This window comes from Phyllostomus discolor, chromosome 15 (genome assembly GCF_004126475.2).
Source record: "Phyllostomus discolor isolate MPI-MPIP mPhyDis1 chromosome 15, mPhyDis1.pri.v3, whole genome shotgun sequence".
In the NCBI taxonomy this organism is placed as follows: Eukaryota; Metazoa; Chordata; class Mammalia; order Chiroptera; family Phyllostomidae; genus Phyllostomus; species Phyllostomus discolor.
The window spans coordinates 17,725,621-17,868,784 of record NC_040917.2 but is presented as its reverse complement, the minus strand read 5'-3'; the positions used below and the strand labels follow the sequence as shown (position 1 = coordinate 17,868,784).

General features: G+C 47.5%; 2 protein-coding genes and 2 long non-coding RNA genes across 9 annotated transcripts in view; 3 read left to right on the top strand and 1 right to left on the bottom strand.

Annotated features, from left to right (window-relative positions):
* The first annotated feature begins 60,614 nt into the window (after window positions 1–60,614).
* On the top strand, window positions 60,615–132,059 carry MARK1 (microtubule affinity regulating kinase 1). 6 transcript variants are annotated; one of them, XM_036016136.1, is made up of 18 exons: window positions 60,863–61,673; window positions 89,019–89,222; window positions 90,421–90,474; window positions 94,943–94,991; window positions 96,102–96,167; window positions 100,214–100,284; window positions 104,206–104,262; window positions 106,242–106,478; window positions 106,573–106,692; window positions 112,962–113,061; window positions 114,088–114,200; window positions 116,713–116,866; window positions 117,171–117,367; window positions 118,690–118,790; window positions 120,184–120,348; window positions 121,576–121,827; window positions 127,858–127,902; window positions 131,411–132,059. In XM_036016136.1, exons 1-18 carry the CDS (start codon window positions 61,080–61,082, stop codon window positions 131,763–131,765), a joined length of 2,934 nt encoding a protein of 977 aa, XP_035872029.1. In that variant the 5' UTR covers window positions 60,863–61,079; the 3' UTR covers window positions 131,766–132,059. The 6 variants fall into 6 exon arrangements, with proteins under 6 accessions (XP_035872033.1, XP_035872032.1, XP_035872034.1 ...); XM_036016137.1 differs by lacking the exon at window positions 127,858–127,902 and having other exon boundaries at window positions 60,862–61,673; XM_036016138.1 differs by lacking the exons at window positions 106,573–106,692; window positions 112,962–113,061; window positions 114,088–114,200; ... (5 more) ...; window positions 127,858–127,902; window positions 131,411–132,059 and having other exon boundaries at window positions 60,625–61,673; window positions 106,301–106,436.
* LOC118498309 lies at window positions 78,038–78,575 on the bottom strand. Its single transcript, XR_004900829.1, has 2 exons — window positions 78,539–78,575; window positions 78,038–78,339 (listed from the first exon to the last, which is right to left on the bottom strand). It is a non-coding gene; the product is annotated as an uncharacterized LOC118498309 (long non-coding RNA).
* On the top strand, window positions 129,976–130,994 carry LOC118498308. The gene is made up of 2 exons (XR_004900828.1): window positions 129,976–130,194; window positions 130,410–130,994. It is a non-coding gene; the product is annotated as an uncharacterized LOC118498308 (long non-coding RNA).
* A 5,553-nt stretch (window positions 132,060–137,612) lies between the features above and the next one.
* The window catches only part of C15H1orf115 (chromosome 15 C1orf115 homolog), a 10,146-nt gene continuing 4,594 nt past the window's right edge, over window positions 137,613–143,164 (top strand). Inside the window, exon 1 of the mRNA XM_028531342.2 lies at window positions 137,613–137,957. Coding sequence (XP_028387143.1) covers window positions 137,679–137,957 — 279 coding nt within the window. The 5' untranslated portion in view covers window positions 137,613–137,678. The remainder of the gene's footprint in view (window positions 137,958–143,164) is intronic.

The window sequence follows — 143,164 nt, the reverse complement described above, 5'->3', positions numbered from 1 at the left end:
TTCTCTTTTCTCATATCTTCTTCTACTCTGTAGAGGTGTCACTGCGTGTTGGCATATCCTCCCCACCACCCCCCCCCAGTCCTGGGACACATAAAAAGCCAGACCGAGGATACTGAACAAAGCTAAGCAACTCGGTCCAACGCCTGGTTAATCGCACACTGATTAAACTGTGATTGTAATAGCAAGTCTAGGCCCCTGACTGCCAGCGGGTTTCTTATTGCACTATCACCTTGCTTTTCTCAGTGAGCTCTCTGCTGATCAAAAGTATATTGGTGGGGCCCTGGCTGGCGTAGCTCAGTGGATTGAGCACGGGCGGCGAACCAAAGTGTCGCAGGTTCGATTCCCAGTCAGGGTACATGCCTGGGTTGCAGGCCATGACCCCAGCAACCGCACATTGATGTCTCTCTCTCTCTTTCTTCTTCCCTTCCCCCCTCTAAAAATAAATAAATAAAATCTTTAATTAAAAAAAAGTATATTGGTGGGGGACACCTTCACATTTTGCTTCTCAGTTTTATTTCCATAAAGACACACATTTCGCTTCCTTCTTAAATGATACTCAGAGGATATCCCCATGCCTTTAGACATTTGCCATCAGTAAGTATCTAGAGGTGTGGATACGTATGCATATCATGCACACACACATTTGGGTACTCCACATAAGTTCCATGCGAAAACTCAGATTGCTTTTCTATTGCTCTGAGCCTCTGGCATCAGGGAGAAGGGCCCTGCCTCCCCTTACAAAGACATCATTGTAAGAACTACTGATGATTTGTGACCAAGAAAGGGCTCACAGTGGCAAGTCTCATTAGATCTTGAAAGAGACTGACGATTCACGTCTTGTTGATTCTGACTCTTCCTGACCAGACTTGGAACATAAACTATCCCTATTCACTTAAATCCCGGGACAAATTAAACTAGGTAAAAAAAGGCATGGGATTTGGTGATCCCATGGTAGGAACCAATGTGTGTGTGTGTGTGTGTGTGTTAAATATATGTTTCTCATATATATGGACATATAGATAAAGATATTGATATTTTCATATCTACATTACTGCTTTTGTTTCTGTTTTTAAGACTAAAAAAGGGAACAGGAAAGGAGCAATAGACATACTTTTTGGTATTTCTCCCACTAGGTACAATGAAAAACCCTCGACGTGAAGATGATTAACATGAGATAATTCTGACAAGGAGTGAGAAGGTGACTGACTGGCTCAGGACCTTGACACCAGAGGAATGGCGGACGGGTGAGTTTTGTTTTTGCTTCATGCTTTCCAGATTTAGATCTCAAGAAGTTGGCATCCCCAGACATCCATGGGCGTGGATCTAAAAAGCCCGAACAAAGGCCTGCTCGCTGTAGTCAAAGAGCCAGGAAAAGGGCGGCCTCGCAGGACAGGAGCCTATCAGACAACCACTGCTCTGCTCTTGCCAGCCCTGCAGAGAGCAGGGTGGCCCCACCCCACCCTCACCCGCCAAGGCCCAGTGGGGAAGACAAAATGTATCCCTCCACCAGGTTGTGATGAGGTGCTCTGACCCCCAGCCTGTCTGATGGGGGTGTTATATGAGAAGGTCCAGTAGGAAGGCAACCAGAACTTCCATTCCTCTGTGGTGGTACTGAGCACCCCTTCCCCCTCCTCGGTGGTGGTGTGAGACCAGGCCTAGTGGGGTGGACTTCTACCACCGCCCACATATAATAAGGTCCCCCCATCCTCCACCACTGGAGGCCGCATGGTGAGTAGTTAGGGGGCATCCCCGTACCTCCCAGCCAGAGGGCATCAGAGGAGCCTAACAGCTAGTGGAAACACCCCATCTTACCCAGCAGTAATAGGACCGACCCCTCCAGTGTCAGTGGCCAAGGAGGGGACCCTGACGTCCACCCCCATCCCCTTTCCCCTGCTGTAGCTGTGTCAGAGGAAGCCAGCTAGAACAGAGGGTTTAAGTAAGATCCAGCGTCTTCAAGCACATCACCCCAGATGTCCAATTCTCTGTCGAAACTCACTGGTCACACTGAGAGCTGCAAGATGTCAAATGGAATAAAACAAGACCACGGAGAGATGCCAACAGCGAGCTGACAGAGGTGTTAGCATGTCCTGACAATGATTTTAAAGGGGCCATAATAAAATGCTTCAGTGAGCAATTATGAACACACTGGACACAAACCAAAAAAAAAATCAGCCAAAAGACTGGAGAAAAAACTGCATTTCAACAAGCATTTTGAAAAAAAACTATTATCCACTTCTGCAGCAGTGACAATTAACTCAAAGTTTTATTTTAACTGCCTTGGGAATCTCACTGCCAGTAACACAGGTTTGAGAGGGATGAGCAAGGGCGGAGTGTGGGCTCAGCCAGATCACAGGCTGTGTCGCTCACGACATTGGGAGCAGGCGAGGTAGTTAATGTTGGAGACACTAACCATCGTCCATACGCCACATGTCAAGAGCCGTCATCCTGAGGTGGCACCGAGGAACATCTGACACCCTCCCTGGTGTCTCAGCTGTCTCACCTCACAGTCATCAAGTCCTGGCCACTACATTGGCCACTTGGGTTCCCGTGTTTCGTGACACCCCAACACCACTTCAGCTTCATGAGTAGCTTGTGCTGTACCCCCTAGGGGTGGCAGCAGGTGGCTGTTGAGGGAAAGCTGGAGGGCTGGAAACTGAGTGTGAACAATCAGCGCACCTCTTGTCGTCTCCGGGCATTCTGCCATTGCACCACCTGTTGAGGGGCCTCCTTCTGACCTGGTTGTGTGTGTGGCCACTCGCGTCGATCGGTTTTGTTATTATCAGCAGAGTCCTTGCTTTTGCCAGAACTGTTCAGCTTACTCGGTTTCTAGTATTCGTGCTTCTAGTCCTATGCAGAAAGAGAGAACTGGATGTCTTTTCTTTCTAGATAGAAATATACTGGGCAGAAGAAAGAGACTTGGGAAAGATGTAATGTTACACCCTTACCTTATACCAAAACAGTTCCAGGTGAAGTAGAAAGGTACATGTTAATCAAGGAGTAGAAGAAAATGCAGGTGATTCTAGAGCAAGGGAGGTGTTTCTAAGAATAAAAAGATAGAAACCATAAGAGAGAATATTTAAATGGTTTGAATTATACTAAAAGTGAACATTTCTGCCTGTCTTGATTATCTCTGGGCACTGACATTTAGATGATTATATTCCATCCGATGGCTTCTCTGTATTTTTAAATCTTTTAGTCAACATACAAAAAGGAAAAGTTATTTTACATGCCCCACACAATAAACAATATTGAAAGTCAAATATCAAACTGAGGAAAGAGGACTGCAATGTACAGATGATGGCCTACTAGTACATGATATATAAGATTCCTTCTACATCAGTATGAAAACACTCAGTTCCCAAGAGGGGACTGGGGGGAAGTCACAAACAGAGAATCACAGAAGAGGCCCTGCCAGTGAGCAATACATTTTTTAAAAAACGCTTGATGTAATATCTATTTAAACAAAGGCAAACTAAAACAGCAATAGAACACATTTTGGTGGGTACCTATTGAGATATCAGAGATTGAAAATAATTTTATATATGGCTGGTAAATGGGTATAATCATTTTGGAAAACCACTTGGCGATGTGTCAAAGTATTTGTTTACCTTTGGAATCACAATTTTTCTGCTAGTAATTGATCTTTATGAAATTATCATAAATATGTCCAACATGCATAGTTTATCCAAAGAGTTTTTCAAAAGGAAAAATTTCTAATGTCTCCCAAAATAGAAGCTTGCTTAGGTAAATTATGTATATGCATAAGGTAAGAAAAAAAATACATGTATACACACATATAAGTACATATATAAAACACTTTATAAATTAATTTCCAGAATAATATCTAACAAAACATATACAGTACATTTTATGTAGTAAAAAAAGCAGTACTTAAAACGGTATATATATATATAGTTGATTTCTGGGGGGTCAAAACGAAAATTTGCAAATGGAAACAGGACAAGTAAGATGTACATATCGCGTGCAAATGGTGGTTACTATTAAGCGGTGGGTTACTTGGCTTGTCTATGTGATATACATTTCCTTAATTAGCATATGACCTGTGGGAAAATGTTTAAACTGTTTCTTACAACATTGGCAGCCAGCACGCGCCGTTAAAATAGGCCTCAGTCTTCGTGAGGCCTGCCCCCCTCCACAGAGGGGCCTCCTGGCAGTGCGGGTGCGGACGGCCTGCAGACCGCCCCATCTGGTGCACCCCTCGGGCCACGGTAGACACTCAGGGAGACAAGACAGCTTCCGAAGGTTCTAGGGTGAACACTCCCTTCCCTTCCGGGCTCAGGGGGACACGCGCTACAGTGATATTTTTGTCCTCGGATGCAGAGAGAAAAACCCAGCCCAGGAAAGACACTCCCTGGGTTGGTCCATTGTGAGCTTCTTAGAGAAGTGCAGAGAGGGGAGGGGAGGGTTAGGGCTTCCCCGCCGTTGGTTGTCACTGAACAGCAATGAGCCGGAGGAAAGCCCGTAACTAATAGGCTGTGTCGGAGGGGGAAACACTATCAAGACTCTTTCCTTTCTTTTTTCTTGTTTTAAAGTGCGGTGGGCACACAGACGTGCCACTCACTGCCTGTGGAGTGGTCGTATTGCTGTCCTGGCCGGTCCTCCTGGGCCGTGGAGCAAGAGACTAGAACTGAGACCTGCATGGAGTGACCGGCATTGCATTGGCCTCTGAAGGCGCCCACTGCAAAGAGCTGAGGCAGCACGTGGGCTGGAGGAGAGGGGGCTGGCACAGAGCCTCTTGTCCTGTTGGAGGACTCGTCAGGCCTCATACAGCTCCGACCTCCTAGAGAGAGCCTTCTGGGTTTAGTACATCCCCAACCTGCTCAGTGAGGGATGGCAGTGTGGACATTTTTAGTTCCTCCTCATCTTTCTGTTCGCTTTGTCATTTTGTCTTCCTTCCTAGTGTGGGTTGTTCCAGCTCCTTCTGCAGACAGGGGATGTGGTCTGATAGTCCTGTTGCGGCATTTGAAAGTGTTGAGGGGGACAGTCCTTGATGTGGGGACAACCCTGGACATCTGAGTAGTTTCTCCGTCCCGAGGTGTGAGTGCCGTACCTTGCTTGGACCACTGTTCTCAGCATATAGCTCCGTCCTCTGTGGGGCAGAACAGAGGGACAAGGGAGTGGAATTCCACTCTCTCCGCTGGGAAAAATAACAGCTTGAAGCTGTGAGTTTTCCCAGGCTTCTCGTGGGACACCCAGGAAGGCTGAATTGCATCATCTCGCAGAAATGCGAGATGTAACCTACGCCCCCATAAGCTCACAGAGTATCGAGTCAAGGGATTGGAGAAACCAAGAAACATATGCACGACTTCCTGAGCTGAGCTCAGTGACAGACCTTGACTGCAAAACCTGAGTCCCTCCAGACCGAAGAGCCACAGCAACGTCATTCACCATGGCGGGCCTCTGATGCCACACGGGCTCTTTCATCACGACACGCGGGAGAGTCTGTCTTTTCCGTGGCCCAGTGGACCCTGTCCATTTCTCCAACAGAGTTTGCATCTAAAGACAAAGATAGCTTTTACGATATTGCTGTTTTACATAGATGTCCTGGTTTGAGGCCTAAGGCTAAGTTCTTGATAGTTCTGTATTTGTATTTAAACTGTGCTGGTGATTTGCTGTTGATCTGAGCTTCTGGGCTTTGGGACCCTAGCTGACCAGCGACAGGGGCAGCCCAGCCCTGACCCACATGAAGGCCAGTGGGCACCTGGGCTGGTGACACTGGAAGGAGGGTCACAGAGGGTGCAGGGTTCTGTTAAATGACACTGCCGTTTGTTAGACCCCTATCTGTGCTCTCACTGTGTTGGAGCTGCACACCGTGAATATGACACAGGCCCTGCCCTTAAGAATGTCACAATCCAATGGGGCAATACATGTAAACATAATGAATGTGACATAATAAGTGCTAATTTATTCATGTGAACACTATTTTTGTATGTAGACCTCAGGCATAGGGGAAGGCCTTAGAAATCCTTCAGCAAAAATCATGGTCCAAAAGAATTTATCTGCATGTGTTACAGGGATCTCTGTCTCTGGAACCCTAGAAGTACAGACAGTAATCATGCAGATGCAGAAATAAGATTCCATAACTTACGTTTATGTTTCTCAATGTATCCTTTACAATATGCTTCCATGCATTTTAAAATATGATAGAACAGTTTAATAGTAAATATTTACAAATATGTTCCCATGGGGGAGGAGGTGTATGCTGGGAAGTAGTGACATGAGAGTGTGAACCAGTGTGAAAATTACTGGGCCCAGTTGTCCTTTGTGAGTGTGAACCAGTGTGAAAATGACTGGGCCCAGTTGTCCTGCGTCTCCAAGGCCCTGGTGCCTCCCTCGGGCTGTGGGGCCACCGGCTCTGTCTCAGCCACTTGAAGCTCACGTGGCTGACCTCACTTGTCTCTGCCCAGCTAAGAGAGGACCCTCCCATTGTCGCCTCCCTGGTGCTTTGACAGGGAGGCGACAGGAAGGGCCTGTGCTTACAGGACTTTCCCTCTCTCATGTCACAAATGAATGAGGAGGTAGACACTCAGATCAGTGAAGTAACTGGTCCAACTTTACAGGATGAGTGTAATTAATGTGCTCTCTGGCAGAAATTAAGAAACAAAACCAACCCCCCCCCCCCCGCTCACAGCTGAGGTGTTGCCCTAATGAGTAAGTAACTGGCCAAAGTCTTAAGCGAAAAAGCAAAATCACAACACCTGTTGCTACAAGAACTAGAAGAGCTGTGAGTTGAATGAGACGGGGTGGATGCATCAGCCTAAGCAATGGCTACGTGTGGAACTGTGTAGTCACACAGGCCTGAGTTAAAATCCCAGCTTGGCCACTTAGCAGCTTTGAGAGCAAAGCAATTACTGAACGCCATTTAAGTATATCAGGTGCTGTTCTTGGGTTTGAAGGAATAGAAACTAGCTCTGGCTAACATAAGTGCTCTCAAAAAGAATTTGTTGGAAGGAATGGGGTCATTCCCAGAACTAAAGGAATAGCTACAACCCAGGCTTTGAGAAGGACAGGATCTAAGGCAGGTCCAGGGGTCTTGGCAGGGTCGCTAAACCTCTAGGATCTTTAGGCTACTCCATTCTGACAACTCCACTTCAACTGCTTTTGATTCCTGATTGTTTCTCTGCTCAGAATTCAGATTCTCATGGTAGGTTCTCATTGGTCAGTCTTGGTCACATGTCTATTTCTGTGGCCCTGTGATTGGACAGAGCTGGGATTTTAAACCTGAGTAGCTTACAGCATGAAGGGCAGGGTGGTCCTCAAAAGGAAGGAGAGTTAGGCAGGCGAAAACAGGTCATGTCTACTACATTAAGCTTCAATGACCTCATCTGGAAAATAGGAATAAAAATACAGGTCACTTAAGGTTGCGTTGAAAATTAATTGAACGAGACAATGTTTGCAAAGTTCTTAATACAAGGCCTGGCATCGGGTGAGTGTTCGGTAACGGTAGTCATTGGTATTACGAATTACATGAGATCATATGGAAAGTATTAAAAGGTCAGTCTCCCGTTCTTGTCCAGTATCGATAGAAGTGCCGTTAAGTATGGAAATCTCAGAGAGAGATCTATTTGATCGAATGCCAGTGATGAAGTAAGTATTTGGAAGGGAATGGGAATAACACAGAGAGAAATCTGGTTCCTTTTATCCCCGCTTTCGTCCTGGAGCCCCGCCCCTCTTCCTACGGCACTGTTCTCGCCATAGGACGTTCTAAGTGCACATGTGCAAAACATAAACATAAATAAATCATCCTTTAAGCTGCCCTCTTGCTCTTTTCATAGACCTGGAGGGTCTCTCCTTGGTTTCCCTTAACTACCCAAGGGTACGGTCAGTTTGGGAGGGGGGCAGAAATCCTCCCTTCGATGAGAAGCCGCTTCTAGGAGGTGTCAATGCGGCACTCAACTGTCCGTCAATGTTGTCAAAAACAAAAGCAGTCAAACCCCCATAGACAGAATGCTACATGATCACTGGACTTTCCTAGTCAGAGGCATGAATTCAGTGCATATTCAGGCACCACATCAATACAGCCTCAGATGTGGCGTTCATCTGCCCCCGGGTTGATGAGCAGTCTCCAGCTGCCCAGCCAGTGCCGGCTAAGTGACCCGCATCCCCGCAGCTGGTCGTGGTTTGGGAGGGATCATGAACGTGTGTGGAGAGGGACACGGTGTGGCCCAGCCGGGAGCTTGTGAACTTGGAGCCAGGCAGGTGTGTGTGTGGGGTGGGGGGAGGGTGTCCTGGCCCCACCCCTGCTCTTGGTGACATTTTAAGCTCCCTGGCATACTGCTAATCTCTGCCCTGGGACAAGTCATCCCAGAACAGAAAGTCTTGTGCAAAAGAGCCTTGATGTGGGGGACTGAAGGAGCTTCTTCAAGTTCAAGATGACCAGGAAAATACTCAGAGATGGCCCCAGCCAGCCTGTGCCAGCTGCAGAATCAACAGAGAGCTCTTGCCTGCACGGGGGTGGGGGTGGGGGGGTGCTTAGCCATGTGTGGGGATGGTTCCCACCAACACAGCGAAGGGGCAACCGGACCCACAAGCTGGGTCATTCAAGCAACAGGCTCATTAAAAACTTTTTAAAATTTCATTGAATTCATTAGGGTGACACTGGTTAATAAAACTGTATAGGTTGTAAGTGTAGAAGGCTATAGTGCATCATCTGTATATTATGTTGTGTGTTCACCACCCCAAGCCACATCTTTCCCATCACCATTTATCCCCCCCCCTTCACTCTCTTCTAGCCCCCACTCCCCTTCCCTCTGGTCATCGCCATACTGGTGTCTGTGTCTGTGAGTCATTGTTTGTTGTTGTTGTTGTTGTTGTTTAATCCTTTCACCTTTTCCACCCAGCCCCCCAACCCCCCTCCCCTCTGGCAGCTGTCAGTCTGCTCTGTAGGTATGAATCTGAGCAACAGGCTCCTTTTTGCCTGGCTGAGCTGAGCAATTCAGAAAGGTCTGGGAGCAGAGCTTTAGCAAAACAGTCCTTTGATCTGGGGAGTGTCTCCGAGCTGGGTTTTGCAATCTCGGTGTCCCTCCAGAAGGTCATTGCCCTCCCCGCCGCCCCCATTTCACCAGCTCACCATGTCCTTCAAAACAGACAAACAATAGTTCACACAGACATCTGGGGGAGATTCCAGGCAGCGTTCTTCCTCCTCCTCTGAAACCTTTAAAAATAAAACGCACTTTGCTTAGACAGTCTCCTGCCGCAGATGGCTTACTTGGGGCACGAAGGAAATGGCAACGGACCGGTGTCTTTCTGTCTGAACATAAGGCAGATAACGTAGGGCAGTGGTTTTTACTCACAAGCCCTTTGGTCCTTGGAAAAGACAGCAAATCAGGAGTGTAGTAAAGGGTAAATTTAGTGGGTGAGTTAACCACAGTTTTATCCGATTTTTAAGTCAAAATAAACTTACTGGATACGTACATCCACACTCTCACACACACGTAGGGGTGTGTGTGTGTGTGTGTGTGCAGCAGATGAAATGCTTATGAGGGGCTCTTTAAATACAAGATCCCTGAGCACATTTAAAATATGATTTGAATTACAACATGTGACTTTAATACAACCTTTGGGGATGCATTCTTTGCATAAATTGTGGCAAATGCACAAAGACAGTGTTTAAATGCTATACAAATATTTGGCTGAAGAGTAGTCAGCAACATATATCTTTGGTTTACAAGAGGCAAAATGTGTTTCTAAGAGAGAAAAAAAAAATAACCATGTTTCCCAAAATCTTCCCTTGGCCTGTCTGTTCTGGATGCTCATAATTTGGCCCAGACCTTATCTTTCCCATCTTCTCTCTCATTAGTCTCCTACACAATTCTTTTCTTTTTGTTTCTTCCAAACGAAATGTGACTAAACATTGCCATGTGCACGAGACATTCAGGAAGACCGTGGGGTCTAGGGCTGAATTTGAGGACTCTCTGTGGTTCTCAGGCCCAGGGGCTGACAGAGCTGCAGACATTGGGGTCCCCCGTGGAAGGTCACCCTGTCTTCCCCCCTTGCACCCCCAAATGCACTTCTGTAGAAGAACGTGGTGGCGGAACCACCACCAGTAAGGGAAGCACCCTGCCTGATACTGAGGAAATGGGTCCCACTTTACAAGACCTTTTAACCAAATGGGTCTCAGAGTCCCTTGGCCAGAGCAACACAGGCTGAGTCTTCCCCGGCTGCTAAAGCCAGCTTTGCTGACCAAGTCCAGTCTGTCCAGTCTTCAATTGGGGACCCGTATGTCACGTCTCTGCCTTTCAAGCTATCTTGAATATCAAAGGTGAGTTCTCCCTTTGACCACAGGGCAGACTAATCCTGCCTTGTCCAACCCCACTTTTTGTCTCTGTCCGGGCACAAGGAAATTCCAGGTGGAATGAACTCTGCCCTACAAGCCTTATGTCCTTGTTCAAAGGCCAAACCCCCGTGGGGGCTCCATGCGCTGGCCTGCCTGTACCCGGCGTCGCAGCCTCCAGCACAGTGCTCTGCAGAGGAGGGGGTCAGGGAAGGGCTGAATAAACAGAAGAGTTCAGTTGCTATCAGAGTGGAACAAAACAAAATGTAAAAGATCATTTGTATTGCAGGGTCAAGAAACTTTCTTCTACCCTTCAGGTTTCTTTGGGCTGTTCTGATCATGAAATCTACATAAGACAGAGAAACAAGGGGAAATAACCGAATTTAACTACATATGTACGTATGGGAACCCCACATGCCTGAGAGGTTCGGGGGTAGAGAGTTAAAATAAAATGAGGAAGGCGAGGCATTCTGACCTAGAGATGGGGTAAGCTGTCTTGGGGCTTCGGAGAGGGGGAGGGTCCCCACAGGACAACAGGAAGAGCAGATGTTCAGTAATTACAAGTTTGCCTTGCCCTGGAGATAGATAGGTCACGAGGTTTATCTCTGATAAACTGTTATCAGCAAGGCCCTTAATTTAAATTCTTCCGGGTAATTAAGGCAAGGTAGAAGTTTCTCTCGAGCCTTTGGTGTCTTGGTTGCCTTTAGCTCAAAAGAATTCACTTTCCACCGAGGCCCCACCTTAGGGTGACTTGTTCTGAACCCCCACAGTGTGAGAGAGTGCTTGTTTTAATTCCAGTGTGTGAAGACCACGCTGGTCAGCTGGTGTTCAGGGTGCCCTCCTTCCCCCAGAATCTCTGGGAGAGGAGGCAGCTTCTGACCCCTGCTGCCCACTCCCTGGGGGGGGGTTCAGACTGGCAAAGCGAACAGGTATAAGGTTAGGGTCCGGGGCTTTGGATGTGAGTCAGATTTTCTATCAGAGCTTTGAGACCTCGATCAGTTCTGTTCTGTGAGCCCTGGTTTCTTCACTAGCTTGTGATGATGCAGTTTTGAGGATAAAATGAGATACTCATGTGGACTTACTTTGGACATTGCCACTTTTTATATGGCGCTTTTCCCCCTGATGGTAATATGTAAGCACGAAGAGCTTCACCTGTGAGACCTGAGGGGTAAACTGGCATAGCTTCTTGCGTCAACACAAGACGAACATCTACGCTGCGCAATGATGTATGCATTTAAAAGGTTTTCGGGAGGTGACATAGTCACAGACGGCTTTGGTGATATGTTCCAAGTGTCGAGAAAGAAACCCTTACGAGCCCCAAATGGAGTCCTGTGTTCCTGTGACAGTAAACTGAGACTTCATTATGGTTTCGGTTTTTCCCAGGAATGTGACCTTTAGACCATCAGTGTGAGGTTTCCTGATTAAGGGTAGTGAGGTGAGCTGCATCGTGGGACCCCCGTGTTCCTTCCGTGATGGTGCCCCCCTAAAAAGAGCACGTGGCCTGAACCCTTCCTTCCTTTCCTTTTGCTGATACTGTGCCTTCTTGCCTCACCCTCCTCCTGCCTATGAAAACCTTCCTTTTAGTACCACCCCTGGGGGCGCCCTTCTGGAGGTTAGACGGATCTGCAAATAGAAGCCAATTCGATCTTCAAATGTGCTCCTTGCAATGTTGTTGTTGTTTGTTTGTTTTTTAAAGATTTTATTTATTTATTTTTAGAGAAGGAAGGGAGGGAGAAAGAGAGAGAGAGAAAAACATCAATGTGTGGTTGCTGGGGGCCGTGACCTGCAACGCAGGCATGTACCCTGACTGGGAATCGAACCCGCAATGCTTTGGTTCGCAGCCCGCGCTCAATCTACTGAGCCATGCCAGCCAGGGCGGAATGTTGTTTTTAACAAGAGGTTTAATTCCTGGAATCCTGGTAAGACTTTGTACGTAACATTGTTTACGCTGCCCTAGGTCCTATAGCATCTCTTCTGTAGCATCTGCATATGTAGCCTCCAAAACAGCTACCAAGGAACTCCTGATGTAAATAAGCCCCTCTCCTTTCTGTCCACAAGGGTGTGTCTCTAGCTATCCTTTTTGGGGGGTCAGGGTAGTGAGGGGTGACAGGCAGTGACTGATTACTTCTGGCTGTCCTGTGATGCACAATGTGGTCACCCAGGGAACAGTGACAAAAAGCATTGTCCCTCTTGGCTTTCCCTGAAGTAACCCCGCACTGGACTTAATGAGGCATGATATGCTTTTAATGAAGTGCTTTAGGTCATCATTCCAAAGGGGCATGGAGTCGGGGAAAGAATTGTGATATTGTGACTTATAATAAGAAATATGTATTTGGTCTTTATCCCCATTGCTGGTGCAGACTGCTAAAACCCTTGGGATTTCCTGAGTGATTAGAGCTATAAAGAAATCTCATGTCTTTTGTTATGCTAATGAGTGGGTTTTGGACTACACCAAGGGTTTGGAGCTGGTTGCACGAAGAACCACCCCCGTGATTAGAGAACTGGAATTTTCAGTCCCGCCCCCAGACCTTGGGGAACAGAGAAGGACTGGAGGTTGGATCAGTGAGCAATGATGTAGTCCTCCAGGACTATGTCAGCGGCCTCCATACAAACCGGTAAGAATGGGAGTTGGTAAGGATGGGAGTTGGAGAGAGTGGCCACACCTGGGGGAGGCATGGACGCTCAGTGTCCTCTTCCCCATCCCTCGTCTGTGCATTTCTCACCTGAGTGTGGCTGAGTTCTGTGAGCCGCTCTAACAAATTAATTGAACCCGAGGTTATGGGCACCCCTGATGGTCAGAAAACGAAGTAACAACCTGGACTCCCATTTGGAATCTGAAAATGTGGGACTGAACCCTTAACCCATGGGATCTGATGCTGTCTCCAGGTAGATAGTGTCAGAACTGAGTTGAATCGTAGGACACCAGCCGGTATCTGAGAATTGTTTGAATGTGCAGGGAACCCTCCCACACCAACACACATGTGTTGGGATTGGTGACCAGAACCTTTAAGGATGGAGGAAGAATTGGCATTTTCCCCAGGTTATTTTCATGGGCCTTCTTGATCACACAGAGGCCAAGTTCTCATTGCCTTGACCTGCTAGAAGGCTGACCTTGCTGTCTCCCAGGCACCATGGCGGTGCCTTGCTCACGTCCCTTGGTCCTAAACTGTCTACTCACCGCCCTCTTCTAAGAGCCCTCGTTTTCACCCCTGACTACTTCCAGGGCCCTCACCTGTCATTAGAATGCCCACCCTAGGGAAAATATCAAGTTTCAGTTCTCCCCCAGGTCTTATACATTCTAGCCTTCATCAATGAATGTCAATGGTGGAGACTGGGGTGGCGTAGGGCACCATCCCTGTCCTTGCGTGTCTCTCAGGATCTAGTCCCAAGTTTGAGCAACTCTGAAGCTCCTTCTCCAGGGTGGCTGCCTGCCTTGAATGTGTTTAAAATGAACCACCACCACCACGAAGATTGATTCCCTCTCTTTGGTCTGCAGGAAGAATTCTTATTCTTCTTAGTGATATAACTTGGACTCCCTTTTCTGTGAAATGCTTTCATCAGCTTTATTTTGCAGGGGGAGACTGGATGGCTTCATCTCTTCCCTGAGTTATTTCACAGCCCATCTTATATAAACTTGATGCTGAAGAATGAATAACAGGTCTAATTACTTTTATTGAAACTCCCCCGAACTGGGGTGGTGATAGAGATGGCGGGCTGGAGGGAAAATCTCAGTTGACTCCATCATAGTCATGGTCATCATCTACTGAATATTGGCTCTGTGTCAGAAATAAGAGTAATAATCATAACAACTCAAATAGCTGACACCTTTGACTGCTAGACAGACATATAGGGGCCTTGCCTGTATTGTCACTATAATTTCACGAGAACCCTGTATTGTAAGTACTATTGTTCCTCCGTTGCACAGAGCAGGGCACTGGGGAGCCAGGGCTAAGCAGTTGGGGCCATGGTCATAGCCAAAAAGGGGTAGAAACGGTGTTCAAACCCCCGTCTGATGAACCCCAGTATCTCTTCTCTTATTCTGACTGTGGCTGGCACTTCCTGCATACGGTTAATTGACTGGTTTTCAAAAGAACCTTAGATCCTTGATGTTGAAAACACAAGGTGTTGCTGCGTCATGTTTGAATGATCACAGCTCTCTACAACAAAGGGAACGGGCGTGTTCTCCGTTGCAGTTTGCCCTCGCTGAAATGGTGTTTTAAAAAGCCTCCCTTTCTGATTCGCTACGGGAATTTCATGCTCCAGACGGGGGCCAAATTGGCAGCCTGCGAGATACAATCTGCTATGTATGCAAGGAATGGAAGCAGGGGCCATCTGCTTCCACTCTCACCTTGAAGGGCCTTTTCCGTAGAACCTGAGGTTAACGCGTCCTTCACATCTCGCTGCGTCTTGGTTCTTACGAGCCCAGCTGACTTAGGTGCTGGGCCGGTCGTTAGGATTGTTGCTAGCAGCCTTCGGAGCTGGAATTCCCAACCCTGCTTGTAAGGGGACTCCAACGAGACAGATTGTGGGGCGTGCCCCAGGCTTTCTGAATCTGAACTTGACCCGGAATCTGGGTGCGTTTTCTAAGCCCTGCCCCAGGTTTGCAACCATCACACGAGGAGAAGTTCTGTCCTCTGTGGACGGTGGTTCATCTCCCCCCTGGAGCCACGGCCTGCTTGTTGGCCCTCCCACCTCTGTGCACCGACTAAGGCGCAAGTGCCTTCCTAGTGTCAGGAAAGCCGGAGGAAGTGTCAGGTTTTGTCGACTGCAGTCAATATTTACTTGAAAGGCCTCCTGGCCCGCCCGTGTCCCCAGCAAATGTCTGTCCAAACTGCTCACAGACACGAAACTTTCCTCGGCAGGCTAAATTTAAATGCAGCCTCCAGTTCTAGGTTGCATTCTCATTTTTGTTAACATATTTTCCTCATTATTTCTCAGTGTGCTTCAGTCCTTGTTTATTTATTTCTCAAGATTTGTTCCTAGAGACTGAAGCAAGCTCAGAAACAGACTGGGGAAAAAAAAATCCCCACCCCATCAATAGAGACCAACGCGATACGCTTTTTGGCAGTTGCTTAAGAGAAATATTATTACAGGACAATGACCCTGCAGTGATTAAGTAGAGCTGGCAACACTGCAAACCTGTGGAGATTACGGGCAAGAAGGAGGACGTAAACTAAGTGGCTGGAATTCTTTTGCAGGTGTTGTGGGGGAGGGAGGAAAATGTGCACACGATCTTGATTTGGGATGCTCTTAGCTTTATATCTTTCATTATTGCCTTCAGTTTTTATTAAGTGTGTAGAACATATGTGTTTGAGAGTCCTACTGTTAATGTCACATAAGCATGTGCACTAGCTACGGTCAGAAATCCGGAAAAATGCCCTCGGGGGGACAGGCACTCGTCTCTCCACAGCGTGGACTCAGAGCACAGCGGGTGAAGAGGTTTAATAGCTAGAAGCTCCTGCATTGGGAGATCTGAGTTCCGCAGTGCGCCGTGAGGTTCCACAGTCATTCAGAGCAGTCTCACCCTGATATCGTTGGTGTCTGGACTCTTTGTTTTTTTTCTCCAAAGAAATGCAACTGCACCCCAGTGAGGTCCGTTTCCTGTTGTTCTGGCTCCTCTCACACAATGACTTTCTGGGGGGGGGGGCGGTTCCTCCCCAGTATGACCCCCTCTGTTGTCTGTAAGCTCCCAGCACAGCCTGATCCCTGAGGCAGGCATTCCCCTCCGGTGGCTTTTCTCTCACAATAGAGCTGTTGACTAGTGGAGAGCTTTCTTATGTCTAGTTAGAGAGAAGCACCTCACACACCATGCTTCATCTCAGCCCATACTGAAAATGTATATAATAGCAATTTTGGCAACAGTATGTATTGCTCATTTTCTGTAAGTCTGATGCTGGTCTGAGTTTTCCACATGAATTATTTCATGCGATGCCACAGCAATCCTGTGAGATAGATTCTATTATCTTCCCTGTTTCATGGATCAGGCATGCAAAAATGGGCTAGTTATTGATCAAACCACTCCTCCTTTTTCTCTGACTGTACAGCTGGAGTGGACATCCCAGGCACCCCTGCAGTTAGGGACAGCTAGGGGGGTGGGAGCATCAGGGGTAAATCCCATTGGCCCATGAAACCCTCTCGCCCCGTCCTCCAACCTGTCTCCCTTCCCTTTTCTGCTGAATGGAAGCGGAGGACCCAGCAGAGAACCGGGAGGCTCAAAGGGAATCTGGGAGCCACTAGATAGAAGGCGCCTGGGTTCCTGAATGAGTGTGTGGAGCAGGGCACACCCGGGGGCATAAGCGAGAAAGAAATATTTTTTTATATTAGATAGCATACTTATGTTGGTGTCTTGAAGTGGGGTTCAGCCAAAAATACACACACACACACACACACACACACACACACGACATTGGCTTAGCAGTTGGGTAATGGGTAGCCAGAAAGCTGACATCTAACGCTGAAATAGGTGGCCACCCATGCTGTCCAGTGGTGAAACACTCGGTAAAACTGTCACCTCCCTTAATTCGAGAGGCCATTTACGTGGGTAAGGAAACCGCAGCTCCAGGGACTGGTTGGAAAGCATCAAAGTGTTAGTGAAAGCGTGACTGTTACTGGTTGTCTTTAACAAGGAGTGACAAACGATCAAACAGAACTCAGGGACCAACCAGCCAGTTTATAAGCCACAGTGTGAGGGGTTGGAAGGAACGGGGGGCCTCAGATTTGAGGAAGCTCTTTCTCGATCCCCAAAAGGAAGACTTTTAAAAAAGCTTTGACTGGCAGAGACCTAGGAATATTCCTCAACTGAACAAAGTCACGTGGCTCTTTGACAAAAATCAGATAAGGTGTGTGTCCTTCCTTCACACTCTTTCAGATGGCTTCAAGGCGGTCCCCACTCAGCAAAGAGCCAGAGGGGGTGGCAGGGGGAAGAGAGCAGGGGATGAGAGTGATGGAGGCAAAGAAGGTGAGAAGTCAGTCAGGTTCGGGGACTGCATCTGGGAAAGAACTTCAGGCGTGGCTGCTGGCTCACAGAGCTGACCAGTGGCAGGCACTCCGTAAGCCCATGAAGAACTGGAAAGGATTGTGTTGCCAGAGAAATCAGGAGCCTGGACTTGCCAAGATGTCCAACAACCACGGCACTGGCGAGCGTGCTTCGGCAGGAAGTGGGCTCAAACGAAACCTCCGAGGACGACGTTCACCCCAGCGCCCCCTCGGGACGGGGCCGAGAGACCGTTGCCTGGAAGAAACACCGCAATGAGCAGAGTCAGCAGCCACAGAAAATGAGGGGCAAAGGCGTTCTCCCCGGAGAACAAAATTAGAGTCAAATGAAAGTCCTTCTCCAATCCCAGGGAAGGGGCCTTCTTAATGCTTGCCTAGCTGTGGGCAAATGTGTGTGTGTCACTCCTTTCTACGTATAATTTCCACCCCCAAACTTCTACTGTGCATTGAGTGTGTATTGGGCAGGGGGGGTGTAAGTCGTATTTTTAATCTAAAGCCACTGATCTCTCCACTAGAAAGGGCCATGTCCGGACTGAGTGGAGAGGGCCATGCATCCCTTGGGAATCCTGGATGTTAGCTGGGCACACAGATTGGGTGGATTGGCTTTGGGGGCCCTTGAGTGGTCTCTTGTGAATTGCCTATGTGGAGGGCTAAGCGATGACCAGCATGGGAGTCCATGGCAGAGGCTGAATAATTGTTTATCCAACCGCTCGTTTCCCTCCTGGGCATACAGTTAGATGACGCTGTCTGTCCTCCTTTATGGGGACTGTGTCACTGAATTTTGGATAGATACCACGTATGTCATCCAGGCCTGGCTTATAAATCCTTCCGCATGATCCTCCATGCCCTCTCTCCTCCTCACCTGCCAGCCTGGCCAGGAGGACCCAGCAGAGAGCTCTGAGGGACAATGGAGTCCGATGGAAGGGGTCTGCACTTGAGTGTCAACGTGCAGCGGAACCCCCTCCTACCCTGCACTGGGCGACAAGGGGAATGAGAAATAACCCTGCATTGTGTCAAGCCGCTGAGGTGCGACTTTATAACTGTATTGTTATAAAGGTGCACTTTATAACAATGTCCCCACCTTCACTGCTGGAAATAGATTGGGGTGAGGAAGTCATCCGTGCAAGGTCGTGCAGCTACCAAGGGCTAGAACAGAAATGCAACTCAGGGGTAAGCCCCAAACTTGGGTCTGTGGAAGAATATGATCAGAATCACTTGGGAACTTTCTCAAAATACAGATTCTTGTGCTCAACCCCAAGAACACTGTTTCTGTAGTCTGGGGTGGGGAGGTGGGTCGAGGGGCTGTAAATCAATTTTTTGCAAGTTCCCTGGGTAATGTGTCCTAACCGATGCTGAGAAGCACCAAATACTAGCAGTTATTTTAAAACATACGAACTGAATTCCTGCGGAGAGATGTCAAGTGAGTAGGATGGTCACCTAATTTATTGCCCAATCCGAGACACTTCCGAGAGTGGAAGGGGAGCTATTAATAATTATGCTGGGAAAGCAGGCATAACACGGGACTTTCCCAGGGAAACGGACACATAAGGGCCCGTGCATGTGAGAGGGAAAGACAGGGCAGCTGTGTTCCCTGCTCATAAAAATTCTATTTCCCATTAGGAAAGTTCTCAGTTTGCCCTGGCTGGTGTCGCTGAGTCGATTGAGCGATGGCCTGCAAACCAAAGGGTGGCCAGTTCGATCCCCAGTCAGGGCACGTGCCTGGGTTGAGCGCCAGGTCCCCAGCAAGGGTCACACGAGAGGCAACCACGCATTGATATTTCTCTCCCTCTCTTTCTCCCTCCCTTCCCCTCTGTCTAAAATAAATAAATAAAATCTTTAACAACTTATACCTATAGTTTTTTTTTTTAAAAATCCACAACTTTTTTAGAGAGTCGTATCTTCCATCTGTGTTGGACAAAAGTGCCCTTCGAACTGGGGGCAAAGCTGAATTCTGGACAGAAGTCCTAAGAGGCTGCCCCAGACACTTGGAATGACAAAATGCAGATGTGTTTAATGGAGCTGGGACAGTGGCACCAGGGTGCCACAGCTCCTCACACCGACCCAGGAGCCACCAAAGGCTTGAAGAGTACGTGGAGGCGGTCGGAAATGGTGGGAGCAGTTCTGACCGAAGTCAGCAGAAGCTAAGAAGGAGGCAGAGGGCGGGGCCGGGCCAGAGCTCGCACTGCTGTGGCAGAGGAGCCGGCTCGACTGGTTTTCCCAGGGTGCATTGTGTGCCCCAGGCTCTCCTTAGGAAGGTGTTAGGGGCCGGCAGCTCCCACCACGTACAAAGGACCCCATTTGAGTCGTATGCACTCCAGAGGTCGGCTCCTGTTCACTACTGGGCCCACACAAAAATGATTTCGGTGTTCTCAAATAATTTGTCCACCTTCTGCCCCTTACCGGCCAAGCAGCCTAGGACCACCTTCGTCTCTCTACATCTCGGTTTCTCGTTGAGCTGCTTCTTTAAGGGTGCTTGGGTGCATCACACAAAAGATGGAAATAGTAGTGTTTCCTAAAAGTAACGATTATTGAGATGAATGATATCAATGTTAACAATATGAACAAAGATGGATAAGATATAGTATCAGGTAATAACAGGTTTTTCCCAAGATAGGCGAACATTTTCTTTGTGAATTAAGTTGATCCTTAAAAGAAAGGAGTAATAAGCTAGTGTTTTCCCTTATGCTAAGTCAGGGTGGGGTGAGCACTGCCATGCATGTCCCTTTGACCCCGTGCATTAGCGTTTCTTGGGGCTGCTTGTTAAAAATGCAGATTCACCATGGGTTTACTGAACCTCTAGTGGTGGGTCCCAAAAGTCTGTGGTTCCCAAGTGCTTCTTATGCACCATTTTTGAGTGGAACTGCTTTAAGCCACGGGGCTCTAGGAATCAAAACTTCCCCTGGTTTGGAGCTATGTGGTAATCAAATATTATTATAATTGGACCCAGGGGGGAGGAATCAGTCCATCTAACGCTCCATCAACGACTCTGAGGCTGATGAAGTTCTCCAGTGGAGAATGCACGGCTGTGCACGGTGTGGCGTGACTGGTACCTTTTCTGCATTGAAGGCCATGAAGGGGATCGTGGCACCGGATCGGTCACAAAGGAAAGTTTCGTGCCTCCCCCCCACCCTGCCCTGCAAAGAGCAACCTAAAACCAACCCCTTGGGACTTTTCCATTAATTTCTCCAGGTCTCACCAGAGCTTACAGAGACATGAGTAAAATTCGGGTCCAGAGAAGGACTGTTCTTTAAACGTGGTCTGATAAAAAAAACCAGAAGCAGTACAAGCGCTTCTCACGTTTCCCTCTCTCTCTCTCTCTCTGTTAGATATCAGGAAGCTTTCATTCACCTGGGGCTCGTATTTGTTTCATTCATTTAACCAGTGTTTATTTCTCATTTGCTGTGTGCTCCAGCCCTCCTGGACAATGAGGAAACAAGAGTGAACAAGGCAGACACTCTATCTTGATGTTTTTCGCCCTGAACATCACGGACATGGGGTTCGATGTTGTCTTCAAACTTTTAGACTTAGGGGAAAGGAATTCCCTGTAGCAAGTATCACGGGAAAGAACAATGGACATCTCTAGGCCTTTGGCAAGTGGTAGGTTTTGAGTGATGGATGAGATAAGGTTCTGGCAGCTATAAAATATAGATCACGAAGCAGGGAGGCATTAAATAATTGATCGCCTGTTTTAGTTCACAAAAATCACTGCTCCTTCTTTGAACTCAAGCCACTCTTTGCCATCAGAGTTGGGAGTTTTCAACTCGAGGCCCGTGGTTTGCAAACTTCAGCATTTATTAAACTCACCTGGAGAGCTTGTTCCACCACAGGCGGTTGGACTTGACTGCCAGAGCTTCTGCTTCGGCAGGTCTGGGGGGAGCCCGGAGCTTCGGCATTTCTCACAGTTCTGAACAAGGGGGTGCTGCTGCTGCTGCTGGTCAGGGGCCCCATTCTGAGAACCACCTCAGTGACTCAATAGACCACAGTCCCATGAGAGAACTGCTGGGGAAGAAAAGGAATGACTGATCACCGTGCTCACGCGGTGTTTCCTCCAAACTCCTATGGCAATCACTGGCTGCACAGTGCTTCTGGCCATTCATCATGTCCTGCTTTTTGACATCTCTTCATCTGAATGCTACGTACATATTTCTGGTGGGGCGATGCTTAAGAACCAGGCAGGAATTGAGGCCAGTAGGGGGACAGCCAGTGGGGATGAGAGGAGGGGGATCCAGGCCCAAAGGGGAGCAGGCAAAGGCTAACGAAGCAGACAAGAGTATCTGCCTGTGAGAAAGTAGAGTTTGAGCTGGACTCCAGCTACCTTGTGAGAGGAAGAAGGGAGGCGACAAGGAGGAGGAGAGAAGTCACGTGGCGTCCAGAGGTGCAGTGTACAAAAGGCAGGCGGGCACCAGGAAAGTTAGAGGGTAACTTTGTAGATACATGACCCAGCGGCCGAGGGAGATAGATAAAGGGGGAAATGGATTAATGGAGACTGTACTATCCCCTAAAAACAAACAAGAACTTCTGGTAAAAAGCAGGAGTCTTCTTCTCTACTTCTCTCCACCCATAACGCTGTTTTCCAGAAGCAAGCTCTTTTCATGGTTTCTACTTTTAGTTTTTTGGGCTGCATCCAAACATCTGAATGATGTGTTCATACTCCTTTGTCCTCAGTTGTCCACGTATATCTATTGACTCTTCAATATGAAAGTTAAATATTTAACTCACTAACGTTACTCTCTTTTCTCTCTGCCCTTGTCTTCCTACCAGTGTTTGAATGTTTTATTGGTTTTAGTCCTTCTATTGGTTACCCTCAAACTTGACCCTTTAATAGACTAAAATTTTTATTTCTTTGTACATAACAAAGCTGACATAACTTTGTTCTCCCTTTCGTACAACGAAGATATTTTCTTCTCTTATCTTTTCTGTTATCGTCTCCTCTCCCCATTCCATCTCCTAACTAGCCAGATCTTTCTAATACCTTAACATTGTGTCAAAATTTTAACACGTACTTTTGCTCCTCCAACAGAAGTCTTGCGGCCCAGTCTTCTGTGCTGAGTCCACAGTAGGTTCTAAAAGCTAAAAGTCAGCACATGCTTCACGTTATTGTTTTGTGCTCTGCTGAGGACTGGGTTACATACCTTTCTGGGAGTCTAGCGGTCAGATCCAGGGGCTAATTAAAATAAAATATTCCTGGCTTCAAGGTCAAATGGATGTTCTTTCTTACATTGCATCAGTTGCTTACCATTCCAAGATGGTTTTGTTTGTCTAATATTTGATCTATGTCTTTCTTGGATAGCTTTCTGTTTCTCCTGGAGTTGCTGATTTTCTGTTCCTTTTCTCATCATTTATCATGTCTTCAAGTTTTTCCAGTCTTTAACTCACTTGATCTACTTGACAGTATGTTTTTCCAGAGACCTGGCTCCTAAATTGGTCCAGTCGAGGCCAGCTTCACGGCTGACATCTCGTTCTCCTCTTTGCTTTAGATCTCGAGATGCTTTAGATGGAACCTCTAGGTTCCATCATCTCTGTCTTGGTTCACCTTCCATTTGCTGTGTCTACCATCAAGTAATACCCCAAGAAGGGATGAAGTTTTGTATCTTTGAAAACATTTTATTCTGCTCTCACACATTTAATAACGTGTGCATAGAACTCTCTTTTTAAAAAACTATTTCAAAGACAAATATTTGAACACGTACTGTGGCCGGAGAAATTTTTTGGCCGACCCAAATCTCATTCTTTTCTAGATGACTTGTTTTATTTTCTCTGAAAGTTTTAGCATCTGTCTCTTGTCTTTGGTGTCCTTTCCCTGTCTAAATGTTTCTTCAGGGTGCGGAAATTTCCCATCAATGGGGCGAGGTATGAAGGTTTTTATTGTTCCCAGCGCGTGAGCTGGCACTTGGTGTGCCTTTTCCCCCTAAAGAATCTGATCTTTAGAAATGTAAAATGATTGCTCCTTTAAAGATTTCCTTCCCTGTATTGTCTCTGTCCATTTTTTCCTAAGATTCATATCAATCTGACATCAAATCAGATATTTAGATTGTCCTCTGCTATTTGTCCTGAGAGATTTCAATTTTATTTGTAGTTCTTACATTGACAAAAATTTTCATATTCTCCCACTTTTATATCATTTTATTATTCTATAGATACTATATCTCTTTTCAAAATTCTGAGTATATTAAAGAGAAGATGTTGTTGTTGTTGTTGTTGTTGTTGTTGGTTGTTTTCTCTTCCATAGATCATCTGCGTTACCTCCGAGGCCTGTCTTTCGTGTGGGTTTACTTGGGCCACCTGTGTTCCTGCTGCCTTTTCCCAGCACATACCTGAGATAAAACTGGTGTCCTTATTTCTTTCCACTTACAAAAGAAAGGCCATGGTTGGTTAGTCGGTGCATGGTTCTCATGATATTATGAGGATCCTGGTTAGGAGGCTTTTCTATCGTTCAGATGGGATGGCTATACTGCACACACCTTTGCTTAGGTAACCCCAAACTCCCCCTTGCCGTGGCCCTGCTTCCTTCAGCTCTGTCCGAACAGTTGGAGCCCGAGGTGGGCCTGGGGTGGGGAAGGACGGTCCACCTGAAATTGCCTGAAATCACGCATCGTCAGCAATAGCAGCAGACCGGCGCTGTCCTGCAGGCTGGCATGGTGACCCAGAAAGTTTGAGAAAGTGCATATTTTTACCTGCACATGGTGCGGAGAAGGCGTCAGCACTTCACACTTACGACAGTGTTAGAATCAGGTCTGCAGCCAACAAACACCTGGGGAATGGATGAGTGTGTCTCTACGTCAATGTGTGTGAGAGACAGGGACAGAAAGGGTTGAAGCATATTTATTTCTTACTGAAGGGCCTGTTCTATACTACAGAGTATGTCACTGAAGTGCCTCCTGATTGAGTGAAGGCGGGTCACATGTCATTCATTGGTCCTTTCTGCACCAGCCCGCTTTTACGCACAGGCAGGTCCATCAGTTGTATTTGCTTTTTACAATTACTGCCTTAAAAATGATACTACGAACGTTTAAACACATTCTCTTTATAAATAATTTAAATAATATAAAATACAAAAACTAATGCACAGAAATGACAATACCTTCATTCTCTCCCCTGTGATTTGTCCACTTGGGGAAAAATGTCAACATTTTGATGAGTATCGTTCTGTATGTATATACATCCCATACCCACACGGTTTTGTTATTTGATCATTTTACCCACACGTGACCATAGTATACAGGCTGCCCACCCTTAACTTGCCTTTGCACTTCATAGGTCTTGTAGAGCTTTGCACGTCACTGCATGCGGTTCCACCTCCTCCTTTCCAATGGCTGCCAGCGACTCATACATATTGAATCACCACTCCCCTGTGTAACCCACAGTGAGCATGTTTGTGTATTCCTCTTTGTGATCCTATCTAAATGTTTCTTCAGGGTGCGGAAAGTGCTGAATCAGAGGATGTATGCCCTTTTCAGAACTGTCCTTTCAGATCAACTTCTCCCCACATTTTACACTCTCCATCACTTTCTGGTTAAATGTTCGATATTTTCAGTTGTCTTTAACCTAGTGGTTAAAAGCATAGACTTTGTACCTAGACTAAATTTTTGGGGTCAAATCCTGGCCCCAATAGTCGCATCAGTGTGACCTTGGGCCAGCTAATTAACTGCCTGGTACCTCAGCTTCCACACTTGGCCAGTGTGAACTGGGCCTGCGTCATCACGCTGTTGAAAAGATGCAGTAAGATCATTTCTGCAAAGTGCTTAGAATTGTTCCTGGCCCTCCGTACTTGATAAATGTCCACTATTATTATATTTTTGCAGTTTGAGGGGGACCAATAAATAATGTCCCATTTCCTCACCTGAGCGCTGAACTAATTAACAAATATGCAAGGGGTAAAATAGGCGATCAAAATCTTACCTTTGCTACTGATGATGTGTTATTGCAGAGTGTGGTTTATCTCCGAGCAAGTGACTGCCTTATGCAGAATTCTGAAAGTAGAGAGACTCACCTCTACCCACAGGTGGCAATGAACAGGGACAAGTCCCTGTGACCTTTATGGTAAAGGGAGTGGGTCACGTGCTACTGTGGTCAGGGAATCTCTTCTTTCTTTGCTGTAGGACAGCAATTGTTTTAAAAATAATTAATTCAGCAATTAACCCCACGCAGCCCAGCAGAACCATAGCAGAGGTCAGATGTTGTCCGTGTTCCACTGGACGCTGTCAGCATGCGTGGCCATTCCTGGGATCACGCTGTTCCCCCTGCAGACACACCTGTGGGCTTGCGTTTCCCAGCACCAAAACCCACCCCTCTCAGTGGGGAGGCTGCCCCCAAGCAGCTGTAACCCACTGCCTGCCACTGCAGACAGCTGGAAGCACCTGGACACTTAAAAGTCCTCCCAGCCTCCCACCCCTGACACCACCAAGTGGCTCATACCTATGACATGAGGAATGTGTGCCCCTGACCTTGATCGCAAACTGTCTTCAAAGCTCCCCTGCAAGACAGAGCCCAAGTCGCCCTGGGTGGGGCTTCCCTTCCCAGCCCCACCTCCTGTCACCCCAAGTCACTTTCACTTTCCCACGGATCTGCACCTGGGGAGGCTGACCTCAGGCAGAAGCCTGTTCCACTGGAGTCGGGGCCATTCATACTTTTTCTTATGTTCAGTCGTTTTCCTAAGTTCAGTCGTTTCAGTGCGGGCCTGCACAGGGATCTGCACAGAGCGCGGAGAATGCGGTCCCCGCCCTTTTGTCCCCGCGGCCCGCCCCCCCTACTCCCCCCCCCGTCATTGTACAGTTTACCGGTAGTAAGCACCAAACTTCTTTTACTGCTTTCTCAGCCGGTTCCTAAAAATGGACATCAGCTTTTGTGCAGCCTCAAACTGGACGAAAACACAAGGGGTTTGGAGAATGCGCATACACATTCTGTAGAATTAGAACGTTGTTTTTGGAATATAAAACTATGTTATGCACATGTATAAAGATCTCAGAGAAAACTCAGGGTGATATGAATATTGTATGAAATTATCATATGGGGTTGAACAGCTCAGTACAGGCTCTTAGAGACATTTTAATGTTGAAGTTGCTTTTAAGAGTTACTAACTGGTGAATAATTAAAATGCTGTCAGAGTGGATTCAAGGCCAATTAGTTTGGTTGCAGATAAAAGGTCCTAAGAAATCCATGACTGCCAACAAGGGCAATTAATATCATTTTATTTGCATGCTAAAAAAAAATTCATCATAGGTACCAAAATGTGCATTTTCTAGAATATAGTAATTTAGCTTTCATGCCCAAACTGGAAGCGTGATACTAACATAAATGAACCCAATAATGGATGCGTAGAAAATAATGAAATAGTAATATCTGACATTTGTACACGCTCTGTTACTTTTCCAATAAATTTTACAGCTTTTTTTCCACTCAGATTGCTAGACCTAAAAACTTTATAATAGTTTGTAACCAGCTATCGCTTTCTCCACTTCAAACAGATTGATTTGTGAATTTCAAGTGACCAGCTGACATTTTTACACCCAATTAACTGGTTATTTGGCCAAACCAACTGGCTTGACCTGTTGTCCTGGTGGCAAGCAAATCTCCCTGCCACAGTGCGGGTCAGTGCCTGCCTCGCTGCAGCCACGCTCAGCCCCTGGGCCGAGAGTCAGGTTCAGAACGTGAACCTGTGCTGGCGCATGTCCCCAGCGCTGCTTTCTATGGGGGTGACCACGGACTGAAGAGCTCTCCAGCACCTGTGAGGAGGTTCGCATCTGTGTTCCTCCTGCTGTTTGGGTCCTTTGGCTCCAAGGTCAGTTTTTATGCCCCCGCTCACCTCGGTGGATCTCCCAGCCTCAGTCTCGCCGTTCCTCCCTCAGCCTTCCCTGCTGCTGGTGGCAGCGAACTCCTCCCCATGCCTCATCATGGGGGGTCGCACCACTCGGGACAGTATTCTGTTGGTTTTTAGGATGGAAGTTTTACTCCTAGAAGTTGTACTTGGCTAAATAAATGTAGAAGCTTTCCAACAGTAACATTATGACTAGTAGTAGTAATCAATAACAACTTTAATTATTATACCCAGACTCCTTGTATTTAAAAACTACAGTCAAATAGTATCAAGTCAAGCATTTAATGAAATCTGTAGGTGCTTTGGATTATTAAACTAATCCAAAACCCACAAGGGACATTTACGTTCCTTTAGTATATAAGGAAGTTGTATATAAATACACAGCAAAAGATTTTTGATGTAAATTTTAGAGTTTTTCTATGCACTTGAGGCTCTCAGTAAACCGGAGATGCTAGTTGAGGGTATCGTGTGGACAGCACAGGCCCCAAAGTACTTTGATGCAAAGGAATCTGGTGACTAAGACAAAATATTTGTTTTACTGAAATTAGGAGGTGGTTTCCATTTTTCATTCACACAATCACACGTCCAGGACCTTTTGCTGTCTGCCTCATCCTACCGCCGGGCCTCGAGTCTGCTTCACCTGTCTTCCGATGAGATGCTGACGATCCATCATAAGCTCTCACAGATACTTTATCATTGGTGGCTCCAGGGAGGAAAAATGTGCCTTTTTCCCCCTGTGGAGATGGTGGGGCCACCTAACTATTCTTTCATGTTCCAGTCCTGTTTTAAGGCTACAGGAAAGTGCTGTGGTTGACTAGCTGCCCGCGTGGATCTCTGGCTAACAGAGAAGGCCTTTCTCAGAGCCAGGTCAAGGTGCTACAGCTCACGGTGAAGGTGCTTGAGAGATTTTTCTTCTTCCTTGTGGCAGGAGAAGGTCAAAGTCCTTATTTGAAACCCAGGCGCTGACATGCAATAATGACATTCCTCCCACAACAGCGATCTGTTTCCTCCTTTGCCCCAAGGACACCCCCACTATTGCCCAAGTGCCCATGCAAAGCCCCATTTGTAACAACTGCGAAGTCTCACTGGGTTCATCTTTTGGTTTGTGTTTCATTTTGACAAATTCCTCGGAAGGCTGCCAGCGATCCTAACCTCCCTTAAGGGACTAACTCTTTTGTATCACAGCTTTCCTCCCCAACCAGAGCTCTGGATCATTACAAGTCATCGTAATGCCCTTTCTTAACTCAGCCTCGGGCACGGAATTTCCCCCACATATGAATGAAAATGGTTGTTATCAGTCATTTTCATGTTGGTGTAGATAGAGTTCCTCTCATTGCTTTTCAGTTCTTTTGCCCCTTTCGAAGCCTCAGAACTTACTGGTCTAAAGGGCGTCCCACCTTTCGGCATCTCTGGGCCACACTGGAAGAAGAGTTCTTTTGGGCCACACATTAAATACACAAACACTAATGAAAACTGATGAGCAAAAGGAAGGCTATAAGTAAATTTATGATTTTGTGTTGGGCCACATTCACAGCCATCCTGGGCCCCAAGTGGCCCACGGGCCAAGGGTTGGATCCCCCTGGGGGATGTCAGACACTCTTAGACCAGGTCTAGACAAGGGGAGCAAAATGGCCGGGGCAAATTCAATGGGCAGTCATGGAAGTGAGTGACCCCAGGCTGTGCTTGGCCACCAGAGGGACTGTGTGGCCATTGGTTCAGATTTTGCTGCTGAAATAGTCTGAGAATCTTTGTCGCCCACGTCATGACCTCTCAGGCAGGGCAAGAAGTTGCTTCTACATGGCCTTAATCATACAGAAGAAAAAGAAACCTCCACCGCTATTCCAACCAGTGAGCTGTGTCAGACTAGTACCTCATTAGCCCATGTAGACACACACACCCCTAATAATTAATAATAACATCTCTCAGTGTGGAGTACCGCCTGCGGACTTGACCTGTGTTAACCCAGCGGACCCTTACGATGCCTCTATGAAGCAGGCACCATTTTTATCCCCACTTTCCAGGGAGGGAGGCCAGCACACACAGAGAAAAGTCGAGTAGTTTAGCCCAAATCACACAGCTGGTAAGTGGCGGGGTCCGAGTATAGACCCCTTGTGGTGCCCCCTGTCTGTGAACACTCATCGCAACAACTCAGGGCGAACTGGTCATCGAGTGGTCATCGAGTGGTCATCGAGGGGTCACTGGTTGCATTGGGGGTCCCCACATACTCCAGTAAAACCGAGCCCTGGTCCTGGTAATGGGACCAGGGTTCCATTTTACCCCTCATGTGGAGGTGCCGGGTGGTTCGTCTTTTCTGTGCTGAGCAGCGTGGAAACCCTAGGGCCCACGTGCTAGGAATTCTACCATCAGGAGGATCTTTTCTACTGGGGAAGTCAGGGCCTTAACAGGGAAAGTCTGACTTTTATATACTTTTCCCACAGATGCCCCTGATGCTGACACCTATTGCTGGAAGAATGGATGGTCAAGACCACGTGCTGTACCATCCATTGAATTTCTCTTACGCCTCTGCTCATAAATCAGTTGTTCTGTTTTGCCCTCGGGGCTGCATTTTGCCATTATGGGAGTTACCTTTGAACGACTCTGAGCATCTCATCCCCTGGGAAGTGAGTTTCCTTACCTAGAAACGGATGGAGAAATGTAGACCTTTAAAGGTTACAGCAAAAACAAACCATTAGCTAACAGATATCTAATCTTTTCCGTAAGTTTTAGATATGAACAGCATTCCATAGCTGACGGATGGTTACAGAATTTCAACAAATGCCCTCAGGAATGAGGTCCTTTTTTGTTTTTTTTTCTTACGTGGTTTCTTAACAGTGAGTCTACCAGCTTTGATCATTGTAATCAATGCAACTTCATCTGGGCATATGGTATTTTTCACACAGTGTTTTGCACAGTCCCTACTCATGTGTTCAAATAGCAATGCACATTTGGAGGTGTCAGGCAAGAACTGTAACATACCTTCTCTCTGGCCACCCCTCTCACTGGGGTGCAACCATCAGGCCAAGGAGTTTGGTTTAATTCGTTCCTGGATTTATCACAAACACCTGGCACATAGTAGGTACTCGTACTCAAGAATATCTATGACATAAATGCATCTATAAATCTATTTGGACATAACCAGATTTTAGGGGAATGAACCATGTTAGCCATGAGCCTTTGGAGTCCCAAGATTCTGTTAGAGTTCCAGCTCCGTTTGCAGATCGTGTGACCCAGGGCCAGTCCTGCCCCTTCGAAATGTACTTTCCTCATTTGAAAATTGGGCACGATCCCTAATTTGCAAGGCAGGTGTGAGGATGAGTCAGCCGTGTGGGCACGGTTCCAGGCCTGCATCGAGAGCACTGGGCATGCTCAGTGAGCGTCGGCTCTCGCTTCTCTGTGAGCTCCAAGCACCTTGTCGTCATTTCCGTGAACAGGCAGGTCAAGTGCTACCCTCATTTTGCCAAGGCGGTGGTTGGTGGACATCTAAGAGGCACGATTGGCTAGCTGTTGGGCTACGGTTACAGCTCGTGCTCCTCGCTCTCCGGCATGCCCAGGGGTGACTAACAGTTTCCAGTATCTTCCAAGAGCTGGAACGGGGTGATCATGTAGGACCTCTCTACCTGTTCCTTGTATCTTTGTGGTAGCCTTCCATGGTAAGGAGAGCTTCCACCCATCCGGCGTGGGACCGAAGGGACGGAAAGACAAGACAGGAGAGCAGGTGATGACATACTGATGACTCTAGAAGGTTATTTATAGCCCACTGAGCTGGCCACGGCAGTTTCCATTGCAACTTTCCTATGGAATTCTTGGGCTGGGGAACAATAGCAGCTTCAACGTCTCGCCTTTCTTACAACAGACACTGGCCTTCTGCTGCCTGAGTGTGGCAGGCTAGGGAGGTAGGTGGCCGGCAGCTGACTCTGGATAAGGGTCTCCGAGGGAGGGCATGGCCTTCCTGCCCCTTGCTGTGGGGGATGCTGGGCTTAGAGGAGCTGCAGAGGGAGGATTTGCTCTTAAGTCGGCAGTGCCCCATAGGTCCCAGAGCAGAGTCCCACCCCAGCCACAGAGAGGCACCTAAGTGCTGCATACCGCTCTGCCGCCAGGGTGAGTGGTGTGGGGGAGGGGAGTGCAGGGAGCTAACAGGAACCTTTGGCTTGCTGTTTCCAGGCAAGCTGGCTTTGCCTGTCCCTAGCATTACGTCTGTGCTCGCACGCAGCAAGACGGCAGAGAGAGAGCAAGCTGATGACATCCCTGGCGGGAGTCTCACCATCCCCCCATCCTCCTACAACTCGGCTGTAGGTGCCAGTGTCTGGTAGCTCTCACTTCAGTGCCGCTACTGCTCCACAACTGTGTCAGCCACACGGCCATCTGTCTAAAAGGCTCCTGTTTGCAACTATGAGCCATCCCTGACAACACGCTGGAAGGGCTTATTGAATAAAGGTCTTCTTGATCCTGACCTAGTCAGCCAGGGCGACTCAAGTCTCCTGTTCTGTCAAGACAGGTTGGAACTGGCCACAAGGGACGCCTCATGAACGAGTGATGAGTCGGGGGAGGAAGGCAGGAGCAGGCAGGACCCAGAGCAGGGAGAGGTCAACCGGCCACATGGAGACGGAGAGACCCACGTGGAGGGTCCAGGAGGAAAGAGAAGGCCGCTCGACTCCCAGAGGAGGGAGCCAGAGCTCAGGCTGGTCAGTTGGGACACTCATTTCCTTGGTGGCAGAATCCCAGCCGGGGGCAGAAGTGTGTGGGCGAGCAGAAGTGTGACGGAGGCAGAAACAAGGTCAGGGCCCCAGCCCACACACGGGCGGGGGGCGGGATGCAGACCGCAGTGCCCGGCAGGGCTGGCCTGTGGGTGCTGGGAGGCGGGGCCGGCCTTCCTCTGTCTCCCTCTGTACCCGGATGCCCCACACAGTGCCTGATGAGAACACACAGCTAGTAAATGTCTGTGGGACACATGAATGGAAGGAGACAAAACGAAAGCCAGGCCAAGTCACCCAGACTGAGGAGCTGATGCGGGCTGGGCAGGCAGGTCTGGGTTAAGTAGGTGTGCGGGTGTTTCGGATAACAACAGGCCTGAGAACCAAGGAGTCCAACCCCCGCCAGCTGCTGGGCTGAGCTTGAGACGCTGCCTGGTCCGTGGCAGGACCCACCGGGCATCTGTCGGGGCAAGGCCTCTGGTTCACAGGAGGAGAGTACCTGTGACCCGCCCCGCCCCGGGGCTGACTTCCACTCAGGGGCCTCTGGGGTGGTTTCCCTGAAGCAGGTTTCGCTCCCTGACGCAACACCCCTCTGTGACCCCGGCCGCATCACAGAGGACCCAGGCACTCGGATGACACACTGACAGCATGACAGATTTAAGGACTTCGGAAGCTGGGAGGGGTGTTGAGGACCATTCAAGCCAACCTACTTGTCATGGAGTCAGGGACACGGGGGCTGGAAGGGGGATTCATGACTTGTTTGGCCAGAGTCCAGAATATTTTCTCTTTTCTCCTGTTTGTTTTGTTCTGACACCCCTAGTAGATTGTAAGCTCCCCGAGGAAGCTATTATTGCGATGTCACCATCTCAGGTACCCGTAATTTTATAGACAAGGGGTCTCAAACAGAGCTGTTGGCTGACAGACAGCATAAGGGCAAGATAAATAAAATAATGTAGTTTTTTGAAGGGCGAGTAAGTTGTTTCGAAATTCCGGTTCCCAGTGTAGCTCCTCTCATGCGCGTCCCGCCATCGGGACTCAGGAGTTGATCAGGGTTGAAGTTGTGTTTCAGGCATCACCGTCTCTGCTCCAGGATCTGGTCATGGAGACGCAGACATGGCCCTGGGGTTTATTATCTCTCCAGACAGCTACAGCTGACTCAATCAAGTCCGGGCAGGGAGCGCCTTTCCGTCTTAGTTTACAGGGGCCCTGAACCAGAAAAGTCACAGTTGTTTTAAAGCGGAAACTCCGTGTTTGGAACAGAAAGTCTGGCGGAGCGGCCGTGTGGGCTGGTGGTCTTGAACGCACTGGCTTGCAACCAGGAGCGCCCCGGGGGGGCCCTTTAGAAATACAGGCCCAGGCCCAGCCCTAAACAGAAGTCAGAGATGGGGGTCAGGCACATTCCCTTGGGAAAAAGCTCCCCCGTGAGAAGCTTGATATGTATTCAGATTAATTGCATTAAGAGAGGAAAAACAAACAAAAACAAAAACAAAAAGCCAGTGAGTAACGCTTTAGCACCTACCCCAGAGCAACTTCCTCTGGAGATTCCACTCTGAACACGCCCTCGACCCTCCCCACCCCACCCCCACCACTGGCCGGGTGGTCCAGCTCCCACCCCTGCACACGGCTCTCACGAGGGACCCTGTGGGTCGCTGATAAGACACTGCCGCTGGGGGCTGACTGAACTCACTAGGTTTGGGTTATTGTTGAAATGGCATGAAAGCGGCTGAAAACGCAGAGGTCACGTGTCACTGAAACCTGGCACTGTCGACACCCGGGGCTGGATAATTCTCTGTTTAGGGGCCGCCCTCGGCACGGCAGGACGTTTGACAGCACCCCACCCCCCACCCACTGGATGACACTAGCATGCTTCTGCGCTGTGACAGCCAAAACTGTTTGCGGACATTGCCAACTGCCCCCTCCAGGGGACAAAAGTACCCTGATTTGAGAATCGCTGGACTAGAGGACAACCCCAGATGGAAACCAATGGGCCCAAGGATGCTGAAAGCACAAAGGTGGGCCCTGTAGGAAGTCAAAAGGGAGGGAGAGCATGGTGGGCTAAGCGGCCTGAGGAACCCCCTGCGAGAGACAGGACCTGAAGAAGCTAGAGTATGAAGGGTACTATTGCCTTTACTTACTTTTATGCTACTCGTAGAGGTCTCTGAATTTTAACTATGAGCAAAGGATGGGAATGACTATAATTGTGGAATTTTAGGCCTGAATGATTAGTGCACGGCCAGGGCGATTGAAGAAGGAGAGAGGCCTTGCAGGTTCTCACACACCAGTAACAGTGGCCCTGAGGACGCAAACCCTGGTCAGCGGAGGCCGTGGGAAGCCGGAGGGAAGCCGGGACAGATTCCAGAAGGCAGGTCACTGAAGACCCTCTCGAGTCCCCGTGTGTCCCAGCAGAGCCCATGACACCGGGCAGAGGACAGCCCGGCCCTCCTGGTGGGCCTCTCCACGGCCACAGTCCCTGTTCAGAACAGAAGCAGAAAAAACCAACAACGTGAAGTGTTCGGTGCCAGCCGGGAGGCCAGAGGCCTCCACTGGGCAACATTTCCGAAGTCCGGAGGTGCAGGAAGGTGCGGTGTTGGTGCCGTGGTTAATTTTTTACTTCGCTATCGCTGAAACGGAATCAAAGCACAGAGTTTCCACGGTGTCAGGCAATACTCCTCTTCAGGCTGGGTGTCACCTGACGGGCCCAGGTGAGTCACGTCCCGGGCAGTGGCACCGTGAGCCGCTGCCGTGTTCCCCCAGGGCTCAGTGTTCATTACACCGCGACCCGGTCTTCCACACCTGCCCTGGATGATGCTGTCCCTCCCAGCCACCTTCCCATTGTCCTGCCTTTCCCTCCGTGGCGCGTTCGGGTGATTACCGTTTCACTTTATTAACTCATTGCCATGGTTTCCATTCGGTGTGTGGTGACGTCACCGCCGGTGAGGGACAGAGCTCCCAGGTACTCGGGTTACAGCCTGGGACGGCTCCCCTTTTAGCCTCGCCGCAGTGCCAGTGCCGTGCGCACTCTCGGCCATCGGCTCTCTTTCACAGGGGCTCGGCCTTTCACCGGCCTCGCGACGTCCAGGTGGTCCCAGGCACTGAGCGGGGGCCGAAGCGAAGTGAAGTAAGTCACACAGAGCCAGGCACAGGCCAGGTGGCTTCACGTACGGGTGGAACCTGACGAACAACATGAACAAACAAAGGAAACAGAAACAGACTCACAGACACGGGCTCACGAAACCTATTTGGAGCTTGTATTTCAGATAGAACTGATCAGAGAGCGGCCTGATGCTTGCCGGAGGGGAGGGGCTTGGGGGTGCGTGGCAAAGGTGAAGGGACTGAGGAGGACGGGTTGGTGGTGACAACGTAGTCGCAGAGCTGGAGGCACAGCCCAGGGAGCACTGACAATGACATCGTGACAACCGTGTGTGGGGCCAGGTGGGGACTGGAAATAAGGGGGGAGCGATCACTTGGTAAAGGGTGCTGTACCCCGGAAACTAGTACAAAATAATATTGAATGTAAACTGTAATTGAAAACATAAAAAAGTCAAAACTGGCCCTGGCTGGCATAGCTCAGTGTATTGAGTGCGGGCTTCGAACCAAAGTGTCGCAGGTTTGATTCCCAGTCAGGGCACATGCCTGGGTTGCAGGCCATAGCCTGCAGCAACCACACATTGATGTTTCTCTCTCTCTTTCTTCTTCCCTTCCCTCTCTAAAAATAAATAAATAAAATCTTTTAAAAAATAATAATAATTCTGGGTAACAAAAAAAAACCTAATCAGTGCTTGTATTTCTGATAGAATTGACTGGGCACCAGTTTGTTTCATGCCAATAGAAGAATGTAGAGCTTTTCCTTTTAAATAATTTAATCTTTTACAATAAATGCAGTGCACTCGGAGGCCCTCTTGATTTACTAGACAAAAAGTTAAGAATCCTCCTTATTCCTAATTACCCAATAATTGAATATTTTATCAGTCTGGGTTTCAGCATCCACGCCGTGTTCACGGCAGCACAGCCGTGCCGTGACGAGGTAACCCGTAATGCGGTTCACTTTTCTCCTCCCTACTTTGGGAAAACACCCCCCCCCCCTTGTACTGACCCTCCTTTGGACTGGAATTAATACTTTAATCAAGCAGAAATTGCTCATCTGGGCTTGGCAGCCGAGCCTGCCAACCTACAGCCTTCTCTAGGTAACCATCAGAAGCGATAAACAGTCCGTCAGAGCTGGGACAAGGGGACATCTGTTCTGTGACCCGAAGGTGACGAATGAAAAGCTCACCCCTCTAGTCATCCTTGGCCACTGTGGCAGAGACTGTTCACGGCTCCCCAGTCCCCACGTCCTGTCTGTCTTTAATAGGGACACCTGTCTCAGGGTTCGATGGACCCCACGGCTGACCGGCAAAGGACTACACTTCCCCACCTCCTTGCCACTGCACACGCAGGGGTGAGCAGAAGCAGCTGAAATCACCAGCCATCATTGCCTGAAAGATAACCCGTAAGTAAAGATACAGAATAATAACAACAATAAGAAAAGTAACACAATAATACATAAATACACAAGCATAAACTGTGTTGCACATGCTCGTGACTGTGACACCACTTTTGCCCACCCCCATACGGCCGAGGACCCCCGTTCCCGCCAACGACATGTGGGTAGAAGTGATTGGTGCAACTCTGGTGCTGCATCCCATGCTTCACACAAGTTTGGTTCACTTCGTATTCCCCTCCTTTCCGTTCCCAGGGATTCGAGTGAAGAGGGGGTATAAACCAGCTTTGACTGAAGGGGCTGGAACAGCACCCTGGGGTGGGGAGGGCTGAGCAATAGGATAAAAGGACCCATGGGCCCTGGAGGGGCCCCGCGCCTCTCCACCTGAGCCTGCTCACTGAGCTCCGGTGTGTTAGGAGAGAGAGAGAGCTAAACGTCTACCCCACAGAAGCCACTGCGTTCGAGCATCTTTGTCACAGAAGCCTATCTCATACCCTCACTGAGCCCCAGTCCCCATTGTGATGACACGTGGCACTCGAGGGAGCCTCTGACAAGTCCCCACGGCTCCCTGCCTCCCCTCTGTTGAGTGCGGGCTCGCCTGTGACTCTCTTCTAACCAACCGACAGAAGACCGACAGCTGGTGAGAGACTGATATTCTGAGTGTATACACCCACAGGGACCTCGATGCCGCCAGCAACCCTGTGAGCCTGAAACAGACCCCTGCCAGTCCAGCCTTGACACGGCTGCATTCCGCTGACACCTTGGTCGTGGTCTGTGACAGACTCTGAAGGACTGGCACTAGCGACACCCGGCCGGGATTCCTGACCTGCAGGAGCTCGGGGACAGTCAGCGTGGACTGTCTTAGTTTCGTGTTAGAGTGTCGTGCAGCAATAGTTGACTGATGCCCCAGAGAGGGGGGTGTTACTTCCGTACCTCGATACATCACACACGCGGTGTGGTGGAGTCAGGAAATCAGGTTCAAAATATCGGAGAAGCAGGTGAGCGAGACGCCACCGCAGGGCCTCCCGGGGCATCGCCCCTTTGCTGTGGCCCCGCAGTCCCCAGGTGCGACCCTCTGCTTTGGAGGTCCAGAGACCTGGTGTATCAGGAAGCCCAGAGTGGTTCAGGCTCCAGGGAGCTTGTCTGGCTAAACAAGCTGCCAAGAGACTTGTATCTACATCAGAATGCTAACTTGTTTATTTACCCCGAGGAATAAAGCTGCCAAGCGGATCAGATAAATTGTATCTTTATAAAGTGGCGCTTTCCAAGGCTCAGCTCAGGGCTGCCCTCTTTTCTCCTCCGAGTCTCTTCCCCAGAAAAATCTCCAGTAAATGCACACACCTATATAATATGTGTGTATAAATAAATAGGTAGGTGTAGATAAAGATGTAGGCGTAGAGATAGAGATAGAGAGAGAGATAGAGAGAGATAGATAATCTCACGCAGTTCCCTGTCCAGACCAATCTTCAGGGTGCTCGCACCGCCTCTGATCCGGCCACAGCTGGCATTCACAGCCAGCCAGGCTTTGATTAGATTTCTCGGTCCGGTTAAACCCGCCAGGTCCCAGCAGACATCTGGAAGCCCAGACGAGAGCAGGGATCTTCCCTCCTGGCCTTCTCCCTGAGGGCTGAGTCTCGCATTCCTTTGCAGCCACAGCGGCTGAGGGCTGCCGGCACTCCAGCCCCTAACGCCACCCGTCTCTGGCACATCGGTGCCCGCACCTGCTTTCGTAGGCAGTGACTCTTACCCATTCGTGGTCACGGGCACCTCTTGGGCCCCACCTCACAGTGTCTCTGCCCACCCTCTACTCCAGCCACAGCTGTGACAACCAGCTCCGAGCACGTGGGCACCTGATGGCATGTTGCCTCAGCTGCGCTGGATTATCTTGTCATTTCCACCGGGTGCTTCCAGAGGCTGTAGAGTAGGACACTCGGAAGGCTGCTTGGCACTCACACCGTGCAGCCTCAAGGGTGGGGAGCTGAAGCCCCAGCAGGCAGCCCTTGCCTGAGAGATGCCCATGGATGCTTTGCCAAGTTCATTGCATCTCAGTGGCTTCTCAGAAGTTTCCGAAGGCAGGATCCAGCTCTCCTCGCCCACCCTAGTGGTCGCTCATGCTCACAGGGTGCCAGTGCAGTAGCTTTTCCCTCCCTCTCTGCATCACCTTCCCCATCCCCCACTCCCGGTCCCTAGGCTGGCTTCCTCCAACCAGCTGACTGCCTGCAAGCCCTTACCTCAGGCTCTGCTCTCCTTTTTGGAGGACCCTGGCCGAGGCTCATCCCAGAAGCTCATTCCATTTGAGCCCTCCCTGCCTCCCTGTCTTCTGCTGACCTCACCGGCCTCTGGTGCAGCCCTTCCGCTGTTGCTGCTATGGCCATTGTCCAAAACAGTAAGGGGGACCGGACCACTGCCCAAGCAGTACATATTGCTTCGACCTTGACCTTCTCTACTTAAGCGGCCTCCACTGAACTTTAGCAGCCCCCTGGAAATGGGCGTTACCCTCCATGGCTCCATTTCTGAAATCTTAAACATTAACATCTCATCCATGGCACGTGAGGTGGCCTCTAAGATGGTCCCCAGGGATCCCTGCCTCCTGGTGGGCACACCTTTTGTGTAACCCCCTGCTGCTGAATGCGGGCTCACCTGTCACTCTCTTCTAACCAACAGATGTGGAAGAGATGATGGATGTCGATTCCATGACCAAGTTCCGAAAGGTTGTAAGATCCTTCCTGCTCGTAGAGTCTCTCCTTTGCTGGCCTCGATGATGCCAGCTGCCCTGTGTGTCTCATTTCCTCATATTTAACCCCATTGTCCAATCTTTAAACCTCCTGGAGGCCTGTGGGTCTTCGACCGCTCTGTGTTTATTCTCTCTGAGCTTCATTCCCTCCCCACCCTCCAATTCGAGACCTTGTGCTTTACGACTTCGATCCCTCTTCGGAAGGGCTCTTTGCCTTTCTGCCCCCTTATATTCTGCCTTCTGGAACCTATTTTTTATCACCCGGATTATCCAGTGGTTCTGCTTGTAATCTTGCAGCCGAGCACTGCTGCTCGAAGTCACACCGTCGGGCGGAATGGTGCCACTCCACATCCAGGCTGCGTGGGCCATCAAGTCCCCGCTCTGGATACGGTCCCCAGACTCAGCTGCACACGTGTTCAGCCCCCCACCCTGTGGGGTCGTGAGTGCTGCTACCATGGCACACTGCACTTCTGACACATGTGCACACTCCACGCACATTTAACGAGCACCTGTGACACACCAGGTGTTGTATCGTGAGGGATGAAGTTCTGGACGACAGATCTGGACCCTGCCTGTCCTTTGTGAGCTTGTGCTTGGATCGTTCTCCCTTCCTGGGCTGTCTCCATCCCCAGACTGACCTGGGTGTGTTTACAGGTTGCATCCAAAGTGGATGGCATATAGCACGCGTTCTATATATTTTTCTTGTGTAAATGAAGAAATTAATAAAAACAAAAAACTACTGCCGATAGCTAAGCCTTCCCACCAGATCCAAATCTTCCTGTTCAACATGGTGTCTTTGAGGAACTCTGATGAGCTCCCTCTGTCTCTAAACAGCTTTTCTTGGTGGTCTTTTCCCGTGAACTCAGTGACCTCCTCATAGTTTCTCTCACCGTTCAACCGCTTCGGCGCAACAGAGACATAAGGAACCACGTAAAAAACGGAATAGTCTTTAGAAAGTGTGACAAGGGAAACGATATTTAAGGTTTAATATTTTATCCCTTTCATAAAATGGTCATGAAAATGAAATATTCTAAAGGAAACAATGTTTTTGTGTCTTTTAATATTATTTTTTTCATAGATTGTCTTAATTATAGGAACGATATTGTTGCCCAGGATGGTGTGGCTCAGTGCATTGAGTCTCGCCTGTGAACCAAAGGGTCGTTGGTTCAGTTCCCAGTCAGGGCACATGCCTGGGTTGTGGGTCAGGTCCCCAGCAGGGGGTGTGTGAGAGACAACCCCACACTGATATTTCTCTCCCTCTCTTCCTCCCTCCCTCCCCCTCTATCTAAAAATGAATAAATGAAATATTTTTTAAAAAAGAATGATATTATTGAATCAAAACCCAGTTGTCAAATGCAGCATTAAGTTTACATTTTCTTTTCATTGCAAAAATCCACATTGTATATGTGTGTTATAAAGAAAAGAGCCCACATTTCATGTTTTGAAAAATCTCGGTGCTGTTGACTTGGATTATTCCAGAATAAGTCATTGTTTCACCTTGGACAGCTTACACCTGAGCCTTTTTGGAAAGCAGAGGTTGTGATCATATAGATGGGTTCTGGCTTTCGATTATTTGATTGTGGCACTGTTTGAGAATCTCAAGACTCTTTGTTCAAAAACATCCTTTTTTTTTAGCCACAGATCTGCAGAGAATGAGTTTGTATAGTATAAATATTTAATACATAAGAAACATTAAATATTAATTTATGTTGAAACTGTAAGACAAGATACGTAACGTACAGCAGCTGCATTGAATAATGGCAGGGACTGGCCCTAGCACAACACTGCCCAACAACATAGGGAAGGTACACTCCACATGCTTACATCCACAGTCCCAATCTTTTAAGGAAAGTCGGGGTGGCAGTTGATACTTGGGATCATCATGTTAAAGTGTATTTTGCATTGCTTTTTCTAAAACATCTAAATGAAAAACAATCACTAGCATTGACCCCGTTTACTTCGTCTTCTAGAGCAATCAGCTAATGTCTTGAGACACAGCAGTGCCCGAGGTCCCTGATGCCTGGTGTTCGCCCTCTCGGGTGATCCCTGCCCCCTGAGTGGGGGTGGGGTTTGTGACTGACTCCCAGGTAACACTGAACAACTACCGGGATGTCACGTCCATGATCGAGTTATGACAGACGGTGGCTTCTACCTTCGCAGCAGCCTCTCTCCCTTGCTGGTTTTAATGAAAAAAGCCGCCGTGTTGAAGAAGCCCAAGTGGCCACGTATGGCCAAGCTAACAAGGGATTGGACCCTGCAGACACCCACGTAAGCTTAGAAACAGACCCTTCCCCAGCTGAGCCTTTGTACAAGACCCCAGCCATGACAGACTTCTCAGTCAATGCCAGTGTGAGAGACTCAGTATGAGAGACTTGGAACCAGAGGACCCAGACCAGCTGGGCCTGGGTTCTCAGTCCACAGGAACCGTAAGATAATGCATGCACACACTCTTTGCGTGGAGCATGCCTTTATCTCGCACAGCACAACAGGAGCCCACGGTGAACACTATCTGCCCTAATGCGGAGCCATCAAGACAGAGCATCACGTGGCTGTCAGGCGTACCCTGTACCTACCTGGGCTATCATCGCGGCCACTGACATATTTAAATTTGTGTTCTTGTTTGGTGATACCTGCCACAAGTTCTTCACTTTGAACTCTTCATAGGGCTCTCTGCAGTTTCATGACATGCTAATCTTATCCCTAAAGACTTTTTCCCTGCATCGAAGCATAACAATTTTCTTTTCTTTTTTTTTAATTTTTTAAAGATTTTATTTATTTATTTTTAGAGAGGGAAGAGAGGGGGAGAGAGAGAGAGAGAGAAACATCAATGTGCGGTTGCTGGAGGTCATGGCCTGCAACCCAGGCATGTGCCCTGACTGGGAATCGAACCTGTGATGCCTGGTTCACAGCCTGTGCTCAATCCACTGAGCTATGCCAGCCAGGGTGGACAATTTTCTTACTGAATACCAATAATGTACATTAGAATTTTTTTTTACTTTGAGGAGGAAGGCGCTCTCTCTTTTTTCTGTCTCCCCACCCCCAGAGTAGAGAGGCGAGGGCGTAGGAAGGTCAGGCTTGTCTGTCCAGTTCCCCGTCACGAGCGTGACCACTGTGTTAGGACACGCTGGTGTGCACACAGACATGCAGGCAGCGATGACCGTGACAGACGTTTTCAGTGAAGTGCAAAGAGGAGATGCTAACAGACGTACCGCGGACAAAACAACATCCTGTATTTCCACATGCACATCCTTGACCCGCCGGGCAGTCGGTAAATATTGGCAGGCTTCCTCTGCCTTCCAAGGCGATGAACCGCTGGTCGGAAAACCCCACACCGGTGGTGCAGGCACCTGAAGAGCCTGCCTCCTCTGCCCAGTCTCGTATTTGCTTTTTAAGAGTGACATTTTTTAACAACTCTCTCACCTTTCTGAACGTGTGCCTCGTTCCTCTCCTGACAGAAGACGAGGAGGGGGCTGGTGCCGCAGGCCAGTGAGGCCACCTTTGGGGACACGCGGTCTCTCGATGCCCTGAGTGTTAATCCCGCTCGCAAGGCTGCCTCTGTTGCTGGCTAATATCTGCCACATAGAGTCCTTTTATCTGGCTGCGCTGTGATAGAAAGCGTGGTTCTACGTGATCATGAAGTTGGTTAAATGAAATGATCTCGGGACTATTTAATGGACACTTATTATTTAACAGGGACTTTAAGGTCGTTTGCAGGCGGGAAGGAGAGGCTGACTGCTCCGCCCTACTTCACTAAGAAACGTATATTCACGACGGGAGTTATTTGATGATGACTTTGGCTCACGTGTTTGTTTAGGAGGTGCATTTCCTGATAAAACAGGGCTGCATTTATTTGGCTGTTCATTGGCACCAAAGAGTCTTCAAAAGAGAACCACTTCGCTCCCGTTACAGCCCTTGTTTCTGAAAGGCTGCAAGCTGCTAGTCTGAGGTGCCCCCGGGCTTTCTCCCCACACGAATTCATCTTTCGAGCTACCCTTCTCCAGGTCATTACCCAGCTCAGGCGGGGGCTATTACAGAAAGCCAGAGGACTTTCTCCTGTTCACTGGCGACCTCCTCGACGTCTCCACCTGTTACAGTTTCGATGGCAGCCTGTCGAGAGCCACTGCAGGGAAGATCGGTAATAGCTGCTTCAGCATCTTCTCCCTGCTCCTCCGTCCCAGGACGGCAGCCAGACGGCCTTTGAATGGACAGCCGTCCAGCCCTCCCCTCTGTTACGGAGTCCCGGCGAGTGTGCATAGCGCCAGCTTCCCATGGCTGCTCAGCTCGGGGCGGCCCTGTTTCCTCTGAGGGAGGCTGGGCAGGGCGCAGGGCTTTGTGCTGGAGGGGGCAGGTGGCATCTAATGACAGGACATTGTGGTTTCGGGGCTCTGGACGGACTCTCGGAGTTGGTCTAGGCTAGCTTCATCATCTGTCCTCATCTTCACATGGTCAGGCCACACTGAAATCTTTCTTTCTTCTGCCTGCAGCCATGGGACATGCAAACGCAGTGCTCACCGAAAGCACAGACCTTTAGGACAAGGAAGGACCTCAAAAGACATTTATTGCTGCCCCCCCTGCCCCCGCCACCAGGGAGAAACAAGGAGAAACTACATGCTAGGCACTGGATTGGGGCCGTGGCTCTGGCACCCGCAGCTCCCAGCTGACCAGGGTGATAAATGCTATTTTAGAAGCTTCCCGGGGCCACTGAAAGCACGGAGGAGGGCATTAAACTGTGACTGTGTAGCAGGTCATGGGACGCTCGGAGGAGGAGGTGAGGCTGGAGCGCATTCTGAAGGGTGAGTCAGACTCAGCCGGTGGGAGGACAGTTGCCTGCGGGCAGGAGACCCGGGTCCTGCACCCAGCAATAGCACGCAGACGGCCTTGCTCTGAACTCTCTCCACAAAAAAATAGGTGGCGAGGAAGCCTCATTTCAGAGCACAGAGAACAGCAAAGCCACGCTCCTCTCTGGGACCTTTCTGTCCTCGGACCCCTCCGGCAGGCGAGAAGACAGGATGAGCTGTTGGCCACGGTGCTTGTCAACAGTGTCAGGCCTGGGGAATCTGGTGACACACACACATATTTTTTTCCTTTTGTATTTGAAATGACAAGTGAGAACACTGCTGTCTGCAGTTTTCTACCCTCAAAACCGTAAGGGCTTATGAAGGGGGATTTCTCTGATTCAAGGCTGTTCCTGTCTGCCCCGTGGAATTGGGGGCTTGCTTGAGCCATCGGTTCTCTACAGCAGGGTCAGCGTCCCTTTCTCCGGCTCTGTCCTATTCATGCTTATTTATTAATCCATTATTTGCATGTACCAGGTGTCTTTTCAGTGCCATGCACTAGACTAGAAGCTACTGTGCGAAGATGACACGGTTACATCCTCGAGACACGTGCGGCTCAGCAGGAGAGACGAACGGGGAAATCGGCAACGCCAGGCGAGGGGCGTAAATCCTGTAAGGAAAGCACGCATTGAATGGACAGGGGTGAGGGCCGCTGCGTGGGAGGGTCAGGGAGGGAGAAGACAGTCCTTGCTCAGAGACTTTGAAGGAGAAAGAGAAATTAGTTGGGCGACACTAACACACATATGAGTGTTAGAGGTGGGGGAAGGGGATTTGTTTCAAAGTCTTCTGAGCGCACCAATTTCACTGTGCGGTTTCTTCAAGCACTCTGAGTACAATTCTAACTACCTAGTACCTGTACTTAAGTACCTAGTACTTAAACCATAATTCCAGGGGGATTCTATCCACCTTTCTATCAGTTTGAGGGTTAAATGCTCTTGAAACTTGGACTCCTCATGCAATACGTTTTTAGGGTACATCTTACGGCTGGAAGACACATCGTTAGAGACCATGTCCTCACAATCCTCCTTTGCGGTGCCCAAATTTCCTCTGCAACATCCTTGAGAAAGACCTTTTCAGGCATTTTCGGGCATTTTACTGATAATAAAGTGAAAATATAGAAAGAATTCTGTAGACTTGAACTTCCGCTTTATACTAAAAAATAAAACACAAAAAACCATGAAGCATTAAGGTTATGGACCAGGCCGTCAGTAGATGCTGACCTTGAGCGGTTTGCTTAGCCTCTGTGATCCTCAGTTTTGCCACCTGTAACATAATAACATATCGAACCCATGGGGTGATCTTCCAAGTAGATTTTTCCCAGTACCTGGTACAGAGTAAACCATAAATTATACACTGTCCATCTATCCACCCTCGATCCTACACAATAAGCCCCGCCCCTCACCCCATCCTGAAGAGGCAGTCGGACCACCTACAGTTCCCCTGCTTACACTTGCATTCACATTTCCTCTCACTGAAAGTCATCATGAAACCCCAGGGAGAGCATAAAAATAAATTTCATCAGGAAAAAGCATGGCTCCTGGCATGTTTTATAACACTTTACAGTGTGAGAAATGAATGCCTCTTGGGAGACGCAGTGTAAAACAGGGGATGTTAAATCTAAAAGAAAACTGAAGGGTGGGCATGCATGGGGGTGTATGTCCTGCTCTTTTATGTCCGGGTCCATGCCCCTTCGAAGGACTAAAGGACGCAGGATACACGTGCCATTGGCCGTCCAAGCTCTGTGGCAGCAGTGTGGTGCACGGACAGGCTGGTGGGGACCCAGCACACGTCACACCCCAGTGCCCGTGTCAAAACTTGCAGATGTACAACTTGAACAAACAAACTCAGGCACCTTCTACTCCCGATACAAACTCTGAAACCTAACAGGCTGATTTCCCTACTGACCTCCCATACATGCTAAAACCAGGCTGACCCCGCTGGCTCTTTGCTATTCCCCCAGCTTCTCTCGTCTCCCTTCTGTCTTTGCAAACCCTTCTCATCCTTCAACGCCCACCCTCCGAGAAGCCTTCTTTCAGCCATTCATGCATGCATTCATCTTATAACTTTATCACCATCTCTGAGCTCAATCGCCAGTTATAAGACGCTAATATGCTCTCATTGGTTTCCAATTTCATAGACAATTTCCTCAACTCAATTTTAAGATGATAGAAGTCAAAAATTGTGCCTGGAAATAGTGTATCAGAACCTGAACTAGCATGTTAGATTGATTGATACGTTACTCTTGAGCCTGTTCACGGATCGATATCCCAGAGAAGTAGTCCCAGGTATTAAGGCATCCAAAAAAAGTCATACAAGAATGATTTAAGGTACTTAAATTTAAGTACTTTCACATGAACCGTTACCCTGGCATCCAAAGAATAAACAAAAGCCCTATACACCTGAACTCCATCCCAGGCCAATGTTTTCTCATGGGAGTGTATGGACTTCCAACGGCGACATTTGCTGTGGGTCCCAGGCAAGGGAGGGCCCCTGACACCGCAGCGTTGGGTGACTGGGGCTTCACTTGGCAACCCACGCGAGCAGCAGGCAAGAAGAGGTGGAGGTGCCAGCTGGTGCTGGGATGCAGTCGGGGCCCCTTCCAGAGCCCTCCGCCCTCTGTCACTGAGGAAATGAGGATGGATTTTGTTTCTCTGACTTGGCATGCACAAAGAATGAATCACCGTTGCCGCCCTCTGGGCACTTGAATCCAGGAGGGGGATAGAGGAATCACACACGTAAAGACGACACAAACAGTGTGTCAGGGGTAGGAGGTGTGTAGGGGGGGATGCACACCCTCTGGGGTCTCGGTCTGGGGTGCTGAACCGACATGGGGAGTCAGGAAAGGAAGCCGTGGGGAAGAACACAGGCGCAAAGCGTGGTTTGGAGTCTATTTGAAATGAAAGCACTAAAGCAGACACGTACTTAGTGTCCCTGGAGATAGATCAGAAATGGGGGTGGCCTTGCTGGGAAGGTGGTTTGGAAAGCTGGGGAGGAGCATGGAGATAACAGCTGAAGCAGGTAGATAAGTCACCAGGCGTTGAGAGCTTCCGTACGTGCTATTTTTTTTCTTATCTTTAAGTCGATGTTGATAACACTTGATTTCCACTCCCTGTAAAGTTCTGGGAGTTATTCTTAGATCTTGAAAGCGCTTTATTTAACTGGCACTGACTGAGCGAGGGGGGTGGGCTTTCCTCTGGCCACTGAGAAGTTCCTGGGAGGTTTTAACAGAGGGAAGGGAGCGGGAAGCTACTGCCCCTCACACTCAGGGTGCGACACCTGAAAGGAGGTGGCCCCTGGCCTGACTATGACCCCATTGGAGGGAACCAATGGACGTGTCACATCAAGGACATGTCCAGAACAATCCAGCAGTTTTACTGGCAGAACGGTTCTTCTCTCAAACGAACAAACTGTAGAACAAAGCATCCTGGGACCTAATTAAGACAGTTCAAATCAGCTGGTATCCGTGCCATAACAATTAGCTTAAGCACTATTAATAATGCCTTGGCCTGCTCATGGTGGAGTCCTTCTGTTTAAAATGCTTTCCTCTGCAATGCCTTATATTTATACTTCTATGAGCTCTAGCTAGACAAAGCTGCCCTGTGGTGGGCGCTCTCTGTATGTTCAGCACTGTATTACAGGCTTTACACACACAGGGCTGGCTTCATAGGTGTGTACCTGTGCAGTAGCACGGGAGTGGGACCCCACACTTGGCTTAGCTCTCTGTGGTCGCCATCGTGAAACTGAGTAGTTTTTGAACAAAGGCCCCACACTCTTCTTTAACACTGAGCCTTGCCTACGGTGTCAGTGGTGCTGTACACGCGCTATTTTCTGTAATCCTGACGACCACCCTGTGTGACAGGACGGTTGAGGTGATGGTTCTCGGACCAGGATGGGTCACGGGCCAGGAAAGCGGCACTCCCAGAGTGGTTTGCCAGGATCCTCGCCATGCCTGAGCCGGCCTTTCCACGCTGGCCTCTGTGACTCCCGAGCCTTTGCTCTCCATCCCCCACGTCCAGGTGAGTGTTCGCCTGCGTGTGCTCACAGCCGACCTCCAGCAGCTTCCCCTGGGAACTCAGGACGGGCAGGTTCCTCACGAGCAGGCTCTGTGGACCCGGGCCTGGGAGTAGGCATTCGAATTCACCGCCTAAGGTCTTTCTTGTCTGCACTCAGCCTGAGAACTAAATCTCCATGCCAGGGGTTCCCACCCTTTTGCCCCCTCCCCCACGTAGGAAATACATTTCACATCAGGACCCGGCACCCCCCGCACGACTGCGGTGTCCCGAAGTTGGGCTCACCCCGACTGCCGTGGAGGCCCTGCGCTCCCCCCCGTTCTGTTCCAGTTTGCTTTCACACCCGCAGGGACCCACGGTGCACATCGCAACTTGCAATGTGGGAAACTCGGTGTCGCAGGGCTTGGATCTAACGCTGGGGAGACTCAAGGTGCAGGCAGAGCTCCCCTTCCATTTAGAATTGCTTAAATTAGAGGTTTTACATGCTTTTGGGCGACGCTTGAAAATATGATTAAAACGAAGACCGCATTTTGCAGAACAATCCGCGTACACACGGACTGTCTTGTATCTTTTCAGGGAGCCTCCGGACCGTCCTCTTTCTCAGTCTCCAGATAACTAATCCCCAGCTGAGTGTCGCTCTGGGCAGAAGCAAGACCAAAGAGTGGGCGACCTCCCACCGTCACATCATGGTGTGGGGGCGGGGCTTGAAGTTCCAGGAATGTATTTCCTTTCAGTCTGAAAGTCATAAAGCCTGCTGCCCAATGGTGGTTCTTTTTTTTATTTCCTACTTATCTGATATCACAGGAATGCAATCATTAGAGAAAAATGCTGCCAAAGGATAAGGATGGCTGAGCGAATGCATTTTTAAGGACTCAGAGGTCATTCATCGACATGGAACCAGCACTAAAAACGAAAGGGTGGGAAGGAGAAAGGACGTCTGTGGTTCCCGACTCGCTTGGGCCCCGCCGGCTCTGGATGGGGAATCAGGACGGGGACGGTCACCTAGCTTTCCCCTGGGAGGTGTTCTGCTCTCACTAAGACAGCCACAGCACGTCTCAGGAATCTCCGAGATAGCGCCAGAGTGGCGTGCAACCTTGGAGTTGTTTGGGCAAGGCTAGAATATTTAGCTTTCTTTACAAGAAGGTTTTGTCTAGTCCCAGTGATGAAGGAGCTGCTCAGATACCCCCTGTGAACTTGAAATGGAAATTTTAAAAAAAAGCTGAGAAGAGACACCCCCATGCTTAGTCATGCTGTCAGCATTCAGAAGAGGCCGGGGGAGGGTGATGGACAGTTTGGGGAGAGGGCTTTGGATCCCGTGCTGTGAGCCTGGTCATGCCACTCACCAGGGCCGAACCTCACTCGGTTCACTGCTGTTCCGGGACGAGCTGAGTAGAAATGGACAGTGTTTAGAACATGGAATTCAACAGAGTAAAAAAAAAAATTACGCTTTTACATTTGTGTGCCTCTGTTTAAAACTCTTACATTTTTCTACGAATTCACTCTTACTGCATTTTGCAACAGTGTCAGTTTTTGCCAGATCTGAAGTTTGGAGGGAAACACACCTGGCTTTTCAGCGTAGAGAGTCTGAGAAGCACCATTCTAGAACAATGCATGCGTGTCCGGAAGCCTGGGAGCGTAATTCAAACACCGGAGCGAGAAACCCCTCCCTCGAAACAGGCCCCCGTTCACGTGAGTGAGTACACTTTTCCGTAGTATTTTGGTCGCCACCTGAGAGGGCTAAGGTGGATGGTCAGTGCTCTATTGGGGACTTTTTCGGTGGCATCGCAGAGATTTACCATAAATGGAAGAGAGTCCTTTAAAGCCCGTATCGACATACTTATCTATATTATTTGCTTATATTCGTACCTCACCAGGCTCCAAGCACCTCTCATAGGCATTGACTGTGGGGTGCCAAAGGCCGTCTCCATTGGCTGGGCAGAGAAAATGAGACCCGGAGAACACACACCACTGGGACATGTGGAAGCCGGGGCATGAGACCCAGAGTTCCGATCATTCCATTCATCTGGGATGGCTTAACATCCAGACCTCACTTCCTCCCCAGAGGAGGTTCTGGGGGGGCCAGGATTATGTGCATACATTGCTTGTTGCTTAAACCTCTTGTTCTCACAAACAAATGGGCCATAAAAATAGCAGGCAGAAAAGCAAACCAAAGCAAACACACTTCTTTAGTAACGCACTGAAGCATCTTACCAGAATGAGTTTCCCCATGTCGACCTGCAAAATCGTTCCTGCAGTGCAAATAGTTGTGGTCTTGTCTTGGGAAAGAATGTCAGCGAGCCCACAATAACACATCTCAGCTCTCAATTAAAACTGTGTTTCACACTCAGGGACAGAGAAAGTTTCGTGACTTTTCTTTTTCTGGGTCTGTGGACCCAGGGGAGTGAGTGCTGCTCAAATTCAGAGCCGCCCGAAGCCAAGGAGAATGGAATGGGCCCATTGGGAGAGAACTGTTAAGGAGTTGCAAAGAGCAAGCCATGGTTCCCAGCATTATTTTAAAGCCATCTCAGCAGAAGCGCATGGTTCTGTTCTAGGAAAGATGGTTTTCACGTAGAAGCATGCATAGCTGTGTTCTTAGATGTGTTCTGGGGTGATTGAGTCCTCGGGACCGCTTAAACTTTGTTCCAGTCGAGCATACCTGCTTGTCTTCTCCTGCCCGCAGCAAGCCCCGTCTGGCCGCCACGCTTTGGCTGTTACATTCTCACCAGAGAACAGACAATTCAGGCCTCTTCACGCAGACTGGGTCTTTCCATCTTTCAAAATGCTGCTTCACGCTCTGCTCTGCTCAACCCCACGAAGCTCAGACCCACATAGTTATGTCCTCACGGCCCTGAGAGGCGCATTCGACACTACCTATCTATGAGTTACTTTCCTTTATGGGTGCTTTTGGCTTTTTGGGGTGTGTGTGTGTGTGTGTGTTCAGGTCCTGGGGGTGTAGCCGTGAGATGTGGTGAGTAGGGGTCCCGGTGTAACTGACTCAATTTGAGCTCCTCGACCGGAGGGGCAGTCCCTTCCAGTGGCATCAGGGTATGGTGGAGTCTGACATGCCCCGTAACTGTGTGTCACTTCGGGGAATGCCCACAGGGTTGCTGTGGAGATGAGACAAAACAGCCAATGGGAACTGCAGGGCGCTCAGTAGGTGTCACATAATAGGAGGTGTCCATGTTTTTGTGACTGTAGTGCCAGGCTTGGTGTGTTGCTCCCTGACCGCTGGTGGTTTTTGTTGCTGTTGCTTCACAGACTTGACCCACATTTTCTCTTCTGAGACAGAGAGACGGTCGTTAAAGATGACACACCTCGTCTTCCACTAACTACTCATCCTTCTTGGGCTGGTGCTTACGAGGTTAGGGCAGCTTGCACGGACTGAGGTTTCTGGGCCATAGCTAATAAGAGTAAAGAAATAATAACAGTAGTCGCAATAACAATAAAAGAAGCAATGACAATAAAATATTATTACCAAGAGATAATTATGATGCTTAGAATTAAATTAGGCCATTTACGGAATGGCTACACAACTTGCAGGCCCAGGGTAGGGCCTCTTATTTAAAAAATCATTCAGAATTTCAAGAAAACCAAAACAGAGCATGACTCGGAGCTCAAGGTTACAAGTGCAGTGCAGGTACCCTGTGACTGTGCAGGGTGGCGCCCAAGGCCAGCCCCGCCTGCAGGAACGGCAATTACTCCCATTGGGTGCGGTTTCTTTCCTTTTGTCCAATAGGCAGAGAGGACCGGAGGGTTCCCGAATCACGTGGGGCCCCGTCCACCCTGTCCCTGCCTCTTCAGTGCACGACTCAGGCCCTCGCTCAAACCGTCAGGTGCAACCCTGCTCAAAGCGTCTGGTGCTCCTTTGCGAATCTTTATCTGCAGTACCTATTCTTAAGCGTGTAGGGATTGAACACACTTAGAGTAATTTTTAGCATGTTGGTTGGCTTAAGAAATTTGATCTCCTCCCACTGAAGGAAAATATCTAAATCATTAAAGTTGTAATTAGTCCACAGGCTCTCTCCGAATCACCCTCGAGGCCAAGTTTCTCTCCGTTTCTCCATCTGCGTGCTCCCTGCCCCTCTTCCCCGCCCCCTGACTCACAGACACGTACTCTCCAGGCTGTAAGTTACACCTTTTCACGATTTATTTCCTAATTCCAGTTTGCTCTTGGTTTTTAACTCTAATCTGATTTCATCCCTATAAAAACATCAAACAAGCTACGCAATCCAACTGGGCCTCTGGGGCCAGACCTGGTTTTAGCTCACATTTGTAGCAGGTAAGTGCACGTAGTGACTCACACAGTTCTCTGTTCCGAGCACTCGCCTCCATGTCTCAGCTGCACTTAGGGCCTCAGATTCGGCACGCACGCGGGCGGTGGTGTTCAGGACGGGGCGGGGGGTGGGGCAAGAGAGCAGAAGGTGGCTATGGAGTCAGCAAAGCCTGTGTGGATGTCCAGGTGTCCAGGGGACAGACCCAGACATGAATGAAAACAGCCTGGGTCCCGGGCTGGGAGACCCAGGGTTCCAGACGAGTTGGTCGTGAAATGTGTGCCACTCGACAATCAATTCACGTTCGACACTTGGTTTCTCTCCTGAGGAATGAACCAAGAATGTTTGTCTGCTTACCAAACTTTGAGTGCGGCTTACAGGAGATAATATAAACAAAGGCTTTAGAAAATACATATAAACATTGGCCCTTTTTATTTTATCTTATTGTTTTTATTGAGGTATAGTTTCAGGTGTACAGTGCAATGATTCGATATTTATATATGTTGCCAAATGATCGTGCAAGTCTGGTTAACTTGTATCACTCTACCTAGTTGCAAAATGTTTTCCTTCTGGTGAGAACTTTTAAGATCTATTCTCTTGGCCACTTTTAAATATGCGATACAGTATTATTAACTATAGTCAGTATTGCATACATGACATCCCCGTGACTTGTCTATTTTATAGCTGGAAGTTTGTACCTTTGACCCTTTTCACCCACTTTGCCCACCCCCCGGCCCCCACCTCTGATAACGACCAATCTATTCTCTGTATCTATTAGCTTGTTTGGGGGTGGGGTTTTTTTTGGAGATTCCACATATAAATGAGATCATAGGGTATTTGTCTCTCTCTGCCTGACTTATTTCACTCAGCACGATGCCCTCGATATCCATTCATGGTGTCAAACATGGCGACACTTCATTCTTTTTTATGGCTGAACAATAAATACAGGATTCTTTCTTTATTCGTTAATCCTTTGGCGGACACTTAGGTTGTTTCCATGTCTTGGCTATTGTAAATAATGTTGCAGTAAATATGGTGCAGACATATTTCCAAATAAGTGTTTTCATTGTCCTTGGGTGTACATCCAAAAGGGGAATTGCTGGATTACGTGGTACTTCCTTTTTAAATTTTTTCCATGAACCCCCATGCTGTTTTCCACAGTGGCCGTGCCAGTTTGCATTCCCACCAGCAGTGCCCGAGGCTCCCCCTGTCTCCACATCCTCACCAGCACTTGTTGTTTCTTGCCTTTTGGTGAATGCCATTCTGACAGGTGTGAGGGGGATATCCCACTGTGGTTTTTATTTGCATCTCCCTGCTGATCAGTGATAGCAAGCGTCTTTTCATGTAGCAAGTGGCCGTCTGTAAACTTTGGTTCTTAATGAAGATGAAGATGAGTATTAATGCCCCTATCTGAAGATTCCTTTTCACCTTCATTCATCTCTATTACCCTTTGGACTAGCCATCAACACTGATTTGTTCTCTCACTTCTCACATCATTCTATCCAGATTGCTTGTTCCTGAATTGCGTGAGTCATGTGACCACGCGTAGAAGTGATTCTAAAACAATGAGAACATCTCTTTAAAGTAGTTTTCAAGGTTTTATGCCTATTTCGGAAAGGCTCCATTGTTCAGTGTTTTAAATGCTTCCTTAAAGCATGATCCAACTTGGTGAACATGAGAAAATACTGTTGAAACTGTCACACTTCTAACATTTCATCAAATGGGAGATTAGCCCACTTCATCATCCACGCTGCGCATCAAAGTTGATTCTGAATGACTCAGCATCACAAGTGAACCCTCGGAAGACCACGGCTGACAGCACAGAGCACACACAGTAGCATCAGCCACACAGCTCCAGGGACAGACACAAAAGAGGAGTCCCTTCCTGCAGGGAAGGGTCAGCTCCACTTGTATGACATGAGGCTTGCTGTATTTATGTGAAAATCAGCCTTAGAATAGCACTAACCACATAGTAGGCACTCAATAGTAGGCACTTGATTGTGGCTCCCTGTAAAGGTGGAACTGAGGTTTCATACAGGACGAGTAGATAGCAAAAGAATGGTTAAAAATATTACAAAGGAAGTACATTTTTTTGCACGTAAGTAAACCTGGCTTCTAGCCATGGCGATCTTTGGAGATGCATAATCCATGATTTTCATGCTTTTAAAAAGCAGCATTTATAACTTTAGGAATTTGGATACTTGTTTTAGAACTGGGAAAAAGAAGATAAGGCAAGTAGTAAGAAAAAAATAATGTCAAACTGAAGACTCGTCAGCTGAGATATTGAGCCAAGGGCTGGCAAGCACCCAAGGGGTGACTGTGGAGAGCCAGTCTGGAGAATGAAGGGACACGTAAACTGGGGTCCTTTGCTCAGGGGTGACAATATCCTGAGGCTGTCCGAAAGTGATGCGGGACCTGGAAATGCGTGCTGAAGCTCAGGAAGTTACTGGGAGAGCGTAAGAGTCATTCCTCCGGGCAGTGCTGACAGAGCGACTCCGCATTCCAGGCCCTGCGGTGGGCACTGGGGATGTGCACTGGGAAGATTGCTCTGGGTGTCTCTCCCCGTTAGTCTTGACTGGGAGGGAGATGAAGGCAAAGTGGACTCGACCGGCTGAGAGAGAAACGGGGGCTCAAGTTTTACGGGGCAAACAGGAAAGCACCCGCCAGCACTGTTTCTTTATCTGGAAAAAAAAAGAGTATTTCTAAGTTGGCTATAAACATAGATTCTTAGGTATTCCACGATTCCTTGCAGAACTGCTAAAAGATGGACAGTTTATCTGGGGCCAGTGGCAACAGGAAAAGTACCAGTGATTGAAGATAAAGCAATGTATCATGATGAAATGCAGAAGTGTCCTGGTGTCAGTGTAATAAAGCTGAGATAATATTACAACGTGTAGATCAAATACAAGTCACCTGGTCAGGAAGGCGTCTTTGTTATGGTTTTAAAGTACCCAAGCGACTTGTGGAACCAGTTGAAGCCGTTTAGACAAAAGCTTCTTGGAGAAAGGCCAAAATATCAAGAGAGAAAGCAATTACCTTTAGATTGGAGAAAAGATCTCGCTACTGTAATTCATTACTTAAAAAAAAAAAAGTTAAACCTGGGTGCTTCTGTTTGTGAAAAGAGAAAAAGAACCAACGCGTAACATAAAAGGTGATTTGTATCACGGGTTCTGACCTGTGTGGTCACGGAAAGTGCCTTTCAAAATGTAAACTTCACGTGAGTGGGATTTTCGTCTAGTTTGTCTGCTGCTCTTTCTGAAGAGCTTTGAGAAGTGCCTGGCGTCAGCAAGGCTCCGTGTTTGTGAATGAAGGAATGAATGAACGGCCAAGTAACAAATGGTGTCAATACTTATGCAGGGAGGAAGAAACTCATTAAAGTATAAGTAATGTAACAACACTTAACATAGGAAAAAACGATCTGAAGGGATTAAATAAATTGGGTGCACGGAAAGAAGCTACAAAAGCGATGACTGTATACTAACAAATAAGTATAAAAACATAAGGGAATGGTTCACCCATGATGTGGTCCGAGAATCAGATAAGCAAATTACTAGGTTGTTTAAAAGGGTGTTGAATTACATTATGTTACTTTGTCAGTGCTCAGTGAAAGGTAACAGAACTCTTTTCTCTGGGGTGGCTACCAATAAGGCTTTCAAAGGGTTGTTTCGCTTGGTAAGCAACATTACAAAACTCCAGTTTGGAAGGTACCATGATGTGGGCGCAGCCACACCTACTCGGGTCTACACATAACCAGTCTCCTTCCTGGGAGATGAGGCTATTCATGCTCATTTCATCTGCATTTTTCCACGTTGCCAAAGACCAGCGTGTAACTCACCACCAGTGGTCACACCACGTGTCTCGTCCTTTGTTTTACTGTCCTGGTCTGCACTGCCAAGAGATGGGGAGAGGCTTTTGCTGGGGTAGAGCCACCCAGGTCCTGAGGACTCTGCCATGAGGTGGACCTGCCAGCTTGGGGACTCTCAGTGCTCCGTCCTCAGGCCACTCCACTCCTGATTTTTTCACCCTGCCTGTGCAGTGCTTCCTCCCGACCATGGAAGTACTTGCAGTTAGTACACGCTGTCTGTGGAGAGGGCTCACTTAAAAGACTATTTCATGAAATATCCGCTGTGAGCCATTCCTCCATATGCATAAAAAATGAATGATTGCAGTCAAGTTAGCAGCACTCTGGAAGCCTACTAAAAGAGCCACGCTGACACTCAATCAACAGTATTTATTAGGAAATAGGTTGTATGCTGTGTGAAATCTTATCTGCTTCTGTAGTCCCTGCTTGCAAATTTTCATGATTTCCCTATATTTTCAAATTCCTGTGTGTTGCTTGCGTTAGAGATTCAAAAGAATGTGGAGCACAGGAAATGTTACTACAGGTAACAGGTCCATCATGCTCGTTGAGGAAACTGGGTAGCTACAGATTGCTAGGCACTGCGTTGGGTCGGAAATAAGACGTTCCCTCCCCTGTCCCAGTGCCCAGCCTGATGGGCAACCAGCCAGCCGCACAGTGTGTCCAGGGCACAGAGGTCGGGCCGGCACAGTGATTGATTAACTCCTTGGGTGACGGGAGGAGCAGGGGAGTCGGGGAAGCGTTCCAGGAGGTTTTAAAAGACCAGCTCTGAGGCCGTCAGACAGAAAAGAGGGGAGGACATTCCGGGAAGAGAGGAGAGATGACTCAGAGGCACCCAGGAGTCAGCAGAATGGTGTGTTTGGGGAATTCCAGCAGGGCGACATTGCGGAGTCTGGGGCGCGGGTGGGAGTGGACGGGGAGAGATGAGATATCGCTCAGACGTAGGTTGTGTTGTGAGGTGCACGGCAGCCCAGGCTGGACAGCCCCCGTGAGTTGACCTTGGCTGCCACTGGCAGCTATGAAGACGCATGTAGGTGTATAATCACGAGGACTTTCCGGTTCTTCGTACCCACATCTACACCGTAAAAGGCAGCAGCCTTACTCAGTTTTTAACATGAAAAAAAAAATCTTTTCTCTCGAGGCCCCTTTCCGTTTCAGTGATTCCGCGTTTTAAAGTGGTGACTGTTGACATGCAAAAAAAATGCACCCTGTTAATGATAGGAAAGCAATCAGGAGCCAGTTTATTTTATGAAAAGAACTGATTGTTCTTTTCCTGAAGGACATTCACCACGTTTCTCTTGACTCTTTGTTACCTTCCAGAATTGCCCATCTTGTAGCTTTCTTGTGTGGGTTAAAGGAAAGATGGCAGATGGCCTTGTATCCTTCTGAAACAAAGTATGCCCTCAAGAAACAGTCACTGGGTGGCCAGGTCTATCAGACATTTGATACATTTAAAGGACAGGATACAAGAAGTGCACCATTTTATGAGTTTATCGTGAAGTTCACTGAATCTGTCCCATTTGAGAAATTCCTTGCTTACAAAAGAGTGCAATCTGTCAACCTTCATTGATAGGAACCCACCATGTTTTTTGTTTTGTAAAAAGAATATTATCGTTCTAACTGCTGGTAACTATCAGGTGAAGAACATTCTCTTTCAACAGCACAGTGCTTGGCATGTGGTAGAGGGGTACTTAATAAATGCTGAGTCAAAGAGGGATTTATTAATAGCTTCTAATCAAGGCCTTTGATTCTGCAGCAACTAAACCTTTATTTTCAATCATTACCTTGTGAGAAGTGCTGCCCAAGCAGATGTGATTGCTCCCGTGTGTAAGTTCATATATGTCAGTATGCACATCTGAAACAGTAAGAAGAAACCGTTGCAATTAATTTTAATAGTATATTTCATTTAAACCCAACATATCAAATGTTAGCATTTCATATGTAATCAATATGATGTTAACGAGAAATCTTACACATCCTTTCTCCTAAGTCTTTCAAAGTCGAGTGTGCATTTTTTTAAAAGATTTTATTTATTATTTTTAGAGAGGGAAAGGGAGGGGAGAAAGAGAGAGAGAGAGAGAAACATCAATGTGCGGTTGCTGGGGGCTGTGGCCTGCAACCCAGGCATGTGCCCTGACTGGGAATCGAACCTGCGACACTTTGGTTCGAAGCCCACGCTCAGTCCACTGAGCTACGCCAGCCAGGGCTCTAGTGTGCATTGTATACTCACCATGTGCTCAATCCGGATGATATGTTTCCATCAGAAGTACTTGACCACACTGAGATTTTCAGAACATTTGTAGTTCAGAAGGCAGAGAGTCACAGACCCAAGTTTTGCCCAACGTAATTTTAAATTTTCGAGACCTGAATAAAAAGCATCAGCTTGTAAAATTGTTTGCCAGGAAATCAGAGAAAAAATTCAGGTGCTCGGTGGCCCCAGGGACCTATCAGGAGCCCGAGGGTGGCTGCACGCAGCTCCCGCAGGGGCCAGAGCGGTTCTGGAGAACTCTGTGTCGCCGGCTGTGGGCGGGCACAGCTCTCTGAGCACATTTCAGGTGCATCGAGCGCACCACAGCTCTTACCTTTCTTCTGTTTTCTCAATATTTCATTTCCCCCAAACCTCTGTTACCCCAGCATCTTCAGTCGGACATCTCTAAATTAACGTGCCACACTTGGCTAATCGTCCTAAGATAGTTACTCAAAGCCTTAAATATCCCTTCTGTCATTTCCTCATAGTCACAGGCACAAGGCGCTGTCTGCGGTGACATAAGAAAAACCGTGCTTCTCAGCGGTCTCGTGGGTAAGCAGGGCCGTGGTCTCACCCCTCTGATTCCTTTGCCGCCCCGCCTCCTGCCATTCCCAGGGCAGACGGCTCACCTAGGGGCACGCACGCCTTCTCGGAAACACACTGACTTGCTCTACCCTGGGCAGAGGGAGTTTTCATTGTATACAAGCCCCCAGTGGCAGGCGTGAATTATTTAAATGCCCCCCCCCCCCCTTATGGCAGGGGAACAGATAAAGTAGTTTCTCATCTATTTTGTTAACCACAATCGTGGATTGGAGTTACCCATCAATATAGATCCCATAAAGACCTTTTTGAATGTACGCCATTGTCATAAAACATTTGTAATGGGTTGATTTAAAAAAAAATATAGTATCCCTTACGATTGTTAGGTAACTTTCAGTTAAGTTTCACTGTGTGAACACAGTGTAGCACATATAGGTAAGGAGTTTGCCCTTGACTTTTACTGTACGCCCTAAGTCTCGAAAGCCACTGTGGCCCGGATCCTGGGGTTCCTTTGAGCCCTGCTCTTACTTAAGCCATCCAGATCTTACAGGTGTGACGAAACGTCTGGGGCGAACATGCCACACACACACAGTGACCTTCTGTGCGCCATTGTCCTGGTGCACCGTGGTCTTGAGTAAGTCAACCGAGTGGACTTTGGTAATGTACTACGCTCGCCTGACTCAACAGAGGTAAAGACATAGGGTAATACGCCGGTGGGCACGGAAAAGCAAAACCCAAGCTATCAGCTGGAGCAGTGATTGATTTTCCAAAGGGGTCGAACACCCATGCACCAACACCTGTTTATTCCCAGGGCAGGACGGGCAGTATTGTGACCCACGGTGCTCTGGGGCAGCTGCAGCAGGTTGGTGAGCAGCCCCTGCGGGCTGCCGTGGCTCCAGGTCATCAGAAAAGGACGGGCTCTGCCCTGCAACCCCCGCATCTCCGGCGATTCAAGACGTCCGCAGAGCTGCCAGAGCCTGGCATTCCCAGTCGCACACGGCAGTTCAGTTTGCGGCCGGCTGTGCGGTCCCAAAGCCTGAACTGCGTGTGAGGAGGAGTGCTCAGCACCAAAGGGATCTCGTGATTTTATTTGCTTTGGGGGAAACTAGGAAATGTTTACCAGACACAATGCCAAAGAAATAAATACATAGATGGTGTTCAAGAAGTAAATACATACTGAGTGAGAGTTGTTTTTTTTTTCTTCCTTAGAGGATCTCTGTATTTGCTATGTTTGAGTCTTTTGGGGCATGAGGTAAGGGTCCAGTGTTAATTTTCCAGAAACCACCTTTAATAAGCCAGGATAAAAGCCATCTGGTGTGGGGCTTCCTTTTCTCCAATGGGAGGACTTGAGGAGAGAGGCGGAATTGCTCGTCTGGAGATTCGCATTAGAAGCTCATACACGGAATCTGTCCTCTTCCGTCTATTGCTCCTTTCATCTGCCGGCCCACCCGTGAAAGGCCGTGGAAAAGAAACATCGGAAAGATGGGGAAAGACGATAGGAAGGCTTTTGTCCTAGAGGCTGGGCGTGCGACGCGTTTACACTCTCAAATGAGACCGAAGCAGCGGCACCGCTTTTGCAGGGGCTGCGGGCCCCTCACGCGGGGACGCCGCGGAATGTGAGGAGCGGTAGGTGGGAGGGAGGGTGAGGACGCCACCGAAGGCAGGACAGGGCCCGCGTCAGAGCCTGCTCCCCTCTGTCCCCGAACAAGCTCGCCTAAGTGACACTTCCTTGTGTCCCAGGAAGTGACGATCAGCCCGTGCAGACGTCGTGACTCCCGGCTGTCACCCACTCCGGGGGTGCCGCGGTGGGCACCGGGTGACCTCTTCTGCCACAGTCCCGCATTCCCAGGGAGGTCGCGCCGTCCGCGCCGCCTGGGCGGGCGGCCTGGCCCGAGCCCCTGCTGGCGTCTCTAGGGTCTTTTGTGCCCTGTGCTCAACTGTTAGGGTGGCCCTGACATACCCCGCTCCCTGCAGAAGGGGGCTGAGCGAGGACTCCGTGGAGGGCAGGGGTTGAGAAGGCTTGGCCGCGGGGGCGCAGGAAGGTTTAAGGAGGGGAGAAGTCCCGAGGCAGCAGCAGGTCGGCGGCGCAGGAGCCGCGGCCCGATGCACCCCAATCTGCCCCCGTGACCAAAAAGGGGCCGCGTCCCACCTCCGCCCGGCAAAACCCAAACACCAGGAAAAAGAAGAGGCACCCGAGGCGCCGAGGAGCCCGCACTCGGCGGGTGGGGCGCGGGACGAGAATAAGCAGGGACCGGCGCGCGAGCGAGCGCGGGAGGGGAGGAGGAGGCGCCCCGCATCCCTAATGAGGGAATGAATGGAGAGGCCCCGCGGCTGGCGCCCGCCCACCCGCCGGCCGCCGCCAAGTGCCTCTGGGCGCCGCGCGCCGCGCCCGCCGCTCCTCCCGGCTCCGCGGCGGCGGCGGCGGTGAGCGCGGACCGAGCCGGGACGGGGCCCCGCGCGGCTGCGGCACGGCCCGCGGGCGCCGCTCACGCAGGCGGGGCGCGGGGCGCTGTCAGGGCCGCGGCTCCAGGCCCCCAGCCGCGCTCGCCCGGCCGCGATCGGAGGCGCGAGTTCACCTTCAGCCATGGCCCCGGGAGCTTAGCGGGGCCCGGACGCCGCCCCGGCGCCTCTACCCCGCGGCGCCGCCGGCCCGCCCGCCCGCGCGGAGCCCTCCCTCGCCGCCGCCCCCCCCCGCGCTCCGCGGCCTCGTCCCCCTCCGCGCCGGGGCCGCCGGTGGCACCGCCCGCGGCCTGCGGGAGCGCTGCGCCCGGCCTCGGCCCGCGCCTGCGCCCCCGGAGCCCGCACCCCAGCCCGGCCCGCGAGACCCCGGCCCGACCCCGCCGCCCGCACAAAATGTCGGCCCGGACGCCATTGCCGACGGTGAACGAGCGGGACACGGAGAACGTGAGTAGCCGGGCCGCCCCCCGCAGCGGCGCGAGCGGACCCTCCCGCGACCCCCGCGACCCCCTCCGCCCGGGCCGCCGCGGCCCCCGATCGCCCCCCGCGCGCGCGCCCGCCCGCCCATCGCCCACCGCTCAGCCCCGGGCTGCACCCTAGCCTCCGGCGTGGGGCTGGGGGCGCCGAGGGGAGCCCCCCCCCCCGGAGGTGGTCCTGCCCGCGAGGACGGGGCGACGGGGGGGTGGGGTGGGGGCAGAGAGGCAGGGCACGGCACAGTGGGCATCCCGGTGGCTGCACTGCGCCCTGGGTGTCTGCGTCCCCACGCCCGGGCCGGCTCTAGGTCACAGCCCAGCCCGCTGACTCTTCCACCCGCGCATTTCGGGCTCTTGCCACCCTGGCACCCCCGCCCCGCGCCTCCCGCGCCCCGCATCGCCCCATGACTGTGCTTTTCGGAGCGCAGTGTCCACGCCGGGGTCAGGGATGGAAGGGGCGCGAGTGCTAGTGGAGGCGGGTGGGTGCGTCTGGGCACGGGAGTTTATTCTAGTGCCTTGATACTCCTCAGTAGTGACGAGTGGAAGAATTTCACAAGCAGCGTCTGTGGCCCCCGGGGTCACAGCGAGATGCCGAAAAGCCACAGGAAACCAAGCGCTTTTTATTCTCTTCCTCCAGTCAGCGGTGATAAATCAGGGCAGGCTTTACTTTAAATATCTCTCCTCCTCCCTTCCAGTGTCAGTCACAAGGTGCATTGCTTTGAAGGTAGGGTGTTCTGTGTCTTTGATCCCCTTGCCCTCAGGAGTTTTTTCTCCAGATGCAGATGTCGCTGGCGTTTCCACTCCGGGAAACCCGAGGGACAAGATCGGGTTGTAATTCCACCTTCGGAAAAGTACAGTGGAGTGTGTGTGTCCGTGTGGTGTGAGCTCTCCTGTAGGAGAGACGTTTTAAGAAACCACCACCGATCGACTGGCATGGCCTGTAAACAGGGCCTGGGCTGACTATCCGGCTTGTGTTGAGGAGCTAGAGGGGTAGCAAGTTTTGAGGGGCTGCCCAGATCCCCTCTAGCTGTGGAGTTAGCTCGTGAGTCTCCAGGCCTCAGGGCACCCGTGCCTTCATGGGGCTTTTAACACCAAGTAAGTGCTTGGGCAGGAAGTTCTTCCACCAGAGACAGGAGTCAGAGGAGATGCAGACTCACCTCTGAAGCATTCCAGGGAGGTGTGAACAGACTCTTTGACCTTGCAGAGCAAGGGGACCCCAGAGAGGTAACAGGATTGCACAGAGGCAGAAGAGATGAGAGGAACAGGCTATTGTCAGAAGACCCGGGGAGACGTGTCGGAATACGCTTTTGTCCCCTCTGGCGTGGTGGGTTTACACCCGTAAAGACAGTGGGAGTCTGTCGCTCTCGTACATTAGCAGGGAACCGGCCTTGTGACTGCTGATACGTGATTTTGATTGAGAGGTTGAAGAAGGTCGGGGGGAAAGGGATGCAAGATTTGAGAGAAGTTGATTTTAAAGCCAAGTTGGTGCAGAATGTTTCTAGCAGGAACTCTAAAAAGATCCCCGTCGTTTGGTGTGTCGTTTCGGTGTGTATGAAAAGGAAGACCTTTGTTTTAATTAGCAACACACTGCCTGTGTGTGTTAATTAACCTCGGAAGGGTGAGAAAACACATGTTAAACATTTTCTTTCGGATTCTGAAGAGTCCATATAGCTCTTTCCATACCTGTATGAAGAAGGTGCTTTTTACAGACATGAGATAGCATTATAGAACTGTGAATGCAGTATCACACGGATCACCCTCAAGAAGGCGTCTTTTAGCGAAGCCATAATCATGTGGAAAATTTTCTTGTGTCTCTAAACAGGATTTTGCTGTATAAACTCCTTTGCTGTTTCTGAACGTGTTAATTCAAAGTCACTTTTGTGGTCTTGTCCCTCGTTGTCACTGTGATGTACGTAACTATACCTACAATCATTTGACCCACATCCTGATTTCTTCCTAATTGCCATGGAAAGTAGGTATTATATCAAAGCTGTTCATTTATCAATAAGTATACACTCAACTTTGGTTCTGAGCTGGAAGGGCAATAATAGTGGTATTTATGACAAGGCCTCTCCCCTCAAGAAACCCACAGAAAAGGTAAATATAACCCCAAACAGCGTGCAGTAGAAAGCCCCGTGTAAATAGGGCTACGTTGGTGTTTAACTGCCTTGGGTGTTATCGTAGGGACCACTAGTGATGGTTATTTAAATCACCAATCGGTGTCTCTCTGTTCTCTGGTTGGCAGTAAACGTCACTATCCTTTCTTCCTTTGTCTCTTGTCAGTGAAATAAAGTAACAAACCTGCTTGATAGCTAGTAGACCAAGGCCAGCGTGGCCATCAGAAGAGCATACATTTATTTGTAGCGTTTCCAGTTCAAGGGACCCATTTTAAAAACTAGTTGTGACCATTTACGTTCGTATGATAATGAAAGGCTTCGCATTCTTTTGGAATATTAAGGTCACAGCTGAAAACATTTCATTACCGCTAGAAATGAAAATAAGCAAATATGGTCATTTAAAAAACCATCTCGGCATTTTATTGAAATCATTTGTGGTTTGCCTAAAAATGTGTCTAGTCATACATGAATGTATTTGGGTTTTTGTGTCCTTGGGTAATATATGTAATATATACCCTTCCCCGTATCACTAATGTATACTGGGGCTAAGTTTTAAAATTCAAAAGAGGAATGTCAGGGCTCGGAGCTTCTGTCTACTACTACTGTCTCTAGTAGAGTGACAAAGAAGTGGTTTCTTTGGAAACGTTCCATGTGTACTCTTTCTGAAGTATCTTCTTCAATGCAGGATTTGTGTCTGCCTTGTTGTGAACGGGCCTGAGATGCCTGAACACAACAGCACAACCGATGACTCCCTTGAATGGAATAAATACTTTATGGTGAAGCAGAAAAGACGCGTTGCAGATAATACAATTAATTTATGCAAAATGGGCTTGGATTTAGGTTGTAAAGGGTATGTCCAGATAAAGAATGGGTATTTGAAATACTTCTTTTTTTTTTGTCTTCTGTTAGATGACTTGGATAATTCCAGCATGGATATAGGTAATATACTACCATTACTCCTGGGCACTTTTTAAATGAAGCAAGAAGCAATTTTTGTGTGTGTTTTGAAAAAACCGTCATAGTAATTTCTATGGATATAAAATGTCCACACTAGACTTCCCGTGTGCAATTTTGATCATTGTGAAGAAAACTGATTTGACTCCTTTCAGGGCTGTTTGCAAGTGGACTTTGGTTAAAGCTACTTTGAAATTTCTAACAGCACCGTTCTGGATGGCGATTCTTTCTGAAGGTCTGAAGTTCACGGTGGTGGCTGTAACAAGTGGAGTCTGTAAAGAAGGTGGCCGTCAGTAGTGTGTCACTGGGACTCACTGCTCATACCCACTTCCCTGGGTTTGCTCAGTACCATGTTGTGGATTCACTTTGCCTCCTTAATTCTGTGCTTGCCAATGGCCAGGACAGGGACTGTGGGAGTAATCCATACGAGATCAATGCTTTAACATTCCCCTTTGGATTTTTTCCTTTGTCATCAAAACCTCAGTGGCTGGCTTTGGGATTCTGATTGTATGATGTCAGGCCTGAACTCCCCGTGTGCCTTAACTTGTCATTCCCTTTTCCCAGGAGCTCATTGCCTCTCTGTACTGCAGTCTGTGTGCTTTGTTTACATCTGGACTCTGTGGATTTGTGTCTTTCATTACTTTTAGAAATGCAGCCACCATGACCTCTGTGGCTGCTGCCTTACCCCTCTGTTCTCTCTAGTGTTTCTGGTGGTCTGATGAGAGATACTGAAAGTTTTTATTCTATCCTACAGGTGTCTTAGACTCTCATCCGTGTCTTCCCCTATGTTATGGTGTCTCGGCTACAATGTATAGAAAAATCTACGGTGCGGTTACTATATGGAATATGTTTCAGTTCACTGAGTCTCGTTGGCTGCATTTAAGTCACCCTTAACCCCTGTGTTGAACTTGCTTCTTAGTGTGGCTAAAAACTGATGACGGGAGCGCTACCTTTGTAACACGTTTCTGAGTGCATGGTACAGAGTTGTCACCTACAGGCACACGCCGTGCGGCCACTGTCCGGTCCCTTTTCATCTTGTGTGTCTGAAACTTTATACCCACCGAACCACCCCCATTTCCCTGTCTCCCCAGCCCCTGGCAACCACAGTTCTTCTTCCTGCCCCTGCTCGTTTGATGGCTTTAGATGCCTCATTCAAGAGGAATCATGCAGTATTAATCATTCTAGGACCGGCTGATTTTACTTAGGATAATGTCCTCCAAGTATATCCATGCGTATAATGGAACTTCCTTCCTTTTTATGGTGGAGAAATCGTCCATTGAATGTATAGAACACATTTCCTTCACCCACTAATCTGTTGCTGGACATTTGGGCTGTTTCCCTGTCTTGACTGTCATGCACAATGCCGCGGTGAACATAGGAGTGCGGGTCTCTCTTCCTCGATCCTGCTTATTCTATTTTTTCCCAATAAATACCTAGCAGGGGGGTTCCTGGATCTGTTTTTAGTTTTTTGAGGCACCCCGTACTGTTTTCCATAGTGGCTGCATCATTGGTTCCAATTTCTCCCCATCCTCACCAACATTTGTTACTGTCTGTTTTGTTTTATGTTGGTGTTTAACAATGGCGCTCTTAACAGGGGTGAGGTGGTGTCTCACTGCGGTTCTGATCTGCATTTGCCTGGCAGTGACGTTGAGCGTCTTTGCACATATCTGTAGGCCATGTTTACATCTTCTTTGGAGAAACATCTATTCAAGTTCATCGTCCACTGTTTTCTAAAGATTTTACTTATTTATTTTTAGAGAGGGAAGGGAGGGAGAAAGAGAGAGAGAGAGAAACATCAATGTGCGGTTGCTGGGGGCCGTGGCCTGCAACCCAGGCATGTGCCCTGACTGGGAATCGAACCTGTGATGCTTTGGTTCACAGCCCGCGCTCAATCCACTGAGCTACAGTCAGGCATCGTCCACTTTTTTAAAATCGTTTTTTTTTTTTTTTCAATTGAATGGTAGGAGTTCTTTATATATTTTTGATATTAACCCCCTTTCAGATAAATGGTTTGCGAATATTTTCTTCCATTCTACAGATTGCCTTTTCACCCTGTTGACTGTGTACCTTGCTGTGCAGAAGATTTCAGTTTAATGTGGGGCCGCCTGTCTGTTTTTGCCTTGGTTGCCCGTGCCTTGGTGTCATATCCATGAAATCATTTCTAAGAGCAATGTACTAAATTAGCTTTTTTCTATGTTTTCTTCTAGGAGCTTTCTAGTTTTAGGTGTTATATTTAAGTCATGAATCCATTCTGAATTGGTTTGGTGTATACGTGGAAGGTCCATTTCTGGACATCCAGTTTTCCCAGCACCACTTGTTGAAAAGACTGCCCTTCCCCCCTCATGTATACCTGGCACTTTGGTCAATGGTCATGTGACTATACAAACGTGGGTTAATTTCTGGGCTCTTGGCTCTGTCTCACTGGTCTGTATGTCTGTCTTTATGTCAGTAGTGTACTGTTTTGATTACTTTGCAGTATGTTTTGAAACCGTAAATTGTGAGGCCCCCAGCTTTTTGGTTCTTTCTCAAGATTGTTTTAACTATTGAGGGTCCTTCTGGTCCCGGGTGAATTTTTTCTGTTTCTGTAAAAAAAATGCTGTTGGGATTTTGACAAGGATTGTATTGAATCTGTAGGTCTCTCTGGGTGGTGTGGACATTTTACCAATATTAAAACTTCCAATCTATGAACACAGGGTGACTCCCCATTTATTTGTATCCTCTTTAATTTCTTCAAGCAACAGTTTGTCGTGTTCAGTGTACAAGACTTTCCCCCCCTCGGCTAAAGTTTATTCCTAAGTATGTTATTGCTTTGGATGCTATTGTAAATGGTATTGTTCTTTAAATTTCCTTTTTGTATCATTGTGTCTTATGGTATAGAGATACAAGTTATTTTTGTTTCCTGCAACCTACTGAATTGTCTATAGTTGTAATGTGTTGGTGTGTGTTTGTGAGAGAGAGAGAGAGAGAGAGAGAGAAATCTGTATGATTTTCTACATATAAGTCACGGTCATTTGTGAACAGAATTCCTTTATTTCTTCCTTTTCAGTTTGGATGTCTTTTGTTCTTTTTCTTGCCAAACTGCTCTAACTAGGACTTTGAAAAGGTACTATGTGAATGTAGGTAGCATCTTGACTGGCAGGTTTTTTTTTTTCTTTCAGCAGCTTGAATATATTTTCTCATTCTTTCCTGGTCTCCAGGTTTTCTGCGGAGAATTTGCTGGTGGGCTTATGAGTTTCCTTTGTGTGTGACAAGTTGCTTCTTTCTTGTTGCTTTCAAAATTGTATCTTTACTTTGACAAGTGGACATCTTTGAGCTCCCTCCTTCTTTAAGGTTTTTTTTTTTTTTTTTTGATTTCTTGAATCTGGTTGTCCATTTCCTTTCCCATATTTGGGAACTTTCAGACACTTCAGTTTTTAATAAGCTTCTTGTCCTTTTCTCTGTTCTCCTTTTAGGGACTCCCCATAATGGTATATTGGTCCATTTATTGATATCCCTTAGGCTTTCTTCACTCCTTTTTTATTATCTTTTTTTCTTTTTTGCTTCTCTGACTATAGATAACTATCAAACAACCTGTCTTCCAAGTTGGCTGACTTTTTTCTTCCATGCTTAGTCAGGTCTGCAGTTGAACCCCTCTAATGAAGTTTTCAGTTAGTCGTTGTCTTCTTCAGCTCCCAAATTTCTGTTTGATTCTTTTTCAGATTTCCTCTCTCTTTGACGAAAAATTCTTGTTTCATTCATGCATATTTTCATGAGCTTATGGAGACATCTTTATGTCAGTTGTTTTGAAATTCTTTTGTTTAGGATTGGTGTATGGAGATTTCATGTCTTCCCTTGATTGCGCCATTTTGCCCTATAACTTTGTGTTAAAAATTGGCTACCTCGCCCTGGCTGGCGTAGCTCAGTGGATTGAGCTCGGGCTGCGAACCAAAGTGTCGCAGGTTCGATTCCCAGTCAGGGTACATGCTTGGTGCAGGCCTGAAACCCCCAGCAGCCGCACATTGATGTTTTCTCTCTCTATCTCCCTCCCTTTCCTCTCTAAAAATAAATAAATAAAATCTTAAAAAAGATAAGCTGTTTTCCTCTTAACACTGGAAAACATCTGAGAAAAAAAAATTGGCTACCTCTACAACACTTTCTAGACTGGCCTGATACATGGAAAGATCTTCTCCCTTCAGTGCATCTGGAGATGCTCAGGGCTCACAAGACTTCCTGTTAGACGTGTCTTCTCAACTCGTGTGCGTAGGTTCTTGGTTGGCGGGACTTGAGGACTCATTTCCTTAGCGGCCCACACTCTGTGGCTCCCTCTGGCGTCTGTCTGCGGGACCGTGGATCCTCTGAAGCGGCAGTGCGGTGAGCAGCTGTTTTGGTTCTCAGCAGGCATCTCGCATCCGCCGGTTCCCACCAGCACCGCGAGCGCAGCTGGGCAGACGGCAGTCCCTGGGCAGGTCCCTGCGAAGCGAGCCTGTTGGACCAAACGCTACTTGTCTCTTCACCCGTCTGCTGAATGTTTCATTTTATTAATTCTGTCTTTGTAAAAGTTCTGAGGTTTTCTTCTCACATCCGTCTGGCCTTTTAAATGGTCTTTGTTTTTCACTTACTTTTGCAATTTCATCTTCATTTTCTTAAACACTTAATGTATACTTAATTACAGCCTGTGTCTGGAAATTTTATTCTCCGAAATTCCTGGAGATAGAGCTGTATGGTTTGGGTCTACGGATGGTCATTCACTGTGGCTCGTTTCTTTTTGAATCTTGCTGGGTTTTGCTGATGAACTCCTACTTGCCTGGTTTTTCTCTCGGGTGAATTTGGGAGTCTAAATCAAAGAGGACTTCTTCTAGAGAGGTTTGTGTTTGCCCCTCCCCGGAGGTCCGCACTGACCTGGTACACTCCCGTCCTCTAGGGACCCTGGCCCAGCGAGAGAGTTGTGGGTTCAGCTCTCCCGCTTCGTAGCATGACCATGGCTTAGTGTGCAAGCCCAGGGCCACATGTCTGCCATTGTTCGTGGCCGCTTCCAGTGGGAGTTTGTTTTGTGTGTGTGTGTGTTTATTCATTTTTGTTTTTTCCTGGGATTTTGTTTTCCTTCAGGCTCAGCAATGCATTTTTTAAAAAGCGTGTTTTATCTGAGGTACACCGCACAATATTTTGCCTGCTGCAGAAAGGCTGGAACAGGCTTTTTGAAAACGGTGTTCAGGAATTTCCAGACTTACGTCACTTCTGAAACTGTCATGTCTGTGCACTTACACATGTGTAAACGATTTCCTAACCAATTTATAAATCTTCCAGATCAAAAAATCTTAGTGCATTTCGGAAGCCATTTGTTATCATTGTTAAAATGATTCACTTTCAAGAACACTTCCTTGTCATCAGGGAAAGTGTGTACTAACATTTTTATAAAAAGTGTCCACATAATTGGCGGATAGATTAAATATGGGTGTCATATTTACATACCTGTGCCAGCGATGCAAACGTGTGTTTGTGCAAGGTGCCCTCTTTAGCCACGATGGTCATTGAGATCAGGTACCAGTGTAAACTGAGCTCACCATCAGCCTTACGGGCACCTCTGTATCACAGATTGTAAAACCATGATTGAAAACATCAAGAAAAATACTTATATTACATCATCAGTAATGTCTTCCTAATCACCAAAAACTTGGTATCGTGAAAATTTAATGTCTCCACAAACTTTCATCTTTTTTGTACTGTTTTTTAATATCCATAATCTGTCAGCATTTCTAAAGTTGTCCATACTTAAAAAATTTAAAGGTAGGTAGGGGTACGCGATCTAAAATTTGAAGACCATTCCACACCACAGAGGTTAGCGTTGGTCTACAATTCCAATGTGTGTAAACGTGATCTTCCTAACTCTGTTGAAAGTACTTGAGATCAGGCATTACTTCCAATGTTACTTCTGTACATCCTCTGTATTGGGAGCACTCAACAATGTAATAAGTCAAGGTCGTTTATTCTCAAATACAGTGCATTTGTGAAGCAGCTGAGGAATTGCTTCAAATGCACATTCCCCAGCCCTGCTCCCTCCTATTCTGTGGTCTCACTTAGTTTCTTTGGGGTGAGGCCCCGAATCTCCGTTCTCGCAAACCCCTGGGCAATTCTGATGCGGATACCCACTGGCTAGGCTTTGGAAACCACTGCGTTATGTGATGATGATTCCATTGTACTGAATCTCGTCTTTGGATGAAAATGAATGGCGCCAATGTTTATCGTAGCAGGGGGGGTGGGAAAAGGGTACTTGATCCTGACAGTAGGTGAAAAGCACAGTAGGAAACAGCAGGGAGCTAGTTGTCTGGCCTGGGGAGAATAAGGCACATGTGTGGGGTGTTTGCGTGGGTGCAGAAGGATGGTAAGGAGTTTCGTGTTCTCACCTTCCTTCTCCCCACTTGATGGGCTCAACCGTATTGGGAGCCGTGGGTGACAACAGAATACGGGAGTTCGCCATCAGTACTTCTGGTTACAGGCCGAGTGGTTTTTTTTTTTTTTTCTGGGAAAATATTATTTCCTATTGTTTAGATCGCTGGATCCGTGTAGTTCCGGCTGTGAACAAATCAGAAGCTCAGAAACAGTCCCAGGTTTTCACGGAACTCCCTGCACAGGATATAGTAACAGATTGATTGTAAATCTCTAAGTGGGAGCACCTTTTTGGGGGGATCGACAGTGCTGCTTTCACTGGTTCCAAAGAGGGTTCGCTTTTGTTTCCTTGTCCCTTTGTTTCATCTCAACTGGAGACGAGAGAGATACCAAGGCAAACGAAACCGGTCCCCTGTCCCCTGCGCGGAGCGACTCAAAGCTTGCGGAGGGAGACAGGTGTGGAGGCAAACAAGGATGGTAGAAAGTTCCAGGTCCTTGTCCTCTGAGCGATCAGAACACAGAATACAGTGGGGGAGGGGCCGGGGGGCCGCTCAAGAAAGGTTCACCGCCTTTGAACTAGGCCTCAGAGGTCAGCCCTCCGCCCCAAGTGGCTCAGGAAAACTGAGTGAGTGGAAGGAGAAAAGACTATTGGGCTGAAGGAGCAAGAGGAGCAAAGGCCCAGAGTGTGCAGGTTGGGGGAGGGGACCATGGCCTGTTGAGGGCGGGGGCAGTTATTCGCTAGAGGACCAGGTGGGAGGATCGGCAGAGCCCTGGGTGCCCAGCAAGCACCGGTCCTGCAGACACCGGGTCACCAGTGGGCGTGGTATACATAGAGGGTCGCCGTGATTGGATTTGTATTCTTGGGGTGCCCGCATGTTTAGAGACACCCCAGTTTTCAGAATGGGCGGCTGCGTTCTCATGACCCGTGGAAAAGCTTTTAAGGTAGTATTTATAAAAACTGGACTTGGCGTATTGGGGGGAAGGTTAGGTAAAAGGGAGGTGCGGGTGCTAGGGACGAAGACTGTCCTTGGCTCCTCGGAGTCGTCTTAACTAGGCTTTGACCTTGGCCTTCGCATCTGTCTGTCTGTCTCTGCAAGGCCTGCACACCAGTCTGAGCAAGGACTTCTGTGAAGTCGGTTTAGTGAGAATTACCCACCCTTGATAGCTGACCGCCCTGGATGGCTAATCAACTTCCTCACCCCCTACCTTTGATGTCCAAGTTCTTGACTTGCCTTCCGCAAGAATCCTGTCGGGCTGGTTTAGCAAGAATCCCCTCTACCCTTGATGTCTCCTCTTTGTAGTTTAGTTTTCCTGCCCCGGACCCCCTCACCATGTGCCTTGGCTGTCAATGCCCAGCTGTCATTGCCGGATTCAGGACTGATCTCTCTCCCCTATCATGACACCCTCATTGCAGGGATCTTGGGTACAGTCTTCCTTGCCATTTTAACAAGCGTCAGAGAGTAGCTGTTTCTTTAGCACCGGTTAAGATTAGCATTTCGTAATGAAATTCCCCACACAGTTCACGAGGTGGGGGAGTCTGTATTGGGAGAGAATTTAGACAAGCCCATAGTGACCATACAATTACTAGCAGACCAGAAATGAGCGCCTCTCCAGACTTAGAGCAGAAGACAGGGTGGTGTGAAGGGGTTGGTCCCAGGATTTAGCAAATGCTAGGACTGGTCATTCATTACCCTTTTATGACATCCTGTCTTTGTGATTTTAATCAGTGGTCAACACAGTTGACCCAGGGCGCGGACTTGTTTAGCTGTTGAGTCACTAGCTAGTTTACCTTGGGTAAGTCATTTGACCCTTCTTCCTGGTCAGCACTTACTGCGCATCTCATTTTGGTACTCGCCTAGAAGCTGTCTGGCGTGCTTGTCTCCATAGAAATTATTTATCAACCGAATAGCATCGCCAACTCATGCCATTGATCCTTCTGGCCACTCTGGATTCTTTCTGTTTGATGTTGAAACAGCAAAAACCAGAGAGAAATGAATTATATACCAGTGGCCCCTTGTGTGAACCTGGGGTATTGACTTACTAGTAAATTCTTAACTACGAGTGTCCAAAGAACACGCTGAGGAGGAAAAAGCCTGGAACAGAGAAGGTTGGCAGGAGCTTGATGGGTTACTTCTGCTTTTCTCTTTCCCCTTCCTCTCCAGGAGAGGGCAAAACCGACAGGAGTCCCCTCATCTCCGCTCCTCCGGAACTGAGTATTTATCACGCTGCTGATTCTCCCTCGTGTGCATTTTGTGGCACTGCTCTCAAACTGGCCTGTAGATACCTTTCTTAAACGGGCCCCTGTCTAATGCTGCCACTCCTCGAGACCAGGTGCCGGTTCCTGTTTGTCAAGGAAGGGCACCTGGCAGGCCTGGCTTCTAGAAGTTTTCGGGATTGCCTGCTGCGTTGTATCAAAAACAGCAAGAATGTGTCAGTAAAATGCATCCGCCCTCCTAAAGTGCTTCAGCACAGTGCCGTGCGCATGGCAGCTCCTTAAGGGATGTTTAGTAACCGTATACAATAAAGATTCACTCATTCACGGGAAAAGCTTGAAGTGCTTTAAGAATCTGAGGTGGTGCTCTGTAGGTGCAGCGTTTGCTCTTTTAAATTCTGATCAGGTTTTAAACAAATGAACTTCTGAGGTGTTTTGGAGACAGATTACCCCCCAAACCCCTGTATGCATGCTCACAAGTTAAAGCCATCAGAGAAAATTTCACCGCACTTCAAAAAGTTTACTCAGAAGGTGTACTGACCTTTAAGTCGACACGGTTATGAGCTGATATTAGGGAATAATTACTGGATTTCGTTAGATTTACTCACTATGTCTGAACTGAAGGTCTTAGAATAGAGCCTTGCCCACAGGAGTGTTAAATTAAATCACACCTAACAATGGAAGAACAAACACACGTTGTAATTGCTGGCATGAGTTGGCTGTAGGGTTTTTGTGCTTGTGGGAGTGAAAGAACTAGGACGTTTCTCAAAGAATGTAATACCATTATTATTTTTAGATACAATTTAAGCAAATATTTTCTTTTCTCCCCCGGGGGACTCAGGGGCTGGCTTCTTCTGGTCGGCAGAAGGGAATGAGCTCCCCGAGGAGTTTGGGGGTGCCGAGGAGGGTGTCTTAGGGAGGAGTGCCTCTAGCAAGAACACCCAGGCTCAGCCACCCTCTGGCCACCTCCCGAAGAGGAGCGGTGCCCTCCGGACAGCCCAACTCAGGTGCGGGGTCAGCATCACTCCTGGGCTGAGCCCCGTGCTCGGAAGTGGGACTGTGGGTCCAGATCCCAGCCCTGCTGCTCTGTGCTAGTTCTGTGACCTTGGAAAGCCGAGGAATATTTTTTTGTGCCTCGTGTTCTTTGTCTGGAAAAAGGCGTAACAGTCGTGCTCACCTTCCGGGGTTGCCGTGAGGTTTACATGATGGAACACGTGTGAGAATGCCCTTGGAACAGTGCCTGGCACCTAGTAGGTGCTCTGGCAGTATTGGCTACCGCTGTTGTCATCATTACTACTACTACTCCTATTATTATTATTATTATTATCATCATCATCATCATCATTATTACATTGAGCTAAAGGAAGTAAACATGCCACAGCTTTAAGTGCTTACCCCAGGGTCCCTGGACTAGAACACAGTTTAAATTTTTAAAAACTTCTGTACTTTAAGTCATAGGTTTATAGTCCTTTTTATACCGCATCTATTGGAAGACTGTATTAAATTTTAATACAAAAATCATGCTGAACTTACCATGTGAAGCGTACTCTCTGGTGTGCTGCCTTAAGTGTGAGGGAGCCCCGGGGGGAGCCGAGTCCCGTGCAGGGGACCTGGTGGACGAGGAGCGAGAGCCATGTGCGGAGGACCGTGGTGGTTCGGTGACACACATGTCGTCCGTGGGCATGGACGTGCCTGTCTGTAGTGCCTCGATCGCGCAGCCAAGCCCCGAGCACCAGTCTGCGAATCTCTGCAGATCCCTGCCTCACCGTATTCCTCTTTCTGGACAAAATAAACAGCCAGGTGCCCTGCTCGAAGTCCCACCTACTGAGGGATTTTCTCCGTCACTCCTTCTTCAGAGCCACCCTGGTGTGGGGCCGTGGGGCCACAGCCGTCCTCTCTGGGGTGGGGTCAGCCTATTGTGCAGGACCACCTGTGTCCTGGACTTGAAGTTTGCTACCCCTGTAGCAGCAGGTCACAGGGAACTCCCCGGAGTGGGGGGCGGGGCATGCTATGGATTTAGACAGACCAAGCCGTGTAGCGGGAATGGGGTTAGGGCATCTCAGGCACAACCTGCGACTTGTGTCTTTAGGATTTGCCTGCTCTCGTATGTCCCGCTGCCATTTGACTGTGGACTGTTGCTGCGTGTGCCCAGCTTTCTGGCTAGGAGAGTCAGACGACACCCAGTCACAACGGGAAACTCATGTGGAATGGTGACTGGGTGGCCTGTGGTCAACGCCTCAGTCTCTCCCGGGGCCCCATAGCAAGCCAGATGCTGTTTCCCCCAGAGAGAATAGTTCCCCCAAAGAGAATAGGCACAGCTTTGCTCCCAAGTCTTAAAAATCTTCCCCGTGGTTCCCTCAGAGGGGACCCGCCAAGGGCCCACCCAGTACTTGGCTTCTGTCTGCCACGGATGCTGCCAGCTCCAGGGAGGGAGTCTCCTGGTTCCAGTGACAGCACAGTGTGACGACAGCCTCACACCTGTTACTGACTGATGACGATGCACATTTTCTAGTGTGCTTATTGGCCATTGGTATGTTTTCTTTCATGATGTCTGTGTACAAGTCTTCTACCCATTTTAAAATTGGGTTGACTCTCTTTGGTTCTTGATTTGTCAGAGTTTTCTTAAAAATATATTCTGGGTATACGTTGTTTATCAGAAACTGTGCCTAAAATTCAAGGAAGGGTCGCAGTTGGAGGTAACAGTTAGGGACTCGCATGAGTGAGGAAATTCACCTAGAAAAATGTGTCGCTAGAGAAAAGAGGGGAGTGCCAATACCATAGTGCACTGAGTGGGTATGGCTCCTTTCTTCTTGCTGCAAACACAAGGACAGGCTGAAATATAATTTCAGGATGTTCATTAACGGCGTACGTAAGACATAAGGGAGGCAGAAACGAAGAGAGATCAAAGCCAGCGTGGTGAGCACAAGGCAGCAGCGTGGCCGGCCTCAGGGCTCGGGGCCAGTGTGAGCTTGTGCGCTGCTGTGGCTCCACGCCCTCCTGGGACAGGGGGCGTGGCGTCGATGCCACCTGTGCCGCAGGGACTGGAAACGAGCCTCCCGTACGAAGCTCAGAGCCTCCAGAGGTGTGTCGCCGTGCAAAGAAAACTAAGCAACCCTATGCTGGTTAGCTGGGGGAGTTGACAGGGAGTATGCCATCTGCTCGATGCCTGAAGTCAGAGGGGGAAAGCGTCCTCGAAAGAAACAGGACTGGGTATGGGGTAGAAACCCCAAACCGAGAGATTAATATAAATGTCAGAAACTAACATAAATGTAGATTCACGACTGTGTTAGATTCTGGTAGAAACAAATGACAAAGTGCCTAGTAGAATGATTGTCAAATCTGGAGCTCATTAGACTGTCATCAAACAAATTATTTTTTATGGCTTACATGAGGAAACTAACCATCTTTGAGTTGCGTTAATAAGTGCAGAAACAAACAACAACAGCAACAAAAACACCAGAGAAATGAGCTCCAAGAAATGATGGAACAATCTGAAATTAATGAGAATATATACAATTTTTGAACATAATTTTTTAAGGCAGGAATAAAAGCCACAATGAATGAGTGAAAGGAATAAGCTAACTAGAAAGAGAGATAAATGGACGTTCTAGAAATCCATAGGCCTTGAAGTTGAAAACTCAACAGAATGGTCAGCAGATTCTTCTGAGCCAAACACAGGCTCGCTGGACTGGGCTGTTCATCTGAGGAAATGACTTAGAATGAATCATAGAGAAATAGACACTGAGAACATTAAAGGGCAATTAGTAAATACGGAGCATAATGAAAAAGCATAACATACATTAAACAGACATTTGCAAAAAAAAAAAGACAACAAAAGAAATCTTTGCCAGGCAATACTTGCAAATACGATGGCTGGGAATTACCTAGAGTTGAAGAGATATATGCCTTTGGATTGATGCATGCCAAATACCTAGCAGAATAAATTAAAAACAAGATCCCTAGCTAGTAGAATTGCAACTCAAGTAGAAACAAAATCTGCATTCTGCATAGCAAAGAGAAACATGATTTCCAAAGTAACAACAGCTCGATAGACAGTAGAGTTCTTTCTCATCAGCAATAATAAATGTATGAAACAATGGGTAGTATCTTTCCATAATGGGAGAGAATGCAACCATCCACCTCAAATTCTCTTCTTAATTAAACAATCCTTGAAGAGCAAAGGGCAAAATAAAGGTATTTCCAGAGCAATACAGATCGGGTTTTTCCTGCCTACATTTCTTACATCTTGAACTACCAAATAATGTAGTTTATGAAGAAAGAAATAGAATCTAGAAGAAAGTGTTTGGATGCGAGGAATTGTAATGAAGAAATTTCAGGTTCATAAAGTAAACACTGACTCTTAAAGTAGCAAGAAACGAGCAATCACTTATTTTTAGGCTGTTGCGGGGAAAGGAAAGACAAATGCTAGTTAAAAATAACATGGAAAATGGCAGGAGAAACATTGGAGCCAAAACTTCTAAGGTCTTAGGTTATGGGGGGAGGGAGGTGGAAAATGGATTATTTTTAAATTTTTAAGGCACAGGATGCCATTTCACCAAAAGAAACAGAACGTGCATCAGTTGGAGTGGGGAGGAAAATTAAAGTAAACCAAATCCAGTGGGAGGAAGAAAAGGAAAAAGATTTAGGTAAAATAATCATGAAATAAATATAAGAGGATTAAACTCTCCTTTCAAAAAGGAGGTTTCTCAGCTTGTATCAAAACTAATAAAACCTGACTCCAGTTATTTAAAAGTGGACTAAAGCTTAATCATAATGAAAGTAGGAAAAGGTGATGAAAAATAAAAACCTGGCAGGTTACTATCAGACCAATAGATAAAGGGACATTGTTAGAGGTAAAGAAAATTGTTACTCCAAATAGTAAAAAAATATTATTCACAAGGAGCTGTATTCCTAAACCGGTAAGTGTATAACAATGTGACCCCCAAATATTACAGATTTTGATATATTACAGAAATTAATAATAGTTAAAAACCCTTTTTTTACAGATTTTATTTATTTATTTTTAGAGAGAGAAGGGAGGGAAAAAGAGAGAGAGAGAAACATTAATATGCGGTTGCTGGGGGCCGTGGCCTGCAACCCAGGCATGTGCCCTGACTGGGAATCGAACCTGTGATGCTTTGGTTTGCAGCCCGAGCTCAATCCACTGAGCTACGCCAGCCAGGAGTTAAAAACATTTTTAATGTTAAAAAAACAAATACAATTAGTAAGACAAATAAAAAACAAATACAATTAGTAAGACAAAAAAAATTTGAACACGCAAAAGAAGTTTTATTGTGTCGACATATGTAGAATTCTATACTTAAACCAGAATATACTTTTTTGACATATATAAAGTATTTCAAGGGCAGTACAATTAAGATGAAGATGGAATGCCCACATTAGAAAATAAAAAGGCTAAGAATTAATTAAAACTAAATAAGTTCGGGTCAGCTTTGTCATTTAGAGAACAGGTGGAACACAGGGAAAATAGAGGAAGGGAATAATGAAACTCAGAGGAGACATGAACAAAGCAGAGAAACAAGGGAAAACGAGAGAGAACAGCAGTCCCCAAAGCCAGCTCTTTGAAAAGCAGGATACAACAGAAAGGGGTGCCCAGGGCAGGGCCCGGGTGCCCGCCGGCATGTGGCCCTGGAGAGGCAGGGCAGAGGGCACCAAGGGGCTGCCAGGAGGTTCGCAGCACAAGCTGGAGCACGGTGTTGTGCAGAAGTCAAGAGAATGAAGAGGGGTCCGCGGGGCCGGGCACGCCTGTTGGGTTTTTCCATGTAGAGGTCGCTGCGGACGCTGACGAAGCCAGTCCCAGTGGGATGGCAGACACCAGCCTGGCTGGAGTGGGTCGAGGCGGGAACTAAGAGGTGACAGCAGCTCACAAGCTACGACAGGAGCTTTTACAGAGTGTGTGTATGAACAAGCAGAAAAATCGACCCGTTGTTGGGAAGGGGCAAGTGGTCACAGGAGCATTCCCCCTTTCCAGAGGAGGTACAAGGGCATGTTGTGTGCCATTGCAGGAGCCATTTGAGGGGAGGAAATTGCTCGTTCAGGGGAGTCAGCCAGCCTGGGAGCAGAGCCCTTGGGCAGGTGAGATGGAATGGCATCCGCAGCGTGCGAGGGTGGGTGCTGGCTCTTGGGAACGGCAGGGCCGTTTCATGAAGGGCTGTTTCATGATAGGCTGTTACTTCGATGTGGGTTGAACACCCAGTGGTGTTCCAATCATTGCTGTGGTTGATGATCTACAAGCAAAACATCAGTTGGCAAGCAAGACTGCAGGAGGAGAGGGGGAAGGTGTGACACGGAAGTACTCAGAGGACATGGGCTTGTCGTCGGGTGGGGTAGAGCACTTGCTGGGATCTGCGGCCAAAGTGTAAGGGAAACCAGGTGGCCTGGCTGTGAGTCCCTGAGGATTCTGAACTGATCAGGGGCGGGGGGTGGGGGGGTGGGGGGGAGAAGGAGCAGGAGTATGGCCAAGGGTCACAACAGGGAGGGTTTGTCAAACACATGGGAAGGATGGGTGAGGGGTGTTTGCAAGGGGGTGGCTGTAGTGCAAGGTCAAGACACGTCACCTGGGCAAGGAGATGAGTGAGGGCACGACAGGAATGAATGGCAGGACAGGGAGGGGTCAGGGGTGAGAGGTTGTGAGGTGGAAGGAAGCTCTTCCCCTGCCAGATGCTAGGGACAAGAGTTAACTGCACAAAATTAATGCTCCAGGGCTGTGCAGACCACGGGCCGCAGGCAGCCCAGGATGGCTGTGAGTGCGACCCAACACAAAATCGTAAATTACTTAAAACATTATGAGATTTTTTTGTGACTACGTGTCGCTACGTATTTCGTGTGTGGCCCAAGACAACTCTGCTTCTGCCCGAGTGGCCCAGAGACACCCCTGCATGCTCTCAGCTACTCTGGGACAGAACGTACATAGAGAAAACACGCGGTAAGAAAGTCACAGAGAACAAGGTCAAGAGCACAGATTGATCCTGGGTAACTTACATCCACGTGTGACGAGACGTAAGTGTTTTCTGGAAAGGCCCACACCGTTCTCAAACACACGGTAGGAAAGCGGGGTCAGTGCTGTCTTGGTTACCATGAGATCTGCGGCAATAAGAGAGACCACGGTTAGTGAAAATCTTGGTGAGGGCAGAGGCAGCGGCGTGCGGATGAATGAAGGATCCGGTGTTCCGTGCTTGGAGCTCCGCCGGGCAGGTGTTCCTTGTATTCTGTGTGCTTCTCGGTGTTCCAGAGTTCAGAATTTCGCTGATAAAATTTGTAAAAAAAAAAAAAAAAAGGCAATAAACAAGTAAGACTAAAAAGCCTTTCAAAAATGGCACGAGAGGGCCACCTTTTTGTCAACAAAGTGGGGAGCAGACCGCAGCCACGTGACCGCAGACCAGCGAGGGCAGCTCAGCACCACGCACGCGGGGCGTGGCCTCCCAGCACGGAGGGGGCCTTGGGGGAGAGGACAGTTGGCACTGTTATCCTGACATTTGCACATACGTTTACACACCTACCCAAATGTGTTTTCCTTAGTGTCCCGGGGACCCGTGTCAACGGGTCCATTTCTTTGGGGATATTTCAGAAACCCCGAACTTGGCTTATTGGAGAGGCTGGGCAGTAACGACACTTGCCTGTCACTGATACAGTTTTCGACACAAACGGTACCCAAGGTAGAATATTCGCCGGGATGAGTTAAGGAATTGGGAAGTCCGCAGGGAACCACGTGAGGACTTCTGAGAAGTGGGCGGGGCCCTATCCTAGCCCCCATCTCCCCCACCCCTCGACCTTGAGTGTGTGCTCCCTGACGCAGGTCGGACACCGAGTGGCTCTGCAGGTCACGCAGGTGACCCTTGCGGAGGCAGCACCACACTGAGACTGAGACACACAAATGTCCCAGCTCACGGGGACTGGGTTGCACCGCCGGTGTGCAGAAGGTGGCTCACGATGTGGTGCTTTGGGAACTTCTGAGACGAACTCGAGTCAAATGCAGTCCATGCCGACCGCAGCCCCTCCTTTCCTGCCGCTGGGGGAAGGAAAAAGTCCTTCCAAGCAGTAAATAAATGAACATGAGGCTTGATTTTGGTAAAACCTGCAAAGACAACGGGGAAAAGCGTTTGTAGGGATGACACGAAAGCTTGAGTGATTTACCTGCATTAGTTACCGGATGCACACTGACTGTTTACAAAGCACCCCTCACGCTGCCGTGTGTTGTATCCATTCGCTGAAGAAACATTTCTTCCATCCCCACCTGTATGTGTTGGGCACTGCTTCTAGGCATCCAGGATGCCGAGGCCAGTAAGACAGAGAAGAGTTGTTGTTATAGTGCTCTTATAGGGGAAATCATGGGGAAACCATAGGAAAACAGGTGATTTTTGAAAATCACATTAATAAATGGTAGAAAGCAGTAGGAAGAAAATAAAGGTGGTGTAGTGGATGGAAAGGGAATGGCAGGAGACTCTTCTGGAAGAGGTGGTCAGAGGAGGCCCCTCTGTGCAGCAGGCGGGCGGGCAGGGGAACAGAGCTTTTTAAGTGGACCTGCATCCAGTGTCCCGCCCGAGGCCACACAGCTGACCTGCTGGGGCACCGAGCCTCGGGGCTCCCGACCCATTCCTCTTCACCGCCCTGTGAGGTCTGTGGGCATGAATAATGAAATCCCATTTTCCGTGGAAATGTTTTCTTTGAACCCAGCCTCTCTTTTTTTTTTTTTTTGCTTTCAAAAACCAGATAACCTGTTTGTGCTGAAGTCCTCTTGCAGTGTGCTGATCTTCCCCTCGGCCGTTTCATTGTGAATCAGCACTCTCATCGGGGGACAGAAGTAGAAGGGAGAGAGGCTGCCAAGTTAAAATGGGCTCCATGCTTATTCATGAAAAACGTCGGTTTGGTGAGGGACAGAGTAGAAACCGTTGCATTAAACAGCTCTTAAGTAGCCTGTGGATTTCATTTCTCTCTATTCTCTGTTATTGTTCATTTTAACACACATACTTTGGAGGAGTTTTTTTGTTTTGTTTTGTTTTATGATTGTTTGGCTTGTAACTTCTTTCTGTGGCTTGGAGTGAAAAACTACGTTGAGCTGAAGTCTGTGTCTAATCCGATGAGTGTCCGAGACGGACTGAATCAAGATGCCCATTCATAGGTCTGTGCACGTGTACTCATTCATTCCACCCCTGAGCCTGTCGCAGGGCAGGTCGCTGCCTTGTATGAGGTGTTTTTGCTTAGCATGAAGTAAACAAATCAGCACTTTTTCTGCCCGGTGGAGACAGACGATTGATTATTTAATTGTCGTGACGCTTGCCAGAAAGGTGGAAGACCAGATGGATATGCAGATCATTTCCTCTGTGTATGGTCCAGATGGGTCCCCCAGGGGGCCAGGTGGGCAGGAGATCTACAGAGCTACCACTCGGGGGGGGGGGGGGGGGGGGGGGGTGTTGGCAGACAGCTCCAGCAGACAGAGGAGCAGCAGCCTGAGGACACCGCCCTTCCCAGTGACCATTTCCCATCAAAACGGTTGGTGTTACGTTTTTCTCTCTCACCTGTAATACTAGGGTCATGTCTTATATTCATGCTTATTCCTCAGCAGTTGTCAGCTGCTCTCAATTAGTATTTGTTAAATTAAACAAACAAAAAAATTAAACTAAACCATGCGATCCTGAAGGGTAGTGGTTTCATCTTATTCCTGAAATAATACTATTTTTTCACCCTAAGAGAGTTTATTCAAATACCAAAGAGGAAATTGCCCAAAGTAATTTCCTCTTCGTTTTCATTCTGTTCATTAGAAGATGATATTTTCTCCTTGTTTCTCATTCTTTTCTTTTTATTTTTTCTGAGGGAGGAGAGTTCTCCTTGTAATTTAGGACAGTACAAAGCTACCTATTTTAATGCAAAAGGAAATAGAAACCCAGTGAGCCTTCCTGCTTTCCTGGTTGAGTAGGGCATTGTTCTCACCAGCTCTTGCACTCAGAACGGGGTAACGGGTATGAAAAATGACTCTAATTTAAGGGGGAATTTAGTCCACTTACACCGCATCCATCAGAAATTTTTCCATTCCGTTCTCACTGTTGCATGGATGACCAGTTTTCTCAGCAGTGACCGTCACTTGGAGCCTGTGGTGTCTTTAATCAGCTGGCGCCTGATTTCAGATGATGCCACAATAGTGAGGTCCCTGTAGGAGCCTCCTGTATCCCGATAGTGAGAGCCACAGAATTTTCTGTTAGCACTTGCCGGGGTAAAGTGGTCCATCGTCTCAACTTGCTGAAGTCGCCTTCAGTGTTTTGGAGGAACAGAAGGAGATGCTAAAAGGTGCGAGAGTGCCGTGCTTGTACTCCTCTGCAAGCGCTGGCTCCTCGGTGAGCCCCTGGGCCTGCTACCCAGGGGGCACTTGGAGCTGCAGAGTGTAAATGGGAGTGGGTACATGCAAAGGTCTCCCAAGCCCAGAAGCTCTGGCCAAGGGACACTGCCCGAGCCGTGGTGGCCTGAAGAGCACACACCTGTGCCCTTTCTCCTTGTGTGTGTCCTTTGAGCTCTCATCAGATCTTTGCTGCCTGTCCCCTTCTTGGGTCCTGTGCACAGCCGGACCCCCACGGGCCTCTGGCTACGGCAGGTTCCCCAGCAGATGAACGGGAGACAGTAAGGGCTTGTGTTCTCTGCGGACACTCAGCTCCAACGGTGATCCCGAAGGAGAGGACGGCTTCTGAGCGTTGCAGACACCTGCTGCTAGACAGGGGGCAGGGGGCCAGGGCAGGGGACGCCCTGTGGCTGTCTAGTGCAGGGCGTGGGCTTTCGAGCGAGGCGGACCTGGCTCTGCCTCCCGGAGCTGCCCTGGATGGGGTGGCTGCTGGCACTTGGTTTACTTGCCAAGCTTCTGACGTCTCGGCTCTGCAGTGGGTGACGGTAGAGCGTCTCACGTTCACCGTAAGGACTAAAGGAAGTCGTGGCTTCAAAAAGCATTTGTCACGGAGGACGTCATCTGTGTGGAGGAAGTGGTGGCTGCTGGTCCTCTTGTTGGGCCCTGGTGACACGTCCCAGTTTCCAGGGGTTACAAGTAGTTGCTGGGGGTGCATGTCAGAGAGAGAGAATGAGGGAGCAGCGGGCAGTGGGGGGGACCCTGTGTAAGACAGAAACATATGCTTTTCCATGTGTATATGTATGCATACATATGTCAGTGTGAGCCATCTGCACGTAACCTTTGCTTATTCTTATTTTCTCCTTGGTTGCCTATTACTGATTTAGCTAGCCAGAGTTTTAGCATTAAAACACTAACTGTTTGCCTGCTGTGTAACACTCGGCTTCTGAGCACATAAAAGGAGTTGCTAGCCCATCATTTATTTTCTCCAGTGCTTACTTTTATGGCTTCTTAGTTTTTGTGTTTTTTTTACATTAATATCCTTAATGCAGTGGGAATTAATTCTGCTCTAAGGAGCGAGGTCCAATGCACTTTTTTCCCACTTGTTACAAAACCATTTTTGAATAATTTATTATTTCCCCCATTGAGATGAGAGACTAGCAGCATTCATATCAGCCTGTCACTAATTCTCCTTGGCATTTAGGTCTATTATTTTGATAAACATCTGTAAAACTTCTGTCGCCCGGAAATTCTGTAAACGTTCCTCTGCCTTTTATCGCTTTGTCACTCGTGAGTCACACTGTTCAGTGGTAATGATGTTCTGGTTTTCACTAAGTCATGATGCTAAAAAAGTCGACCTTCTGGACCAAACCCAGAAACAAGTGGGAAAATGTTCCTTTGTACCTGCTGCATATCCCGCTGAATTATTTGTTATGTGTGAAGTTAAAATAAAGGAAATGAACTGCAGCGATTTAGAAAGTATGTCACCTATACCACACAACTATCTAAATTTTTTTTTCACAGACTAGAAAAAGGGAATCTGAAAGAGGGAAATGTAGGGATGTACGAAACTATTGTGAAGAGTGGAACCGGTGAAAATTAGAGACAATTAAAGTAATTTCTAATCATGTGGCTCTGAGGTTTCATGCTAGCCTTTAACACGTCTAAGAAATAGAATAGGCACATGCTTTTAAAACTGGAAACAATGCAGAACAATTCCTGGTGGTTTCACCAAACATCTTGTGCCAATCACATCTGCTGACCGCTGGTCCAGTCTTTCCTCTCCCTGACCACAGCATGGCCTCGCAGCGGCCCTCTGGGCTTGGCCTGCTGTGGTTACTCTGTGACCAGGAACCCACACACCTGTGGGCCCTCCGGCAGATGGCCTCTGCTTCTCTCTCTCCGCCAGCTCTCTCTGTCTTCATTTCCTTCCCTGTCCAGTTCGATTTTGCAGTCCGTCATTTCAATGACACTCACCCATCCCCTAACTCGTCTCGCCACCTTCTGTTCATCGGGGCCTGTTTGGCAAACTCTGGACCAGGGATGAGCTCATCTACCTGCTCCCTTAGCCCTTTCTCGTGGGCGTTGGAGTGTTGCTGAAGAAAATGATACAGCCGGACAGATGAGAGTCGCAATGAGTGTGTGGCAATGTCAACTAGACAGTCACTTTCGCCCTGTGGCCCTACTCAGCTTCTTTGATTAACATGTTTTTTCTCTACAGAAGTCGTTTCAGACCTCTTCTCCGCTCCACAAACCTGCGGCCTCCCTTCACTCTTAGCAGGTGACCTTACCTCCAGCCACACCGAGAGTCAGAGCCATCAGATTGGAACGCCCTCCACTTCCTACTCTCAGGTGTACGCACTTTTCTGCGCCTGGACCTGATTTCTCTTCCTTTCTGCTTGTCACTGGAGAAGAGATGCCTTTCTTCCCGCAGAAGGGCCATCTCTCCATCAGTCCCTGCCCCTTCTCACTTTCCACCTTCCCAGGAACTCCACTTATCTTTTCCCTCCCCTGTCTCAGCGGCTTCTCTCTCTCCACTGGATCCTACCCTTGGGATTTCAACACGCTCCAGTCTCTCCCATCTTAATACAAGCGAATGAACGCTGACTTCCCCCAACCGCCCCTCTGTCCCACCGGTGCCTCTTCGTCCGAGTCACACTTCTCAGGGGCATTATCTGCCCTCGCCACCTCCATTTCCTCGTTGTCCACGTTTCCCCTGCACTGTGACTTTTACCCTTAAAAATTTTCAATAACCACCAATCGAATAGACACTTGCAGGTAGAGCTCCCGGTACCCTCCAGGAGGAAAAAAGGAACACAGAACTCTAGTGAACAGGACAAATAAAGAAAAGAGAAAACACTTAACCACAAAACAACATGCAGAAGGAAGGCCAAGTATGTCCGGAGTCACAATGAATGAAGCAGGCTCAGCTCTGAAGGGTGCGATCTGTTTCCCCACCATTCTAGAAAAGCAGGAGTGCAGTACGAGAGAGGGGAGTGGGGTGCGGGGAACGTGTTGGCGGGGTGAAGAGTTTTACATATGTACACGGTGATCATGTTTCGTGGCTTTACGCATTTCTCAGAACTCGTGCTGTGTACTGAACGTTGCTGAATTTCGTTGTGTGTTATGCACCCCGCAGTGGAGCTCAGGAAAAGTGAGTTTCATGGGCGCATCGCACGGTGCTACTTGGCCTCCACTAGGCTGGTGTTTACCAGTCATGATTATATGAGCACAACGCTTTTGAACCGAAAGTTGGATCCTATTACTTTAGGAGGATGAAAAGAGGGAGGCACTAAAAAATCTTAATCTTGATTTGCCACAGCAGGAAATTGAGAGACTTTCTAAGACTGATGGACCAAGAATTAGCAAATACTAGAAGAAAGAGCTAAAGGGAAAATGCTCAGGGGAGCGAGCTTGAAGTCTGGAAAGGGGGTGCAGGGGCCTGATATTTTTGTCCGTAGCCTGTTAGAGGTCCTTGACATAGCTGACCACGTGTCTGTATTATTTTAATAAAAATTGATTTAAAAATCGGGGGCAATGAATTGTTAGAAATAACTATAGAAGACCAAAAGTGGGGGTTGAAGCCAGAGTAGCCGAGGCGGGGAATAGATGCTCTGATCTGATGTCTGGCTTTCCCGTGGTGGTCCTGTCCAAGCGGAATTTGAAAGGATGAGTCAAGAGTTCGCAGAATAGCCCTGGCTGGCATAGCTCAGTGGATTGGGCATGGGCTGTGAACCAGGCATCGCAGGTTCGATTCCCAGTCAAGGCACATGCCTAGGTTGCAGGCCATGACCACCAGCATCTGCACATTGATGTTTTTCTCTCTCTCTTTCTCCCTCCCCTCTCTAAAATAAATAAATAAATAAAATCTTAAAAAAAAACCAGTCCATTTATTTAAAAAAAAAGAGTTCACCGAATGACTCTTCCCGAATGGAATTGATTATTAAGAAGGATGTTTCCTGTCTCTTGTGACTGTCGAATTCAAATTGTACTTCCAAAATATTATATCGATTACTTGTGTTTCCTAGTTTATATGTATGCCAGTTGTGGAAAGGTGATACACGTAAGTCCTCTTGAGCATGCCTGGGGGATCTAGCACTACCGTAACGCCGAGTGAAAGCGCTGATAGGATAGGCTCCTCCTGTTTCCGTTATTTTGGCTTATCACTCAGTGCTGTTCCGTGTTTTCCAAAGTGAGGTGATACATTGTCATATTTTTCTTGCATAGAGTTAACTTTGCCTTCTGGTCATGTACCTCATTTAATCTCGAGCTTGAGTTTTTTAAAAAATTAGCAAGTAGTAACAGAAAAATGACTATTCTTGAGTCCTGCTTTGCCGGAGACTGGTACATGGAGTCGCCTTAAGATCCTTCTGATCAAAAATGTGTAGACAGGCTTTGGTCCTGTACAGTCAGACCACAGAAGTCTGATTCAGTTACTCGACCCATAAAAGGGTATCCCCCTTCTTTTGCTAATTTGCCCTACTCATCTTCGGCTATTTTTACGAAGCTAATGGGAAAAAGAGGTTCTGTTTATGTGTGATTCTATGTTTTCACAAAGCCAGCTAGAAATGTTATCGATGTAGGAATGCAGACAAAGTTAGACGTGAGCAGGAACGGTCGGGGCTGGTGAAACAGTGCGTGTGAGGCGGCTTGGCCTGGGACCTCTGGGGTGGAGCTGGCGGGTGAGCAGGATGCAGGGCGATCTTGGGCTAGTGGGGCTGAGACCGAGGGAGAGCTTTGCTCGGAATCAGCCCTGGGGAGGAAGGCTGCGGATATTAGGTCGTGGAGCCAAGTAGGTCTGTCTGCAGCTCTGGCTTGGGTGTGGCGAGCCGAGAGGCAGATCGGGCAGGAATTGACTGGAAGGATACCAGAAGCCGGGAGCTGCGAGGTCAGCTGGCCGAGTTCTGTGCCCTGCAAGGGAATGCGTGAACATGACAAGTTTACAGAATTAGAGCTGTCCTCGGGAGGTTTTTTTTTTTGTCTTGGCATTAAAGACATTTTAATGAAGTAGTGCTGGACTGTGATGCCATCTGAATGAACACACCCTTGGCGGAGTGCTCGCCTCTGGGGCTCCTGTGTATCAAACCCCCTTGGTCTTTTCATCTCAAGCAGGTGCCTAAAGCTATGCAGAGCATTTCATCCTAAACAGTTGTGCTCCCCCTGGCAAAAGGAGCTAATAGAAATTACAGGTAGAATGCCCAGACTTTAAAATCACACGCTGCAATGTATTTTCCTTGACGATGAATTGTTAGTGAAAAGCCTCTGTGGTCTTTTTGATTGTCCTTTTCTGACGGAATGACCGATGGAATCTCGCAACCTTTTTCTTAGCACACGTCTGTGGATGGACACCCTGAAGCCCACACGCAGCCCCCCAAATCCAGCAGCAGGCAGAGCTTCCCCCGGTGCAGGAACTCCGTCACACCAGCCGCAGACGAGCAGCCTCACATCGGGAACTACCGCTTGCAGAAGACCATAGGGAAGGGGAACTTTGCCAAAGTGAAACTGGCGAGACACGTCCTCACCGGCAGAGAGGTCAGTTTTTGGCAGGCCTTCGAAGAGTCACGTGGATAGGGAGTGTTTACCTGTTTAGCACCTTGTGAGACAGCTTTCCTGGGGCCGGTGCTGGGAGTAAATGGTGCGCGCAGCCTGGTAGATGCTGGTGTGGGTGAGCGGAACGCACCGGGCAGGACCATGTCCTAGCGGAAGGGGCTGACCTTCAGGGCACAGAAGAGGCGCACCCCTGCGGTGGGATCTCAGAGATCGAGTCGGATGCAGATGCCCTTCTCTCGGGCTTCTGTCTTCCATTACAAGGTTTCTGGAAGTATTTGGGATGACCTTTGTTATCCAGCTGTAGGAACTGAGCAAAGATACGTTTTTATTAAAAATCAGGTATAAAGGTGCAGAAAGTAGCCCAGTCATGTTTATCTGCTTAGAGACCAATGAACAAGTGTCATTATGTAGGTGTTTCATAAGAAAATTGGATTTTAACATCCCATGTGTTTTAAATTATGTGTATTTATATAGCCAAGATTTATACAGTTAATAATAATTAATATGAATATTTTAAATACTTTAATATGTTAAAGATGAAAACAGTCAAACATCTAACGTTCTATATCACGTAATGTTTCCTGGATTTAATTAGGACTTTGTGAAAAATCTCAGTCACAAAATGTTTTCAGTCTGTTTTGATGTTGCTTCTTCGTCCTTAATATTGCCGTCACTTTTCCTTGAATTTAGTTCTCCGTGTCCATTCCGACCCACGGAGCTATTCAGATGCAGGCACGCTGGGCAGAGACCTGGAGGACATTCAAATCCGTTTCGTTGGTCGGCTACAGCTAAGCCTGGGTGTCCAGTTTCTCTGCCCACCTAACCATTTTACTCACATAAAACTTCAACTACTGAAAGTTTATAAACCCCTCCCCTCTGATAATTTGGAACTTATCCAGATCCTGAGTAAAAGGTTAAGATACAGATGACTTTTATTTAAAAAGAGGAAACTTGGGAGAAATATCAAAAGTGACATTTAGTTGAGTTGGAATCTGACGTGCTAAAACTGGGGTCAATGGAGTGTAGTCTTTTGCTGCCAAATGGTCGAAACCTGGCCATCCAGTTGCGTGAGCCCTAAGTTATATCTAGTTGGAAATAAAACTAAAGATGTTTTCTTTATCAGATTTTATTCATTAAAATGTATATTCTCAAATATAGTTTAACGATTCTCTTTTTTTAGGTTGCTGTGAAAATAATAGATAAAACTCAGCTAAATCCTACCAGTCTACAAAAGGTATTTAATAATTTTAATAGTAAGTAATTAGAATGTGAGTTTGTTCATTAATATATGAGTTCTGTAAAGTCAGTTACCCTACATTTTTGACTAGGTGCAAAATGGCATCTCATCAATATATTAAGAAACGACGTGATATAAACACATATTTATATTTAATATTTAAGTCATATTTTTTCAAGTGGTTGTTTGAAAAAATATCTACTACTCAAATGCATGTGCTGTAGGAAAGGAATTTATGCGTTTCATTCCGTGGAATAAAACTTGGTGCCAAATATTTTGAGGTGTTCAGGATTCTGTTTCGTGAAACATCTATTTGAGTGAATGTTGTCCATAGCTGGGGTTCCCGATATTACTTCACTTGCTTTTCTTCCTACTTCCATAAGAGCTAGTGCTTTAGCTGCCTTGCAGTAAAAGCTATGAACAGTTCTTCAAAGGGCAAAAATACAATAAAAACAAGGGCAAGAATACAGAGTGGTGAGGATGGAGGACACCCTGGCAAAGCTGTTTCATGTTGCCTTAGTGCTGGCTTTTGTGGGGAAATTTTCTCAGATACACATTTTTACTACTTCAAAAATGAAACAGATACTTTAGCGTTTGTGCCATAGGCATTGAGTTTGTATGGAGTGAGACAATATCCGTTGCGATTTTTATTAGAATATAAAGGCATCATAGCCACGTATGTAAATGTCACATAAATAACTCTGGGCTCCTAAAACAGAGAGAATCTTGCACATAAAGCCAGTGGGCCTCTCGGGTAAAGCCGGTTACGTTTTCCGGAATATCTGCAAAATCACTTTTGTCACGAAGACGATTTGGTCCCTGAAGGTGGAGGAAGAAGACAGAACCACGGCAGTGATGTGGAGAAGGAACAATTTAGCAAACGATCGAGAAACCAAACTCGTGCAGCCGATCGAAATTGTTGGCAAATACTTGGATGGAGGAGAAAGCAGGAAGGCTCTTTGAGAGTACCCCTTAACAATCCCTCCACTGAACAGGTGTCGGAATATCAGTCGCTCACATGTACCTGCCTTACGGCATGCTTCCCTTGATGGTGCCGGGTCCAGTTCTTTTCACGGGTGTGGGTCATTTGGAGGAAGGGCCTTGTGCAGTTCCTTTGTGGGTCACGTGAGAGCCTGAGTGATAAGAGTTAGCATTTGGTGAGCTGGGCGGGGTGGACTGTAAGCATCCTTGAATCAGTAATGATGGAACACCACAAGGGTCTTTTCTGTCTCCTGCAAGGAACCAAAGAGCCTCGTGAGGAAACGAGATCACCCGAATGCCCATTGCACATGGGTTCATCCTCCAGGGGATGAGTGGTCAGCAACATGCCTCTGGTCTCCGTTCGGTTCTGAAGGAAATACTGAAAACAGATTATCACAAGATCATGGCTATCAAGAGTTGTGTCTCGTTAGCATCTAGTGGGAAGAGTTGGTTGGGAAGTGTATCTTTAACGATGAAATGTGATGGATTTTGAAGGAAAAAGGTGTTTTAACAAATGTCTTTTAAAAGGTGACACCAAGCCCTGGCTGATATAGCTCAGTGGATTGAGCATGGGCTGTGAACCAAAGGGTCGCCAGTTCGATTCCCAGTCAGGGCACATGCCTAGGTTGCAGGCCATGGTCCTCAGTGTGAGTCATGTGAGAGGCAACCACACATTGATGTTTCTTTCCCTCTCTTTCTCCCTCCCTTCCCCTCTCTCTAAAAATAAATAAATAAACCCTTAAAAAAGTGACACCAATAATATTATCTAGCTAAAACACCAACAGCTTAAATGTAAGAATACCAGATTTTCTGAAAAGATCAAACTGACCAAAATCTGACTTTTCTAAACCCTGTTGGCACACGTCAGTTACTGGAGCTGTTTATTTCAGCAGGAAAACCCTTCCTGTCTCCACAACCATGTTGAATACCCCTGTTGGCCTTAAAGTTAGGCACCCCTAACCAAGGATTGTTCATGAAGAATCACTTTAGTTTTTATTTGTTTGGTTTTGTTTCTTGTTTCTGTTACCCGTATTCTGCCTCTCGACTTTTAAAACCTGTGCTCTCATTGCTTGGTTTTTATTGCTTGTAAAGAATTTCTGTATTCTCAAGAAACTATTCGAGATGGACTGGAATAGACACGGAATTTTTTTTTTCTTAGAAACAGAGGAAGCTGAGAATCTTTAAATCACCTATGAATTTTAGACTAACCATCTGGCTCTTTTAAAAGCCATATTCTCATTTAGTTATTTGAAGAGTCATACTTCTATTTTTTTTCCTAAGTTGGGCAGTTTGTTGACATAGTAAACAAGTCTATTTTTAATTTTTGGATGGGGCCTTCAACATGTCTTTCCCATTTGAAAAACAAAGTTGCTTTCTCATGGTATTTTTTATTGGACTAAATTGTTTCATTTCTTTCTTTTTTTTTAAGAAATGAAACTTTGCAGATACAGTTGAAGCCCTATGTGTCATTTCTTGGTTCTATTTCTATCTTTTCCTACCTAGAAAAGAACCACTGTTCTGAATTTGGTCTGTCTTAGTCCCATTCAACTTTTTAAGAAATGTTCACATGTCTCTATCTGTACATAAAAATACTACATATTTATTTTTAAACTCCCTATCCTTTTGCAACTTGCTTTTTTCCTATCACTTTGTCTTCCCATTGTATTCACGTTTGTCTACATAGTTTAGCTCATTTATTTTCACTGCTATTATCATGCTCCATTGTATGAATATGCCACTGTCCACTCACTCTCTTATTCATAGGTATGCTAACAGTGTGTCCCTTTTTTTCTTGGTGGATCTTTGAATCGTTCCTGGTGGTTTTGTGTTTCACTGTGCTATTTTCTAATTCGTTAACTTTTTGTTTTTGCTGCCACGCACGGCGCTGCAATGATCGTTACTGTGCGCACCTTTCTGTGAAGATATTCAGAAGGATGTATCTCTTCGGGTAGAATTGCGGGGTGAAAGGGCGTGCCTGTTCTCAGCTTTAGTAACTACTGTCGGTGGGTCTTCAAAGAGGGCGAACCCACATGAACTTTTGCTAACACAGTATCAGACAGACTGTTGCTTGACTTCCTTGCACTTGATATCCTCAGATTTCTTCATTTTTGCCAACCTTATGGATGCAAGATGATATCTTGTTTTCATGTAGAAATGGAGTCGTACTGTCTTTGTCTTTATGTGGCTAGTTTATTTCACGTAGCATGAGGTTTTCAAGGCTTGTTTGTGTTACGTGTCAGAATGTCCACCCTTGTCGAGGCTCAACGGTATTTCATCACATGTATTGATCCCATTTGTTTGTTCATTCATCCCTCAGTGGGCACTTGGGTTGCTTCCACCTTTCAGCTCTTGGGGATGCCCCTGCCGTGAACATGGGTGTGCGGGTGTATGTTAGAGATGCGGCTCTCACATCTTTGGGATGTATATGTTTTCTACACACTCTCGCCAACACATCGCTTTCTGGGTTCTTGGGGTTTTTCGTAGTAGCCATTCTAATGAGCCTGAGGTTCTATCTCATTGTGGTTTTGACCTGCATTTCCCTGATGACTAATGATATCAGGCATTTTTTTCCCATGTTCTTTTTGGCCATTTGCGTATCTTCTTGAGAGAAATAATAACTTCTGAAAGCACCAGTTTTAGATTTTATTCTGACAAAACACGTATGTCCTAATATAGACTTTTTGGAGCATCATCAATTATTGGTTTTCCTATTTTCTATAGAACTAGTTGTTTGATTTTGATTGTAACAAATACTCAGAGGTAACATACAGTAAAAAAAAAAAGCTCAATCATGCTTTTGAAAAACAGGCCTTACGTTGTTTAAAAGTAAAATAAAAGGAAGGGAAATTTTAATATTCATGTTTCAGGTGACTTATTTTTGTTTTGTTTTGATATAAAGTGGTAAATATATTTTTATTATTTTTAATGTTACGCAAGTCTCCCTTAAAATGCTACTGAAAACAGTTTTATTTCCAAATATTATTTAAATATAGGCTTATATGATTTCATCTTTAATAAACTATCTGATCAACCAGTAGAGATGACTGAAGAGTCAAGAGTCAGACCCCCCACCCCCAGGAAGGTTGCTTAGAGATAAAAATGTAGTGAAGAATCATTTAGCTTCATTTCCACAGTATTTTTCTTTTATCCTTGGTAATGAACAGTCAAAGTTTAAGATTTATTGTATATTGTTGGGAGCGGGGAGGGAAAAGTAGAAAAGGGGGAGGGAGAGAGAGGCGGGGGAGAGAGAGGGAGAGAGAGAGAGAACCCTTTGCATTCATCTAGTTAATACTGTCCTGGGAACCAGGTCTCAGCAAAGTCAGAGATGGGACTGAGAAACAAGTCTCTTGGTTCTTACTAGTTCATTCCCAGGATCCTGTAGTGTGTTATGAGCAGATGAATTACTTCAAATGGATGTTTCGATTGGTTCTCTGCTGGGGTGTTGTTTTTTAACAGGAGTATGTCCACCTGTTTTCTTCAACAGTTGTTTCGAGAAGTTCGAATAATGAAGATATTGAATCATCCTAACATAGGTATGAAATTTACATATACATAAATGGTGGAGTATTTTCCTTCAAGTGTATTTGCAAAGATAGCAATTGTAAGAGTATTTTATATAAATAGAAGAAAAGTGATAACCTGAAATCTGAGTGATAACCTGAGAAAGTGATACTTGGGTAAAAATAGGTTATAAAGACCTTAACTAAAGGCTACAAAGTACTGTTTTTGCACTGCCTTGCTATCTTCTGCTTTTCACTAAAATAATGGATATCATTTGGAGTTAATGCATATATATATTGTTGTATCTCCTTACTTAATTTCTCTAAAGAAAGATTGCATGCCATTTAGATATTTATAAAAAATGAATTCCAGGTAGTGTGGTAATATACATTGTGGTTTGATCGTAGTTTATAGGCAAAATAACTAATTTCAATTAAAAATAGAGCTGATTACAATTTTAAGGAATTTATTTCCATAAATTGTGGTGTTCCCTTATATTTACAAATCAATATATTGATTACATGTATTATATGAAATCATTGGATTGTAAGAAGTAAAAATCAATTCTTTTAATCTGTTTTTTAAAAATTTATTTCTTGCACATTTAAAAATCTTATGTTTGTTAGAGATGTTGGTATAATTATTTGTAGTATATAATTCAACTACATAACTTTGATAATTTAGTAGTTTTTCACCAGAAACCTTTCTAACATCACATATTGAAGAATTTGTTGTGTCTGTGCTAAAGATTATTTAACATTTTTTGATACACCCAGCACAGTATAACATCTTTTAGAGCTTCAGTTAAGTTTGTCTTACTGTAAAAAGAGTTTCATTATTCTGATTTTAAGATTTTCCTTTTCCTCCAGTACCCTGATCAGGAACCGCAATGGTCTTTCATGCCGAAAACTTAACTCTCTTCTGACCCGGCAGGTGGTTCCGTGTCGCCTCATAGTAGCTCCTTCTCTTCCGCAGTAGAATAGCCCTTGGGAGACTTTGTGAATTTAACATTGTAATGCATAATCCTTAATAACTGCTCAGAACTCCTCCCCCTGGGTGAGCGTTGCCTTCGGTTGCATTAACATGCGTGTGGTGCGTGCCCACAGTTACAGAGCCCTCCCCCTCTCTCATTTCCCTTCCAGTGAAGCTGTTCGAGGTGATCGAGACTGAGAAGACCCTGTACCTGGTCATGGAGTACGCAAGTGGGGGTAAGGACGCGGGCTCGGACAGTTAGCGGCGGCGAGCCCAGAGCTGCCGCCGCCGCCGCCGCCACCGCCTCCTCCAACGAGGGCTGGCGACAGCATTTATGTCTCCGTTGTTGGGAATGAGTTTGCAGTTTTATTAAAATGCCTTTAAATGACACCTTAAGGAAAATTCTGTGTTCTGTTTGAACACCTCTTGATCCTGCATTTAAAAGGTGGATTTTGGGCTTATTTAAAAATGTCTTGGGGACATTTTTTAGAACTCTAAATTTGCATTGTTATCTGTGAATGGTTCGATTCTTTTATCTAAATAGTATATTATAATAGGTTATATTACTGTGATGATTAGAAGATGCACTTGGCTATAAGCAGGAAATCTGAAATTCAGAGTGTATTTAATAAGCCTATGGCAAAAGCATATTCTAGGTCAGGTGTTTATTTTGCTGATTGTTCATATGACAGATTCTCAACCTATATGTTTTCAAGATAATCCATAAGATGTTTTAAACAAATACTGATCTACATATTTTCTACGTTAAAAGAGTGGGTTGACAGGGAAATAGTAAGATGCACTTGTAGTAGAATATAATGTGATTTTTACTACAAAGTATCAACAATGGGAATGATTTTTTAAAGATTTTATTTATTTATTTTTAGAGAGGGAAGAGAGTGAGATAGATAGAGAGAGAGAGAAACATCAACATGCAGTTGCTAGGGGTCATGGCCTGCAACCCAGGCATGTACCTTGACTGGGAATCAAACCTGCGACACTTTGGTTTGCAGCCTGCACTCAATCCACTGAGCTATGGCAGGCAGGAAGGGAATGATTTTTTTAAACGCTGATACCTATAGAAAACCATTCGCATCTGCCTTTTTCTCAAATGAGAGATACACTGGCTGCAAATCACAGTTCTACCAGGCCTAGGACTTAAGCTTCTCAGAAACAGGTCTGAAATGTATGGAGTTAAATCACCCAGTAAGTAAAAAAGGAGCACTTGCGGGTTGTACGGGTTCAGAAAAAGTAAGCCATTGAAGAAGAAGGAGGGCAGCTCTCTAAGTGTTTAAACCACTTTGGCTAATTAACTCTTTTGCTAATCAATAGAAAAGCCGTGTTGGGTCCTTTTAGCTGATAAAGCGTATAGATTTTCCTGGTGACTCAGATTTTATGCAACTAGAATGAAAGGAATTATACTAGTCCACAGCCTCTAAATTATGTATTTATAGACTGTCTCTTAGACCCCAAAGAAATTTTTTTCTGCAAATATTAAGTACATTTCAGTTGCATTTTCAGTTTTTTTATGCAGATTGAAAGTTTTGGTAGATTTGGTTTTATACAAAGCTTTTTTTCTATCGTGAAGATTATTTCAGTGTAGATTTTTTTTTTTTTACTTAACCGGATAACCTGTGCTATTAACATTTTTTTATGTTAAACAGTTATTCAGCTGTGCAAATTTGCATCAGAAGGAGGTCTAAGAAAATGAACAAACCTACAAAAAACACACAGTGAACTATTGCTCTACTTTTCTGACCTTTCGTTAGATTTACGTAACATCTTGTCAGCGTGGGAACCCTGGGTGGTATTTTTAGCTCAGACCTTTTGTTTTTGTTTTTTTTTTTGTGCGTTTTTTTTTTTTTCATTTTAGTCATCTAAAGTCTAGAAAAAGGGGCTAGACAGGCTTTGGTAGGAAACATGGTAGACTGCCAAGAATCTGTGGACACCATTCTGTGTGTATGAAGGTCCAGCACAAGCCGTGTTCATGTGTACACTGTTCTAGCAAGGAACGGTGAGTACAGTCAACTCTCTATTGGTGCTAATGAAGGGGCCGATGGCTGGGGTGGCCGAGCGCACAGGGTCCCTCCCCACTGCCCTCCTTTGGAAGCATAGTGGCGGGGGACGGTGCAGCATAGAGATGGTGTGCTGGCCTTCAGCCCCAGCCAGGTGGTGCCCTCATTCAGTTCTGATTCCTAACAACCGATTTTCTCTGGTCTTGCCACTCCACGATCCTGTAACCAAACCAGCCTGGTTCGGGGCAGTAAATCTGAAATCATTTTCTTGCCCTTGGACTCTAATGATGGCGAGGCTACACGGGATAATACCGCACTCCCCGTTTCTCCCCTGAAATGCCCCAGTAGTTTACGGTTGAATCTGACATGCGCACGGAAGTCTAGCGAGAACAGGAGTCCGACAACCGCCTCTTTGCCGGGAATGGACCAGCTGCTTTAGGTTTACCAGCTGGGTACCAGATTCCTAGTGCTGGGGGCAGCAAGGGCCTCCTTCACGATTTCCAACCACATTTTGTCCAAAAGAGCCTGTTCAACGTAGGCATCAGGGCTACTCTGGAGTGGTGTGTTTATTCCTTCTTCCTTTGCACAAACACTATGAAGTGTTTGCTCTGCACTAGGTAATATTCTGGATGCTGGGAACACAGGGGTGAGCTAAGACTCAGTCCCTGCCCTCCAGAAGATTACATGCTAGCTGGGGAAGCAAGCCATACACAGACAGTGTATCATACGTGACAGACGGAGTCATGTCAACATTTGGGGTCGAAGTGTTCTGGGCAGAACTTACAAGAAGCCCAACTTTTTGAACTTGTGTGTGTATCTTTCCCAGCCGGAGCTCCCCTATCTAGAATTCCCTATTCTGATGGGTCCATGAGAGCATCCCTTCACGTCTCTGTTTCCATCATCCCATGTAGTCATTTAAGCACCGTGCTGTCTGCATTGTAGATGTGTTGGTTCCATCCGACATACACCATGACATGTTTGCTTTGTAATATTTTACTTCTTTCCCAGATCGATATTGCATATCCATGTATATGTAATATATCTGTATACCTAGATACAAATATATACTTTATTGAGTGCTTACTATATGCCGGTCACTGTGCGAAGTACATGCATTATTTCATTTAATCCTCACAAAAGCCACATGAGATGGGCAGGAGGTAGAAACTGGGCTGGGTGAAGTTAAAAACTCTCCCTAATGTCCCCCAAAGGCTACCTTGGGCTGAACCAGGGTTCCTACCAAAATCGTTCTGATTCTAAACTCTGAGTGTTTAGCCACTTTGCTGTACTTGACAAGAACTCTTTAAGCCATTTGGTGAGTTTTTGGCATGCACGTATAGCCGTATGATGCAAATGGTAATTAAAAAGACACAAAAAATAAATTTCTTCCTTTCGTGGAGATATTTGATTTTTAATATTGTAACTAAACATTACTTTGAGGGTTTTTTTTTTTACTGTTATTGACTGAAAAAAAATGAAGGAACTCGTAGACACGTCAAGTAGTAGATCCAATAGAAAATTTCTCCAGTTTGTAGTTGTCTGTAAATTCTTTCAACAAATACGTGTGTCTGTCCACCTTGTGTTCTGTCATGAGGCCGGGGATACAAAGAAAGTGCAGATATGACGATGGTGCTCAAGTAGTTTGAAGTTCACCTAGGGTCACAGAAGATGCACGTAAGGATGACTTAATTCTGCATAACAGCTACACAGTAGATGGGATGAGTATGGTGTGAATAAGCATAATCAGAGTGTAAGAAGGAAGAAAGAAAGAAATCAACCTGTGTGGAAATGGTGAGATGGAATTTGACCAAGGCTACACGAATTGAAGAGAGAGAGAGGTCCAACATAATAAGACACTTGTTATTTTATTTGAAATGTAGGCCCCCAAAGACAAAGCCAAATGTGATTTCTGATTGCCCGTGTTGTGGCTTCCCTTTATTAGAACGGATAATAAAGAGTTGACTGTATTTTTTTTTTACATAATACTTGAAAAGCAGAAGGCAAGTTTTCTTGGTTATGTTTTTTTTATGATTTATTCTTTAAAGAGTTTTGCTGAATCACTAAGCTGCTACCAATACTCAATTCTATATGTAATTTTTTTTTGCTTTTTTTTTCTATTCATGGAATAGTTTGTGATTTACATAGCACGCTCAGAAAATTGTGGGCCAGAAGCTTCTTTACAAACAAGGCTAAAACTTGACATTGCATATATTGTTCATTGCAAATCTTATGTATATTTTACTGCCTGCTTTACCTTTCTGATTCAGGTGAAGTATTTGATTACTTAGTTGCCCATGGAAGAATGAAAGAAAAAGAGGCCCGTGCAAAATTTAGGCAGGTACGGAAAGTAGTTTTCAACTTTGTTTTGCTGATATTTTTAGTAATGTACATTGGACAGTGTCACAAACTGCACTTCAGGGTATATGGTGTTTTAAGAGGAAACATTCTTGCTTTCTTATACTTTTTAGGAATGGGACACTGAAAAAGGCATCTCTTCTTCCTGAATCTAAATTTAAAAGAGTAGCAAATGGTTACTTTTAGATGATTACAAATAGCGAAATGCTTGTAGGTGAGACTCATTAACTGATAGTCTTGGAGATATCGACTGGGCTCAGATAGAAAAGAAATACTTAAGGCTTTATCTAATCATTATTATAAAGTATTGTTAGCTCTGTGTACACAGTATGTATGTGTACTGTTTAAAGGGGTTTGGGTCTTATTTCCTTTTATAATTAAAGATGCCTTGGTATTAGAACTCATATTTTTATAGATTTAAAGACTATGATCAATTTTATTTGGTCAGGTAGGCAAGGAGCCTTGCAAATGTGGCAGAAGAATGTGGTAAGATATTTGTGTTTCCAATTCAACTTGAATATGACTTGTTACAGAAATGACAAAGTAAGAAAAAAAAAACAATTTTAAGTTGATCTAGGATTTTATTTTTAATTTTTAGGAAAGAAGGGGTTGAAGTTAGCATATGATATAAATCACTGTAGAAATGACACATTAATAAATTCCCAATCATGTTTAACGTTTACTGAAGTAAAGTTTCAGCAGACAACTGACTATATCTCAAACCAGCTGACCAAAAAAAAAAAAAGAATGAGTAGTAAGTCTTTAAAATACACGTTAAGATCCCAGTGGGAATATTTCATGCCAATTGGGATTTCCTGGCTCATCAGCTATGAACCACAACTACAGTGACAGTATTGAAATAACGTGACAGTGACATTTAACGCGACGACTGTACTTTACTTCAGGTAAGCCTGGACCTGGACAGCCAGGACAGGAAAGAGTTGAACATGAACACCATTCGGTTTCTCCAGGTTGCTTCCTTATTGCCAGTTGTTTTTAGATCCGGCTGTTTTAAGGTGCCTGCTTCTAGGACTCTCTCCTGAACGAAAGGCCTACGTATGTCTTTGGCATAAAGCATTTTGCAGACTGTGTTCCGAAAAGCCATGGTTCTCTGAGAGAGTAACAGCAGAGGTTTCACGAAATGAACTCTGTGATCAGTTTGGAGGATGCCCTGTCGAAGCTGAACAGGTTTTACTCTTCCTCGCTGCTTCAGAGCTTCTCCGGTGGTTCATACCCTATGTCCTTGACTCGACTGTTAGATACCGCACAGGCGCGGGACAGTTCAAGGCCACCGTAGCAGCCATTAGTCCTATAGACCTCTGCGCTCCTCAGGATTGGGTGGCCTGCAAGAAAACGACGGTGTTGACTCAGCTCTTCCAAGAGCAAGGCTGCTCCTTCAAGCTCGGGAGTTCCTCACCCACTTTCTAACGAGCTGTGGAGAAACCCTAACAGTTGCATCTCACAGCCCCACGCCGGGGTGTCTGGTCTTACAGGCAGCATAGGGCTGGCAGGGATGCATGGTGTCATGGTCTGTAACAGAAGGACCACAGGGAGATTCCTGCATCCTCCTCATGGGTGTTTTGAAAAGGGCGGGTCTGGCCATCCAACAAGGCAGTAAAACTTGAACTTGGGGCTGGGGTTCTGGCAGCGAGTCAGAGTCAGAATTTCTTTCACGGCAGAGACTGCACCTGGCTAGGTAAGTGCGGTGATACTATCAACCACCGTGTCTGCCCGCTGGAGGTCAGAGGTTGTTCAGCTTGGGGAGAGTGAATGCTTCATACAGAGCATTCTCTTTCATTGTCTTGCCATTCTTAGAGCCGTGAGGCCCATGGGATTTTTATTTCAGAAGTGCCTACAGAACCACTTTCATAGAGATTGTTCTGTCCAACGTGAAATGCGTGTTTGGCAACCAAATTGTTACCTGTCACATGCCTTCTTCACTGCATGAAGACAAAGAGAGTTGAAAAGGATACTATTATCAGCAAATTTCTGTCATCCATGGTACAAACATAGCCTTATAGTGTGGCCATACTCTAGCCATGTATTGTGTTCAGTAAGATTAACATCTGTATATAAATATATAGATCTCTTGGCTAATGGCCATATTTTAGTGAACATTGGATATTAGAGTTTTGAGGGCTATTGCTTCAGAAAACATGCTACAAGTATTCATTGGAAGGTTCTTCTGTGTCCTGGGGACGCATGCTTCAGGTTGATCATTGTCATTCATGACCCTTCTGCTCAGAAACATGGAGTAGGTCTGTAGTGCCTGCTCAGTCTGGAATTCAGAGACTGGCCAGCCTGTCTATCAAGGTTTTTACTGTTGCCACTTCCCGCCAGCTCTCCAAACAGCGTTTATCCTCAGCATCGGTGCGTTTCACCCTCTCCCCTGCCTCCGCCCCATCACCAAACCTCCATGCACTGAAATATCACTGTCCTTCAAGGATGGCCTAGCTCGGGTATCACCAACTCCCGGAAGCGTTGCAGACTGAATTGATTATGTCATCTTTTGGATTATCCTCACCACTTTGTAATTCCGCTTCTCTGGCCCTGCTGTAGGTTGTGGTTCCTCATGCACAGGTCTTCTCCTCCTAATCAGACCGCCAGCTCTTTAGGGGCAGGGTCCACATAGTGTTAGTTTTGGTGTTTGCCCTAGCACATTTGCTTGCACATAGCAGGTACTCAATAAACGGACTGTTGACTCAAAATAAATGTGATCAAATTACGTATTACTCATCGTGTGTTGATTTTGTTTTGAATCCATATCTTCTTTGTCTTTGAACCATTTTAATATACATCAGGATGATTTTAGGGCACCGACCTGTCTGTTTCACCTCTTAGTACCCAGAAGTTTTGTTTTAGCCCATACTCTTGGTAAACATGGTCATACCTCATGTCATCGTTAGAATTTTAGAAACCTCATTACTCTCTCCATTTGTCAACACCTAACCAATACGCGATATTCCAACTGTCTTTGCATGTAACTGAATCCACAGAATTGAATGTTCTGTTGTGCATTAAAATGGTTGTCCTCCTAGACACGAGACATAAGTATTTGTACAAAATAGCTCTTACTTGATTGCTGTAAGAATCTTTCCAATTCTGTGTTCACTGTAGTACATTATTAGGAAAGAATTGCTACAACCTAGTTCTCATCTGTATCTTTGGCTCTTAACCCGTTGGGTTCTTCCCAGTTTAGTTTGTACCCAACGAGACCGAAGTAATGGTTGAAAATTATGGCTGCATACAAAATCTAGTGACAGATTTGCCTGCCTGACTTAGTGATAGGTCTAAAATGAAATTTTATTTTTTTATTCTTTTGATAATTGCATCTATTGTTAAGGCACAAGTCCCCCCCCCCCACTTTTTCATATTTGAACACACAAAGGATATTGCTAAATGCCCCACTGATAAGCTCTTAGTCAGTTGGCCTCACTGAAGAAACATGTGTTGAACACATTGGATATAATTCCTAAAATAGAGCTCTGCTCTTTGAACTGGAACCAACTATTTTGGATTACTGATTTATGTTTGCCAAAGTTCTTATTCCAACACTGGAATAAACAAACTATTTAACCAAAGCTACAAATTGTACACATTTGAGCATGTAAACAGAGAAATATAACCACCCATAAAAATCTTCACAACTCTGACAAAGAAATATTTTAGTATATTTTTTCAAGTGAATACTACTTTTCCACATTTTGTACATTTAAGAGTGAGTTTCATCACTTTGACTTTGATATGTATAATTTTCTGAAGTAAAGGAACAGTGAAATTATTAAATATTACTTTAAACTTCAAGTTAGTAATTTATCTAAATTGGAGGTGATAATTGGGGAAAATTGTGCTTTTTTTAAACCCGGAAATAACATTTAATCTTTCCCCCAAATATTTATTTCAGATTGTATCCGCTGTGCAGTATTGCCATCAAAAGTGCATTGTCCACCGTGATCTTAAGGTAAGCCACCGATTTTATAACAGAAAATTGTAAATTCTTAAGTGATAGTTTATAACATTAGAGCCGTCTTTGGTTGCCTAATTGTGCCAGGCACTATACAAGGAAATTAGTTTTTATTTACTCTTCACAGCAACTTTAGGAAAGGCAATATTCTCACTGAGAAAATGAAAATATATGAGTAATTATCTAGCATTCAAGGCGAGAGGATTTGATTCACCACTAATAAGCTCATTGTAATAGATAAATGTGGAACTTTGTCTCAAACTGAAAATGCCTAAGGTCCTATTCAGTCAGAAACAAGGTCTGGGCACAAATCCAGGTTGGTCTGATTTAAGAGCCAATTCTCATTCTTTACATTAAAGCTCAAAGAAATAAGGGAAAATGTTACACATTTTTATGAACATCAAATGTATCTGACTAGTATCAAGCTAGGTACTTGGATGTAACAAATGTATAATCAGAAACGTTTGTGGCAATGAACATCGGAGCAGAGACCCCTCTCTGAGGCACCGATTTCGTTTCCATGGTGTACCCCAAAGAGGGATTGCCAGATCACATAGTTCCAATTTTAGTTTTTCGAGGACCTCCATACAGTTCTCCATAATGTCTGTGCCGATTCACATTTCCACCAACGGTGTACAAGGATTCCCTTTCCTCTGCATCCTCCACCGCACGTACACTTCCGATGCTATAGCCATCCTGACAGGCATTTGCTGTCTCGTTGTGATTTCTGATTCGCATTTCCCTGACCACGAGGGATGTTGAGCACCTTATCCTGTACCTGTTGGCCATGTATGTGCTTTGTAAAAATGTCTGTTGAGGTGCTTTGACCATTTTTTTGAGTTATTTTTTGTTTTTGTTTTTGTTTTTTCCTATTGAGCTCTATGAGTTCTTTATCTATAGCATGGACAAAAGTAGGTTTACTGTTGTGAGTATGCAAAACACAGAGTTTAGTCTTACGTTATTGTTTATTGATTGCTGTATGATTTTCCATATGAACAACGTAAACCCACTTTTTCTCCACCCTGGATTTTGCATGTTAACCCTTTATCAGGCATGTGGCTAACAGGTATCACCTCACAATCCACAGTGGCCTTTTAATGCTAGTCAAATATTACTCCTTTTTGGAACCTGATAAAACACATCTACAAAGTAACCTACAACTTTCTTAGCTTATCCGTTGTAAAAGAGTTTGATTTTTTTAAACAAATGTACAAAAGCAAATAACTCTGGAATCAATTTGCATTTACCAAGGGCACATTTCAAACTTTTCCTTGGAGTGATTCTGATTTCGGATTTTGGAAATCTAGGATCTCAGAACGTGGAGGGCAGGAGTGGCGAATCACAGCTTTCTCCCAACATAGACCTCCAGGAGAGAATCTGGTTTCAAACCAGCAAAAGGAGGCTTTAACAAATAAGATCTAATGGAGCCTGTATTGTATCGTGTTGCTTTAGCGAAAGCACAGAACTTGGTTGAGGCAGCATTCTGTGGGAGAGGACAAAGGACTGAGCTCAGTAGCCCCAGAAGCCCCAACAGGCAGTTCTTGTAGGTATGCGTTTTGCATTAACCAATGATCCTCTATTAAATAGGGCTCTATTAGGTAAACGTTGTTGCTTTAAGCCCAAAACAGATTTGTGTCATGTTGGCCGATGTTCTTCCGGCCAAGAACATATTAAAATTACAGTACCAGGATGTCACTTACCTTGAAGAAAAAGCGGGTTTGAAATAGCCTTTCTTAAACAGCTGCAGATACACATAAAAATGGGAGCTGTCCCTGTGTAGTGCTCACGTCAGCCCTCCGCTGATGCAGCCCTGACCGGATAGATACACGCCGTCCTGCCCCGCTGGTCCCACGGACCAGCTGTCCCACTGACAAACGAGAGGCAGGAGAGAGGTGTCTGGGGTCGGAAACAGGTGTGACGGAGACTTGGTGCGATGTAGGCTCTTTACATTGTCCTTTTTATTATTTTCCTCTTAGGCTGAAAACCTTCTCCTTGATGCTGACATGAATATTAAAATTGCTGACTTTGGTTTTAGTAACGAGTTTACAGTCGGGAACAAATTGGACACGTTCTGCGGGAGCCCCCCCTACGCCGCCCCCGAGCTCTTCCAAGGGAAGAAGTACGACGGGCCCGAGGTGGACGTGTGGAGTCTCGGCGTCATCCTCTACACGTTAGTCAGTGGCTCCTTGCCTTTCGATGGCCAGAACCTAAAGGTACCCACGGAACCCGAGAGGCGTGCGTCCTTCCCCGCCCACGCGCGTTTTTCGTGACAGCCGGTGACCGGGGCTTTTCTGATGCTCTTTGCAGGAACTGCGGGAGCGAGTCTTGCGAGGGAAATACCGCATTCCCTTCTACATGTCCACCGACTGTGAGAACCTCCTGAAGAAGTTACTAGTGCTGAATCCCATTAAAAGAGGCAGCTTGGAAGTAAGTCCGCTTTTGGGTGCTTCCAGATTTCCGTGTAACAAAGTAGTCTGGGAGCTGAAGAGCATTTTAAAATAATTTTTTTTCCTGTGTGTGTGTGTGTGTGTGTGTGTGTGTTTTTAAAGAAAATTGCCAGATCATCTAATTTGTCTTTTGTTTTGCGCTGGGAAAGTAACGTGATTCTTTCACTATTTGAGTTATCACAGCGGGTGTCTGTAAAGAATGATGTTTCTTCTTTGTCTGGAAATGACTGACGTATGAAATTAAAACAGCAGAAATCGGGAGAAAATGGGGGTTTAGTTGGAGAAGGAGGGAAACCTAGCCTTGTCCCAGGTTGCTCGATCCGATACAGAAACCGTGCATTTAGTATGTACAAATGTTCTGAAGATAAAGGAAGACTGAAAATTTGAATCCAGTAAATCCTTCATGGCTGCATCTGAAGTTGGTATCTGATGTTTTATACAGAAACCTCAGCATCAGTACAGACAATTGACAAACATTTAAGTAGAACATTGGAAACAGGTATTTCGTTTCTTAACACACTGGTGTGTTACCTACTTGCGTGCCATCTGTGAGGTTATTTATAGTGACAGGTGATATTATAAATACACCAAGTATGTTATAGTGGGAGAACATCAGAGATTCATAACCAAAATGTCTCACCTCTGTTCCTTCTGATACTGCAATTAGAACAACTTATTTCTTTTTTATTTAAAAAAAGTTTTTTTAGAACAACTTATTTCTGAAGTATTTTTCCTGGCTTTTTAAAGAGTGGTGTTTTACCTGGACGAGTTCATGTCAGCAGGTATTGTTCACTGGGATGTTTCTGTCTTCGTTTATTCGCCTTAGCAGATAGGGTAGAAAATTCAAACAATTCAGCTCATGTAAACTGTGATTTTTTAGAGTAGCAGTTGGGCTTTCTGGCACGGACTCCGTGCCTTACAGAGAGCCATCCCTGTGTACAGAGCTCACAGATCAGTTTGGGCTTTGTGATGTCATCTTCACAAGCACTTTTCACTACAGGATACAGTATGCTTTGATGGAAGTTAAGGGATGGTGACTTCCATTGCAAGACTGTTTAAAATGCTTTGTACCGGTGAATCAGTTACTAGATATTTTTTACTGAATTATTTGTTTAAATGTAATGAGTTTCTTCCTATGGTTTTTTTTCCTTTGGGGTAAAAGGATATGTTAATGTTTTACTAGAGAAATGTGTGCAGTAGAAAAGCTACTTCCGAGTACTGCCTTTGTAAACTTACTTTCAACCATTATTTGTAGAAAATTATGGGAAATAGTTAACCAGTGGAAATGGTTGAGGCTCATGTATCAGTTTTAAAATTGTGTGGGGGCATAAGTCCCTCCTAATCACGCTTTATGACTCACTTTTGTCATAGGAGCCTCGTTTACCTGAATGTCACTTAATAAAATGCCCAGAGCTGACACATCAGCCCAGCGCATTAGCCAAGCAAAAGATCACACAAAAATTATTTGGTAGAATAGATGTCACAAATATATATATATATATATATATATATATATATATATGTATGTGTGTGTATATATATATATGTATGTATGGACAGTTGACAAGATGTAAGATGCACTTAGTGCTTTAAACATGATTAGTCTACAGTAGCCAAATATTAAATCTTTTCTTCTTAGCATTAAAATCCAAAGTATTGAAGTATTAGAATTCTCTGAGTTGGATTTAAAAGCTGAGTCATTATTCTGAAAACATTTGATCATCAGAAACTCAACATGATGCATCTGAATATAGTCTGGAACCTGTTCCAGTTTATCAAAACTAAGTGTTTCAGCCACAAAACCAGGAGTCTGCGTTGGAAATATGATAATATTGCAGAAATCACCTGACAAAGCCTGGTGTGCTTCAGAGCTCCCAGAAATGACTTTCCAGAGAAACCTGACACTTTAAAAAAGAGATTTCTGACACCAAACCTTAAGCAACTTGAAATGACATGATGTCAAAAATTAAATTAGTCTTCACTTTTACTTTTTTTATACCAGTTTTATCAATTTTACAACCAAAAGAACCCCATAAACTATAAAAAGCTGCTATTTTCAAAACATTAATTTCAGTGCATAAACATACATTGTTATAGAGTTGTACTCTTTGCAGGTCATGCTGCAGTCTCTTTTTTTCCTTTTTAACTCAAAAGCTTTGGGTACCTCGTTTTTGCCTTATCCTAAGAGTGAGCTCCTTCCTTGTCAACTGCGACATTGTCGTCCTTGGATCGTGCATCGTATTTTATTTAACTATTCCCTGCTTTTGCACGTTTGAGTTGTTTTCATAGTTTTTGCTAAAAATAATGTGATATACAAATTTCCCTTTGGGGTATATACTCAGATGAATTCTCCAGAATGTAATTATTGGGTCAATGGGGACTTACAGTCTGGTAGTTCTTGTCTGTCGGTACCCAAACATCCTGTGTGACCCGGGCATCTGAAGGTGCCTGTTCTCCACAGCTTGATGCACATTGGCTGTCAGAGTTTCCACTATTTGGTGCCTTTGTGGTAATGCTAGAGTTTGCCATGATTGCTTTAACTTTCATTTATTTCATTACAGATCATGCTCGGTATTTTTAATGACGAGATTAACTATTCTTCCTGCTTGTCTAAACAGGTCTGATTAATCAGCCTTGTAGATGGGTAGTAGCTCTGTACATTTCAATATGAAATATCCCCCATTCTTTCCCATATTTTTTTAAAAATGAAACTTTATGTATTTCTTTTTGGTGTTACTTGTGTATCCTGAGTTATTTATTAAATGCTAGTCTTTCTTCGATATATAACTTACTAACCTTGAAATTTGATTTAGACAGTTTTGGGTGGCTACTTATTTTCTTACCAAACTAATTATTTTAACTTATATAGCACTTTCCTGTTGCTTCTAGATACGACTGCAAACATTACTGAAGTATTTCTTAAAGCCTTATATATGAACTACCTCCATGAAAATAGAGTTAATGAAATTAATTTCATTGTCTGCATGACCTACATAGTTGTTTCTAGATCTTACACTGCTATATAATTTTTTTAGGCTGTGTGTGTGAATGTTGCCAGCTCTCCCTAATTGCACTGGTAATGGGAGGGATGGTGTCACGTGATTTTTAAAGGATTTGTGTTTTTATGTTGTGCACTAAGTTTTTATTTCCTATTTATGTAAATATTGATGTATCTAGATGGTTTTATTAGATTCTGCAAAACTTTTGTGCTATTCCACATATATACACACACACGAGAAAAACTATATATATATATATATTCTTTTATTTCCAGTTCTTGACCAGGATGGACTGTGTTACCTTTAAAATAATGCATAATTGGAGCTAAAGTCAAGCTCCTACTTTTTGCTCTTTCTCTGTCATCTTTGGTTCTCCTGAAAAATACCTTTTCTTAGTTCAGCTCAGATCATCTTCAGCAATTCATTTATGTTTGGCCAGTACAAGTGACAGTACTGCCAATGATCCTGCCAATAATAATAGCCTTTTCAAAAAATGCCAAGATTTCTAAGTACACACTCAGAAGTATATGATGTCATTTACAAAGGTTGAAACCATCTAAGACAAATTCTTTCCATCTGGCCATCCTAAAATCCATCATTTTTTATGTGCACCTAAGTGGAAGGTGTGGATTTCCACTGTTAATTTGTTGAATTCCTTATCATTTCATCGGAATCAATCATTTTGTCAGAATTTCCCAGGAAGTAGTCATTCATGTTCATTGGCAGTGGTGGCTGGAGTAAGCTTTCTTTTGTTAAGTTTGGAATCTCGCTTGACTTCGTTGTTTCTTGTTATGGGATCTCAGATGAAATCTGAGGTGGATTAGGTCAGTCAGCAGGTCCCGTGCGGTTTTTGAGCCAGCGATGCCAACCCTGCCCACAGCCTCCCAGCCCGGGTCACCCGAGCGCCCTCCATCGTCACACAGCACCTGCTTTTCCTGGGGACACTGCTCCCTTGGCCTTGAATGTTAACTCTGTGGTTCCCACAGGAGAATTTTGTATCGACATGGGGTTTTTCCTTGATGTGGACACATACATAATAGTTACGAAATGAGCACCAAGTAAACACAGTTTAATTGAGAAATATTAGAAAATTCAGATTATCTTTTTTAAGATTTTATTTATTTATTTATTTATTTTTAGAGAGGGAAGGGAGGAAGAAAGAGGAGAGAGAAACATCAATGTGCAGTTGCTGGGGGTCATGGCCTGCAACCCAGGCATGTGCCCTAACTGGGAATCGAACCTGTGACACTTTGGTTTGCAGCCCGAGCTCAGTCCACTGAGCTACGCCAGCCAGGGCTAAATTATCTTAAGTTTTCTTGTAATTGTTTATCTTCCACCTCTGGGATCTGGTATTGCCCCTCCATTTCTTACTTAATTCATGGCTACCCAGTTCTGCCAGGCACCTGAGTTAGAAGCCTTACAACCCTCTTGGACTCCATCCTTGCCCTCATTCCTTAAACGAGGGTTGTCATCAGGGAGTTCGGGTTATACCTCTACGGTCCTTCTTCCTTCCGCTTCCTCATGTCCAGTTCAGTCCTCTGCTGTCTGTCCCCTGGACGTTTTACCCACCTCCTCGGCTGCCTTACGTCTGTCACTAATCTCTGCATTTTACCCAAAGCCTTATTTTAAAGCAGTGCCCGGTTCAGAAGCAACGAGCATTGTTCTGAGACAGCTAGCGTGAGGCACAGTCTTTATCCCCCGGGATGTTAAGTGTAGTTAAAGAGAGGGGCCTGTGCGAGACTGGCTGTGATGAAAGGAGAACTGTGATAATAGGAACAATGGGATCTAAGCAGAGCTCCAGGGGGACCCGGAGGAAGGACGGACGAGTAACTCGGACCAGACCTGAGCTTCGTTCAGTCAGCAGATGCGTACTGAGCACTTAAGCGCTGGGTACACATAGGGGCTGCATCTGCGTACCGAACAAGCCAGACACAGGGCATTCTCCGTTTGGCTTTGCGGTCAGAGGGGACGTAGATCATTAACAGGTAAACACAGAATATTTGCCAAATGACCCTCTGCACTGAATTGCCGGCAAAGATCAGAGTACGCGGAAGAGTAACAAAAGGAGCCAGAGCCTGTATGGACCCTGAAAGCTTAAAAAAAAAAAAAAGAATTTAGGTGGGAAACAAAGGACATTCCAGGCAGATGTCCTTGACTTTTAATCCACTGGGAAAATAGACACCAATGGTCACAAGTTCTTCATTTCCCGCTGACATAGTCTCAACGTTACTGTCGGGGCCCCCTCCTCCCCGTTTCCCTTGTCGTGGTGCACAGAGAGGGGCCTCATCTCTGGTCCAGGACTTACCCGTCCATTCCTGCACTGGATTCGGCCCGTGTGACCCTGCAGGGAAGCTCTTCCCTCTGTGCCATCCAAGCCCCCGCCCTGCGGACCCCTTCCCCCCCGGCCTTTCCACACACCGAGATACCCTCCGCTGGAAAACAGGTGCCTGTCCTCCCCTCAGTCCCCATCCAGAACCGCCATCTAGCGCCCCCTTGCTGGCCGAGAGTCTCAGACAGCCTCTGTACCCAGGCACTCGGTCCCAGGTCGTGCCTTGCCCTCTGGCCACCGCCCCACTGAAATGGCCCTCACTAAAGCCAGCTGTTAAACACAGTCGATTCCTTTTTTAGTTAGCACCTTAGTTGACAGGTCACCCCTTCGTCCTCTCTGAAAAACTCTCGCCTCCCCACCTTCCACGTGGCTCTGTGCAGAGCCGATGTCCCTCCTCCGCTCACTCTTGTCGGAGGCCTTTAGTTCCTGGCCCCCGAATGCCCGTGTTCCTTGAGGCTGTCCCCGGGGCTCTCTTCCCCACGTTCTCACGCCGTCCGCTCGCCCCTCTTGGAGAATCCATCCGCTGTCACAATCCGTGAGCTGAGCCCTAAATCTCTGGGCCTCGCCACCAGTGTCTCTCGGCCTTGGCCCTGTCTCTGCTCCCCCAGAATCCAGTCACGGGGTTTTGTTGATTTTTATACATAGAATATTCTGTTTTCCATCGCCACTGCCCCCCTTTCGTTCAGAGCAGCATCGTCTGTCTCCCACATCCCAGCGAAAGCCCCTCCGTCGATTCTGCGCCTCTGGTCTCGAACCCCTGACCCGGGAGGCTTTTCAAAACCACACCCTGGCAAGACATTCCTGACGTGATTGAAAGACACCTCCGTGACCTGGTCCCTGCTCGCTGCTCGCTCAAATAGAGCTGCAACAAGTGGTTGGGTGTTCCGGTTGGCCAAACGTAATGCAGACTTTATTTCCTAGCAAATAATGAAAGATCGGTGGATGAATGTCGGTCACGAAGAAGAAGAGCTGAAGCCGTATTCTGAGCCTGAACCAGACTTCAATGACACAAAAAGAATAGGTAAGTATTTTTAAATATCGTGAGAGGCGCCGCCCCCGGGCAGTAAGTGAGGGTCCTGTAGTGTTTAAGCATGCAAATGGGAAGCAATTTTTATCTGACAAATGCTTGAGTTACCACCTTTTCTTTCCCCGAATGTACACTAAACGTTGCACATTTCAAGTTCCTTAGTTTATTCTCGCACGTATTATAATCTCATTCGACGGTTGGCAACAGTGATATAAAAACTAAAATAATGTAGACGAACCTCATTCTTTCCTTTCAGCAGTTTCTAGCAGGAAGAATGACTGATGTAAGTATGAGCTCGGACCAGACTGATAAACCTCAGCCAACATAGTGTGTACGTGAACCAAAAATGCGGAGGCCCCTAGTGAACAGGGCCTCTTCCTTTCTGTTTTCTGCCACTCAGCAGGGTCCATCCTCCCACGCCCAGCCCTGTTCTGCGTCCACAGCCTTGAGCAGCTCAAAATGTGCTCCTACCTGGCTTAGCAGCAGATGGGGGGACATTCTAGGGTGCTAGGAATCTGATCCGAACAACTGTGGAATCCAAGCCTTCCAGAGAGGCATCAGCCTGCCTCCCGATCAGAAAGCGGAAATGGTGAAGAGATGGGAGAAACCCCTCCGTGAGAGGCTGAGGCTGTGCTGGGGGCGGGGGGGAGAAGGAGAAAGACAGAGAGAAAGAGGAGTTTGTGTGTGTCACACACACACACACACACACACAGATACTGAGTCTCTGGGTGGACACAGGAATTCAGCTCAGGAATGTGCTGGGCAGCGAGAAATGGAACGGGCCCCGTCACATCCAGCCCACGCTGGAGATAATTTCTGCGTGGAAAACCGTGACCCCACAGCATCCGAATACACGGTATCTGTTAATAATCCAGAAGTGTTTACGACTGACATTACACTTTAAAATTTCAGAACTTCGTTTTCGTGTCTAATGTCGGCAGACTTGGTCCATTTTTTTTGTTCATGTGTTTACTAAAATCCATTATCAGAAAATGTGCGTTTTTTTTTTTTCATTTCCAGATGTCATGGTGACCATGGGGTTTGCACGAGACGAGATCAATGACGCCTTAATAAATCAGAAATATGACGAAGTGATGGCCACTTACATCCTCCTAGGTAGAAAACCACCCGAAGTAAGTTTCTCACCTTTGTTGCTTTGTCACCTAAGTCATTTCTTGAGCTAGCAACGACTAAGTATAAGATACAGTGTTAGCAAATATATCCTGGGTATAATCAGAAATAACATAAAAACCCCAACATCGTTCTGTATTTGAATTCAAAGTTCAAGATGCTCAGTCATACACCGATTTCATTGCTGAGTACCAAGAGACTCTATTACTCCAAAGCAGGCCTGTCGCCTGAGCTCAAAGAGGCACCGTTCACGGTCTAGGCTTTGAGAATGGCGCCCCCCAGAGTTGTGCATCCCGAATGCAGCAGCCCTGCCAAAGGCAACATGGTAGTTCTGGGTGTGCCAAAAAGACAGTGACCGAAACGAGAGGAAGTGACAGCGTTCAGAACACAGTGTATGTCTTCAGGGACTGGTGCAGGTGGGGACCCAGCCAGGAGCTGGTGATGTTTTTTACCTCGTAGAGTGGTATGTGGCCTTGACGCATTCAGGTGGCATTCTCAAGGCCGGGCCGGGTCTGTCGTGAGGCAGGGTTAGGAAGTCCCTGTCTGCAAAGGCTGATGGAACCGTAAGAGCAAATGATCCTTTGGGGCCGCAGCTATGACAGCATCAGCAGAGAGTCAGGAACGGAGCCCAGAGCACTGGCAGTTTGTTGACAATCTGACATCTGGGGAAGCATTTTATAGAATAGAATGAAATTATTAACAACCAGATAGTACCCGATAGTGAAGCAGTGCATTCAGCTGACATATGTGGAACCTACTCGGCATCAGACTGTGCTCAACTGTGGATGGAAAGGCGGGGAGGTGTCTGCTCCCGGGAGCCCCCAGTCTGACGGGCACATGAGCAGCCAGCAGCGTGGAACAGTGTGTGGTCGGGGGAGGGTCCTAGGGGTCCTTGGGAGCTTCCTGGAGGACGGGCACCCACAATGGGCCAGGACGTGTCAGAGGCAGATTAACAGCACTCGCGCCCCAGCTGGGAACAGGGGATGAGAGGTTTCCAGCACAAGCCACTGGTGTCTGTGGCGTATTTGCCCAGAGAGGAAGAGAGTGGGTTTCAGGGGGAAGGTGGGAAGTCTGTTCAGCTTGAGGAGGCTGAACTGGAGCTCCCTGTGGGAGGGAGCCATCTGGTAGATGATGGGGCAAGGGGAGCGGGGTCCGGAGGGAGTGACACGGAGATTTAGGCATCCTCCTCAGTGACGTGCAGGAACTGCTGTGGGGACTTCACGAGGATTCACCACTCGTCCAGTCCTCTCCACAGCCCCGCCGGGGAGGCGCTGCCATCACAGTGGAGGGGAGGGGGCTGGGCTTGCTGGACGGGCGGTGTCGGGGGAGTGGAGTCGAGGGAACGTTAAGAAATGGGAAATGATACAGACGGTTCTTTCTGAAGTCTTTGAACCATTTCTACTTAGATGTTGGGCTTCACGCCTGAGGCCTTTAATTTTCCTATTAGTTTAAACATAAAGGAAGCACTGATTTGACAAATACTCAGTCCGGCCCGAGCGTGAATTAAACTGAAGCTGGAACTGTGCCAAATACACACTAATGAGGCACTGCAGGGAGTCAGAGGCTGAACCCGGGAGTCAGAGGCTGAACTCGGGAGCCAGGCTCAGTGGCCCGAGCCCCCACGCTGGCCAGCCACTCCCTGTGCAACTCGGGCGATTTGCTTCCTTTCTCTCTGCCTCAGTGGCCCGTCTGTGCAATGAGGCTGGTTATAGTACCTACTGCCTTGTGGGGCCACTGCGGGATAAATGAGTTAACACTTCCAAAGTCCTGTGTGCTCTGCGTACGCTATTATCTATTCTAATCCTCATCATCAGTATTACCCGCATCTTTGCATAGGAATTCAGGGGACCCACTGGGATCCCTGTTAAGTGATTCGGTAGAAAGTTTGCCGGCAACAAATGACTTTTGTGTTGCAGAGAGAGGGGCAGTGTGCTGATCTCCAGTGTACCTTGTGTCGTTCTAAGTAGATGCAATTTCTGCATCAGAACAACCAGCAGACCCAATGTGGTTCTGTAAATGTGGCGGAGAAAACAAAACAACATGCACACGCACCCGTGTATGCATCACGTTCAAACTTTAGGTTTTGTCTTGACGTTGAATCCAGAGGTGTCCCTCGACTCTCTTAGCCTCAGCGGTCCATCTGTAAAGTGCAGATGACTAAGTCACAGGTTATTTGGTAGCGATTAAACAACGTCACCCATAGAGAGAGCTTCGCACGGGATGTAGCAGCCATTCAGTAGTTGGCAGCAGTTATTGGGTGTTTTGACCAAACTGAGGCCTCAGAGCCATCGGGACAAGACCGCGGAGGACCCCACGTGCTCGTGGAAACCCATTATATCCGTTTCCTTCGCTTCCTGTTTGCCCACGTGCCGTTCTCCTCCGTGCAAAGTAATCCTTCTTCAGTTCCGCCGACTCCTCGTACAGCCCGGAGTAGATTAGAGAGTCAGGAGCGCGTGTCGCTTGCCCGAACACCGCCGTGTTTTGAAACCCTGCTGGTCTCTCTTCTCCTTGCAGTTCGAAGGCGGTGAGTCATTATCCAGCGGCAGCTTGAGTCAGAGGTCGCGGCCCAGTAGCGACCTCAACAACAGCAGCCTGCAGTCCCCCGCTCACCTGAAGGTCCAGAGGAGCGTCTCCGCCAACCAGAAGCAGCGACGTTTTAGTGACCATGGTGGGGGGCAAGTCAGATAAGCGAACCCGCAGACCGATTCCACCCGCACCCGTGTGTTCTCAGCGCCATGCGCCCACCCCCTCAATGTGCCCGCGTCACCCCAGCCCCCGGGGACTCTGTCACCGAGTGACACCCAGAATCCCTTTCTCAGGGGCTGACCTAGTTTTTTGTAATGAAACACCTTCCTTCAAGCTGACTTCAGAGTGTAAAATATGCAAATAGAGATATTTCAATACAGAGTTTTTGTTTGAAAGTATGTCCATGGTTTTATAGCTAATTAGACACTTTTTTTTTTAAATGCTAGCTGGTCCATCCATCCCCCCCGCCGTGTCCTATACCAAGAGGTCTCAGGCCAACAGCGTGGAGAGTGACCAGAAGGAGGAGTGGGACCGAGACGTGACTGTGCGGAAACTCGGCAGCACGACGGTCGGCTCGAAGAGCGAGGTGGCCGCCAGCCCGCTTGTGGGGCCGGAGAGGAAGAAGTCCTCGGCCATTCCAAGTGTGAGTGCCTGCTCTGGGCCACCCGCCGCGATTCGCGGTGCTTGTCCGTCGTCAGGGCTTTCTGTCCAGAGGTTTCTTTTTTTTTAAGTGTTGCAAAATCTTAAAGTGAAGCATGCATTTCAAGGACACGCCAAAGGGATCGACCTTCTCCTAAATGCAGTTTAAGGACAAAACAAAATACGATATGCATTCTTTAAATTGCACCGAACCTCTCCACACAATGGTGCATTAAACTTTCCTCTGCAATATGTACTTAATATTATATGAGTGCCTTTAATTTTATGTTTACGAAGGAGGCGTCTGTGAGGGCAGACCGTTCATAATTACTCTATAAGTGTAGCTCACATTATCCACTTAAACCAGCAAACTCAAGAAATTGTGCAATGGGCGTTAGAAGAGAGATTGTGGCGGTCTGCAAGTCAGCAGGAAAGAAGAAAGAGACAAAATGTAGAAGTACGAAGACATATATATCTATTAACTTGCTAGGCCTCATGATTGAACACATTTTAAGCTAATGCACATTTTTAAAGAATCGTGAAAGCTGGATTATAGAAAAAAATAGGGAAGTTTTTGTCTGTAGGAGCAGGGATTAAACAGAAGAGCCTTCATCCCTTTGGAAAATTATTTCTGCGTAGTTTGGTGCCAGTCATGAGTCAAGGGCGTGGCGAGGAGGGCCTGGCCCACAGTAAGGAGAGCCAGCCCCTTGTCACTTGGTCTCTCTGTTTTCTCCGAGCTTCTCGGAGTTGGCCTGCCCCCCGGCGCAAACCTGAAATGAGGAAATCTTCCCAGAGTGGCGCTTGCTCATCCCTCCCTCGGTGGCTTCGTGCCTTTGACCATGTGCCTTACTCTCTGTAGCATTACCCTTGGCTGCCCCCTCCTCTTCAGCACCTCGGGGTTCTGGTTTCTGCTAATATTTACGTGGACTCGTCTCTGGCTCCTAGTCCCCCATAGCTGCCTGTTCCACTTGCTGCTGTGTCCTGTCCTCACCCCTGGCTTACAGGAAAGAGAATAACACCCAGCTTGCTGGTTGCTTCCAAGCAGCTGCTTGCTGCTGCTGTAGAAGAGTGAGCTGAAACGATAATGACCTTATGTGCTCTGCCTTTTACTCCTACAACCTACTGGAGAGAGAGAGAGGGGGGAGGGAGAGAGAGAGAGGGAGAGAGGGAGAGAGAGATGACATACAGCTCACTCATACAAGATTCTGGTCAATCACAGTCGACCATGCGTTTTTTCCAGAGTCATCTGCAGCTTCCGTTATTTCTTTGACTTCCCACACCTGCAGTGGGAATTTTAAAATGCCTTTCTTTCCCCTCTTCCTAAAGAACAATGTGTATGCCGGCGGTAGCATGGCGAGGAGGAATACCTACGTGTGTGAAAGGACCACAGACCGGTACATGGCCCTGCAGAACGGGAAGGACAGCAGGTAAAGGCCGCAGTGCCGGGTGGCCCTCCCGTGGGACGGTCCCGCGTTAGTGCTCTCGCCAGCAGCCCTGTGCGGGTGGGTCGAGAGGAAGGGAGACACAGAACAGAGAGGTCGCTGCCAACCATGCTCACTGGGCGGGGGGCTCCTCCCTACTGTGTGAGGGAGGAAGGGTGGGACAATATTTAGGGAGAACAGGAGGTACTACATCCCTCAGCCCGAGAATTTCTGAGTAAAATCTTTTCTAAAACTATTTCCTCTTTGCTTGGGACAAAGTAGATCATCCCATCCTCATTGGATCTTCGTTATTTGGGTCTTAATCTCTCCATACACCCACTGCCCCCTTCTTCCTCTGATGACATGGGGCCTCCCCACTGACCGCTGAGAACAGTGCAGTTCTCCAAGTGCTTTGTTTTGCATAACGATCGACCGTGTTATTTTTATTTTTTATTTTTTAAAGATTTTATTTATTTATTTATTTCTAGAGAGGGAAGGGAGGGAGAAAGAGAGAGAGAGAGAAACATCAATGTGCGGTTGCTGGGGGTTCTGGCCTGCAACCCAGGCTTGTGCCCTGACTGGGAATCGAACCTGCGACACTTTGGTTCGCAGCCCGAGCTCAATCCACTGAGCTACGCCAGCCAGGGTGTTGTCATTTTTATTTAAAAAATGGAGCCGCCTTTCCACAGGAGTGATAGTGCAGGGCTGTCCTTCAGCGTAGCACAGAAGGGCAGGGAGCTGATTCTGATAAAATTCTGTGCTGGGTTTCGTCCCCGTCACTGCAGTCGACTGGACAGACAGTCCTTACGTGTGTCTCCTCTCGGTTAACAGACACGTGGAGGCAGTGTCCACTCACCGTGAGTCATAGAAAGGCGCCTTCCCTGGACGTCAGGTCCTTTAGGCTAGAACTTGAGTTGGGGGTTGATTTCCGGCTTAGTGTTTTTCCTGCCCTGAGCCCTGCTCGGGAGTTCCTTTAACCTACAGCAGTCACCTCGTCGATTCGGGAGAGGAGCTGAAGGTGTTTGAGTGATGTCCCAGCGATAGTGTGTTTGCCGTGACGATGAATTACACACCAAACTGAGATGTGTGGAGAGTGAAAAGCACCCCCAGTCACAATCACTCTATCCATAAAAATCATTCTGTCCCACCTCAGAACCACATACACGTGAGGGCAGGTGTGGGCAGATCCTTCCCGTGGAAGGTGGCGGCGGATTCACCCTGCACGTCTTCCCCAAGAATGTTGATTTGCCCGTCACTAATAATGCCACTAACGTTAATTTCTTTTAAGTGTTTGAGTTATGAATGGTGTTCGTCCATTTACTCTGAAATACCTAGTTCTTAAATGTTAGTGAATTATGCTGTTTTCCTTCCTTTGTGCATTCCTGCTTTATGCCGCAAGCCTCACGGAGATGTCGGCCAGTAGCATATCTTCCGCGGGCTCGGCCGTGGCCTCTGGCGTCCCGTCTGCACGACCTCGCCACCAGAAGTCCATGTCCGCTTCGGGTCACCCTATCAAAGTCACACTGCCAACCATTAAAGACGGCTCTGAAGCTTACCGACCCGGGTAACGTGCTGGTGGCATTTCCTTTTGTTTGTTGAAGGGTTTTTAACAACATGGCATCGGTGAAAAACCGTGATGGGCCCCAGGGGGCAGGAGTAGTGCTGTGACAACATGCAGACGTGAACTGCAGAACTGTAACATATGTGCAGAACTGTAACATGGCTGCAGAACTGTAACATATGTGCAGAACTGTAACATATGTGCAGAACTCTAACCTAGCTGCAGAACTGTAACATAGGCCTCCCATGTCCCCTCCTCTCCGAGAATACTGCTGATCATTCAGGTCATTTTCTAGAGGCGTTTTCTCGAAGGGTTTTATTTTAAATCCATTCTTAAGAGTAAAGCATTGCTACCTGATTGGTCACTTAGGTGAATTGGCTTTATGATCTAAAAGCGAAAAAGTCCTGAGGCTTGGGCGTTGGAGACCCCCGGGCCATGGTCCCGGCTCCTGCCGGTTACTCCTTCTCAGTGAAACTGGCCTTTTAGCTTCCCTGTTGGTGAAACCGGTGATCTCAACGAACCCTTCCAGGTAGCAGATTATGTGACTGTTTTTCTAGTTTGTGCCCACGTTAGGATTCCTCAAATCGGAACGTCTGTGATAGTCAGGCTTGTTCACCGTGCTGGAGGTGGCATGGGGGTCTGTGCTGTTACTGAGGCCTGAAAGGTAGGTAGGAAGTGATTCAGTTCAAGGAAAAATCACGTTCCGAGTTCCTGGATGGAGTAGGTGAAGATAATAATTTTAAAAAAGAAAAATACGCAGCCAAACCCCCCCGCCCCCACCTGGGTTTGGCATTTCTGATACTAAAGAGTATTTATTACTCTTTGTATCCTTGTGTCGGTAATATCTTCATCTTTTGTAGCTGCATTTTTACAAAAGGGATTTTGTTCCGAACTGAAATGCTATCCCTCTGCCTGTGATGGTTTAGCAACACGTCCAGTAAACCCTGCACCACCAAGTTCATAGACACACGGGGGACAGGCTGAATGACCAGCCGCCACGGCTGAGCACACAGCACAGTCAGTAAACATACAGGCGGCTACATTATAGAAGCATACGCTCGAACTGTATAGAATGTTATGAACTAGTATCCCTCCAGTAAATTTCATTAAAAAAAGAAATAGTAATAAAAGGTCTTAGAGCTCTAAAAAAAAAAAAGCAGCCAGAGCAAACTCTGTCTCCTTCCAGAGTCAGTCGTTATTCTGAACCGTGTGCGGTGACCTGTCCCACAGGGCCACCCAGAGAGTGCCTGCCGCTTCCCCGTCCGCCCACAGCATCAGTGCCAGCACCCCCGACCGGACCCGCTTCCCCCGGGGCAGCTCCAGCCGAAGCACCTTCCATGGGGAGCAGCTCCGGGAGCGGCGCAGCGCCGCCTACGCCGGCCCGCCCGCCTCGCCGTCCCACGAGCCGGGGGCCTTTGCGCATGCCCGGCGGGGCACGTCCACCGGGATCATAAGCAAAATCACCTCCAGGTTCGTCCGCAGGTCAGTACCGCCGGCGCTGCACGTCCCCGGGGCCTCAGGGGTCGTGAAGGAAACGTGCATGTTTGACTATTTCATCTCTGTTGTGATTTTTCCAAAACGGCTTTATGACCTTTTGTTAGAACTGCTCTTTTACTGCAGGAAGCAATCAAGTTTTTTCCTTTTACAGAAAGAAGGAAAATGGACAAAACGAGAATTTAATCTTTTCTAGAGGCAGAAGGGCAAAACTCAACATCAAAAATGTGTTTTAAACAAAAAAGGCTCTCTCCCCTGCTTCAAAGCCTGGATTCAGGAAAAGGAATGAAATGGTTTACATGCATCCTTTAAATATTTTTTTATCTTCAGAATACTTTGAAATGTCTCGCTAATAACATCCCCTTTTTTTCTTCCTTGAAAAATGTCAATATACTACAACCACATAGATTACCGATGAGATTTAACGTCACAAATTCTGAACTTCAGAACCCAGTCGAGACACCGTGAACAGCACACTCCTGCTCTAACAAAACAGTAAGATTGTGCTCTTTTCCGAAAAGCAAGCTTCCACGTGCAGTGCCGTGGACGACCCATGTTGGCGAACACGGTGCAGGTGGCCGCCAATGCGGTCTGTCAGTAGGTCCTCCTAAAAGCCTGCCCAAGTCCTGTGCGTCCAGAACCCGGGGCGGGTGCCCAGCAGGATCCGGGGATGAGGCAGACAGCATTGGTTCCTCCAGATGCGTCCCGTCCTGGGGGAGAAAAGGGCCTGCAGACAAGCAGCCACGGCCTTAAGCAAAATTGTGTGTGCAACGGGTGTGCGGGCACCGTGCTGGGGTGAACGGAGAAAGGCACACCGTTTGGCCAAGGGAGACAGTTAAGGCTCCAGACCATGTAGTAACAAATGATGGATATAAAATGACCCATCACTTGTTTTCAAAAATACTAGTTCAATACTTAACCCTCAGTGTTGTTAGTGCCCATAGGGTTTCAGTGAGTGGCTGTACAAGGAGAAGAAGTAGCCTTGGTCTTGTGCCTTTTCGTGGAGCTTTATGGACTCAGGTGATGGATCCGTTTGCCCAGGACCACACAGCAGACTTTAAACATGTAAACACTCAAGCGCAACATCCGTTTCTAACCAGATCAGTCAGTGATTTCTGTACCATGTGGGCAGTCCCCGGGCAGCACGACAGCTTGACAGAGAAGGAGCTAGACACTCAGCAACAGAGTCGGCACGACAGGAGGAGTGCGGGGTGACCGTCTGCGGGCCACCAGCGAGGGTATCGGTGTTCCTGCTGCTGGGATGTGGCTGACTATTTAAAGACATTTTTAAAAGCCAGTACTTCCTCAGGGTTAAGCCGGGATCAATTGTGAAGTGAAAACGAAATAGATTTTTGAGTTGAATGCTTCATTACTAATAGCACACTGAGCATTGTGCAAAATATTTCTCTTTAACTGTGCAATGCAAATGTGGGTTCTAGAGAGAACGCAGTGAGGAGAGGTGGACAAGAAGTCAGGACGGTGTCAGAGCACCGAAGTGCTCAGAGACAGCCTGCTGGGAGGGTAGGATAAAGGATCGCCGTGTAGTCACGTCACAGATAGGTGAAGACCTACTGCGTGCCCAGCCCTCCAGGTGCTCCTGATCAGCAGTGAGAGAGACGGACGTGACCCCTCCCTTCCTGTGAGAGCAACTTGCTGTCTTACGGCATTCCACACAGTGGACACATTTTTCTCACCTGGCTTCCGGTTTTCCTCCCGCCTCTCCAGCGAGCTGTCCCTTCCCAGGCTCCTCTGCGGCTTGTTGTCAGGTCCCCTCGCCCTACCTCTTGACCTCTGATGATGTCAGGGCTCATCAGCATCGGACAGGTTGTCTTCCGTGGCCATCCTCACTCTCTCGGGGATCCCGTTCAGGACCACGGGGCTGCGTTCCATCTCCCAGATGTGTGTGTTTAGCCCAGATCCCTCCTCAGAACCACAGACCCATCTACCTAGTTGACTCCTTAGCCTCTGCACTGGGATCTGTAATAGACCCTCAAATGGAACTAGTCCAAAATCCACCTGCCTCTCCTCTTCCCCCAGCCTGTGCCTCCTCCCTGCACCACGTTGTTGTAGGAGACTGCAACACTATCCTGCCGGTTGCTCAGGCCACGAGCCTTGACTTGGCCTTGACTTGGCCTTGACTGTCTCAAATGCACATCAACTCCACCGGCAGGCTGTGCTGGCCCTGCTGCACAGTATTTCCAGAATTCTAATCTAGCGCCTCCTACCTCAGAGGTCTCCTAGCTCCTCCCCCCCCTCCTACTGTTCCGTTTTCAGCGATGGAAGTCCCGAGCTTGAAAGCCCTCTGCTGGCTTTCAGGTTGCTCAGAATATGACAACTCCAAGCCCCGAGGGTAGCCTCCGAGGGCCTGCTGAGTCAGGCTTCCCTTTTCTGCTCTGACCTCTTGCCTGCACCTGCTTTTGGCTTGCCAAGTCCACACCAGCCACGAGGGCCCCTGATGTCCTCAGGCACACCTGTTCCTTCTGCCTGCAGTCCCCTCCCCCCAGACCTGCAGGGCTGGCTGCCTCTGCACCCCCTCCAGGTCCTTGCTGCAGCCCGACTTCCCCAGTGAGGCCTTCCCTGCCCGCCCTGTTCAGAACCACGGCCCCTTCCTCCCAGCGCTGCTCCAGTTCCCTGCTGTGTTCCTCTCCATAGCACTAGCGCCCCCTGCAGGAATAGACACGCTTTATTTATTTGTTCACTGTCCCTCCCAGCTAGGAGGTGAGCTCCAGGAGAAGAGGGGCTTGTCTGTTTGCTTTGCTTGATGCCGAATCTTCCGCTGCCTACCACAACCCAGAATATGGTATTCGATAGATGTTATTGAATGCATGGGTGAATAGTGTGGAAGGCAATTTAAAAAGCACGTGAAAAAATGAGGTTAGAATAAATTCTGGTAGATGCTGAAAGGAAGCAGGCTCGGAAATGGAGAATGAGGTTGAGGGAGTAAAAGTGTTCAGATCCCCCGCTGATGGGAGCCGGCATAACAGTTCCTGCAGTTCCACGGTGCTCTCGCATTGTGAACTTTGTCATTTAGTAGAAATTTGGGGGGCCGAGGGGGAGAAAGGAGAGAGAGAAGGTTGTCTGCCGTCCTTCATCAGCAGTTTGGTAGGGTTTTTCGGTGTCTTGGTTCTTACACATTTCCATCAGCTCTGGATCTGGCTAGAGGAGGGAAAATCCTCGGTGCTCCTCCAGGGTCCCGTGTCTGCAGGTGATGCACAGCTGTGGCTCTGCAGATGGGTCTCTGTTCGCTGCAGTGTGTAAGTAAGGTCTGCCCTTCCCTCACCTTCCGAAGCTTGAGATTGGGCTGTGTCCCCTGCCACCAGTGACTCCGTGCAGGAAGAGGAGCAAAGCATTGTCTTCAGTCCCGGGAATGAACCTGCCACGTCCTGTAGCAAGTGACGGGGTGGAAATCCAGTTGTTCTTGCTGCATCCACAGCACGTGGAGCGTTGGGCGTGGAAGGCCGGAGGGCTGGCAGATTAGCCACTGGAGAATTTCTCAGGGTTCGGGATGTAGTCCAGCCTTAGTACTTAACAATCCCAACTCATCTCTCAGGCTCTCCGTTCTTCCCACTTGTCCCTTCTTCTTAAGTCCATTGTGGGCTCAAGTCCTGTTCTTCTCTCTCTTCCCTCTGCCCTTCTCGCTTCCCTGTGCCTCAGGCCTGACAAAGGGACCCACATGCTGACACCCTCATGTGACCCTTGAGGACAGAGTATGCCCCGGGGTGGGGGCAGGGCAGATTCAGAGTGCGACTTGGGAGCCAAGGTAGCTCACAGACTTTGGGACCAGCCAAGTGGATGTGCCACTCAATGGGTAAAAAGATGAAGTAGGGTTTTTATTGGGGAAAAAATAAAGGAATTTGGGTTGCTAAGCTTTAAGAGGGGAGGGGTGAAGAATAATGGAAAGTTCATCACTTACGTACTTGGACGCTGTTATTACAAAAAGCAAGCCAGATGACAGTGGTTCTCCTTCTAGTAAGAAGACTATTCGCCAAAATGACCACACGAGAGAGTTGTTTTCTGGTCTTAGGAAAGCGATTTACTCTAGAATCATCTATCAAGGGAGGGTATAGATGTATTATTTCAAAAATCTGTTAAATAGCCTGTAGACTATTTAACTAGCCATTCGCTTTGGATAGGTTCTATATACCTACTCCGTAGGCTGGAGATTACATCACACCCGATGAAATTTTTTACCTATAGCTCACTTGTACGTAGGAAATAAGCTGGTTAATTATTTGACTCCATGTTGCTATGTGTATGATCTTTGGCTTTTTCAAACATTAAGTGTTGGAGAGCCATCAGCACTGTGTGTGCTGTTACCCAGCCAGCCCTGCTCTCTGCCCACCCCCCAGCTGCCCCCACCATGGCCCCGTACAGCTAGCTGCCTTCCTGGACTATTTGAGATCATTGCCAAGGACAGAAATTGTTCCAGTCGCTGTTCCTGGTGGCATCCGGGAAAGGCGGGAACACGGTATAGGGAACTCGGCGACAGGGCAGTGGCTCTGTCCCCAGCTATAGCCAGGGGTGTCCCTCAGTGGGAATCGGTTTCTGCTCACGGCCATTTGTCAGGCAAAGCAGAAAGAGGACAGCAGTCCAGTGAGACGGCGGCCCCTTCCTGTTAGAGGACTTGCACTTCGCAGCGCGAATCCACAGCGTGACTCTTGCCCAGTCGGCGGAGGGCCCTTCCGTGGGTATCAGCACAGCTCCATGCTACCGAACACGGACAGGGCACATAGCATCCGCTCCAAACATGCCTTATTTGTGTCCATGCATTGTCATAAAAGGAGGTTTGTGCAGGGGAGATTGCATTTTCTGTGTCCCAATGAAAATGGCAGGTACGAGAAATAGCAAGTTACGAAACCACATTTGAATGTGAGAATACATCTCTTAGCCTTTCTAGTTCACACAGGAAAACGATGTTTGCACAGTATGTTTGTCAGGAAAGGCCTGTAGGTAAAAGACCCTGGGAAGCAAGACAGTCATAGCTTTTTAAAATGTATTTATTTTCAAAAACCATATTTTTAACCACCAGGTAAGGTTTTAGAGCTTGATGGACGAACATGTTTTATAAATTTGGGGGGAAGGAAAGGGGCACTGATTTCCTTCCTGTTGCAGTCACTTCACACGTTTCAGGGGCGGTTGAAACGCCAGTAGTGACTTACAGGTTCAAGTTCATCCTTTTTCCCAGGTATCCCTTAGTGTTTTCCTGTCGCAAGCCATCTCTTCGTACATTCACACTGGTTTACAACTTGATGCTCCCGTGTCCATATCTAATTACCTTTGAAGGTGACAAAGCAGTTAAAATCTGGGTAGACTTTCGAAATGTTCATCCCATTCCACAGAAGGACAAGTAGTAGAGTTTTCTGGTTTTATTTCACAGGTGGACACCCAGGTAAGATCAATGTTTCTGTGTAAGATTGAGTTCATGTTCTGAGACTCACCTGCTTGGGGCGACTGTTTGTTTGCTGTGATACTTTATCATGTGCATGAAGCTTTGGTGTAACTTCTGAAGTAAGTTAATCGCTTATTTAAAAGCTGGTATTCCTTTTTAGAAATACTGATTATGTGTTAAGAGCGTTATTTCTGACTACAAGGTCAATGTCTATGTTTTCTAAATTGAGCGACTACTAGAATTCTGTTTCAAAACAAAAGCGAAGTTGAATCTCGCTGTTGGGATAACCCTTACCTAGTTTTAACGGTACATTGAACTCCATGAAACCAAAAGATAAATTATCACACGGAAATCATGTCTGAGAATTGGAAGATCGTGTTAAAAAAAAAGATCCTAACCTGTCACCTAGCATCTCCTCTGTGACAATACCCAGTAGACGCTCAATCAGTGACAGTTAAGTGCGATGATGTTAAAAAACGCGAGACGTAGCGTTAGACCGACTAGTAACGGAAAACTGTCATGATAGACTTGTGCTTAATGAGTTAATTGTAAAGTCCTTTTAGGATGTAGGTTTTCTTGATCTCTTTTCCACTCTCATCATTAAATCTCAACCTTCACTTTGTTTTGAGGGACCCAAGCGAAGGCGAAGCCAGTGGCAGGACAGACACCTCCAGGTGAGGAGCCACTATTCACACTTCGCTGCACGGTCCCCGTGTGCGCAGAGGGGCCCTTGCAATACCGACGGCACTTAACACCCCCCCCCCCGCACAGAGCTCATGACTAGCTAGTATGTGCCTTTTCACTTTCCGTGCCGGGACGGGGTTCCCTAATGTCACCTAGCGCTGAGTTACGTGCAAGTTCACGAACTGTAAGTGTGTGCTTTCCGAACGTTACTCTGAACTGTGTGCTTTGTAGAGAAGTGGCCTTTCTGTCCTACAACAGATGCATTGGCAGAAGAATGAAGAGATAAAAACGTTATTGATCCCTTTCTCACTAAAACGTTGTCACTAAAATTAGTCTTAAATGACCCAGACTACTGGGGTGCCCAAGGACATAGGCAGATTGGATATTGGTAATGTATTTTAGGTGAGCATTCAGTAGTGGACCACATTCGGAAATGCTCACCCTGCTATATTTATGGGGGTTTTTTTTGACATTGAGTGCTGGTTGTGTGTTTGATCTTGTGATGGGTCTCACAGCTGAGCACAGTTGAACTTGATAAAGCAGGTGGCTGAGCCCCGCCCCTGTGGTTTGTGATGGGCAGCCTGCGGGGGCCGGGGGGGGGGGTCTGGGGCCATGTTAGTAACATGTTCCTGCTTGTGTTTGAATGTGTAAGTGGGAAATTCTTAAGAAACAAAGACATTCAGTTGTTTGGAGTGCACAGATGCCCTGGCTTCCTTCTGCAATTATTTTCGACCGGCTGAACTCAAGCCTCAATTTCTCCCTTTTGACGTTTCTTGAAATGTGAAACATCATGAGCTTTGGGAGCGCTTTACGAAGCGTTGCCACGTAGTTGGTTCTCGCTGCGGACTGTGCCGTGTTTACGCTCAGTCCCAGCAGCTGAGGTGTCTCTGTGCTGAGCCGGGCGCCCGAGTCACACCACGGAAGGGGGCCAACGGCAGGCAGGCCACATAGTTTTAACTCATCTCTGCCTGTGAAATAAACACGAAGGACTTCTGGGGTCGGCCCCTCCCTCACTTCGCATCACTTTCTGTCCCCTTCTCGGGTCTCCTCCTCGCTTTTTACTAAATTTCGCCCGGTGACATTCACTAGTGTGGAGGGTCGCACATGGCTGCTAAGACCACGGTTCATTGGCATGCACCCTATCCCTTTCATGTGACTTCATGTCCCTTATGTTTGGTCCTTGTTGGGCTTTTTTTTTTTTTTTAACAAACTTATTGACTCCCTCCTGTCTGGACTGTACTTGTTCATCATTTAATCCACACAGCCACCGGGAGAAAAGTGGCTCATTTTACAGAAGAAGCAATGAGGAGCACTGGAGGGACCAAGCCAGTTTTGATGAGGTTCTGTCACCACAGAGAGATGGCGGGCACTGTAGTGAGTAGCACAGGCTCCTGAGCCCGGGCCGTGGGGGCTGAGCTGCGTCCTACCACTTCCGTAGCGCTGTGGCTTTAGGAAAGCGACTCGAACTCTGGGCCCCCGGTTCCTCCTTCCGACCGCCTCCCAGAGTTGTCATGAGGGGTGAGCCAAGGACATAACACAGCTCCCGGCACCGAGTAAGTGCTCAGTGAGTGTTAGATGCTGTGGGTACTGTCAGCATTTCCGGGAGCTTTCTGCAGTTAATGTTGTCATCAGCGACGCCTCGGAGCTGCATGTAGAAAAACACCTTGTGTGTGCCTGTGGTCTTAGGTCACCAGGTGTCCTTGGTGGAATACAAGGACCATCAGACTTAGAATGGGACACTTGATTTCTAGTCTTTCTTTTAGTTCATTGGCTGTATGACCATAAAAAAGTAATTTACGTTTCTTAGCCATCAGTTCTGTTTCTAAAGTGAGTGTGGGATCAGATGACCTCTTGGGTCCCTGCCAGCCTTCGCATGCCGACTTCATGACGGCGTTGTACCGGGGGTGCTGAGAGGTGACCCCAGCTGGGCCTGCACACGCAAGGCCTGTGGCTGAGAGTTAGTGAGCAGAGAGAGGGAGAGAGAAGACACCTGGATACACACTCTCCACAGTCAGCAAGTGGTCTTCGGAGATGGGCTTTCTCCGCTTCTTTCCTCCCTCATTCTTCCAGGCGCGCATAGTTTGTACGGCTATGGGGACTCACACCCAGGAAGGAGGGGAGAACAAGAAAACACGTGCCCGTGAAAATTCACATATAAATGTATACAGGAATATACATTATAGGATACTATTGATATTCAAAGTTTAAAGCATAAATATATGGTAGATTATAAACTCCTTTCAAAGTATATCATTTCTTTAAGTCACATGTATGTGAGATGGGTGAGCAAGTTAAAGTTTTCTTTTTTTTTTAAGATTTTATTTATTTATTTTTAGAGAGGGAAGGGAGGGAGAGAGAGAGAGGGAGAGAGAGAAACATCAATGTGTGGTTGCTGGGGGCCGTGGCCTGCAACCCAGACATGTACCCTGACTGGGAATCGAACCTGCAACACTTTGATTTGCAGCCCACACTCAATCCACTGAGCTATGCCAGCCAGGTCACAAGTTAAAGTTTTAACATCTATATTTGAGTCATTGCTCATTACATTGAATTACAGGGTCTTTTGAATTATAAAATCTCGTTTGCCCTTATTGGATTACGTGAACTAGGCTCTCTGGTTCTGTGTTCTTTGTGGGAGATCTGTACTGAGGAGAACTCAGCAAGGCCGACGCTCTGAAGAACTGTGTGCTCATCGTCCGCTGTGGCGGAGGAACAGCCAGACCAGAGCCTGTAGGTTCAGGAACAGTGTGGGAGGGGCCAGTGCGTCTGCGGGAGTGAGCAAGTAGGCCAGTCCCAGGCAGTGGGGAGGCGCTAGGGCCAGGGTTTGGGGTGTAGGTCACGTGGAGCCTTGCAGGATGTTTTAGGGGCGTCTTCAGTAGGACACTGACCCATGAGAGGCCCGATGTCCACACTCCGGTGTGTGGTACGACCTGATGTCTGTGCCTCCTTGCAATACAACGTTTTGTTTTTCAACATTACCAGGTACAAATACTCTCTCTGCAGCAGTTACTGCTACACTGTCCCCAGTCTTTCTCCTGCCCAAACAGAAAGATAGAAAAAGGGGAGACTTTTCTTTCTATTTCAGACGTGTGTATGTACAAGCAGTATGCTAGTGGGCCTTGTGTGTGTGTGCAAATGTACAGAGAATGGAGAGTCCACTTTTGCAAGCTTAAGCAAAAAAAAAATATGCGAGGACCTGAAGAAGTATTAAGTTCGTCACTCAGGGCTGCAAACTGGTTTCCCACAAGCAAATACATTTAAGGAAACATGCCATCTTAGATGGAAGATTCTATTAATGAGAGTCAAAACCGATGGTGTCCCGGGGTCTGCTTTTGCAACGGCGAGATGCCATAAACCTTGCATCTGCCCGAAGGTAGCCTGCAAATTAGGTCGCTTTTTTAGGCCCTGCATGATGACCGCTGAGGGTTCGCGTGTGTCTCCGTTGCTCTGCTGAACGGAATTCTTGTCTGCCTCTTTCCCCCCGCCCCGCCCTTGCAGAAGCACATCCGGGGAGCCCAAAGACAGGGACAAGGAAGAGGCGAAAGACGCCAAGCCCCGCTCTCTGCGCTTCACCTGGAGCATGAAGACCACCAGCTCCATGGACCCCCACGACATGATGCGAGAGATCCGGAAGGTGCTGGACGCCAACAACTGTGATTACGAGCAGAAGGAGAGGTTCCTGCTCTTCTGCGTGCACGGGGACGCCAGGCAGGACAGCCTGGTGCAGTGGGAGATGGAGGTGTGCAAACTGCCGCGGCTGTCCCTGAACGGGGTCCGCTTCAAGCGAATATCAGGGACGTCCATCGCCTTTAAGAACATCGCGTCTAAGATAGCCAATGAGCTCAAGCTGTAAGGACGCTCAGATGGGCAGGATCAGGGAAGATGCATCCACACAAGGTACGGAGTTTGAACGTCCTGGTAACGCCTCATGTCACTGGCCTGTGAACCCCGCCCGCCTCCCCATGTAGAATTTGCCCTTAATGCAATAAGGTTATACATAGTGATGGACTGTAAAATTAAAGTCAATATGAACTATAATAAATATCTGTAGCTAAAAGAAAAAGTAGGTTCACATGTACAGGTAAGTATATTGTGTATTTCTGTTCATAGAGTTGTATAATAAAACAGATGATTGCTTAAAAACTTGTATAGTTGTCTAGATTTCTGCACATAAATGTACCCCTCGATGCTTTGAGTTGGAAGTATTCTTCCCTGTTACTAACATTCAGGTGAGTTTTTTAAATTCTTACCTCCGTCACGCAAGTTTGCAACTTGTGTCCAGAATTAAGAGTGCCCAGAAATAGTCTTTATGATGGTAGCACGGACTTTTAACATTGGTTTTCAAATCACATTTAAATTGGAAACGGAAGCTGATGAGTAGATCGGCTTTATTATACACAGAAGTATTTCCACTTACCTTTGCTCCTCTCCTGGTTACCTGATAAGGTTTTAGTTGAGACGATACACAACGTCTACAGTGTTGGCACTTAAGAGCTTTTGAAAGAAAGTACATGAACACAAATTCCAGCTTTGCCTTGAGCTAGCCTTGAACTGGGGGGGGAGTGAAACCTACATCCAAATTTCTGTTGAACTTGAACATGTTTTCTGACCCACTGCTAATTGTAGCAGCCACATAAAAAAGAATCCATACTCCATCTGGCTGTGATGGTGGAAATGGTCGCTTCCGGTCACTGCCTTCCCCACTCCGCAGTGTCACCATGGGAAAATAACAATATCGTGGCTGTTGCATAGCACACACTCATCTCGACTGCGCTGGCCACTCCAGCCGTTAGGAAATCAGCTCCTCCCCCCCCCCCACCCCCGGGGAACCGGCTGGCCCTGGGAAGGCTCCCTCCTCACACCCTCTTCATCCACGCCCAACCCGGTCATATCTGCAAGTACTTACGAGACTTTTGAGCAAAACGTAACTATTTATAACAGTATGTACGGTTGGTTAATGCTCATGTGGTCACTCCGTTTGTTCTCCTGCGACCCGTTTGTTCTGTTTTGCCGGATCTCCTGTATCTATTCCCCATCCTTATGCGTCCGATGTGCAGCTTTGTAATCGGGCGTTTGCCCGCTCTCCTTTCAGAATCCGTGATCTTTGCGATGTAAAGCCGCTAGTAAAGGTACATTTTAATACTTGGTATCTTACACTGCATTAGCCTCGGAAGCTGGCTGTGCAGTGTTATTTGACAGTCGTACTTACTGTAATACCTGCGTACGGGCCTCATCTGCACACCCCCGAGAACTAGAAAGCGCACTCGAATTTCATCCGTTGAAAGACACCGAAGCTGTGGTGGCTCCTGCGGTTCCAGCCGCCGTGAGGGAACTCTCGGTGCAGGCGACGTGCCATCCCCACGGCTCCCAGACCAGGAGGGATCTTGCGTCCCGTGCTCCGCTGCGAGGTCGCTCTCTTCCGTACCGTACCGGTTCCGTTCACGAGCAAAGCGTCGTTTCGCCTCAGCCGAGGGCGGTGTTTGGAAAACCAGAAGGACTGTGTAGCCCCCTTTTCCCCGAGTGTCCATTCCAGAAACCTGATGCAAATCTCACTTCCACTGGTGCACACTGAAACTCTACTTGAATAGTTTCATAATAAAGCACTTGTCTTTTGCTCTTTATCAGAATGTGCATGACCTGTTTTTCTACTACGAAAGTGTTCTCTGTGGAGAGTGTGTGTCGTGCGTTCTAAATGGAATACTTGAGAAGAAGGCTTGGAGTCAGTCATGGTTGTAAGGTACGTGTCAGAAGTGGACAACTTATTCCAGGGGCTGCCGAGGTGCCCGTGGGTGGGTCAGGAGCAGATTTTGTGTAGCACTGAGTGGCAGTCTCGGTGTGGACTTCATTTGTGGTCAGAGGGGCAATCAGGAGGCACAAATAAATGGAAAGATATCCCATGTGCATGGATTGGAAGAATGAATATCGTTCAAAGGTCTGTACTGCCCAAAGTGACCCAATGAGTCAGTGCAGTCCGTATCAGAATTCCAATGGCATTTTTTTTTCACAGAAATAGAAAAGGCAGTTCTAAGCATAGTATGGAACCACGAAAGACCTAAGTAGCTGAAACAATCATCAGAAAGAAGAACAAAGCTGGAGGCAACACATGCCTGGATTTCAGGGTATGTTACAAAGCTACAGTGATCAAAACAGTCTGGCACTGGAGTAAAAACAGACACATGTATCAGTGGAACAGAATAGACAGCCCAGTAACAAACCCAGGCACTCAGGGTCTATTGATTTTTTTGACCTGGATACACGTGGGGGGGAAGATATGGCTCTTCAGTAAATGGTCTTGGGAAAATGACAGCCACACGCACATGCATGAAAATAGACCTCCACCTTACACCACACACGCACACACACACCTCAGAAAGGACAAAAGGACACGAACACAAGACCTGTAACTGTAAAACTCTCAAAGAAACCCAACAGAGGTAATAAGCTCCTTAACATTGGTCTTGACAATGACATTTTGAATTTGACACCGAAAGCAAAGGAAACAAAAGCCAAAGTGAATCAGTGGGACGATACGAGCCTGAAAGCCTCTGCACCGCAGAGGAAACAAACCATCAACACAGTGACAGGGCAGCTTATGGACGGGAGCAAATGCTGCCAACCGCAGACCTGGAAGGAGGGTCCTGTCCAAATATACAAGGAACACATGTGACTCAGTAGCACATACAATAACCCGATCTAAAAATGGGCTAAGGACTTGCATACATTTTTTCAAAGAAGGCATGGAAATGGCCAACAGGTACGTGAGCAGGTGCTCAGCATCACTAACCATCGGAGAAATGCAAATCAAAACCTCACTGAGATACCGCCTCCTCTCTGTCAGGATGACCCGTCAGAAAAGAAGAGCTAACAAACGCTCATGAGGATGGGGAGAAAGGCAACCCTTGTGCCCCGTTGGTGGGAATGTGAAGGGGTGCAGCCACTCGAGAAAACGGTGTGGAGGTTCCTCAGAAAACGAAAAATAGACCTAAACCCTATGCTCTAGCCATCCCACTTCTGGGTACAAGTATCCAAAGACACAAAATCGTCACCTCGAGGATGGCTCGGCACCCCCACACTCATTGCAGTGTTCCAACAGCCAAGCTGGGGAGACGAGCCGAGTCCAGCGATGAATGAGTGAATGAGGAGGAGATGTTGGCGTGTGTACATGCAATGGAATATGATTCAGCCTTAAAGGAAATCTTGCCATTGTGACAGCATAAATGAATCGGGGGGGGGGGGGGGGGAATTATGCTGCGTGAAATACGTCAGGTAGACAACTACTCTGTGGTATCACTTATATGTGAAATCTTAAAAAAAACGGAAAGGGTGGGGGTGAGGAAGGAAGAAAGTCAAACTCATAGAAACAGGAGGATCGTGGTGGCCAGGGGCTGGGAGGTGGGGAAAGAGGGAGAGGTTGGTAAAAGGGAATGAAGTTCTATACGTAAGATGAATGAGGTCTGGGATCTAATGCATACAGCACGGTGACTGCAGTTGGTGATACTGTGCGGTGCGACTGAGCTTTGCTAAGAGAACAGATCTGGAGTGTTCTCCCCAACAATAAAAGTATATGAGACGATGGATGTGTTCATTAACTCGATGGTAGGAGCCCTTCATGAAGTATACATATATGAAGTCATCGTGTTGTACACTTAAAGTGGGTTTCTAATTTGGTCATTACACCTCAGTAAAGCTGAAAAAGAAAAAAAATAGAATTACCATATGGTCCAACAATTCCAGTCATGGGCCATACCATTGTTTTGACACAGTGTCAATTGCTGGTGCCTGTTATTACCAGACAGAACCACTAGGGGGCAGGGAAAAACCCTGTCCAGGATGCATTGCTGGAACTCCACCCCGGACCTGTGTATAAAACAGACACCCCATTACCCCTCTTGGCTGGCATTCCCTAGCCTGAATGAATAGCACATCACACTCTGTCCACTCACAGATAGGAGGCTAACGTCCTTCACCACTTCGGTTGGATTTTGCACTTGTTTTTCATCCGCGTGGGTTATTTAAATGTCTTTCCATTTGGCTACAAAGGCAGCCAATTCCATTCCATTGTGTTCCTCATATCCAAATGTAGTGCTTTCATCCATTTTCTAGAGCTTGATGGAATTCTGCATTTTTTTTCATATTGTGCAAATCTGGCAGGGCCAAAAAACATGGAGATAATCCAAATGATACTCTGAAACGATACAGTCTTTTATAGCCCTGTTCTTTTTGCACCACACATGTATTCTCTTAGACTACGGGGAGGGACCTATGGCTTTTCGTGGACTCAATTCGTTTCCATTGTTCGTCGTCATGGATGCTTTTAGGGCGATCAAAATGTCACAGTTTTGTGCCCAGAAAAGGGACCACTAGGGTTTACTTTAGTTTATAAATCAATAGTTACATTAGTAAATTCACAAACCTACAAATCTAGCTTCCAGTAACCTTTGAAATGCAACTTGTATATTATTCTATTGTATTTACAAATCTAATAAAGTTTAACCATCACTACAAGGGGCTTTTACCATGCACTTAATTTAACTATCTGAAACACTAAGTGGCTTTTACAAACTTGATATATTTGGTTTTCTTTTCAAGTACTTCAACTACATTCAAGACCAATTCTTATAAATATAGTAAATTAAACATTTCTGTGTTTTCAATTTAACTTATTAATGACTTGATTATACATTTTAAATTGTAATCACAGCCCTGGCTGGTGTAGCTCAGTGGACTGAGTGTGGGCTGCGAACCAAAGGGTCACAGGTTCGATTCCTAGTCAGGGCACATGCCTGGGTTGCAGGCCAGGTCCCTAGTGGGGGTCCATGTGAGAGGCAACCACACATGATGTTTCTCTTCCTCTCTCCTTCTCTTCCCCTCTCTCTAACAATAAATAAATAAATACTTTAAAAATAAAAATAAATTTTAATCACAAAGCTAGTTTTTAATATTCTAGTATGCCGAGTATAACTGTTTTATGTATTTCTAGCAATATACAAATCACTCTTAAACGTATCACACATTTTAAAAAATATTTAAATAGTACTGAAATAACAACTCACTATTTTATACTTTAACTCCAAGTTGCCAGGAAGGTGAAGATACTTGCCTACACAGGAAACCAGGCCCCCTGAACGGGTGGGTGTCACAGGCACCGAGAACACACAGCTCCCAGGATGAGCTACCCCACCGCCCCAGTCCGATCCACGTTTTCACAGAAGTCTGGCTGCGGTTAACACCACAGGCACTGCGGTGCCTTTCTGAATATTTCCTTAGGAGAGGTGCCTGGAACAGTGTGGCCGTTTTTCAGGACTCTTCATAACTATTTTCTGGTGGCCTTCCCAAACGCTTGTCACCAGTTTGCACCCCATGGTTATTGCATTGTCACGACCATGTCCCGTACCTTTGGCGGCATTGGGTATGATCATCGTCATCGTCGCTGCCAGTTTGCACGTGGGCACAGGAAGTCTCATCATTTGGGGTTCATCTATTTTGCGGCAAGTGCGGCTGAACGTGGTTTAGAAGTTCGTGGTGCATTGCCCTTTCGGGGTGTCCCCTTGGCCCGCTGATGGGGATTAGGGTGGATGGGGCTGAGCGCACTGGTCACCCGGAGGCCAGGCCCCGTCGGAGCCGCGGCAACCCCGGGCCCCACTGCCAGGGGGCGCTGCGACCTCAAGTCCCCCGCCCCGTCCGGGCTGGGGCGGCGCCGTGGGCGGGGAGCAAAGGTTGGTTAGTGCCTTCACACCCCGAGCTTCGCCCGAGGGGCCACGGCGTCATGGCGGTGGGAGCTAGACTCCGGAGCAGGGCGGCCAGCAGCCTCCCGCGCCGCGGGCCCCGGGGGCAGGGGGTCGAGGAGGCCGCCGCGATCCTGGAGCACCTGGAGCTGGAAGACGAGGTGGCCGAGAGCGCAGCGAGCGCGGGGCGCCCGGGGGCGCGGAGCGCGCGGCGGGTGCACCTGGCCGTCCTCCCGGAGCGCTACGAGCCGCTGGAGGAGCCCGCGCCGGGCGACAAGCCCAAGAAGAAGTACCGGCGGAAGCTGAAGAAGTACGGCAAGGTAGGCCTCCGCCCTCTGCCCTGCGGGTCGTCGGTGCGGGGCGCCCCGGGCCCGGGCTTCCCAATTGTCCCTAGGGAGAGCTGGAGTCTGGTCCCCACCCCGTGACGGTGCTCAGCCTCTCTGAGCTCCCCCGGTGTCCCCGCCAGCCCCCCACAACCACCCGCTGCCCAGCACTGAAGCACCCCCACCCAGACTGTTCCGTCTGTGACCTGGAAAGTAACAGGAAAGTTTCAAGGGATGACAGAAACTGAAGCAGAGGTGTCACTGGGCACTGGGCGACCCGCTATCCCGCTGCTGGCTAGTTAACGACAGTCCTAAGGGTCGCTCGCCAAAGTGGCTCTTTGGTGTGTGTTACACTCCCTCACGTGTGGTGGGCAGGACAAAACTCAGTGTCCCCAGTTTACAGATGGGAACACTGGGGCCTGGGTGTGGTCAGGTGGATTGTAGAAGGCGACCCAGTTGGAAAGTATTGAGTTGCAGCCCAGTTTCTCTGTTTTCCGCCACATCCTCCCCAGCTCTCCCACCAGCTGAGAATTGTTTCTGCCCTAAATATCCCCAAGGCTCTTTCAAAGGCCCGGGGGGCTCCATGTACACACAGATATGCACAGGTATCCGTGTGCTCTGGGGTCTGTGGACACACTGCCGTTTGCCTGCATTGCGGGTGTGGAGGTGGAGAGACAGAGAGACAAGAAGAAAGAGACGTGGGCATACATGAACATGGGATAAAAAGGACAGTTTTCTCCTCCGAGACCCGCCTGGAAGCATTTGAAGTTACGACAGCCCCTGGTCCCGGGGCTGGGCACTGCTGCCCAGAAGCAAATCTGAAAACTAATTGTGTCGTGGCCAAAGGACAAGGGCCTCATCTGGTTTATTATCCTGTTATCTGTGTCCTGGAATGTCTCTTATCGCACCTGAAACCAGCCCGTCTCCATACCTGCAAGCTTAGGTTTGTCATCCTCTCTAAAGGTACGTCAGCAGCTTTGGGAGCAGCGTACCAGCAGGCAGGCAGGCAGCTGTAAAACGCGTTCATAAAAACCGTAAGGCTGGGACCTGCCGGCTGAGTCACGCCAGGGCTAGTCATCCTCCCTCCTGGTCCCAGGTGAGCCCAAAGAAGCCAGCATCCACCTCTCAGCAAATGGGGAGCCGATAATGTGGACGTCTCAGCTCACAGGCTGCCTCAGAAGATGCTCTTTAGGGGTCCTTCCTGTGTGCCAGGCATTGCGCTAAGCACCAGGGACATGAAAATGGGTGCAATGCAGCAGGGCCCTGGAGAAACCTGCAGCCCCTGTATGCATGGCTGGGGCTGGGCGGTCCAGAGCCCGGGCAGGTGGCCCTCAGGGACGAGGATGTAAAGTCGGGGAGATTTGCAAGCCAATGGTGACACGATGACTATGCACAGAAGGACGAGTGAAGGTTTCGCAGGTTAACAACGACGAGGTCCTACTTTGCACCAGGATGGATGTTACTGACACACGCACGTGCCACACAGAAAACACCAAGTGTTGGTGAGGACGTGGAGCAACGGGAATTCTTGCGACTTGTTGGCGGAAGTGGTCAATGGCGCAGATGCTGTGGGACACAATTTGGCAGTCCCTCAAAAAAAATTAAACATAGATCTGCCACGTGATGCAGTGATTCCGCACCTAGGTGTGTGCCCCAAAGGATGGAAAACAGGTGTCTGAACAAACCCACACGCCTTCATAGCAGCAGTATTCACAGTAGCCAGAACGTAGGAACAATCCAAGTGTTCGTCAACTGATCAGTGAACAAACAAGGTGGGAGACCGACGTGCAGTGGGATATTATTCGGCCATAAGAAGAATGAAGTACTAATACAGGCGATAACACAGATGAATGCCTGAAGCACTGCACTAAGTGAAAGAAACCAGACACACACACACACACACACACAAGGACACACGTGGCATGTATGAACGATTCCGTTTGTATAAAAGATCCAACATCGGGAAATCCAGAGACACATCACAGACTGGGGGTCACCCAGGTCCAGGGGTGGGGGCAGGACAGCAGCTGTCTAATGGGCATGGGTGTCCTTCGGGGAAGATGCCAATGCCCCGGAAGTAGATAGAAGTGCGGGGCACACAACATTGTGAATGTGCTGGATGCCTCTGAATTGTCTGCTTTACAATGGTTACATTCTGTTGTGTGGATTTCACCTCCGTTAAGGAAAAGGGGAAGAAATTGACCAGGTGGACAAGGGATGGCCTTCAAAGGGGGCGCAGCCAGTGTGAGCAAAGATGAGGGTGCGGAAAGCCCAGGAGGGTCACGCCCCGGCTCAGTAGACTAGGTCAGGTGAGATGACGCTGTCATGTCAGCATTGGTGCCCTTCCTGCTCTCAGAAGAGCCGCTTCCCCTTTCATTTTTTTCCCCTAAAGCAACCAAGAAGGTAACTGGTTCAGTTCCAACCTAGAAGGAGATAGCTGACCCTTCTTTGCTGAGAACTCGAGAACAGCCACAGCTCAGCTAGAAATGGGGGGAGGGGATTCCCCCTGCTTTCATCACTTGGGGAGACGTCCCCGTACTTGGGCCCAGTGGAATAAGGAGTGACCTGCAAACAGTTCCACATGACAGTCTTGTACTCCATAACGACGTTTCGGCGAACCACAGGTCACCTATACGACGGTGGTCCCATAAGATGATAACAGAGCTGAAAAAGTTACCTGGCCAGGCCCTAGCCATGGTTACATTGTAGCACTGGAGGGACCTGGGGCTTGCTGCCTGTAAAAGTAACTTTACTTACCGCTGGGTAACAACTGCCGCAGTGTGCCCTTTGTCACACTCTGTGCAGGCTCGCCGCCGCGGTGTGCAGGAGGCTAGGCCCTGCAGGCTGTGTGGGTGCACGCGGCCCTGGCTGCACCGGGATGAACTCACCGGAGGATGCATTTTGCATAAGTGTTTCTGCTGTTACCATGGAGGGCTGGGTTTTCCTTCCAGGGAGGGGGATTCAAGTTCCCATTCGTGGGGCTGCTCGACTCCTTCACCCAAGTCCCTCCCTGCTTCTGTGCACAGAGAAATGTCTGGCCTTTGGGACCTCTGAAAGGATTGGCTGGCTCCCCACCCCCACTGCCCCGTGGCCCCTCCCAAGGAGGCGGTGCTCCCGGCTGATTTTAGGTAATGATGCCTGCCAATGTTCACAGGGTACCTTCGTGGTTGCAGTGCTGTTTTCTGGGCTCGGGGAGGGGGAAGGGAAGGGCACGTGCTGTGCCCCCCAGGGTGCCTGCCTCCTGCTGTGCGCACCGGTCACGGGTGGCATCTCCGAATCCTCGCAAAAACCTTGGAAAACTGTGGACCTCACTTCGCAGCAAAGGGAGTTCATGGAAGTGAAGCTTTTTGCTCAAGGCTGCACAGCCAGAGAGCAGCAGAAGCAGGTGGGGTGAGGGGAGCCACCCCAACACTTAGCTTAAAATAAGAGGTGACTTTCCTGGGCACCTCGGAGAGCCGCAGAAGGGGCGTGGATAAGGAAGGGGATTAGATGTTGTTAATCGAGCTGTTAGGAGCGAGCTGGGGATGGAGAACGTAGGGTGCGGAACAGCCTTTGGCTTGAGAGGGAGACAAAGGTCTCCACGTTCTGAGCAGCCGGTCAGGACTCGGGCAGGGAAGCCGGGCTGCCCTGCCGCCTCGGGCTGTGCTCGCCTCTCTGCCTCAGTTTCCTCCTCTGTCGCGTGGGCTGGTACCAGGGCTGTGGTGAGGGGTCCAGGGGGGAATGCGCGTGGCTGCCTCAGAGCCCGTGTGGCAGGTGACAAGGGTCTCGCAGCTTTGGCGCAGGGGGTGGAGGAGGGGTTTGGGGGGCCTGTTCCTTTTCTGATCAGTGTTCCGTGAGCTCTGACTCGGAAAACGTCAGCCTCTGTCGCTGACTCCACCCCCTCAGCTTTGCGCCTGCGTCCCGACAGAGCGTCCCAACCGAAGACCCCAGGCTTGTGCTTTGGGGAACGTGAGCCTTGCTAAGAGATGGTTTGCTGACCAACGACCACAGACGTTGCGGGTCCAGACCGCACACGTTTATTCTCTGCCGCTCTGGAACCCAGACGCCCACAATCAGTCTCCCCCGAGCGGCAGTGTCGGCAGGGCCAGTGCCTTCTGGAAGCGCCAGGAGAACAGCCATTTCTTTGCCGGTTCCAGCCTCCAGGGACCCCTCCCCACCGTCTTCACAGCCAGTGGCACAGCACTCACAAACCCCTGCCCCTCTGACTCGTCTGAGTCCCCCTACATCCCTCTTGTAAGGACCCCGGTCCTTATTCAGAGTCCTATAGAGTTGTGGGGACCCTTACAGCGATGGGGCCCACCTGGATGATCCAGGGTCATCTCATCTCAAGACCCCGAATTTAGTCACATCAGCAAAGTCTCTTTCCCATGTGAGGGAACACGTTCCCTTACTCTGGGGGTTAGGACGAGGACACCTTTGGGGTGGGGGGTTCGTTATTCCACCTGCCACCCCCTCCCATGTCCCCCCACGCCCCTGCGCCCCTCTGACAGAGTATTTGGGTCGAGAGCTCTACTCGGATCCAAGGATTCAAAACGTCTCTCGAATGCCACGAAAAAGGCCCTTGGTAGATGTCCCGCATTTCTTTCCTCCCGTTCGTTTCCTCAACTCTGCGCTTTGACAGTGTTCCCGCTAATGAGCTATTTTAGTAGCTTCCCCCTCCCCTCCTCACTAAGTGGCAAAGACGAAGTGACAAGCAGTTTTTCAAAATAGCAGGATGAGGGAAATGGGGGTACAAGTACCCCAAATGTCGAGGTTAACTTGGGCCACCTGCGATGCCAGTGGCATCATGGACGCAGGGTGCTCTTGGCCGTTAGACTTGCTCCCAGAGGACAAGTCTGTTGTTGTCGTTATTTCAAACAGGTAAGTGAATTCTCCCGCTGAGCCTTATCGCACCTTTGTAGAGCTGTGTCTCTTAGCAGCGCCACCCCCAACACACACACACACACGCACACACCCTAACCTCTCATGGAGAAGTCGCCTGGTCAGCGTCCCCGGGGGTCAGTGTCTGGAGAAGCCAGCGATGTGAGTGACCTAGCTCTCCCACGGCTGCTGCTTTAACTTCTAAGGGAGCGAAGGGAACACCCAGACCCCTTCTGCATGCGGGGGATACAGTGTAACCTCCCCACCTTCGTTCTGCTGTCGTGAGGACTACCATAGGGAAGTATACGCTTCAGAAACTTTCCCAAACAGATACTGGAGCATCT

What these genes read in the sequence shown, in the direction of transcription:
- MARK1 (XM_036016136.1), top strand. Translation starts at nt 61,080, where the DNA reads ATGAATGGAGAGGCCCCGCGGCTGGCGCCCGCCCACCCGCCGGCCGCC. An exon ending in ACGTCCTCACCGGCAGAGAG is followed by an intron (nt 89,223 to 90,420) that starts GTCAGTTTTTGG and finishes CTCTTTTTTTAG; the next exon opens with GTTGCTGTGAAAATAATAGA. An exon ending in GCGACGTTTTAGTGACCATG is followed by an intron (nt 116,867 to 117,170) that starts GTGGGGGGCAAG and finishes TTTAAATGCTAG; the next exon opens with CTGGTCCATCCATCCCCCCC.